This window comes from Trachurus japonicus, chromosome 15 (assembly GCF_045865225.1).
Source record: "Trachurus japonicus isolate A0001 chromosome 15, Traja_1.0".
NCBI lineage: Eukaryota > Metazoa > Chordata > Actinopteri > Carangiformes > Carangidae > Trachurus > Trachurus japonicus.
Genome location: NC_140921.1, coordinates 21,841,226 through 21,982,628, shown reverse-complemented (window position 1 = coordinate 21,982,628; position 141,403 = coordinate 21,841,226). Strand labels below are relative to the sequence as shown.

Genomic DNA, 141,403 nt, shown 5'->3' with positions numbered 1-141,403 from the left:
GTCCAGCACATAGTCTCCACCGCATCTCTCCCTCTTTCACGTTTCTCCTCAATTTCCTTCAGCTCGTCTTAAACTCGGTCTCAAACTGATAGGGGCGCCCATAGAAATGAAACCGGCCGTCGTTGTTCTCAAACTCCATAAACGCAGCCGTGTTGTCCCTTCTCTGCTTGTTACTGCCATGGTTACAGGTAGTCAGCTGGCGTGGAGGCGATTAACGTTACCGAGTGAAGTAGTGAGTCCCGCAGCTCAAGGATGAAAATGTGTGTGTATTAGGCTACTCCATTCGATGCAGCCAAAGTTCCTATCTATCTTGACTATCAGTTTATAAAAGTTATTATCGAGTGGCATTTCTAACTTTAGATATTTGCGGGAGAAAATCACGTAAACAAACGCGAGATTAGACGTGACGTCACACGCGAGATCAGGACGACGTTTGATGCCGGAAGAGACCGCCTGTAACATAAAGCAGACATAACAGAAGGACAGCACGGCTGAGTTTATGCAGTTTGACAACAACAAGGACGACTGGTTTCATTTTAATAGGCATCCCCAGTTTGAGGCCAATTTACTTTAGACGAGCTGAAGGAAATGGAGAAGAAAAGTGAAAGAGGGAGAGCTGCTGGTGGAGTCCGGTGCTGGGGGACATCAAGTGGTCAGGCTGTGGTCACTGCAGTGGCCGCTGAAACTGAATGTTTGTGCTGCCAGTCGGACTCGTACGTGTTTTGTCAGTGTCTGGACGATGCTGGACGCAGAAAGTTGCTGCATAACGTATAACTGGAGTCTGAAGGAGAGTGGGTGAGTTGTTTTCGTCTCTTTTCAATAGAAACCAGGCAAAGTTAACAGATGTTTGATGCCTCGTATTATGGGATGGGACCCTGTTTGTGCTGTTGATGACGTTTGGTGCTGTTTTGAGCATTATTTGTGGCTATGAGTGGCTTTTTGATCGTGGCAATAAGCACATTTTGCAACTCTCGCAAAAAGCTTTAACATCAATACATTGTTACCCTCCAAATAATACAATAAGGATTTCACCTCAGGTGGTCCAGGTTGTGGTTTGATTCCCAGCTCCTCTTGTCCAGTGTCCTTGCTGAACCCCATACATATTGCTTCTGATTTATGACAGAGATAAAAGCAATGTATGCATGGAAGATACGCCGTATATTAATAGGTGAATGCGGCTTGTAGTGTTAAGCACCTTAAATACCCAGTAAGACTATTAAAGTGAAGGCAATTTACCATTCCTTCAAAAAAGAGATGCTGACGCTACTGCCATCTTCAAAATAGGACTGATTTTACATACTATCACAGTCTGTTAACAGGACTTAGGAAGTACTGTGAAGAAAGTCAAATGAAGCATTTTGTGGCTGCAGAGGAAGTTGGGAGAAATATGACAAACTGTACAAACATATCCAAACAACCCTCTTGCCCTCTCGCCTACATGCAGCCTAGAGAAGTTTAACTCTGGCTTGAGTCAGCATCAACTGGTGCTGAAGACTACAAGTTAAAAAACTGAAACATCTGCGACTGCAGCTTTGCAAAGAAGTGAACTTACCAGATCTCGAGCAGGCTGCTAATCTCTGCCTGAAGCTAGAGACTTGAGATAATTCTGCTGGCATATAACACACCTGACGCTCCAACTCCAACAGGGCTGAGATGCAGTAAAAGAGTAAAAAGGTGCCAGAAATATGTAATTAAATGGACAAATACATCAGTTGTTATGTCCACTGAGTCTGTGTCTTGGAGAGCCATGGTAAATAAATTCCTGAGGCGGAACAGAGTTTTGAATTAAACAAAGTACTGTAAAAACAAACAATGTCAAACAAATTCATTGAATGATAACAACGGTGTGCTATTTCTGTTTACAGTAATTACTTTCAGGTAACTCAATTAGATTGACCTGTCTCAATAGTAAATTACTTTGTTGAAAACCATCCATGAGGTTAATTATTTCAGCCAGAAGTAATTAACTGGTTCTGTGTAAAATATTTATTTTCCACCATCTTATATTCTTTTCAGGGTAATTAGCTATTAAAAATTTCCAACATGGTGGGAATGAGTGTGAACCAAAAGAGCCGACATCTGGAGAAAAAACAAACAAAAAACCCAGGGTAAGGATGGACTGTGGGGCGAGCTGTGATTTTAGGGCTATGCCCAGGGCTAGAGTCTAATCTGGTGTGAAGCAGGCACATTTTCTATGTAATGACACTGTGACCTTATCATATCACCAACAAGGCAACCCACGCAACCATATGCCTCTGTCCCCTCGTTCATTATGTAAAATGCTGTGGATCAGAGTCAAAAGTCTCTGGATAGTGATTTGATAAGAGCTAGAACATGAGAAAAACAACAGTGTAATGTGTTGATGTGTCTGAGCATCAAGGGCCGAAGAAAAAAAAGTGCCAAGGCCTGGCTGTGCCTCTTGTTACAGGCAGACATCCAGCCATGTTCAGCTTCCTGATGGTTCAGGAGCTGCCAAGGAAGCAGAGTTACAATTCCAATTCACAGAACCATGTCTCTATTAGGCAAACAAACTACTTTTATTACATGCACCATTATCACTAAAGGAGGCAGGGGAATAACTTGCCATAAGACAGAGGGAGGGAGAGAACCCATCAGTAACCACAAAGTTAAGGAAAATTAGCATATGTGAAAAGCGTGTCAATGCATAAAACAGGAAAACACCATGGCAACCAGAAAGCAGAGACAATACACTCACTACAGCAACATGTTTCCTTCTGAAGTCAAAGTAGATGAAGGTGCTGGTCACTATAAGAATATGAGTTATATTTGAAAACTGTTTTAGATCAACTGTAAACACCTGCTGAGGATGTGATACAATTCGTGACAGATCTTTGTGAAGGTGCAACATCCAATCACAAAAGCTCAACATTCTACCAGCTGATCAATGGTGTAACTCACTCATTCAGTCACAGGCATTCGCTCATGTAATAAGCTTCCCACACACTGGGTTAGCCGTTTTTTCCAGGGTTATTTCTGGTGCATGTTTCGGGTACCTCAGTATCTCAACCAATTTCCTCATAACACCTGCAAATGAAAGGGGAATACTGGCCATTACATATCTGAGGCAAGTACCTTGAGTGTACTTGATTAACTTGATTCAATAGATATGTGCTTTAATTTGAATTCCTAAACAGACTCCGTTGTTGCACAAAGTATACTAGACAGCTTATTAAATAGAGAGCTTATCCTTCCCTGCGGCTTCAACTGAAGCTACAGTTCATCTGCATGATTTCATTGAGCAGTAATTAACACAACAAGAGGACACACTGTTCCCTGATGACATCACTGGGGCACAAAATCAAACTTATTCACTCTCAACAACCCTCCAAGCAAACTGACACTGTGTGTGGGCAATGAATGTGGGGGTGAACTTTGTTTAGCCTCATCATGAAAAGGAAACAATCAAATGTCAATCTGTTGTGACCTCTGGGGTGTGGAAGAGTATCTTAAATGTTTAACAGCTCAGAAGAGATGCCATCCTCAGAGGAAAATTAAAATTGATTTTAAACTTTTGCTTATTAATGCCTCTCTCGTTCCTGGATAATAGATGTTCATTGATGCCTGCGGCTGTCAGGTCGAGCCCTTGTAAATCTGCGTGGGGAAAGCGTTGAGAATGTCTAAAGTGCCTGGGAGTCGGCCATTTTCTATGTGAGCCAGTGTCTGTTGGCACTTGGCAGCAAACAGTTGGCGCCAGGATTTGACCAGTGTCGGCATCAAAGTTGAAGGCAGTTCAGTGGCAACCATTCAGAGTGAAGAAGTGCCCCACTGTGGAGAGCACCAGAAAACACATGATGACAAAAAAGCATCCATGAGTAGGCTATACGGTGACTCCTAGCACCTACATTTCCTGACCTTTTTCCATAGCAAACCCCAACCCCATCTACGTTTGGGATCTTTGGGAAATTAAGTTGAAATCCCCAACAAAGTCAATCAAGTCTGTGAATGTGGTTAGTGTCACTGCACACTGTAAGTCACAGAGCAGCTAAGCAGCTAATGGAAGAGCGCTAATGCTAGGCTAGTCATAATGAACTTAAGAAACAACAAACAGTCCCAAATTGAATCAGATACAACTTGCAGTATTTTCTGCACAGTATGGATTTGCCTCCATTAGAAGCAAAAGCACAATGTATATATATTAACCCTAATTCTGTTAGTCGTTTGTTAACACTTTTTTGTAATTCCTGCTTCAATCTTTTGTGCTTTTCATGCAGAGACCATCCTCACAAGTTTAACTAGAACGTCGATCCAGTAATCCCTCCAGTCACCAGGTTGTTAATGATGTAGCAATTACATAGTAATGAGAAAAACAATGCAATAACTGTCAATTAAAATCAGTATAATGGCTATTTGCAATACAGGAATTACTGCTGGCCCAGCTGCCCTTAATTTATTGAAGCAGTTTCTTTCTAGGCACATGGTCATGCACAGCCTCCCCCTGATGTTATGCCCTCCCCTGTCATAAAGGATACTGATGACTTAATGAGGCTCAGCATTCTATATCAGTTCTTGCCTCTGGCGCTGTCCCTGCATGGTTTAAACATGCCGTTTCTCAAAAATCATAACCTCAATGATAAATGTTTAGTTAAGTATCAACCATTGGCACCCACTGGGAATACCATTCTGTTTTTTATCAGATGCTACTGCTGCGTTCAACACTGTGGATCATTACGTTCTTTTAACTCATCTCAAACTGTGGTGATATGGGTTTAAATCTCAAACAGTCTCCTCATCTGTCTCTTCTTTGCTGATGATTCACAATTGTACCTTAGCCTACACTAAAATCCAAGGATTCAAGTAGACAGCAAATAATTTCCTTCGAGTGACCAGAAAACTTGGTCCACACTGTAAAAGGTCCTGATACATGATTTCAGTCTTTTAACACAGGGACTCACACTCACCTTTTCCATCCAGAGTTTACAGAAGCAGGTCAGGAAGCACAAAGACAGAGCAATAAATTGTTAGTGAGACAAAGGAATAAAATCAAAAGTGATAATAAATGTATTGACAAGTAACACTGTTTGTAGCCAATATTAAAGGCTATTCATGATTAACTGTACTCTGGTAAGAATTGTTACTAAAGTAGATAATCAATGATAACAATAAATGTACTTATGTTGTTTGGTGTGTATAGGCTCACACAACAGTCAGAGGCTTCCCCTCCATGACACTTAATCACATGGAGGTAACCCTCTTGTTACACGGGGAAACCCTCAAACACCGTGTTGGTCGTGAGTATCCCCACAGCACTGCAGGAGGTCAGTCCTCAGAATGACGAATCCATGTAGCTTTTGAGCTTTTTAGCCAAATAATGTGGGCCAACTGGGCCCAATGGATCAAAGTCCAGCCACCATATATGCACCAGCAAGCTCCATTCTCAGGTCAGGATCCTATAGGTTCTTGGTTCCCCTACTCTGGGCACAGTGACCCAGCGCTCACATTGCCCTCTCATTCGAGGTTCATGATTTGCTCTAGGCCTGGCCCCTCCCCTCCCGGACTAGCGTGGCAGAAAGAGGAGCAGCATGGGGGAGTGCATGGGCAGCAGGAAGCAGGGAAGCAGGAGGGAAAAGATGTAGAGCCTAAAAATGAGTAGCAAAGGGAGCAGAGTAGGAAGGAGGGGAAGGAGCAACAGGACAATTGCTCCTCCATCCTAAAAGATGGTAATGGAAACTGCTGGGGTGGAGGAGACAGAGGTCTTTTATTTTCCTCCTGGACATCAGGAGGCCTCTCAGCATCAGCGCGTTCATTGTGAAAGCCACCTGAGAGGAGATTACAAAAGATAACAATAAAAACAGGCTGAAACAGAGGATGTAAATGTTAATGTTTAGTGCAGTGTGTAACTTTATCTACACCAACTGCACCAAACACAGCACAGGCATTGTTGTGTTTAACTAATTTTGAGACTCACCTATTGAAAGCAACTGATCTGATTGCTCAGTTTTTAATGACGACTTGTTTAATTGTTTCGACAACCATCAGCAGAAAAATTAAAACTCCTTTAGATCTGAGTAGTAACAGCAAGTGGACGTCTGTTTTAATACATTTATCACTAAAGTTTGCCTCGTGACTCAATAATTCCATCAGCAGCTCCATTTTTGTTCTCAAATAATTCATTGATATTCATAAGAATTACTCACAGCAAGTTGTCATGGCTGCACATAGCCAAAGACAGACTGACACTGTTTTGACTCCAGGGCACAGTGTGGAGAAAGTAGGAGAAAACATTTTGTCCTTTACTAGTTCAAAGTTTATAATGAGTTCAAGTTATCTGAGACAAACAGCCACTGAGGAAATCTGGCAGTATACAGTATAATTTATTAAAATATAGGCTATAAAATAAGAGCAGGGCCGCATGGGTAAAATAGGAAAAAGGAGTTTCCATCTCTCATACATAAATAAATAATGACACACCCCTCCTATCTTCTACATTAAAGTGAGAACACCAAATCACACTACAACACAGCTGTGGTGAAAATGATTTAAGTGACGTCTCTCATGAATAAGCTCCAAGAGTGATCACTGTGGATTAAGTTCAACTTTTATTCACTTATTACATTTATCGATATCCTGCTGCACTTAGAGGAGTTTGTTAACTAAATATATCTGAAGCTAAATGTGGAGTGTTTGGTGCAGTCAAGCAAAAATAATAGTGTTTTCAAGTCAATACACACTCCACACCTGCCCCAGGAAACTGTTGAATATAAATTTGAAACAGAGAAAAACATTGAGCATCAGTCAAAGTGTGTTTTCCTAACAGGACCACTAACATTATGTCAATGTTTTATCTTCACAATTCAAAGGGTTACTTTCATTTAGTGCTGTATGTGCAACATGTTATTCTACCTATAAGTTTTCCAAGGGTCTGTTCAAGAGCCCACCTTTCCAAAAGACAGGTTTTTCTTCGGGTGAAGTCAAAGAGCAGGTGGACAGGTCTGCAGCTCTGACATCAGCCCCGGCCACCGCTCTGTTGCCATGTCTTTTATGACGCGTGCGTGGGGCAAAAAATAGGTGATACTAGATGATACAGAGAACTATCTTCAACTTCAACTTTATTCATTGTAGTAGACAAGAACATGACACATACCCTGTAACAGAAACATACAATAGCACAAACCGCAGTATCATGAACAGAGGAATGGTGATCTGCCATGCACAACCACAAATCGACAACAACAGAAAGATGAATGACAGTAGGACAGTAAAATCAATATAGTCTGACACCTGTGAAGCTGTGATTAACCTGCAGCAGCTGCATAATAGTAGCTACACACATCTGATCGACCACACTGACACGACTGTGTTGCATTAAGTTTTCTATAAGTGCAATTTTATTTGGGCTATTAGTCAAATACAACGAAAAGAAACAAGTCTTGTCCTCACAGATTATTGATGAAAAAAAAAAAAACCTTTTTTTAAAGTAGCCAAACAAAGTAACAGCTAATTATCTGAATTTAAGTAAAGCAGGTCCAGTATCGGCTGTTGTGTTTCAAGTAAAATGTGCGTAATGGCAAGCTGCAACTGTGGAACTTGCAGATACTTTAGGTTCATTACACTGAAATCACTTGGCTGTGGAGGAAAATGCGTTTACTTTGGACAGTGTTGACATGCTGACCATTAAAATAAAAGACGTGGTATTATTAATCTGAAATACTCTGATGAAAACTGTGCAGGCAGTTCTGAATATTGTCAACACTGTCATATCACATGAATCGGGTTATTACACAGCTCATATATCAGAGTTTGTTTGGTTTAATGTAACATCACATGATTCAGATTTTATTGTTTATACTGTTAGCTTAACATGAATCTTTTTTCTGGGTCCATCACGTTTTTGTGTCCCCAGAAACAAACACTTAATGTCATGTTGTGAGTTTTTGTGGTGCATGTGTTGACATGTTGATGAAGTTGTTTTTCTGGATACCTTGCAGAGCCTGCAGGGCCACTGTAGTTTTCTTTGCCACTTTCCTTCTCCATCATTGACCTGATGGGTTAAAGTCAGCTTCATACACATGGCGTTACACAGATGGTTCAGTATTTATTTGTTTCCAAAGCAGCTGTCTCCAACAGTTTCCTATACAGAGATGTGAGATTGTTCTGTGACAACACATTTAAGTCAAATCAACAGGATTTGACCTCTTGGTATCATGAATGTCTGAACCCAAGTTAATACTACCAACCCACTCCATCGAAGTTGAGATATTTCAGTCTGGACTCAAGTGGAGGACTGACTGAGCAGCAGACTGGAATTACCATCCCCAAAGTAAGGACAAAAGTCCAGACGTCCTAAGTGAATGAGTCCATCAGACAGTTTGATGTTATAAGCAACATACTGTTCACCACTCTCCTCCCACATATCTGCTGCTTATATACAGACATCAATCAAGCCTCCATTTGTTGAAACAGCACTTTAAACTCTTAGCTGCAAGTGAGTGCTGTAAACCACAATGATGTATATCAAGGTAATTATGATTCCCTCAATTAGCTGACTGAGGAACAAAATAATAAAGCTCGATTGTGTTTTGAAAATGGCTATCTGCCCACGTAACAGCTGGCTGATGTGTAGTGATACCTGAAGGGAGGTGTGTGTTCATAGATTTAAAATGTGTTCTGACATCCACCAGAAACCAGTCCAGCTTTACTTCAGCCAAATGTTTGTTTTGTCTCCTATAGATTGAATGTATAAATCAGTGTGTGTTTTTATACTTGAAGAGTTAAAGAAAAGGAAAAATGTAATCGAATAAACATCTATCAGGGTTTATGTTTACAGGGTACAAATATTGAGTATGAACGCTACCTAACTAAACAATCTTTTGAAATGCACTTCAATAGGGAACACAGTGTGTTTATCAGGGGGCCTGCAGTGTGCTACTTCTTTGGCAAATGTCCTCTGTGAGTCTGACTGAACTTTAACAGGACTGGTCGAACCTTAAGATGACAGAACAATGATATATTCTCTTGGATAAAGGAAAATTAGGAACTACAACTCCGCACAGTACAGTAGTACTTGCTCTCAATGCCAGATTACTGAGGAGCCCCTTCAGCTAAAATCAGCCATGCGTCCCCGTTGACCCCTCGTTCCTCCCACTCTCTGTGAATTGTGTATCAAGTACCCATCAAGTAAAAAGCACACAGCAGACTGCAAATGGCAGCATAATTACACAGTGTTTTGCCTAGAGATGCAGATTCCAACTAGCACTCCTGAGGCCTGTGCAGCAAAACAGGATTTGAGGTTATAACTTTGGGTTTAATTCTGGCTTTTCGGTCCTACAGCGGCGGTTCACTTCTAATTGGGTTGACCTGAACTTCTGACCTGGGTTAACCTCAGAGGATAAAGATACTGACCAATCAGATCACTGGGAAAAACTGAGCCTCTTTCCTAGAGGATTCTGACGGGAACAAAAGACTTAATTAAGTGGTGATAATAAAGTGAGTGAGGGATTTTTTTTTTTTTTTTTTTTTCGCGAATTAGTGAAATCATTTCGCTGTTGGAGTCTTTCCATGTGTTATAGCTGCATATAATTGAACATATTCTTTAATGTGACAGGATTCCTGACAGTGATGATGCTTTTACTCTTCACCACTGCAGCTCAGAATAACATGCTCAGTCGCTGGGACCAGAAATGGAAATAAAAATTAAAACCTGTGAAGTCTTTGATTAGAACAATGATCCTCTCACTGTTGAATAATTCCATGATTATAAATGAACATTTCAGTCAGCCTGACTCATCAGACATAATCTACTCCTCTCCAGTCTGCAGCAGAAACAGTCTGACATCAACTTCAACTGTCTAATCTGCATCGCATGCTCATTATGCTTTGTTCATCATTCATTATCAAGGAGTGAAAATACTCAGTAGGGAACTTAAGTGTTTCTTCTTGACACATGCCACAAAGCTACTAGCAGGTGTGTTTCTTGTACTCTAAACTCGAGGCTACACAGTCATCAGATGAGTTTTGGGCTGTAACAAAAAGAGTTTGCAGGTCTCACTCTTTTATCAATCCAGTTCAAGCTGGAGTTCAGCTGCCTGATGAAAAGTGAAAAGCTTGAAGGATCCAAATGCGCCATCAGTGTTGCTAGTGGAGAAACTATGTAGAAAGTGTGTGTATCTATGTGTAGATGTCTATGTGTGTGTGTCTGTGTGTGGTGGAGACAGACCAGGTCATAGATCTGCTGTCAGGCATAATAATCCAGCGAGCGCCTGTTGCCCAGAGACTGTCTTTGTTGGCTGCTGTTCACATTACTGACATGCAGCGAGGCCGTGACCTGCTGGCTGCGGAGGTGTGCAGCTACTCATAACTGAGGACAACATTTATGTGCAAACGGTGATTCCATACTTTAATAATGAACATCTAATAATCATCCCTTGGTATCTATTTTGGACGCCACACACAATGTTTCACCCCAGGGGAACATTCAGGATTAATAATGTCTCCTTTGAGCTGCTACATCTCAGCAACCTGCACTACTCATTTATCACAGTAACCAAATATAAATGTTTTGCCAGTGGTCAGAGGCGCCTATTGTCTCTGGAATATTACTCCTCACAAATGGGTTTTTGTGGCAAATAATAATGAGGCAGCTTGGCCTCGCCTCAGGGTTCAGCGGACTGACCCTCCAGAGAGATTGCTACATTACTTCCTCTGATCGTTAAGAAATTGTTGATTGCTTCAAATGAAAAAAAAAGAACAAGAATGAAAAAAGCGACTTATGTGTAGAAGTTTGCAGATTCCTGGTTTTCAGCTAACTCACCACTAGATGGAGTAGTGGAGCCTGAAATTGCCAGATGGCAACAATCGAAACAGCCCGTCTATGCTGCTCGGTCCCTTATGAATTAGATGACAGCTAACAAATATCACAGCATAAAATATAAGTCCTCGTTGTAAAATTATAGTGATCCATTATGAGCTTAAAATACCATTACCATACAAGGTGACCATAAACACAGTGTTGAATACCTCAGACACACTTTCAACCCCCTGCAGGAATATTAAAATGACTTTTCTTTGTGGATGTTGGGTAAACAAGGTATTTTCATAAGCAGGCGTGGTGTTTGTTGACAGGGAAACCTCAAATGTACACTGTGTTTTTATGGTTGACAATAAACTAAATGAAAAATATGTAAATCATGGATGCAAAAAATAATAATAATGTTTTTACAAAGGGTGTAATCTGGTGCATGAAAGAGCTGTCTTAAGTCACTGGAGCAAAAACAACACCAAATACTATGTGCCTCAGTGCCTATTAATTAGCTGGCGGAAATCTAATGCGCAAATGTATAGGCACCATAAATCTATATGCAGACTGCTGCTACACATGCATGGTTTATATAAATAGTGAAAACGCCCTGGTTAGGTGGCATTTTTCTTGGTAGAGAATTAATGGTAGCGTGTTAGTGATGATGACGGTGATGCTAACTGATAGATGATTTTTACTCAGGCTGTCATTAGCAAATGTAAACAGCCAAGAGCGTGTTGAAAAGGATGTGTTAAAAATAGCCTAATTAGAGTTATTCTGATAGCTGAGTGGTGAATATGCCCGACTCCCACACAATGTTCCTCCGCAAAAGAGGAGCAGGAATGACACTTGTGAGGATCTGATGTTGGCCCCTCTTGAAATCGCTCTCCAGATGGAAAAAAACAAAACAAAAAAAACCACAGAATTTGTTGCATCAATCTCATGAGGTCTCAAGAGAGCTGTGCTGAGTGTAAAAAGTCATTCTAATAAATGATGTTATATAGGTCCAGAGGTCCACATGATTTATTGCATTTGGAGTCCATTAATTATTTGTATTTCCGAAATTCCTCCATATACCAAAATAAAAAAAAACCCTCCATGCTTTGTATCCCAATTACTCCAGGGTTTTTGTTGTTGTTGTTGAAATACTGAACTCAACTGTATTTCTTGCAGGAAACCAGATATTTCTGGAGTGAGGAGTCATTACCATTGGAGCAGCCCTTGTTGCTGAATCCTGTGTTATTACTCAGCTTGTCTGCCATTCTCTAGACTCCTCCACAGCCTCAGAAATTATTTAAATCTCACATCTCGCCCATGGTGCCGGGCTATAGTGCAGCAGCAACTAATTTGCGCAGGCTGCATTCATCTGAAAGAAACTGTTGCTCTGGATTAAGAGGCATTGTTGCTGCAGCTACTGTTGCTGCCGCCGCTGCTGCTGCTGCGGCTGCTGTGGAGGGTCATCACAGCAAAGTCACATGTGGAGTGTTGTGGCTGAAGACAATATGGGCTGATGCTGCTCTGGGCAGGACATTATTTTTGTTAATCAGACAACAGCGCTGAGGGTGACCCAGGATGACACCCTGGGATCAGACAGGCAGGGCCAGGAGGAGATATGGCTGCCAGGCACAGGGAATGGATCATCCAAGAGTGAAGAAAGGACGCTCCAAAGCACAGACAGACAGACAGCATCATTCATCACAAACAGTTAGGGAATCAGCACTTCAAGAAATTACACAGATAAATGGAACAGTGGAGCACAACAGTTATTAATGTTTGCAATTATTCACATTATAAAGGCGTCGATGCACCTGCAGATACATGTGAGGCTACATCTCAAAAGTCACACCCGGTATATTTCTTTGTGCATGATACACAGTTTATGTCATGCGTAGAGCCCCATGTGTGTCTTAATGCAGCCGCCTCTGTCTGTATGTGTTGTAAAGTGATGAAAATGCATGACCGTATTATAGCATAAGGCCCTAAGTCAGAGCTCATGGGTCATATTCATCACACTGTAAAAGCAGTGAATTGATTACTGCCTGATGACCACGCATGCATTAGATTAGAGGGCAAATTGGCTGAAGTGAACTCTGTCTCATGCTGTGTGCGGCACTCTCACCCATTTGGAAAAATCCAAACAGAGTGGAGAGACAAAGCTCCCATGAGCAGCGGGGGTAGCCATGTCCTCAGAGAGTGGCCAAAGGCTTTATTGTAGTGCTGCTTTCCTGCCCTCGGTTGCTGCAGCTCTCCGCTTGTCACACTCAGTTAGCTCAATGAAGTAATGAATATGCCGCTGTACATTTTTCATGAGGGAGGTGGGAGTGAAAAATCTGCTCTTTATAATGCTTTTAATATGGAAGTTTTCACACACACTCTTCCCCCGCAAAGCACCCTCTGGGCTATCATGATGCTGCATGAGCATGATGTTTAATGTTAACATTCCCCAGGGGAGAGTCAGCATAATGCAATGTCACTTTCAGTGATGAATATGTTGACCACAGCAGATACACAAGCAGCTGTAAATCATGTGTAAGTTGGAATAACAGGCGCTGTCCTCTTTTGGGATAGAAAGGCAGTGGGTGCACAGGGAATAACTAGTGGAGGGGAAAACAACTCTCACTGTACTGTGAGTCACCTTTTCAGGTCTCACATCATTACAGTAATTAATTAGTTTACATGGAAGCACACCCAGGAGCTTCCGAAAATGGAAGACCATTAAGTATGAGAGGGAAAAATAATGATCCAAGGATAAATGCAAATAAACACGCTGTTCAGGAATAATCAACAAGCAGGCAATTAGGCAAACGACTGAAATGACAAAGGTTTGCCTTATTTGTCAGAGTTTAAAACCAACATTGTAAACCATTTAACATGCATGGAAACACATTAACCAACATGTAATCATGGAGTCCAGCTGCTGTTGGAGACGCAGGGTGCATACAACAACTGTGCTGTATCTCAGCTAATTAAAAACGATAGAAAGTGTGATTTGAGTATAAATATACATTCATATGCTTCTTCCTGGGGGGAAAAATAAACATCCAATCAGGATTACAAATTGCTGTGTGTTGTCAAAGAGACAGCGTGAAAGCAGGTTAGCAAGAAGAGAATTTAAAACAGGCAGCTACTGTAAAAGTGCAGGATGAACTTTGAAATAATTGGCCCAAAGTCAACAGTTGAAGTAATTACTTACTGGTCAAGACTTTTACAGAACCTTGAGTTTTCCAGTTGTTATTAAAATGTATGTACTGTAGTGTAAAGTCTGGGTGTACTCTGTGATTAAAGCTTAGAGCATATAAAAAAAGGATTCTTTTAGTTGAACTTTAATCTAATTAAAAATGTGTGACTTGGACAACGGCCAAACTCTTTTTGTTCCTGCATGGAGATATTGTGGAGAAAGTTCACTCACAGAGTTCACCGTTGCAGAAGTTTCTGCAAACATGTTGCACTCGGCTGCTTTGCTTTCACCTCCTGTCCAGTTCATCTCACACCAGCTCGTCTGCAGAGTCAGGAGTCCCCGCTGCTCCTCCATCACGCCAAGCCACCGTCTCGCTCTTTTCTGGCAGGTAGCACTGACACAGCCTGGAGGTATGTTTATGGGGTCATCATCTCGCTGCAGGATCAACCTCAGACCAACAAGTCAGACTTTCTCTGCCTGTTGCCTTTGTCTGGCCGCTCTGACAGCACTACTTACTTCCTGCAATGCAGCATTGTCCAGACAATGTCGAAGTGTGTAGGAACACAATCTGTTCCAGCACAGCATGTTGGAGAAAAGTCAAGGCTTCATTATAGCAGAGAATCTTGAAGGTAACTGGTTCATCTCTGAAAAGGTCTTCTTACTGTAAATAATAAAATATTTTTATCCCTTTATCAATGAAATTGACATTATTTTTTCAGCTGTTACTATTCACATTTGTACAAGATAAGGCGACACAATTCATTACAATATATGGATAAATAGTAAAGTGAAACACAGTTGAAAAGGCTGCAATAAATAGATGAATATGTAGCGTAGAGAGTAAAAGTAAGGGATAAACACTTAAACTGCCAAAAGCTAGTGTATGTGTAAATGATTTATGGGTCGAGCTCCTGCCACTCCACGTTGCAGTGAGGAAAGCAAACTTCAGCAAACCAACCTAAAAATAGATACAATTGTAATATTCACTTTTCTGTCGTGTCACTTAACATCCACTTTAAAATCCTGAAGGATGGTGTTGATGAAGGGTTCACCTCACAAGGATCTGGGCACATCGGATAAAAAACAAAAAATGGTCAGACAGAAGCTCGGTTTTAGTTCGTTTCTACTTTTAAAGATATTTCTGGCTCTGTCTGGAGGTGTCTGACAGTGGCCACGGGACACCACTCCACTTCCCAGCTTTAGATCCGATCTGTGTGCAGTAACACACCTCTGATTTTCAATTACGAATAAGACGTTGCATTACGCATAGAAACACTGGGGGTAATGGACTTTCCCTGTTGCTCAGAGAGATGGACTTGTCCCTGAAGACCTCGGTTTCCATTATTAAACCACACACCACAGCGCCCACCTCGGCTGTTTCCATTCCCTTTGACCAAAGTGAAATTACCTGCTTTTGAAACTTAAACATAGTAAAGAAGCCACAGCCTCAACCTCCATTTCCTCTCTGCCAAGTTGGGTGTTTCATGTTCTCTGAGAGGACAAGGAGGAAAAAACAAATTCTGCAGAGTTGTGTGCATTGAGGTCTCCTTTCACTTTTCATACACAAAGATATCCCTGGAGAGAGCTGAGCAGCATGTGAGCCAGACGCTAACACATTGGCTGGACACTCACACAGTGTGTATCAGGACCTGGATGATGAATTACCATGCACGAGCTAGAGGGAAAACAAAAGAGAAATACTGGGGGATGAAAGTTGTATTGCGAAATACAAGAAGCTTAGTATTCTGCAGAGCTGAGACAAAAGCTGCTTCCTTTATGATAACCTAACAATCCACAATACTATCTCCAGTCTGACAGCAACTTATGCAGATGCGCCAGGCTCAGCAGTCCTCCACTGAATTGAACCCCCCCCCCCTTGAAAAGTGTTCAGCAAGCAGGTCACATTGACGTAGACTGCCTGTTGTGGATGAAATGCTGAAACGCTGTCCTCCAAAATGCTCTAAGCCTTATCACTCACCTACCTGGCCCATAACGGCGTGTGATGGATAGGGCCAGATTGAGGCTGAAGTCCTCTATCCACCCTGTGTCATTTAGAGAAAATAAGGGATTTGCTTTCTACCAGGCTGAAAATCGCTTTTTAACACCAAAGCAAAGTTAGTTGTTTGGCTCCGGTATCCTGTCTCCTTAAAACTCAGCTGTAGTTAATCGAACCAGATCTGTCGCCGGGTCAGATGTGTTCCACAGATGTATGAATGGGCAAGACAATTCAAGCCTTTAACAGTGAGTATCACCCTCATCTGGAGGCAAGACAAGGCAGAGGGGTGAAATTGAAAATGTGAATGTCTGGTTAATGGCAGAGGAGGAGTGTTGGAGATATAATACCAAATCTATAAAGGACAATTTCAGGCTCCAGACTCTGGAGACTCAGGCGCTCAATCATGAAGTGATTCACTCAGATTGATCAAGGAGCGTCGTAATCACATGGGAATGTTACATGTGGCTCCAAGGAACACTCGCAGAACTGTCAAGAGATTCAAAGCTGGATTTAATGGATCTGAGGTGATGTGCTTAGAAATCATTTCAGAAGGTGCAAATAGAATCCTCAAAGCATTTTACCAACATTTAGCAGCTGTCCAGTGAAATTAATGTTCTCAACAGAGGAATTCAGACGAATAGTCGCCAGGAGAGAAACAGAGGGCTGGTATTTAAAATCTGTATTCTCACAGCAGAAATTCAAAGGGCCCGGCTCTGTGAAGAGAAGAATTGGAAATCTACTAATGAACTGCGCTTTTGATAACAGTCCCATATTAACCAGGAAGTTTAAATGCGCTAACAGATAACGAGCCGGCTTTTATTTAAAGTAATCCCGGTTAAAAGCTCAGTTCTGCCTCAGAAATTGAAATAAATGCTGCAAATGCAACATCAAATATTCATAACCCTAAGCTGTCATCTAGGTCTTCACGTCTAGAGATAGATGTGCGATAAAGAGCAAAATCCGGCATAATTACTCGCTGCTAATGAATGGGAAGGTAGGTCGTTACAGCGTTATGGATAAGTGAACTCCTAATGTAGTGTTCAGTGTAGATGCAGACACGTAGTCAGCACTTTGAACCGTTCTTTACTTGCCTGTATTGTAGAGCATTTCCATCTCTGTCATATCGTTGTCTCACAAAGCGTTTGATGCATTTCATTAGACTGCAGAGTGATAGTGCCATTAACTTAGGCTTACATTTTCTATGAAAAATCATGAAAGTAAACCTGTGCTTTCAAAACTTTAGATTGAAGTTGACACTGAAGTGTTTTGATCTAAAGCTTCACTCAAATAGCAGCTTTTTACTCTCAACTCTGAAGTGTTCAGTCAGTGCTGCAAAAACATTCATAGTGAATCCTACCACGCTTGTGAAAGTGCTTGTGTTTCTATTTCTTGAAAATTGAAAATGACATAATAATTTAATTAAACAATGAGCGGAGACTTATTAGAATTTCAAAAGATTCAATGAGGCAAATTACAAATTACAAATTTCAGTCAGTATTATTAAAAGACTTTATCAAGTGGCTTTTGAAGAACTTGGGAATTTTCTGCTCAGTATCTCCCTGCAGCATGTGTAGTAAACTAATTGCAACGTTAAATAAATGATTTGCTAAAAAATGTCAAAGTTTCCAAAGAGGGAGGAACGTGTTAGAAATCCATAATTCTACATATCCATAAAAGTGAGACAGCCATGGGGGTAAAGTCAGCTATTTAAAATCCTGTTTTTGAGCACTGTGTCATTTAAATGTAAGACAGATTCGTGGACTGACGTCATCTTGAAAAGTCTCAGAATGTGCTAATTCAAGGTTAACTACATTAAGTGTTTCTATTAGGTTAACCTTTAAATGCACAGGTGTTAAGTAGGAATGGCTGAGGTACAAATTAAAATAAGATAGGCTGACCAGATGTCCCTACTTTTGGTGGGATGTGTTCCAGGGGCAGTCGAGGAAAGGGAAGATAGGAGCAGTAACAGGAAGCTGAGAAGACAAGCAGACGCCTCCCAGCACAGGTTAGATAGAAGCCAAAGCGAGTTTTTTAGACCATCGGGGAAAGTGAGGAATACCTGCATATCTGTGATTGTAGCTCTGTTACTTCCACTCTGGCTGCTCCACTGGCACCGCCGCACCGTACACACACACACACACGCAGGATGGTGTGGGAGTGAGTTACTATTATAGCAACACTTTGTGTCTCTGTTTCTCTGGAACTTTCTTACAACTCAGTAACATGTTTTTAGGTTAGTGTGCCCTTGCAAAATCATGAATGTGTTTGTGCCTCAAGACAGAACAATAGTAAAATATAAGTTCATATTTTTTGGAGAACATAATAAAACAGAGCAGACGCCTAGATAGCTGTTATGAGGCCATTTCATTCGGGTTTGTGCTTTGTTAGTTGTTAGACTTTGAAGATGACCCTGTGAATGTTGAAAATAACAACCCTCAGGTTTAATGTTGCTGAACCACGTTTAATCATCCAAATCATACTGTAATGTGTTGTGAGGTAATTTCACATCAATTATTTGTCTTGTTTGAGCTTGATAGTGGTCCAAATGCCTGCAAACTACTATATTACCATTTTAGAAACATTATATTTGAATCTTTACAAGTCTGAAACAAACATTCTTCTAATTATCACTTCCTGTTCTTGGTGTGTTCTTGGTTTTCACAAAACCTCAGTCTTGAGTTTTACAGAGGGTTGTTACTTAAAGGGATAGTTCAACATTTTGGCAAATTGGCCCATTGCCATAATTGCTATAGTCATAGCAGTAGGTTCGTTACCTTTAATTGTAGGTGTAAGCTATTTTCAGTACGGCGGAGCGCAGCAGCTGGCTGCTCAGAGCTACGCTATGGAGGCTAAGGGAATTTCTTGGTTTCCCTCATTAAACTCATCAAATTCAACATCCCAAAACTCCACAGCGCTTTTGTAGACAAGTTGTGAGCTGCACAACCACCACGCTATGAGATAATGACGGAACGATACGAAACGGAGCCGTTTTCGAGGTAAATACAGGGTAAATACGGAGTCTGCTTGCTGAAAAACTGTCCCTGAACGCAACGCGCATCAGCGGTTTTGTATGAATTTACCTCGAAAACGGCTCCGTTTCGTATCGTTCCGTCATTATCTCATAGCGTGGTGGTTGTGCAGCTCACAACTTGTCTACAAAAGCGCTGTGGAGTTTTGGGATTTTGTATTTGATGAGTTTAATGAGGGAAACCAAGAAATTCCCTTAGCCTCCATAGCGTAGCTCTGAGCAGCCTGCTGCTGCGCTCCGCCGTACTGAAAATAGCTTACACCTACAATTAAAGGTAATGAACCTACTGCTATGACTATAGCGATTATGGCAATGGGCCAATTTGCCAAAATGTTGAACTATCCCTTTAACTGAAGAGGTTTGTGGTGTAAAAGATCAGGAAATTAGTTTTCTGAAGACATCAACCCTGGTAATCTTGCAATCTCGCTCCAAATAATATCTGTGATGATGCAGAACTCTTAAACTTGCATCCAAATTTACTACAGTAACATGCTTAAGTTTAAAGGTGCTATCTGTAAGTTAGCCAATGTTAGCATGAACAGCCACTGTTGAGTTAATAGTGTACAAAAGTTTTATCATGTCATTATCACGTCTTATTGGCATTCTGATTATAATATCACAGCTTTTGTTTCACACTGTCTGTTTTTGCTGTTATTTCTTTTTTGCACTGGTGTAAAACATTTAACTATTAGAACCCAGACATAATAAACCCCTTTGCACTGGTGTTATTCATTCATTTAATCCTCACTGTCATTATTTTAATGTGTATAGTTTATCTTGGACTGGTTGTTCTTTTTGTGTATTTGTGTGAGTTGTAAACTCAGTGTGTCCTTTAAACTGTCTCCTGGCATCAGATAAATGTGGTTGATTAAAACTGAGCAGCACTACTTTTCCAAAGCAAATGCAATTGGATTTTGGAAGAGGACTGACCAACAGACTGGGCCTAGCTGGTTCGCATGCTGACGACAAGATAGATGAAAAATAACAGCAACAGAAGCAAACATGAAGGTTACTTTCTGCTGCTGCAGGCAGCTTTTGGTGTCATGTTTGCTGAACTTCTGAATTTCCCTCCATACTGTTGAGTAAACAGGTTTAAATGCAAATATTAGCTCTGTAGCAATAGAAAAACTAACATAACTCCTTTAAGATTAAATTGGATGGGGAACGTGGATAAGGATAAATGGGACTACATTAATTCATTAATTCATGTATTACAGGCATTAACAAAGGGGGTATAGCTTAGTTTTCATCTGTCATTTCGGGCCGAAAGCTGTGGAGCACTTTGGTTTCGTGTTTGTAACTTAATAGAGGTCCTACTGTGAAACTGCGTGCTGATGGTGCTTTAAAGTTTCCTCTTTTGGCCGGAGGGTTTCTCAAAGCTTATGATGTTTTCATTTCAAATGACAGAGCTGGCCGATTGCTATAAATGAATAATGAATTTCATCACCTATTTTAATATGAACTCATCTCCTCTCAGTGCAGCAGTACACATTGTCCACAACAGGGCAGAAGCTTAATTACATAGTTGCAGGATTGGGGAGCAGTGGAATCTCACATGGGCCTCTCCAACAGATGTGCCCAATTAATGGCCTGTCTTTGAAGGATTTTCGATGTTTACTACTACTGGGAGTTTTATGTCAAACTAAAAGACCCGGCCTCGTTTCTATTGAGTAGACTTTATAGGCAGGCTTAATCACGGCTCTCGTCTGTCCAATCACAGACAGAGGAGATCTTGAATAACTGCTGGAATATGCACTGATCTAAAGCCAATTGTGAGCATTAATGACCTGGACTGAGCAAATGTGGATGACAGATCGTGTCAGATTCCTTACTTAACAGGCAGATCCACAGCAGGTATAGGGCTGCTTGGAAAACCAGCCGTAATGGAGTATTGGCTTGTATAATGAGAGAATATAGCAATGACACAGCAGTAATACTTCTAAACAGAAGAGAACTGAGGGGGTGGGGGAGAAGAAGGAATATGAAAATGAGTTTTTCATATAAAAAATGTGAATTGGTGGACATTCATTTATCACTTGTATGCACAAGCACAGGTCCTTTTTTTTCCTCGAAAAGAATGAGTCTGGTTTGAGAAGACCGACCCTTACAGTCTGACCAGAAACCCTTAATAGATCTGTGCCACCACTCCCCCGCTGCTCTGAGAGAAGCCTGTCACGTAGCATGTACATGCATTTAGGCTTATTTACCTCAATCCCGCCGGCTGGCTGACAGGCACGTTTCACTGCTGGAGATGCAGCATCGTTGTCTGGCATCCCGTTGATCAAAGAGTTTTGCGGCATGGCCAGCACATTGCAAAGGGTGACACAGAGAGCGCCATGCTGGTAATGCAAAAGATAACAGGAACACAACATCTGCATCCAGTTATCACAACCCTGCACTTCAGCGCTCACAACCTGGGCTTCAATTATCAATCATCATTTTTGATCTGCTGGTCAATAGGGCCCACGGCTCTGCAAGAGAAACTCATTCATTAGTCCTTATCCTCAAATTGAAGATGTAAGACAAGGGGAAATATGCCACCAGCCAGATGACCTTTTAGTTTTTAAATTTTGCAAGCAAATTGGGATCAATGACCTCGGAGTGTCCAGTCTTTATTAATGGAGTCAAAAACCCAGAGGCAACTGTGCAGAGTCTGTATTCTCTCTTGTTTATATTGTTATGCATATAGCTACTGGAAATGAAACCGCAGCATTACTAAATAAGTTAATATCCCTCTTGACAACTCATTAAATATTTACCTGTAGCTTTCCCACAAACAGCGCTCATCCTGGTACTTCAAAACAGAAAAATGCTTGCATCTAAAGAGTTGATTTGTTCGACTTTGTCACACTCAAAGGTTACCTGTGATAACGGAAATGTCAAATCATTTATTCCGAGGGAAGGATCTGGGTCGATCTTTCCATCTCGGTGTTATTTGATGATTCAATTGAAATGGTGAACATTTTATGCAATTAGAAGCCAGAAAATGTAAAACGCCAGCCTTTCAGCGAAAGACTAACCACTGAAGATCTTCAGCTGAGAAGGATCACTTAAGCATTTACCGAGCACAGATTGGCATTTATTTGAAACATGAACACACAGTACCAAGAGATATACAAAAAAGCACTTTCAAATCAAAAACACATTTGAACATCCAAAAAAAAGAAAAGAAAAAAAGAAATCAGGAACAGTCAAGTCCTCTTGAATTTCCCTCTGTTTCTCATTTTGTTTTTAACTCTGCACTTTATCGCCCTGCACAGCAAATCTTTACCCATCACTCTGACATTGATCGCACAAAGTCTAGTCTGCACTTTGGTGGTAGAGGGGCAGGTGTCAGGGTTTGTTGGATGACACCACATGTCGAGACATTGAGGTTTTCACCTCCAAAGACAGCTGTGTGTGTTCTATACATTCTGTTGTTTTATTGACCTCTGGTCCAATACATTGCTTATTAAAATACAGAGGCTATAAAAAATATTTTTCACTAGTTCAGCATTAATGACCCCTATATGTATATATTCATAAATAATTTAATACATAGATAAATAGATATTCTGTGTGTGGATTATAAACTTTCATAAAAGCATTTTTTTTTCTGTAATGCAGGAGTGACTAGAGTATAAATGGTGAAATGCTGGAGGGCCGCTGTCCGACCCTGATGTCCAGTAGACTGTGTGAAAGGCCGAGAGTTTACATGTGGGTTGGCACTGGTGTTACATGCCAATGTCCCCCTTCGACGTGCCAGTCTCTAGCTCCGCTGGCACTCATTCTTACTGCAGGTGGCCTGACGCTCAATCTGCCATGTGCCCTCCTCGTATGTGCAGTAGCAGATTGTGCACTCGTCAATCTTCACCTCTCTGCCGGCCGGTATGACTGCTGTGTCCGCGTAGCAATTTGGCCCTGTGGGTGGTACAAGAAAAACTGGTTCAGACTGACTTAATATATTTTTAATACGTCTCCTTTGTGCTGTTGGCATTGTGTCACGTTATTGAGGTCAGCTCTGAGCACTGAAAATGTCTGATTTGTTTTGCTCCTGTGAATTAATTCATTGTTGAAAATCTCAGATACAGCACAGATGGTGCTGGAGTAGTAACAGGAAGCTGAGAAGACAAGAGTAAAGAAATGCCCGCGTTGAGGTTGCACTCCTCTGTGACATTTTGCACTGATAGACCCATGACTGCATACATTTATTGTGCGAGATCCAGCAAGGACACTGTTCAGTGTGTAAAAGTGCAGTTAGAGGTCTGAACACACAATTCAATGTCACATGCCTTTTGTCCTGCCTGAAGGATCCCAATCAGTTTAAAATTCCATGAATTCGCAGACACCCTTGTCAGTCTGGACGCAGGTGATTTATGAACCGCAACAACCGTTGTGCTGATAGGAAGTCATGGTCTTTACTTATAAACCCAGTAAGTGACAATATATTTCTGGATAAGCAGCACTTGAATTACAGCTGAATTACAAGTTTTTCTTGCATATAGTTACATAGTTAGAATTCATAGTGGAGAATTCATGACAATGATGTTATTATGTTAGACAAAAATATTCAAATAAATATGCTATCAAGTCAAGTTCATCATTAATGATTTATTGTGTTTTTCCTTTGTGAGATAAGAGTGAGAGAGCCTGTTACTGTATCTGAACAAAATCACACAACAAGAAACAATCACACTTGATGGATGTGGCGACTGCATTTCCTGATAAACAGAAGATCCATAAGGTTTAACATTTGCCTTCACAATTTTATCATAAAAACATACGATAATATCAGCATTTCATATTTTAAATATGCTAATGCTCAGCATATCAATACATGGTGTGAATCAATGTTTTTGACCCAGATTAATGCAGTATTACTGCAAATATTTAAATAAATGCTGGGGAACACATTTTCCCTTCATGTTCACTTGGTAAACAATACTACAACCTTGATGTTTGTGCATGTTGTCTAGTGCTGTCTGGATGTATAGTGAGAATTTGACTCACAGTATCCAACAACCAAGCAATATATCCCATCACGCATTGTGCTGCAAGACAGAAAAACAGTGCACCAGCACACTCATCAACAACAGTGTGCAATGTTGTTTTTGGACACACTCCTCTAATAGGGAGTTGTAAATAGAGGAGTGATTTATGATACAACCTTGAATATATAAACCTGGATAAGTGCATAAATTACCTCCTCATATGAACAAGTAAATCTCTAATTAGCCCAATTATACACTCTGAGATTTTGCTGCTATGTGTTTGAGCATGGCAAATTAGCTTATAGGAGCTAAACTTAGATATTAAAAAAAATATGTATTTTGAATTGTGCAGCATATGCAGTTAACTTGTTAATTAGCCTTTAGACCCACCAATTAGCTCACAAGCTAGTTAGCTCACTGCATCTGCTGCCACAAATAAGTTTTCCATTTGAGCTTGTTCTCTGAACTTTAAATTTTACCAAGGGTTAGTGCTCAACATTTTATCTTTGTTCCGGTTGTTTCTATTACACTGAGCATTGAACACAAAACTACAGTAACCATTCAGGTTAGATTTGTAGTTTAGGTTGATCCCCCGTGAATTTTTCTGCTTCTTTTGTTGGTGTTTCCACAAAAGAATCTCAAACACGTTGTTCCTGCTCCTCTAAGATAAACTATAGCTACTACTGCCCAACGAAACAACAAAGGTTATCATACACATTTTATAATGTTATGTTGTAATCATCAATAACAAGGCTTCAGTGTTTGTTATTCTCGTCGAGGACCCACACTGCAAGACTTCTATGAAAGTACAGCGTGGAACAAAGGCCAGTGGGACACAAGCTTATTGGAAAGTAGGACAGGACTTAAGTTATTCTTTTATTGCTGCTTTTTAGATGTCATATCTGCTGCAGTGACCAAATCTCCATGTGGAGTTCAGCATGGTTAGTCGTCCTATTTCGTTTCTTTAAGGGTTTCATGACATCTCAGTGAGCTTGAACACAGTCAGTCAGTCCAAAAAAAAAAAAGATAATGAACACAAGAGACTGAATGTGCTGCCCTTCATTTCATTTCTCTCAGTGGAAAATGGGCTCTCACATCTGGGCTTTCATTGATTCCTTCCCAAAATAGGCGTTCTGGTTATGTGAATGTAAGGGGCACAGAAATATAATAGATACACTCGCGTCAGGATTTATGAACCGGTTTCTGCTGCTGGTGTCAGTGTTCAGTTGTGACAGGAATTTATTCAGGATGACACTGATACTCATCACATTTAATGGAGTGAATGAGTTTTCACCGGGGTCCCTTTAAAGGTGCCATGAATTATCAGCCGGCTTTGTATCTGCTTATCAAACCACCGGGCGGCCACTTACAGTTTATGTAGAGCTCCCATCAGGGAAGACATGAATCCTGGGATTACAGTGATTACACTGAATTCTTAGGGTGTGGAGGGACGAGTTTCTATCCTCTACTGTCTCGTTCTGGGATTCAAACCTTCAACCAAAGCATTTTTGTTTTCATTTAGACTCACTTTGAGGTGTGCACATTAGATTGTTCCTTAAGCCACAGAGCAAAGCATACATTTTAGTGGACTTCACTGTGGGAATGCACAGTGGATTTGAGCATAACAACAAAATGAAGCAGCTATGGGACTGTTATTTTTCTCATTACTATAGAGGAAATTGGCTCACTAATGAAAATGTTGATATTAGGTAAAAAAAAAAAATTTAAAAAAGGTAAAACCACAGCTCTGTAAGTAGCCCAGAGAGTTGCAATTAAAAAAAAAGGAGCCACCACTGGAGCCTGGCTTATTTTGTTGCTTCCTTTCATGTGACACTGTGTGCACCAGAAATCCAGTTGCTGGGCCCACAATAGCAAACATAAACGTGCTCCTTGTGTCACCTACAGAAATATGTTCTTTGGTACTAGGTGTGATGGGAAAGCTTTTCTCTTCAACCACTGGCTGGAGAAAAAAAAAAAGTCCTCATAAATCATCCATTATCTCTCAAGCTGCATGGCAAAATATAAACACTGAGGGAATTGTTCCACAACATCAGGTGTAGCATAACAATGGCTATTTCCCTTAGACTAACAAGGTCTTGAGCCACTCTGTTGTATAATTAAGATCCTGATAAATGGTGAGTGTTTCAGCTGCAGCCACTGCATTTCATTGGACGGCAGCACACCAGAAGGAGCGTGCTGGCACATCAATCAATGCGAACAGTTTGCCGAGGCCTGTCAAAATGTCAACCCTAACACATTTATAAGTCCTCAGATGAACACACACACACGCACACACCCTATCTGAATAACAACTCATCCTATGTCCCACGCTGCTGTCGCTACTGATTCATCATCATTAGCAGCATTTAGAACACAGTGTGTCGAATAAAAGACGCATATGTCAAGGATATCCTGGTAGAGAAAAATGTGAAAAATAATCACGCACTTTACAAAATAAATCATAACTACTTCCTCCTGGAGCTGGGATTAAAACCACAGCCTGTCAGCCAGACATTCACGGTTGCATGACACTCGCTTGTGTTAATTTATGCATGGATTCGGCGCCACTGTGCTTACTCATTGCCATGGCCCTATTATTCTGCCATTCATATCACACCCACCTTTTTGTCATTGCTTCATTAATATAATATATCCCCATCTTGTCATCACTCTCTGTCTTTCTCTGCCTCTCGCTCTCGGTGGCAGGAAGAGATTTTTATAGGCACATCAGGCTTCACAAGAGCTTTCCAGCGACACCCGAAGAGGCAGAAACAAATGGACTGTGCATGTGCATGAGCAGTTGGACTCAAACTGTCACTACAGCGTGTTAGAAGTTGGCATGGGCAGTGTGTGAAAAAGATAGCCATTAGCACCTGTGGCTTTGGCTCCGTGGCAGCGCCTAGATAATAGACGGGGAATCGAGGACACATCCCAATCATCACACCCCTTAATTCTGAAATGTTATAAACTTGCAGAGCTCCATTATAAGGTAATGGGAAAAGAGGAATAGCAGAAATCACTCATCTTAATGCATTTTTTGAGTACATTTGCATTATAAATGCAGAATAAAAATGACCTTGCCTTCCGAAGCCAGGAAGCAGGAGAACGTTCTTTTTTTTTTAAGGGGGGGGGGGGACTATGATTTAAGAACAATATGAATAATTTGTTGCAGAGATTTTAAGTGAAGCGGGTTCAGCCTTTCAGATATGACCAGCCCCACATACAGTACAAGCTGCACATGCCAGGTTTTTCTTTTGTTCTTATGAAAGTGCCACCTCATGTGACTGTTTGTTTGCATATGCTGTCTCCAGCTACTGCGCCCACTGATCATCTTTGTGGCTGAACAACCCGGCTGCACACACAAGTAGCACGACTGTCATAACCGATGTCCTTCACAGGAACAAAGCCACAAACCCCCTCGCCAGTCTGCACAGCGGTGTCCAGGTGATGGTTCTTTACTGGAAGACCTTCATTTACTAAAAACTCGTAAACAGCTTTGACGTCACTATAGAGTTCAATTTGATTTGTTTTGTTACTCTATGTATCTGTGTTGTGAAAAATGAATTTGAATGTCTCATTAACAGTGACTTTTATTCAGGGGAAAATTTAGAAAATAACCTCTAACGAGCAGAGCAGAGCCCAAAACCATTCATTGACGCAGCGGTACTCTAATTGTTAAGACATAATGTGACTAACCATTACCTTCATTCTGGAGACCTTTCTCTGTTGTTAACATAACTACATCCACAACACAACGGGCAAATGGCCTTTAGATAATAAACCGTAGCGGTGTGACTCGAAATGGTGAAAGATGGGGAAAAACTCATTTTAACCTTTTGTGAATTTATTAAATGATGCAAAATGTCCTACTTTTGCTTTCCAGCTTAAATGAAATCAGCACACACTTAGGCCTGGTTATTATTATTCGTGATTACATCATGAATTACAGTCAATGTGTAAAATGTAACAACAGACTGAACTCATTGCTGGTTGTCGTTGCTGTACTTGTTGTTCTGAGACAACAGGATAAGAAGACATAATTGTGCTGTTTCGTTTAATTAACCATTCCTAAAACACATACTCCCAAACAGGGATTAGCCAATTGTAATTTAGCAACATAGGCTCTAATAGCAGCAATAGCCTATTACAGTATGTATGTAGTTTAGAGGGTTGTCTGTCCATAACCTAGAACAAAGGTGTAGGAAATACATTTAACAGTATATCTAGTTTTTGCAGGTTCAGGAACATGCAGCTTTAACCTCAGCATTTTTCCTTTGTATTATATAATTTATGTAGCCATATAATAGCAGGCAGTTTCTCAGGCTTTGCTTTAAAACCATGACCGGGAGCAGTCAGAGGGGACGAGGAAACAGCAGCAGATATGTAGCAGGGCCACCAGCTGTCTGTTCAGGTATGTCAATTAGGCTGATGAGCTCACACAGATCGTGAGATTTAACCGCAACAGCACAAATGAGCAAACAGCGCTCACAACATAACATAAGCCATTGTTCAAGGAAGGTTTAAATCTGCAGTGTTATTGCAAATTGTATGACGTTGATTGTCCGTCACATGGTTTCTCTGCGTTTTAAGATTTTAGATTTTTCTGATTTTCTGAGAGAGATCGTTTTTAGGATCTTTCCCATGCAGTTTTTCCACCAAAGTGCAGATGGTTCCATATTACAAAACAACAGACTTTATGAGCATCAGTGGTGTGGCAGAGGGAAGCCAGACGTCCCCTGCTTTTCAGACTGCAGTTGTCATTTTAATAACGAGTCTCAGGCTCAGTAAATATTCTGCTCTGTAGCTGCCGTCCTTCCTCTTCCCAATTCTCATTCTCAGACAAACAGCTGCCTCTCTAAAATCATGTGTGCATATGTCGTGAAACCACAGTGGCCATGAGCTGTAAATGCCTTCTCCAGATAAATGTCATGTCTCAGAGGAGGCCAGGTTGAAGTTGGCAAGCCTTGATGAAAAAAAAGGGAATAATTACCCAATCAGATGAAGCCATCATGATGTCACTGCCAAATTGTTATCCCATGGGAAGCAGTCGCCCTCTGGCCTCACACCGACCAATTTGCTGGTTTATAACGTCATCGACATTGACATTACAGATAACAGCTGACCCGACAACGCTGGTGAGTGCAGGTGTGGAAGGATACAAAGTATTTGCATTTGCCAAGCACATAAACATGTAATGTGTTTGATGATGTAGCTACTGTTGTTTTATGGTGTGAAAATTAAACTTCAAATGTCTCCTGGTTCAGTTTGTGAACGAATGCATCTTTTATTCCTAATGAATCTGTGCTGTGTGTAATCCGTCTGGTTATTCATTCAGGTGGAGGGTTACACCCCCTAAATAATAGACTCTTGACTTCCTCAATAGTTCTCCAAGTCATGTCACTAATGAGAATGTAATATTTTAGGATCTTATTTATGATCTTACCAGGGGCTGTCAGTTTTGTGTAACAAGGGCATCTGGTGCATGTAATGACAGGAAGCCAAAAGCTCCTGTTTCTGGCAGCAGCCACATGTCAAGGGGTTTTGGGAGATAATAGTCTGCAACGTTTTTGGATCGAATTCATATATGAATTAAGTGTTTCCATTCACTTCAGCAGTTTCTTTGTCAAATAGTCGGAAAGAGCATGAAAGATATAGGAGTCGTATAGGAGTTAGATATAGCAAATTTGTAGTTAGCAAATCACGTATTCAGCAGGTTCATGGATAATCTTTTATCAACAGGTGAAATGGGACCGATATCTTAACATTTGTAATGAAGCATAGACTCTCCACCACATTATAACTCAGATGCTCTGGTATTGTATACATAGTGTAACAGTCAATGAGAATTAATTTGGAGCTCTAGTCTTCAACAAGCATCCTGCTACTGATTGAAAGTGGACTAAGACTCAAAGCCATTTCCCTGATGCATTTGTTTTTCCACAACCAGACAAAGGAATAATAAATCTGACAGGAAAATCTGATTACATGGAATATTTGTCCAACTTATACTAAGATGAATGTAAATTTATACTGTAGATGCTACCAACAGAGTTTCATGAGCTGCAGATTTACCTCTTTAGAAACCGTGGTGGGTTTACTATCACAGACTGGAGTAAAATGAAGCCTGCAAGAGCACAAGGCCTCCCCAAGATTAACAAAGACTTTGTCCGTGTTCCTCCATTATGTGCTATTATAGACACCACTGGAAGCTTTTTACTATGTGATAAAAAAAAAAAATCTTTCATCTCTTCTGGCACCTGTGGCAAGAAACGAATATCCTTCACAATACTCCTTTGATGCTGCCAATCGCATTTAGGACCAACCAATACACACACCTTTGTGAAGATGGACACAGATTCGTGTTAAGTCTCTGCTCACTAATGCACCGCTGGAGAGAACAACTGATGTTATCCTTAGGATCTCAACAAGCTTCAAGAAAAATACATTGAAAAATACATTGCAACACATTAAGAATACATGCGCTAAAATAATATCGTCCTGTAACAATAAATGCTACACTCAAACAGGTGTCTGTGGGATTACAGCTTGGGCTGGTTCTAGCATTACGAAATGATGACTGAAATGGAAACAGACTGCAATCATGAAATCTTCAAAAGGAAGGAGTCGGAAATTTCTGTGCTGCTTTGTTGAGGAGACGTTTGTCCCGGTGAAATCCAACCACTACCTCGTCTCTGTCCTTTGATGTAACTCAACTCTTACATGTGTTGAATATTAGTAGATCTGGGTGGGTTTATGTTTTAATTTTTAAAGCAACCCAAGGAAACATTAAAGAGTCAGTTGGCATTCTGAACAAGCTGAAGCCTGTGAGTGACAGATCTAAAACTAAGAACCTACTTTTTTTTTAAAAAATGCCCCATATTTTACACTCTTCAGGTGTTTAAAGTGTCAATCCGTAAGAAGATACTATATTCATGGCTGGGTGTTTTGTGAATGCTCTCAGAAAGATATAGAAGATATAACAGATTACAAGCAAATATAGCATATTTTAGACAACATAAATTTCATCAGGTAGTATGGTGGGTCTAGGTGGGCGGGGCTTATCTGCTTTGTTGTGACATCACAAAGTCACAGAAGTCCTGATGGTTGGTTTTAAGGTTCCTACAGGCTGTGTGTGTATTTCTCTGTAGACTGAGTCTTAGATAATTTCACAATATGAATATAGAACCCAGATCTGTGTTATTATCACACCACACATGGACTTTTCAGGCTGAAACTGAAGATCGACTATTTGAAAGAATAAGTACTGGTAAATGTGCAACATCATTAGTGTAAGCTACATGAAATGTCGCAAAGCTTGACAGGAGTAGCAACAGTAACTAAGGGCTGGGAGGCTTCGCAAAGAGTCTGTCAGAGAATAAAAAACAGGCGCTAATTTTTGTATTCATTGGCAGGGACCGGCTCCTTATCTGTGTTGTCAGGGTGAGATGGAGGCTGCTTCAGATGGACCAATCACACCATTTCACATTCATATAAACAACTTCCTTTTCATTCGTGTGTTTTTTATGATTGTGTTTCTCTTTAGAAAAAACCTGTCACGTCTTAAAAGGCTCTATGAATCATGCTTCTCTTAATTTAAATGAGTCTGCATCCCTCTTGGCAACCAGGCTACTATGTCTCGTGTTGCTCCATTTGAAGTGATTTTGGCCCCAGTTCAGACTGTTTATCACATCCCCCCCAGATTAGTGTTGACCCTAATGTTCAAGTCTTGAAGAGCACCGCTTGTTTCCTCATGCGTTGCCAAGGCGATACCCTGCAAGAGCAAAGGACAAGAGGGAGGGAGCTACGGCCGAGGTGCCAAGGAGAGAGGCTTCTCCTGCATTGATTTTTTTATTTTATTTCCTGAGCATTCTTCAAAAGCAGATGCTGCAAGAGAGAGAAAACTTGGCTTATAATTTAACAAACACTTCCATATCTTTTACACCTATATGTCAAAGAAGGAGAATAAACATTTCAAGGAAAGCAGGATAAAGAAAAACTCAAGTAGAGGACATGTTTTTCTATCTTTCCTCTTTGACTTGTATTGACTAGGTGTTCTTTGGGTGAATCAATATTGTTTAATTAAACTTTACGGTGGCAAGCAAATGATAGTCCCAAACTTCAGGGGGTATGAAACTATTTAATTGCAATGTGTTCCACTGCTTTAAGATAATGAGTAAAAAATGATGAGAACCTGCCTCCATTCACAGCTGTTCTTTGATATTCATGAACAACTGTCTGCGGTGGATGTAAGCGATACCTCTCACTTTCATCTTCCTCCCCTGGCTCTTCCCCAAGTGTCTCCTTGCGTACAAGCTGAATAACACATCTGAGACAGGGTGCTCTGCCATAAGCATTGATTTTGCATGCCTGAAAAGGCCAAGATAATGCCTGTGCATAATTGATGAACTTATCAAACATTGAAATACTTCATTGTGATTTATATCAATAGTGAGAAAAATGGTAAAGAGGACTGTTAGCTGGGAAATGAGGGTAAAAGACAGCAGGGATGACTTGTTGAATGAGAAGCTACAGCTCAGTTTTTCTCTACAGATCTGCTGCTTCAGTCTTTCAGCTCATTTATTCCATTTTCTGTCTTTTTCTCTGCTTTCTTGTTTTTTTTTTCTCCTACTTTTATGTTCACACTCCTAAACTCCATGACACACTATCCTTTGACGGGAGCACGACACATCTGGTTGAGTATTTAATTCGTTTCCATTAATGAGCTGAGCTTTGATGTGGCACTTTGAGTTCCTGGGAGGTCTTAACATCTGTCTTGCACCTCAAACAACATCTGTAGACAAGACAAACAACAGAACAAGAGGAGGAACTCTCCTACGACCTCCAGTAACCTTATTTTACATCATCAGTATTTCATCAGCGAGTCACCACGGCGGCACCGTCTCATATTGAGTGCTGCATGATCAACAGTGGTGAGGTGGGAGTTGACAATCATTGATCCTCATCATTTAAATCACGGCGTCTGTAAAACCCTGGCAAAGACTCATCATGAATAAAAGACAAAGTGAAATTCAATGTATAATCATTTTGATGTTGACACAAGCTGAAGGAAGATCAGTGGTGTGGTTTAGGGTGATGTCTCTTTTACTTATGTTTGTGTCTCCTTCATGTGTCTTCCATTAGGTTAATAGTTTAACAAGGCGTCCCCTGCATACTTCTTTTTTTAATTGGTGAAAAACATGAGTAACAAGTAGTGACATGAAAACTACAGTGACCTGGAAAACATGGTTACATGGTGTGGATTACATTAAGTTAGGTTAAATATGTTGTGGGTATGCATGATTAAGTGATTTCATAAGAGTCTGTGGTATATAATAAAAATATTCATCATCATATTCATAAGGCCCGCTCCCCTACAAGATAATGAAAATTAATGTTGGACCTTTTATTTATGAAATATTATATTATATTTTCTGCATCCTGTCCACTGAGGACAGATACACTGTCTCTTTGCCCCGTCAGGCGGAGGAGGTTCTGCCAGGTCCTGACTGTTTTTTTTATTGTTGTTTACCTTGAGGTGTTTTGCATGAAATGAATGGATAATGAAGTCCTCAGAGTGTCATGTATTTGATGTATTATACCCTGACAGACACCTCCATTTTCTCCAGCAGGTGGAAGGTGACGCTCACAAAGATGTCTGGTGATTGCAGAGCCTGTTTACACCTCGTGTTTGCACATTGACCAGCCTGCCAGCTCTGTTCATCAAATCAGAGCCAGACACACTCCCTGTCCAAGAGCAGATTGTTAAACACATTCTGATACAAAGATGTTCAAATCCAATTAAAAGTTTGAGCTCTGATATTCACAGTAATTCTGGATATGAGAAAAGCCAAGCGGAGGCAGAGAAATGACAAGGATTATTTATTATTGAAGTGAAAATCTCACCTACTGCAGCTTTAAAAACCCAGTGACTGCTGCACAAATCAGGCGTAAATGCTGCTAAAGGCTATTTCTGCTTTTTTCTAAATACCACTGTGCTCCTGTTGATTACTCCAAAAGCGGCTGAGACCGAGTTGACACAGGGTGCATGACGATGTAGCAGCACACTCCTTATTATAGCTAAGTGCCATGCAGGTGTATGTGTGAGAGGAAATAACAGGAGCCAGCTAAAGGGGCAATGGAGAAATCTAGTTTTTAATTTACATAAATGTGAGGAGGCTCATGAGACAGAATTAAAACGATTGTTGGTCAATCTAGTAAAAGACTGCACTCTGCTCTAAAGCCCTCTTCAATATACTGTACAATATACAGCCCTGAAATGTGTGACAAGGCTCCAACAGCTGGATCCTGTAGAATATACATAACCAGTGTTTAGTTCAGGTGAACAGCTAATGGTGCAACTGTTTAAGGGATAGTTCAACATTTTGGCAAATTGCGCATCAGCTGCTTTGCATGAATTTACCTCGAAAACAACTCTGTCTCATAACTTTCCGTTATTATCTCATAGCGTGGTGAATGTGCAGGTTACAACTTGTCCACAAGAGCGTTTTGGAGTTGTTGGATCGTGTATTTGATGAGTTTGATGAGGGAAACCAGGAAATCCCATTAGCCTCCGTAGCGTAGCTCTGAGCAGCTCGCCGCTCTACTCTGCCATTCTAAAAATAGCTTGCACTGACTATTAAAGGTAACGAACCTACTCCTAAAACTATAGGGATTTTTGAATGGGCCAATTTGCCAAAATGTTGCACTATCCCTCTAAAACTGTTTTTGAAAAAAAACTGGATGCAGCCCCTTCACTGGACCACAGCTGGTGATCGTGTGATGCACAACACTAAAAGTGAGAATAAACCAAAGATTGTGGTGCTGAGAAACTTGAAATCCATTTTGGAGTTTAAAGCAGAAGTAAGCGGAATGTTTGTGTTAATATAAGTCTTAAATAGTTATATCTTCCAACAGCAATCACTTACATAGAGCGTTTGGTCCGAAACACGGGTCTGTCAGTCACTCTGCTCTGCTGTAAGCCGAGGAGAAAACGTCTTGTATACTTCCTTGTAACCTACAAGCTTTATCCAATGAGGAGAGAGAACAGCATGAAGGGCTGTGTGTACAGCCAAGGGATGCGCGTGAATGTGGTGACGTAGGGACGAGGACCAATAGATCCATGACGAGGGCGGGGGCTGCTAACTCCATCGGCTGACAAGAAGTTAGCCAAAACGACCGGATCGCTTACTTCTGCTTTAAATTAATTTATTTTTTGATTTTGGCCCCTTTTTTATATAACTTAGGAACCTATGGCAGAGCATTTTGTTCAAACACTCTACAACAAAGTGTTTTTAATTTAAGACCAGTTTGATTTGAGCCTGTTCTTGGCTTCTCCACCACAGCAACAGTTGCCAAGGCTCATGGTTGTTATAGTATTAAGAGCCATCTGCGATGCCACACTGACAGAAAACACACTTAGAAACAATGATAAAATAACTCAAACTAATAGCCATAACACAACCCCCATGGTATTGTTACATTTCCCAGAAGGCTCCACATTTCTTTGGTGAGGTACACAGAGGATATCATTAAAAGAAAAACTTGAAAATAGAGATTTGAAGTGGGAACCGGCAGCTGCTCTCATTTTGCAACTCTTACTAAAGACTGTCTGACTGATAAAAGCAGACAGATTTCAAACTGCAGGCCCTAACTTTATAGCACAGGTTTAGACAGCTCCTCCGCAGCCACACAAGACATCACACAACGGGTTTCACAGGCTGAGTAGTAGCCTCCTGCTCAATGTCAGTAAACTGATCTTAATGCGTAAAGTCAGCGTAATGCCCCTTTAACCACAGAATCCCATGGGAGTAGAATAATTCAAGTATTTCTAGCGCAGACTGTGAGTGTTAGTTGTGGTCAGGTAACTTAGCCTCTTAGACTTAGTGAGCTCTGTTTGCAGAATGGTAATGTGTGGTAATCTTATGGTAATAGGGACTGATGCTGCCCTAAAACTGAAAATCCTCACCGGCTGAATGAGCCCGTGGATTTGGTGGGACTTTTGACTGCAGATGCATGTTCTCCTCAAGTCTGCCACATCCCTGCACGGACTGCACTGTATCTACATCTGTCTCCTTGACTGATGTGACTGCGAATGCAACCCACAGCAAGTCCACTGGGCATTGCACAGGGGGGAAATATGGAGCACTGCCCAAAACTTGGCGCAAAGCAGTCTCAGCATGATCAATATGTGCATATATAAAAAGTGGGTGAACAGCAAAAAGGGAACAAAGGACCAGTGTGTATTCCCCAAGATTACAGCAGGCAAATATTAATAGAGCATGTAACGCTTCATGACTGCCAATGTTTTCAACTCGTTATCTCTGGACAGGGTTTTAATTTGAGTGGGACAACCTTTGATTGATAACCAGTCACAAACGTTCATTACACTTAAATGCTTATGTCTATAATGTTTTATGAGCCTAAAATGATCCATGAATTATCCTAATGTGATATTCTGGGTGTAATTATAATGAACTAAGCAGATGGTGAAGAAAGTGCTGTAGGTGTTGTGTGGACATATTGTTTATTTCATCCAGTCGAATTATCCTCTTGATATTTTTTTTTTCTTTTGTGGAGGAATTTCTATGCAAATGCAGCAGGTTTTGTAATTTCACTTGAACAATCTCTCATTTCTAATTATCTTGTGTTCATCATTTAATGTATAAATGTTCTGTTTGAACAGACAGCATGAAATATCACAGCATCTCTCTTGCAGTTTTACCCCAAAAACGATATTAGCTGCTCCGTCGTCTAATAAGTGGCTCATACAGACGAAGCATTTTAATGTGGAGTGCACTGTCTATCTTGACTCTTGTCACAGTGATGCTTTTCTTTCTCTTCATGCAGATTGCTTGCTCTTGTTTATAGCATACAGCCTGCACCGCTTTAAGATTCCAAGTCAGAGATACATATCGCAAGTCATCATTCTTTTTGCTGAAGGAAGCAATGTTGCTGACATTGCCATGTTGCATTAGAGTCACACCAAGAAAACAAGGGGACATAATCTAGGACATGCTGTCTGGAATCATCCGAAACAACTTCAGATAATCGACTCTGAGCCATTGAATTCCTTCTCAGATGGGCCAGAGCTCTCAAACCAATAGGATCATACGCTCACGGCCCCTCACAGCGAAAAACCCGAGCAGACCTCAAATCTCAAACAGACAGCACTGACGGATTTGGAACATACGCCGCAGCCCTCATCAGATAAACTAAGTAATTATATGACATTAAAACACCAGTAAATGTTTCTTTTTCCACAACTCGTGACTAATTAACCACATTTGTTGGTGTGAGTTGGATCTCATTACTTCTATTGTTACAAATATGCAATCTGATATAGAAGCGGACTGCAAACACTGCAGTGCAGCACGCTGCGTTCTTTGTGTCAGCGAAATGATTTGTGCTACCTTGCCCTCGTATCTCCTGCTGAGGTGCCCTTGAGCAAATCAAATACACTTTACACTGACGCCGCCATGGTGGAGCCGTAGGTACCCAGCAGCCACCACGAGCAGACTGGTTATAGTGGAATCCTCTTGACTTCTACTCACCGCTCTTGCAGATGGGACAGCACTGATCCGGCTCGTACTCTGGGTCCACGCACTCCGTCTGAGGGCAGGCTGCCACCGAACACAGCACCTCCCCGCTTGGCTCGCACCGGCACTTCTCACATGGAGACACCTGGATACCAGAGAAGAAATAAGTAATTAACACCCTTAGAAACAGTTCACACACAGATACACACATGGAGACACTGTGTTGAGAGAAAACAAACTATCCGCTTAATTAATTTCTTGCTATCTTAGTCTCTGGCTCTTTGTGTGTCTCTGTGTCTGCCTCTCTTTTTCCACTGTTCTGTCTCTCCACAGCTCCACTATCCAATCAGCCGATATGGAGAAATCAATAGGAATGGGAAACAAAAGAAAGATGCTTCCAATTTTCTTTCTGCATGAACAGGAAGAGATAGAAATAAGTCGGTTATCCAAGTGTTCCTGCGTGTCTTGAAATAGAACAAATGAGGGACAAGGGCTGGGACTGATTGTATATGTTTGGAATACGCAGTTCCTACATTTCCGATCAAAGGCTTCATTTAGCCGAGGCTTGCATAAATCCGTGCACCTTTAGTCTTAACAAGAGAGCAAAGGTTAATTCTACCCGTGTTGTTGCGGATAGTAGAGGCTCGCGCCTCCGCACAGCACTCCACTTTGAAAAATGGAGCGAGGCAGCACTTAGTACAGTGCTCCAGAACTTAGCAATCAAGCGTAAAACCTGCCTGTTGCTTAGTTTCAAAGCTGCCCCCACCCCCTCCACACCCCCACCTCGCAGTACAAAGGCTGACGTATGCTGCTCGAGAAATATATATTCCTGTAGATTTCCCACAGAAAAGACTTGACACAGAGCCGTCAGTAACACCATGTGTTAGAAGAAGAAAACTCCATATTAGCCCTAACCTCCTGCTGAGACACTCACCACCATACAGAGAGGCTTTAGGCACTGTTAAATGTACCATCTCATAAGACACATAACGCCGCGGTTGTGGTGTAATCCTGGGGTCGAGCTCTTCAGAGAAGTGTCAGAAGATGAAACATTAGAGATCTGGCTGTGTGTGTGTGTGTGTGTGTGTGTGTGTGAGTGTCTTACCAAACACCCACATGTGGCATCATGCTCCGCCGAGTTGTAACATTACTATAACTCTAATTCCACCATGTGTATCAACACGACTGAATATGGAAACACTCTGCTGAAGCTGCACTGCTAAATTCAGCCTCTGGTAATACGCCGGCGTTGTGTGAGAAAAAAAAGACAAGTGCTGACCTTTGCCATTATAAATCTGCCTGCCTGCTCGCTTGCATGCTGCAAGGCAAGGTAACTAGTTTCTGTGTAGCGTCTGTGATAAACTCCATTGAATGGCGAGGAGTGTTCTGTCAGCACTTCTTTCAAGTTTGAGCATGTCAAAAAATGAGTGAATGCAGTTAATGGGCTCACCTTAAACTCTTCAAGCGAGGCGTAGATCTTGCCCCGGAACTCGCAGTAGTTCTTTTTCTCCTTGCACTGCGGGCAGCATTGGCTAGTGTCCACTTTAATACAGCGAGGGTGAACCTTGGGACATTCTGGCTTGCTGCACAGAGGGCCCTCGTCCGTGCAGAGGCAAGGGCACGTCGAGGGGCCCGGGGTGAACTGCTCTCCGATGGCAAACACAAAGCCGCTCTCGTCCATGCAGCCTTTCCCCCTGTAGTCCGGGTAGGCATACTCGTCGATAGCGTCCAGGGAGAGGGTGACGTCGCTGGTGGGACCCTCGTCTATTTGGTTCAGGCTGTCCTGTTCGCTCCATAGATCCTGGGACTTCCCGTCCTTAGATCCCTGCGCCTCGGAGCCGAGGCCCGGCCTGGCCTGCCTCGCAACGGTCCTGTTGGGTCCCAAAGTGTTGATTTCCTCCGGCCGCTGCTGAGCGCCGTACCCCAGCAGCTCCTCGGGGGCCTGCTTGTCCTGATGTTTGTCCTCCCTGGCTTGGGTCAACACCCTTTCCAGACGTTCTCGGCTCACTGGTAAGGTCGCTATGGGATTGCACTGAGCGCCGCTCATCAGGAACCCAAGAACAAAGAGAACTTCCGCTGTCATGGCAACGAAGTGCAGCATCTCTCCCCACCACCAGCGAGGTGGGAAAACACCTTGGCTCACATAACACACTTCACATCTCAGGTGTGAGCCAGTCCATCTGGAAAGAGAAAATTAAACTGGGGTTATGTGCTCAGTATTTTGTCACTTCCCATCCCGGGTGTGGCGTTTGTCTCATTTAGTAGAACGGTGAGAGAAATTCAGGCCACTTCAGAGCACTGTTCAATCATGTCAAGCAAACATCCCACTGAGTGTGACGCAGGGCTGTAGGAGCAGTGAATTGGATCCTCAGGACAGGGACTATTCATAGGGCTGTGTTAGGAAATCAATACTGCTTCATACTGTAATACTTCCCCGCATCAATTGGTCACAGCAGTGACAGAGTAAGAGGAAAATCACCAAAGAGGGACCTGAATCTAACACTCTTAAACTCCTGCTCCTTCTACGGAACAAAGCACCGGGATCAATGTCTGCTTTATTTAAATGAATCACAGACAACTGTACGAAACCAGAAATTGATCTGAAAATAGAACATAATTCTAGTCTGGGAAGATGAATTTACTAAAGCTGACAGAAGTGGCCGTATCAATTTCAAGATGTGGTCAGATCTGCCGAAGCCCCTGCCATGAGCCGAATATGCATCAAAACCTCCTGTAAAGGAGGCCCAATAAATTTCTCATTGTTTTCCATTAATCAAAATAAAAGCACATCACTTTCTTTACACTTCTGAGGAGTCAATATACAGCAGCTCAAGCGAGTGAAATCCCAGCCTCAACAGCAGACGTTGCAGAGGCTGCACATTTTTTGAAAAAGCCCTAGTCAATGTTTTTGTTTTATTCTCTTGCTTAACTTGATTTACTGCGGCGTCTTGAAATTCAAATGCCTTTCTATGATGCTTTGCTGCGTGTGGTGGCCTACTTCCATTCATTTCCCTCACTCCAAATGTTTGGTGTCGCCGCCGAGCTTCAGTTGTGTTGACATTTATAGCTTCTTTTGAAAGGGAGGTGAGATTACGTCGTATTGACTGACACTTCAATTAACTGTAAAGTCCTGTCTGGGCTTGGTTAAGAGTAGCTCACCATATTGATTAATTTGTCAACTTCAATGAACACGGCTAATTTCAAACAGAGCAATTAGAGGCACTAAACAGGAGGTGATAAGCAACCGAGCACTAAGTAAACAGGAAGCAAACATGATTAGGCGTGTGGTGATACAGAGCCAGAGCAGACGTCATGTTGGGACACTAATTCTATAAAATCAGTCTTTAAAATCAACTGCGGAGCCAAAGTCCCTCTCTATGTTTTGATTTATACATTCTGATATTTCTGAATTCTGATCCACTCTGAGGGAGAAAAGATTGAAATTGACTTCTGGCACACCACTGGTATTTGAGCGGTGTTTTAGCCGAATTGCTATGTTTGAGGCAGAATCCTCGGAGCTGCTGTGGAACTGAGAGGAAGCAGAACGAGGTGCATACCGATAATGTTGCTGCAGCTGAGAGAGAGGGAGAGAAGGAGAGAGGGAGAGAGATGAGACCAAGCCTCATTAGTAAAAGGACCTCATTTGGCTTTTCTCAGCTTCACCTCTCCACCTTAACAGCTGTTACGAGCTGTCACACAGATACCGCCGCCGTGCTCTCCGTCAGACTGCAGCTCTGGGTGGCTTTCAGGTGGGTTGTCAAGTGGGCACAAACTAGCCGCGGCACCGCAGCATATTACAAGATAAAGTCTGCCAATAGATATGTATTTTTATCACTGTCAACAGATTCAATAAGAAAATCACAACCAGGCAGCAACACCATGATCTTAGTACAGTAACAGGTGCTTTTTGGATCAGGGCCTGATACATCTTACTCCTGTGCCATGAAGCTCTATTATTGTTCAAAAACACATCAGTAAGACACCGGTGTACTTGCAACACCTTCCCTCATTACAGTGAACACACACACTGTAGGTTATGGTGAGTCACTTCCAAATGTAACAGGGTTGTTAGTTACAGTGCAGTGTGTAGCTGTAGCCTACTGAGAGGTGAACGCTGTCTCCTAGAATCTTCTATACAACTTGATGCAACAGCAAACACAATTTGAGCGAAACTTAACTGGACATTTTCTGAACATAATGAGGACATGTTAATTTATCCTAAACATCCTTAACATATTGGTTAAATGTTGACAGATTTTTTTTTTTTTTTTCAGCCAGAATATCCAGTCTTGCAGTGAAGTATTTGCACAGTTGAGAGACACAGGAAATGGGGAGGCAGATAGAGGGGGAATGAAATGCAGTAAAGGGCCACCCGATGCGGGATTCAATCCAGGGCCGACTGCAGTGAGGACTATAGCCTGCTCAACTCACTGCGGCCCACAGCACCCCACATTATTTTTGATGCGTTTGCAACATAGGGTTAATTTGTGTCCTGGTGTTAAACAGAGTTAAGTTCGACGTCAGTGTTTTATTCCCCTAAACTTAACGGTGCTTTTAACCACCACCATGGCTTTGAATGTAGAGCAGGTGGTGGTCATGGTTGGCTGACAAGAGTTTCAGCCATGATCGTGTTCACAGTGGTGGTTATAAAATACATCCTCCCAGCGGTGCTGTTTCTTCAGGGAATGCCAGTGGCTACAGATCAGAACGTGACAATAAAGGCACCAGCAATACTTCCACTTCTGAGGACGTTTGAGGATGAACATTTTATTCTTCTCCAAACATTGTTCAATGCTAACGCTAAAAGTCACATTCAAATTTACAAATAGGCTACCACTTACAGTAGAAAGATTTTTCTAGCATTTTTTTTAATCTAAATGTATCTACAGACTTGACTCTGGATGCCAACACGCTTCTGCTGCTGTAAATAAATGTAACGTTTTATTCTTTAAACAAATTGACATATAACAAAGTAGGGGTAATGCAAATTGAAATAGGCTAGCACAATAAGCTATCTATTATCTAGCTCATATATCTTGTTGATGTTTAAGCTACTGTTCATTTTTTGCCTGTGCTGAACAGCACCAAAAAACAATAAGTCAACTTAATGCTAAACAAATAACTTACAATGGTGTTGGATAGATTTTGGTGTTTAATATTCACTACACCAGATGAATGAATCCATGACTGAAAGTAGTCCACTCAAAAATGCACTAGTTACTCATGTTTGGCTAAATAATCATTAGAAACTGCAGTATCCAGCTGTTTCTTTGAAATAAAAAGCCCTCTTGAAAACTAAAATATGTGACCTGTTTTACAAGAATTATGTCTTCAGTAAGAGTAAACTTGAAAAGTACAGAGAGACCGACTTGTTGGTTTGAAAAAGTGTTGGTTATAGTAGTCCTTTCATGGCTTTTAACAATAAGAAAAATACACAATAACACCAGCTGTGCATTTTATTCTTTAGAACCTCGTGTTTATTCTCTGGATGTGCAAATTAAATCATTTGCTACATTCATTGCATCTTAATGCCATCTTTAATACAGATCACATTGTTTCTAAATGTCTGTCTAATTAATTCTCAGCCACACAGCATAATGTGTGTCAAATGTCATGGGATTTTAAAGGCTAGACAGGAACACAAATAAGTCCTTTTTGGTATAATGGGCCCATCCCACTGAACACTTTCAAGATGCCAATGTGGATACTTCTTCTTACCACTCAAGTTCAAAGGATAGCAACTTTTTCACATTGATGGTGTTGCATAAGCCATTTGGTGAAAGGTCATGGATTTATCTTTGGCCCACAGCAGAGGATTCTGTGTTTTGTTGTTGTTGTTGTTGTTGTTGTTTCTTTTGTTTCACTGCTATACATTCTGGCAGAAAAACAAAACAACAACACCAAAAGAACCCACAACTATACTCACATATACCATGTCTTACTATAATTTATATATCTGAAGCATTAGGTAAAATCTTGTGTTATGGACTGTTAACCAGACAAATTGTATTAATTGGAGCGTAATGAGCATATAGTATGTGATAAACTACAACCATGGTTCTGTAAAATCTCTTTAAGGACCTAGACTTCACATAGAAACTGTGTTTTTAGCAGCACTGCTCAAATAAGACACACTCACACTCATAAACTCTACACAGGTGTAATCTGAAACAGCCCAGAAGCCTCACACTAACTACTAGTTGCAGCCATCAATCAACGGCATACTAGCTGTTATATAAGCCAGAATCACTGAGTTCATTCACACTTCTGACACATCTGAACACCCACTTCAGAGCAAACAAAATTAGCTATGTAAGTGGAAAAACTCTCAATTAAAACTTGTCAGCTCCAGATAATTATCTCTGGAAAACAAACACTAATTAATGCTGGGGAAAATGGCTGTATATATATTTTTGTCTTGAAGAACAGTCAACCTTTTCCACTGTGCACAGTTAAGTGGTCTTGTGGTTTCCTTGTTATTTGACTAGTGACAGATCTCGGCATGGCTCCAAAAATACTGAAATGGTGAGAACAATTATCAAGGCCCATAAAGTGCTAAAATGGCATGTAAGTCCTCCTCCAATTATAGAAGAAATAGAATGGAAAAACTTTTACAAATTTTAAAACGCAACACTTTCCAATTTGTATTACATCATAATTGGTGACCATTGACCAAGAAAGTTTTATCAACAGGACAGAAACCTGTAAACAGCCATCAAAATAACTCCTCTGAAACCGAGCCTTCCATGTAGCTATAATGTATTGCAAAATGTGTTTTAAATTGATTTTTAATGAATAAATAATGATGCAAACATAAGCCGGTGATTTATTATGACTACACACACACACACACACACACACACACACACACACACACAAATACACACTCTTGAATATATTACTACAAAAAATAAAAAATAAAATAAAACGCGGCTCATTTATTCAAAGTTGATATCAAGTGAGTTTCCTTCTCCAACTCCACCACCACTGAGCTGACCTGCTGTGTGGTCAGTTAGCGCCCAGACCAGGAATGTGAAAGTTGTCAGTTCAGACCTCTGGTCTAACAGGTCAACTAGCAGGGAGACTCAATAGCTGTGGAGGCTAATTTCCATGAAATACAATATTAAAAAACATCTTCATAGACCAGGATCCGCCCTTGTGATACCAATAAATAGTATAACACATACTAAAACAAACAGTAACAAAAATATTTTAATATGCTCTGTAGCTGTGGTTAAAACCCTTATTGGAGTTATAAAAGTATAACTGAGCTTAAATAATAATAATGTCTTTATACATATATATATCAGATATACTGGACTTTTTTTGGCAAAAAGAGGAAGTAAATTAATGTATATTTTTCCATGCACAGCCCATACGACTCCTTAGAAAAGCCACAGACACTCTTCTCTTGATGAGGTTTAAAAAAAGGTCAGAAGAAATATTTAAAGAGAACAAGGCAATTATTAAAGTCTTGACCTCTGTGTCGATGGTTCTCCAATTGAAATGGGCAATTAAAGTTTACACTTATTTTTACCACTGTGTATTTTTCCTCATGCTTTCAAACACAGAACTCAGTGTGGATTTATATTTCTGCGTAAGAACTATAAATAATAATTGGTATATTTAAGTATGAATGAAGTGGGTTTTACTGATATTTGATTCTGGCACAAAATCCACTTCCAGTGTGACAGTTTATGTCACAAAGCAGCTGTCCTCAGTGGGCAGACTGTGATATAAACTGGACCATACATTAGAAGTCTCCTCCCCTCCTCCTTAAATGTGACCTGTTCCTGCTTCAGGAAGCTCTACAGCTTGATTTTCTGCACACAGAAAATCGTTTCCACTTTCCACTGACATTTAAATGTTGCTGTTGCTTCGTGTGCTGGGGAGAATGGAGTCAACATTAGCCTCAGTGTTTGGCAGCAGGAGCGGGTTCAGTCATTATCATCACCGTAGATATGAATCCGTCTGTCAAAGGCCAAAGTTCTGTTTACATCTCAGGCCATCGAACACAGCCGACTTGACCACTGAGGTGCAGCAACAATGATTAATCAAGCAAATACTCGACCTGGCTGTTACTTCACGGTTCAATGATGCTCACCATCGCATTGATTTATGACTCATAAATTATTGTCATTTTCATTATCAAGCAGAGAGAAAAGAGCCCATAAGTCATGACACAACAACCTGAGCTTCGAGTCAGATTTTAGCTCCACCTTGACTAATAAGATACTATTATTCACACAGATTGAATTGGCATGGCTTCAAAAATAAACAGTGAGGCGCTTCAGATGTGTTTAGGTTGTCCTGCCTCTTGCTGTCTTGTCTGATGTCACTCAGACAGGTTTCTTTCAGGGAGGTTAATAGCTGTTTCACTCACAATAACGCTATAAATAGGGCCAAATGTACTGTGGCAGTGCTCTCATCTCCAGGAATTTTCCACACTCATGCTGGGATGGTTTTTTCTTTTTGTCTATTTGTTTATTTCTAATTATCATTTGCTCTTCATGTAAAGGAGTTGCATTTAAAAGAATAAATAGGCAAATTTGTCAATTTGATCCAAATAAAAAAACTGATGTAGCAGCAGCGAGGCTCACAGCACCCTTCGTGTTTTGATTTCTGTTTAAGGCCGTGCACGATGTACAGGGTTCGACAATGAACCTCCAAAAACAAGCACACATCACATCCACATTGTCTTGGAGAGAAGAAAACAACTCCTGCGTTGTCCCTCTGTAAAAATCAAACTGGATGTCACTGAGAGGAAAACCATCTCCTCAGGACTGGAATTAACTCAGACTGACAATATGCCCTCACCGCTGTTTGCCCTGCATTTATTGCACATTATATTCTCCTACTTACACCGTTCCAGCATCCCAACATGCCATCGACAACACATGGGGGAGTGCAACAATTTACTTTGAGGTCTACTTCAATTTATGACAAAGCAGATCACGGAGGACGAGATGTGAAATGTTTAGACAGTGGAGGCTAGTGGGCTTGGATCTGACAGGGCAAAGAAAGTATTGAAATAATGATGCCACGTTTAAAAACTCATATTTATACACATAAACAGCTTGAAATGATGAAATCCAGTTACAGCAATAAGGGACACTCAGGCAGGATCCAGAAGTATTAAGCCATCTGCCAGTGAGTAAAGATTGCTGCAGGGCTGTCTAATTGAATTTTATCCTCCGACTGTAAATCCTACGAGTGACCCAAATCAAAAGAAAGTTGGCCTAAACATGAAATGCAAAACCAAGGGCCCTTGCAAAACTGTCATAAAATCTTAACATTATGTGCAAGGTGAGAATTCGCTCCTACACAAAGGCTGCCAGGAGAAGTCTGAGGCAGAAACCACATTACAGCGAGGAGAGAAGATGAAAAGACGATGGTGATGGTGGTGATGATGATGATGATATAGCCTCTTTGACTCTTGTGTGTCTCACACCCAGATATGTATTGACATTTAAAGAAAAGCGTGGATAAATATCACCAGTCTCTCTATGACTGATAAAACAACACACACACACACACACCCCCCCCCCAAAAAAAAAGCAGCGAAGAGAAAACCATTTTCTTTCAACACCCTGTCACCATGCAAGCTCCTACTTTGCAGGAAAACTGAAATAATTGAATGATGCATGCATTGTATACTGTGTTAGGCAGCCTGGTCCACTGTTTGAGGCTGTGTTTACTGGTTGTTGCATCCTCAAGTGTGTGTAAGCAGACTGAGTCTTTGTGCAGCCTCTGAAATCCCCTCTGATGCTTCTTAGACCGTCCTCGCTCCTCTTATAGCATCCAGACACCAATACAGTTCACTTAACACTGGTTCACGTGCAGCTTCCACAGGTGCAACAGCCTTTTTCTGCATTAGTTTCCCCACATCAAGCTCACATAGGCACAAGGTGATGGATGCTGTTTAATTCCCAGCCAGACACAGTGGCTTTACTGTAACCTTGAGTGAGTGAAATCTCACACGAAGAGCAGCTCATTCCCAAAGTTGATGAGAAACCTGAGCATGCAAGCAATCTAGTGCAACAACGCACGAATAAAAAACACTGCAGACTCCCACACACACACACACACTCACATGCACGCACGCACGCACGCACGCAGCAACACTGATATAATTCACCTGTGATCCTCGGGAGTCTGTCCGTATCCGTCAGTGCGCCGGCTTCACTCAGCCTTCGGACTGTTGGACAGCGGAGCTAGTAAGACAGCAACAAATGATCTGTGGTGAGGAGATGGAAACTGACGCTCGTTAAGCCGCTCAAATGCACAGTTTCCTCGGAGGATGCTCGCAGGTCATCAGCTCAACTTTAATCGCCACACAGAGTGAGAGCGCTCCGGCTCTGTTCGCAACTGCCGCGCTGCTGCCGCTGCTGCTGCTGCTGCTGCTGATGTTGCTGCTGCTGCTGCTCTGTACTGGCACTTTATTTCTCACGGTGACCAGAAATAAATAATTTAATAAACGGGAGGAGGAGGGGGAGGAGGAGGAGGAGGAAGAGGGAGGAGAGGGAGGGGGGGTAGCAGTGCCCCGACGCCACGTTGAGCCGAGAGGCCACTAGATGGAGCAAAGCACGGGAACAACAGGCAGTCAATTAGCCCAATGGATGATTCGCAGGTCGGTTCACGAGGTTCGCGCACCGCTGTGATTAACGACTTTACTTCATTATCTCGAATTAGGAAGTCGTCTCGGTGACACGGCGCGCTCCCCGGATAATTTGTTGCCGAATGAGAAAAGAGCGAAGCGAATTATACAAGCAGGGGAATTAAAAATGCAGCCAGAAAAGTGTCAGTGTGAACGGGCCACCTGAGTTACGTCCAACAAGGCTGTGCAGGGCCAGAGCCAGGATTTTAGGAACACCGAGTCCCACGGTAGCCCCCCCCACCACCACCACCACCACCCCACACACACACACACACACACACACACACACACACACACACACACACACACACACAGACACTTGTTTCATCCGTCATCACCCTGACCCTGAATCAAACCATAACCTTGTGACACCCAGACTCGATGTGCAATACTAGATGGGAAATGGACAGCAATTATATTGCACTCTTCTGGTCTCATCGACCTCTCAAAGCGCTGCACAATGCATGAAACATCCAAACACACACTCATCAAGGGCGATCTGGGCATCTTAACATGCAGACTGGGCGAGCCAGTGGTCAAACTGGACAACCTGCTCCAGCTCCTGAGCAGCCCAGAGTATTCAGGTAACAGAGAAGGACATTAAAACATGCACACACACACACACACACTCATTGTGCGCACTGTCACACACACTGTCAGCATCCATCATCCGCCCACCATTTTGACCATAAGTGAATAAAAGGTCTCATTTGTTTTAATTATGAAATGTTCATAGTTTATTCCAATATTTACTGTTCAATTACACTCTGTGTCTCACTCAGTGAAATGAAGGTTGACATCTCTTCACTCCCAGGAAGAGAAATGCTTTCATGTACGATTTTTTTTATTATTATTGAACTAGTAAACTAAACATAATAAATCACCAACTTTTATTTTTTTACATAAACTATTCAAAAAATGTGCACGTCATAAAAAACAGTGATGAAAAATAGCCACAGGCATTGATGATGTACTCTACTTTACCTCAGCCATAAAGCATATTTGGACAAATTTCTACCAGATTATGGTGCTGTAAAAAAGAAAAAAAAATCAGGGGATCTTTAATGTCATTACTATTCGTTATATTTAGACCATAATAATCTTTTCAAAATGTCACAGTAATTCATCCTGTATAGTTGTTGAGATATCTGAGTCTGGAGCAGTGTGCAGAACTCAGCAACCACTGAATAGTAAGGAACTTAATAATGAGAAAATAAAATATGATGCATACTCACGCAATAAATTAAACCACCCGATAATATATGAAATAAATTAGAATGAGCTCCACCTTTCCCAGCTCCATTATATATTAATGCATCAGTAATTGTAATTCAGTTATAATATAGATTATAACTCTGACAGAGACCACTTTGCCTGCACTTTCTCTGCCTTCGCACTTCAGGTGCATTTTACTTTTACTTTCCTGGTTAATTTTGAATGTATGACTTTTGTTTGCAATGGTCAAGGCTATATTTAATAAAGTGGTGTTGCTGCTCTTACCTCTTGCACCACAGTTAGAATGTAAACTCCCCTCAGGGAGCTAAAACCCCAAATGAACAGGAACAGAAAGCAATATTGAGTGCATCAGTGTCTCCAGGCCTGCATTCACACAAGCAGCCAGACCACGGCTGATTAAGGACTTCACTGCTATTAAAGAAGCATAAGTATATACTTTGATACAAAAAGAAAAATCAGTGGGTATAGCCAAAGCCTGTTCCCTACAGAGTTAGGCTTTACATTGGATAGTAGAAATCCTGTGGAAAACGTAAAAGATAAAACAGTCACCAAAGACATGCAAGGGTGTCCCTAGAGGAATATTTATGGAGTATTGCAGTGATTTTTCATCAGGGATTGAGAGACAGCCCTGCCTCGCAATTTGCCACAATCTTTCAAGTAGTTATGCACCCCCCCTACAAAAATTGTGTATTTATTTACTTATTTACCTCCAAATTGCTTTTCAAAACTGCAGGATGGCAGCACGCTCCCAAAATGGCACCCTGACTCCTGCCTGTGTCAGGTTGAAAAAGGAAATCATTAATATAGCATTAGAGGTTGGCTGTGAACTCATGACTGCCCTGGGCACACACATAAGCATACATGTAGCACTGTTCTCTGCTGCTACACTTTCCCCGAGGTTGAAATGTCATTCTTCACTGTCATTGCATTTCTGCCCCCATTAACTATTGATTATCTCCACTTCAGCATTTCCAGACCTGCTGTGGAAATGGCCCACGTGGCTGGCTACCCCATACTCCACTGATCAGGCAGAACAGAAGTGCCCACCTCCTGGTTTTTACAGTGAGAGGGGAGGGGGTGGGGGGTGAAGTCAGCTTCACAGAGGGGGCAGGGGTAAAGCGGGACAGGGGAGTACAAGCAGTGACTGGACTGTACCCTACCTGCCCATTAGCTGTATGCTTGAGTGGACGTCTGGAGTTTAGTCGTTCTTTTTCTGGACCTGTGAGAATTTTTGCCACAGCCTGTGTTGAATATTTACTGTGAGGTTAGGCCAAGTTTGCTTCTGTTTTTCAGGAGAGTACAGAAGGGAAAAGTTTGTTTGGGCAGGAGCTTTGTGCCCTCTGTCATCAACAAACTACATCCACAACACCACCAACCTGTCTGCACAGGACCTTCTTTGTACACCTGCCAAAATCACTATACATCTGTGTGCTGCAAACTTTCAACTCAGTTGTTGTCTGTATTTCAGCTTCACTGCTGTTAAACGTTTTTACATGCACAGGCTGTTAAGACCACATTTTTCTCAATGGAGAAATACAACCAGAATATTGAGGGAAAAATCAGTTTGCTTTGCTTTGAGTCTCACACTATGCTGTGTCTAGTCTTTGGGTTTCTACAGGCCAGGCAACTTGGAGAAATGTTCCACAGTTTGTTATGAATTCAGTTATATATCATGGATTTTCTGTTTGTCCCATAAAGTGATGTTTCCATGTTTCATTTCTATATTAATGTGACAGTATCTTAGTGGCCATGCTTACTCCATGGAGAAATGCACAGCCTGTGTTCATGAAACAAGCTATTCTGTAACTTTGTGATGTCACAACAAAGCAATCATCACCTATCAGGTCAATCAATTGGCTCTGATTTGCTGACAACGACCTGTTGTTACTAGAAGTCCAGAGAGAAGCCTCAAAGAGGAGATATAAATCACAAATTTATCTTCTTATGGATCGACACGTCCCATAAAACACAGGAGAAGAGTAAAATATGGGACGTTTAACCATTTTGCCAATGTTTTTGGGACTATGGAGATTTTTCTCTGTGAAATTGCTGATGTGAAAAAGCCAGCAATTGTATAAACAATGCATTAATCCTCAGAGCTGATGTTTGTATATGAGAATTAAGCAAAAAATGCAAGAAATTTCCTTCATCGACAAAATTAGAACAAAACAACAAATCTTCATTCATAAAAAGTCCCATTTATTTCAAAGTCATTTCATCAGCAAATATAACAAATCTGCGTTGTTTGGGGGGAGTAGATCCACACCAGAAACACATGAATAAATCATTCAGTACAGTAATTGCTCAGCGTCCATTTCAGATGCTGAAAGTTGAAGCGCTCCACTCATTTAGGTTGGAGAATAAACAAGAAACACGTCGGTGTACAGGAACAATAAATGAGTTAGTTAGGCCGGTCCCGCTCTACAGGATTAATGTGTAGAGTGAAATCCACTAGAATCCAATGTGGCTTTAGGATAATCCCATCAGAACTGCAACAGTGCAGCGCTACTACAGGACACCCAAGCCTGTTAGCACTGATGAGAGCCTATAGTGAAGGAGAAGGGGGAAAATATGACAGAAGAGTGGAGCAAAAATACTTAACATACTGACTTCTATTGTAAAAGACAAACAATTTACCAGCCTGCTGCCAACAAAGCACCACGTTTTAAAATTCTATTTGCATTCTCTAACAAAAACTGATTGTAAACTAGTTACACAGATAGAAAACTAAGTCATTATTTGCATCATGGAAAACACATCTCGTGGTGTAAGTCTTCATATAAAGCTCTGTGACATGAATCCATTTGAAAAAATATGTTTTTCTAAGATACTAATACAAGCCTGAGTTACCCACATTAATTGTTATGCATGTCCGTGAGATAATGCGCTGAGTTAATATTCACCTCTGCTGCCTGTTTAATTAATGAGGACATGTTTGCTTTGATACGCCCATCCTTTCAGCACGTTTTTAATATCCTCCTGATTTATGGAAAACAAGTGCTACACTGGCAAAACTTCCACACACTGGTGTAAGGTGTAGCCTTCATGTTAAATTGACATTTTAATAGTATCTTACCAGTCAGCTACACTGACTAGACTTTAAAAAAAAAGCAGACATCAATACGGAGCAAACTTCTGCCGCTCTGATTTTTTGACGCCGGAGGTTGACATTTTTGCGGCGTAAGGGGATAAACCCTGTGCTAGGCTGGAAGCGGCTGCTGGGTGGACAGCCAGGACAGGGAGAGTTTTCATGCCAAGAAGACTGGAAACGGGGACGGCGTAGTGTGGGTTTTGGATGGTTGGTAAGGTGGAAGGAGAGTGGACGTTAATGGTGGTTGGGTTTGGGTTGGTGGCCGCCAGGACGGCCATAGAGGTAGCAGCAGTGGAGGCAGTGGGAGACTGAGAGAAGCTGATGTTGAGGTCAACTGGGGTCGCTGAGGAAACGGCCTGCATGGTGTATTTAGCCATCTCTAAGCTGCAGGTCGTGATGTTCGGAGGAAGGGAAGGGAAGGGGGGGGGGTTGAGACAGTGAGGGGTTAAAGAGAGGAGAGTGAAAAATGAAACAGGGAAGAATGGGCCAGACAAAGGAGAAGGGAGGTGAAAAAGAGGAGAAAACATAAGAATCAAAGAAGGAATGTGTTAAAAAGCAGAGACAATAAGGATTTTAATGCAGTCAAGAGAACGGAGCAGTGAGATGGAACAAATCCAGCCTCACCCTGAGCACAATAACTCTGCCCTCATACAATAGCTTTGTGTTTGGTTTTCTTATCATCAGGCTGTGATGTGAAGACCTGCTGGACGTGGCTGCCCTGCGTAATGTCTTACCTGGCGTTGATGAGGTACTGGGCCACGCTGATGCTGGCTGGTGAGCCCGTGATCGTGACTTGGCGCATGGGTGAGCCATCAATGGCGCTCGCAATTTTGATGTGAGCTCCAGAGACTTGACGAATCTCATTGATCTTGCTGCCTTGTCTTCCAATTATGCAGCCAATAAACTAGAAGTGGAGAAACATGAATAACAAGACAAGTTCATGTTTCCATGTTTTTTCAGGAATTAGATTTCAAAGCAGCATCTGGTAGGAACTGCCATATTTCTATTGCATTGCAATAAAGCCATGTTACTGAAACAATCCTGTAATAATGAAATCAAATTGAGTGTAATCTGAAGATAGTGTATGCTGCTAGCTTCCTGTTATTGTAAAACTGTTGGGTTTTTTTTTTGTTTTTTTGCTTAAAGTTAAATGAGAAGATTAATGCCACTCTCATGGCTAAAGACTAAATATGAAGTTGCCACCAGCAGGCACTTATCTTATATTAGCACAAAGACTGGAAATAAGGGGAAATACTGTAGGTAGCTTTGTATAAAAGTTAACACATCATCTCTCCCTCCTTTAATAGCTTTTACACTTCAGTCTTAGTGCGGATTCAAAAACCGCGTTGCGTTGCATTACGTTACGTTATGCTGAAAACTGCTGGCTCCACCATGATATTTACCATGCAGACATACAGTAGGCTAATAGTGATATCACTTTATGACAGAGGTTACATGGAAGAATGTGTAATTCTAAATAAATGTAAAACATGCTAATGTGAGTCATATTTATTAAACAAATCTTACGTAAAGTACATTTTTACCTTAGGCTCAAATAGAATAGCTATGTTGATTTCCATAAAGCCTTGGAAACACTTACATGTAGCCTACATATAATTTTTTTGTATCTTTCAAGCTACAACAAGCTAGTTCCGCCATTGCTAGCACTATGATACTAACATCAAAATAATTTGAGTTAGAGAAACGGTATAAATCTGTCTTTGCAGCTTAGAAAGGGAGACACTGATGTCCATAAATTCCATATTACAGCTGTCCTCCTAGAACGTGTTAATGAAGTCAGTGGCATGAGGATTATCAGTGTGAGTTTTAGTGCTGGAGGAACACAAACAATGTGGCACTTACATCATTAGGTATTGCCAGCTCTTGTGAACTTGTGGGGGCAGATGCATCCAATCCTGCAAAGTAGGACAAGGAACGCTAACAACAGTATGGTGCTAATGGCTTCCACTTTCACGGCATGACAAGCTGCCCTACTTTGTCTAGTTTACAACAGATACACTGCTAAATTAGGGACATGAAAATGACATATGGCTGAGAAATCTTCCTACGCTGGATTTGCATATCCTACACACATTCTATACACATTACTATCATAATATGAGCTAGGTTTCCCATTAAAAATTAGCATGTTTCATGAGTTTTATCACACCAGTCCAGCCAATGTAATCATAATGCTGTAATGTTTTGTTCTTAGTTAGTTGTGGTATATGAGTAGATGGGGTGGTTGAGGACAGGGATGGTCTGGCCAAGACAATGTTAGATTTGGAGGAGAAATGCTGCAGAGGTGAAGGATGGGGGTCAAGAGATTAGGATCTGTTTTATTTTGGAAGAGGGAACTGGGGCAAATGGAGCTGAAATTTTGGGAGGATGTGAGAAATTGTGAAAAATGATCAAATATTTACTAAAATGTAAATATTTTCTGTCATTTTTCACATTTCCCTCTCAGACAAGACTCTTGCTTTTCCTTTTGTATTCCCTATCTTGAATCGTATAGTCTGCTTCAATCTGTCACCTACTCTTTTGGATAATGAATATTTCAGTCTCTAACTTCCAAGATTGTTGATAATAAGCTCGTTTGTAGGCTTAACCCTTACAACAACACTATCTTTTCATTACTCTTTTCTCTTTTATTTTATTTCAAACATCAATGTAAAAGACAGCATGTCCTTTATGATGTGTGTAAATCTATTTAGAGCCATCTTCTACAAATACCTGTGAGCAAGTCTGAAACAATGGAGACATCCTTGATTCTTTTTGAAGTGACAGGGATGTTTTTATGGTGTGATTCAAAGAGGAGTGAAGACAGAGGGATAGATGGACTTCCCTGGGGAGCCGTGGGTACGTACCAGGGAAGGTAGGGTTGCTCTGCCCAAGGGAAGGGAGGGGGATATGCTGCATAGCCAACTGGTGAAGCTTGGTCAACTGCAGGGTAGGAAGGAAGTTAGAGCTAACCAATCAAACTGGATTATTTCAGAGGAGCTGACAGCTACAATACAGAGCCAACGTGAAGTTCACAAACATCACAGATGGTGTCAGTGTGAAGAGATTCATTTCCTTCAGAAAAACGCATGCCGGCTTCTCGAGCTAGTCATCTGAAAATACAGTCACATCTCTCAGGCTACAGAGCTACAACTGATCATGAACTCTTTTAAGATCTCAGGTTTCATTTCAATCAATGCATGCTGCTACCGTTTGTTAGAGTTAGTAATGTCAACAGATTACTGAAGTTTCATTTTTGCAGAGTAGGGTACACAGAGGGAGTAGTGGTGGCTCGGAGGGAGTGGGCAGGAGTAGGTCAATAGGGCTCACGTCAGTCACTCAAATAAACATACTTACATCTTGATGCGCAAAAGCATACTGCCCTGGAATCGCAAAGGCCTGGACAGAGTGAGAGAAGAGACGTGGTGATGTGACTGAGCGATGCAGACATGCTGAAACATGTCACTTCAAATGTGAGTTCATCACAGAGCGTGAAGAGGAACCTCAGTGCAGTGACTGCATTTCTGAAAACCTAAAATCGCTCTCTTTTCCATAGCTCTGATGTGTATGGATTTGATGGAATTTTTATCTAAATGTCATCTGCTGTTTTTTCCCCCTCTTTGACCATGGCCAGAAATCCAATAACATAAACAGATGTCTGATAGGTCAGAACAGACTGTGCCAAATTCAGGACAGCGGTTAGCCAGCTCATGGAAAACATGAGCTTTAGTCACGACATCTTTCAGATTTCACACTACAGGGGGATTATTAATGTAAATGGCTGTTATTCATATCACTGGCACATTACGGCTTGGCTTGATACTTTTTAATAACATCATTACCTCATCTTTCTGCTCACAACATTACACAGATGTGTCCCTCTAGTGGTGTGACTCTGAGATCCCACACAATAAGGAGCCTATTCAATTGTTATGCCTCTTACAAAAAGGCTAAAATGACATCTTAATAGCCCCTGTGTGTCTACTTACTTGTGCAGAGTGCTGTGGTGCTAATACTGCATGGGCTCCTGCAGGTATGGCCTTGGGACGGTAGGGAATAGTGGCCCCTTTAGGTGGAGACTACAGACACACAGCAAAAAGGAAGAAATATTTTATACACTGCAACAGCTGGGACTCTGGCACTGAGGCATTTTATATGCTTTTTTATGTCATTTGTACAATCTTTTTATATCCCATTCACTGTCAGTGAAACCTTGGACCAAGGAGCCTATTTGCTACAACTGTCAATACACATGTACATAGGAAATTGTAGAATTAGCATAATTTCTAAAATGTATATTGGACAAAGGATGCAGATATAAAGGAACTTTAGGAATTTCTAGGAATTTTAGTTGTATTTAATTAAAATAAATAAATAAAAATTATATATACATATACTTCTGTGATTCTCTTTTAAGGGTCTTTGTGCTCAAACATTAGTGTTAATGTAATATCAACATGTACTGACAGGGTTCAGGAAGGGTATTCATGTAACATAGCCTACATTACATACAAGATATGTACATACATTTGCTGAAAAGTAACTATGAACTTCAGATTCAAATCTCAAAATCAAAGTAATGAAAAAACTGTTCAAATAGTTAGCTCCGAGAGATGACAGCTGACAGAGTTAAAGGTCTAAGTGATGGATACCAGCTGGCTGGCTAAATCATTATTCTGCTCAGGTTGAATATCCTAAATGTGCAACTGAATACCTTTAACATTACCCTAAATAAACAAGGCACACATGACACTGAAGTAGAGCTGCTAAATGTGAAGATCGTCTGCTGTCTGACAGTGCTTACCTCCAGCATGACAGAACAGATGTGTCGTACACACTGAGTGATGGCCTGTGGAGTGCCGGAGATTGTGACAGCTCTCTCCGTAGAGTCCGGCAGCATGTCTCCTGCCACCTGAACCTGAGCGCCTGTGGTCTTAACATCGCCAGACAACAGAAGAAACAAAGGCTATTTATTGTCGAAAAGAGCGCACCCTCACCCAAATTGAAATGCTGTTTCAAGCACCCACAAATTACCCCAAACACATTTTGACATGCAGGGAGCAGCTGCAAGCCAAATAGCAATGTGTGCTCCAATATTTGAAGAGGTGCACACAAATATTGTCCATTCAGTACGAGTATTCAGCCCCCTCTGATCTTTACAGGCATAATCAGTGGGATTTTCATGAGCGGCGACCAAAAAAACACACGCATTTCAACGCAGAGGTGAATACAAAAAGTTTCACCGGAGCGTTTGAAAGTTGAGGTGTCAGCATCCTGCGGAGGACGTTTTCTGTCCTTGCTTGGGTGCAACAAAACAACTTCCTGATAGAAAATTTTAAAGAAATAAAAAGGAAAAGGACACTTACTTCTCTGATCTCTTTGATCTTTGAGCCTCCTTTGCCAATCAGTGAACCACACTGGCTCCCTGGGAAGACCAGACGAAGTGTCACAGGTGGTTTGCTTGTCACATTGCTGTTTGTCATTGCTGCAGTAATGTCCTAAGGGGAGATTCAAAAATATTGTGTTTGTTGAAAGCACAGTCTATAAGAACATCAGCTTTATTTGACAAGTCTTTTTTTTCTGCAAGACTGGTAAAATGTGCATTCACTGCCCCTCAGACTTCAGACAAGAACTTCAAAAAATTCTTGTGAAAAACAAGTTTTAATAGTGATTTAAAAGTTCATTATTAGATTTCCATGTCTCTTTTGTTTGTAGATCAGGCTTAGGTTCAATATTAATACTGTAAAAGTATCAAAGCCTCAGTCTACATAGAAATTTATACAGCCTGTAATCACAGCTTTAAAAAAAAAAAAAAAGTAGTCCCCAATCTCAGCCTTGCTCCAGCGCACTTGGACTTTGCACAATTTGGTTTCTGAGCGTTTAAAAACCCCAAATAATTCCTCTTATGAATATCAAAACTTAAAATACAACATCTGAAAATGGTAAAATATGGGACCTTTAACATTGAAGTAGAGTTATTTGTGAATGTGTTTTGCTGTACCTCCTCAAACTTCTGAGCGATCATGGAGAAAGCTCTGAAGATGCCCTCTGTGGGTCCTGTGATCGTGACTATTCTCTCAGGAGACGATCCCTCTGATATGTTGATGCGAGCGCCACTCTGGAAAACACACACCCACAATATTTCCAGCTTTGATTGGTTGTAATTGATCTGCCAGAGCACATTAAATTCTATATGATTCCATATTACGGACGCCAAAGTGAATTCTCACCTCCTCTCTCATCTTCTTTACTGTTTCTCCTTTCTGGAACCATGTAAGAAATGATAAAACAAGGGGCTTGATTAGGTTTATGAGGAGAGGAAAAGTAGACAACCAGAAGAAAAGCAGACGTGAATAAATAAATTCAGATGGATCGTAAAATTAATCTACCTTCCCAATTATGCTGCCGACTTCCTGTGAATGAAAAGATAACAACGCATGAACACACAAGTGGCAACACACAAGATTTTCGGTTAGCAGCTCTTCACATTTAGAACAGGATGTAATCCTTTTAACAGCAACGGCATGCTATTACCAGATGATTAGGCTATTACTACAAATACCACATCTGTCAATTACCTTTCCATGCATTAGCAGCCTCAGCGTCAGTGTAACGTTGAGACTCGTATCTGTAGCCATTTCCTCCTTGTCAGACATCCTCACTGTTCTTCGAGCTTTAAAGTAAACACTCTGCAAAGAGAAAGAAATCGTTTAAGACAGGTCCCGTGCATTATAAGTGGTTTCCCTGTAGTTCAGGTGGTTATGGATATTATCTGTAAAGCTGAAGAGGTGTTCTCCACAAGATCTAAGAGTGTTTTAATGAATTTTATGGTGAAGCCAAGCCTTACGTGTGGAAAGCATTTCATTCAAAAGTTTAAATAAACTTGCAGCCTTATCGTTGACATGCTAAGTGCTCTTCTTCTGTATTTTACAGTTATACCACGGTGAATGTTAAATGTATCATTTCCCATGCTCAATGTGACTTCCCTGGGAAACAGCTACCAGACACTGCAAGTGTAAAAGCTTTCATGTGAGCAGGCATCATCATTGTTAAATCAGTCTGCTGCAGCAGCGGCAGCGATAAAAGAGATCTCTATTTGAAAATGTTATGGATCATTACTTTAAGTATGGAAAATGTAAAGTGGAAAATACTGCAAAGTTGGAACAGTGGCTTTTATGCTGCTAAAAGGAGCCTATTTGTCTTTTTTCAAAATGTTATTAAAGAATTTATCAGGGGGCTGATGCTGTCTGAAGAGTTGTAGACCATTGTTGTTTGTCTTCTGATCGTGTGCTTGTGAGCGGGGGAAGATAAGCCTATCAGTAGGTGCTATCTTCACATGGGACGGTGTCTTTAGTTCCGGCTAAATACAAGTTGTGTGACTCCCTCGGATTAGATAAGATACTAAGGAAGCCACTGGTGCCGTGGAGGCCTGAAGATCAAGTGATGTGTGTGTGACTGTCTCTTAATATCTCAGCACACCACACAATGTCGGCTCTGTTGTGGCCGCGTATCCAATTGGTCGTATTTGCAGAACATAAAAAGTCTATGCAGCTGCACCATAATAGACAGCGGGGCCTATGGAGTTTAAATATAAAGGACCAAGGTTACCTTGTTTTTATTCAATCATCATGATTCTGATTATGCTTTTACCATTTATTACATAGCCTACAGTGCAGTTTATCAAAGGGCTGTTTGGATTTTGGACCAACTGAGCAGCTGACCATGTTGGCTCCATGCAAATGGTAAATTTACTTTCTGAAACCTTGGCCAACCTATGTCAAAGGGAGGAGGGACCATGGTGGCGGATCACCATTGGTGAGTGTGTGTGACGTATTTCCAGTTAATCCAGAGTTTAATTCAATCCAACTCCAGGGTTTTAATGCTATGACATATTTTATTATCAGCATTGTGGGAAATACACTCATCCCCTCCGTGGTGGGGAGTTAGACAGAAAGATACCAATCTCATAAAGAATGGAGCTAAAAGCAGCCAGTTAGCTTAGCTTAGCATAAAGGCTAGCGACAGAGGGAAAGATGTAAAAACACTCGTCATCTCATCTGTCATATAGCCTATTTCACAAAATGTCGAACTAATGCATGACCTTTGACCCTCCCACATACCCCAGCTTCCATACTCACACAAATCAATAAATACAAAACTCTCTGCCGCCATTCCACACCTAAAAACGTAAAAGACCAAAAATGAATGAGTTTGCCTCCAGAATGCTAACTCTGATAATAGCACAATTGTCAGTAGCTATCGCATGACATGTGGCAGCATCTCATGGGTAAATAAAACATGGCTTTCCATCAAGTGAGTTTACAATAAGAGATTGTTCTAGCACATTCCAGTGTTGATAATACCAGACTGAGCTGAAGGACTTAATCCAGACAATATTGTGAATAAGTGGAGAGTGTCTCTCCGCTAACAAGACCCACAGCTATTCTTTTCTCCGTGTATCATTATAAAGTTACAGTGAGTACATCAAATAAACAGAAACATCTCTGTCTAATCCTATAGGCCAGGATTTGTTTAGTTAATGCTAAGACCCTTTTGACCTATTTCTGTCACCTCTAGCATGTCAGCGCCCACTCAAGACTTCCGAACAAAACACTGGTGCACAACAGCACCCACAGAATGCACATGATAAAACAGATAATCTACAGGAACCCAGCTCCCACAGCACTGACAGGCAGCAATGTGTTTCAGACAATAAAAAAACAGGGCATTAATCCTTGAGGGAACTGGGGAACAATGTCTAAGTGGATTACTTGAGGAGTTTCATTTGAAAATATATTCAAATTTGAGGCACAAAGAATTTCTAACCTACTGAGGATTATTGTATTTTACATTATTACATACAATAGTGCTTAAAGAGCAATGAATTTCAATAGACATTCATTTAAGAAAATCTATATATATATTGCCAAATATTTTATATTTGACATAAAGAAAAAAATGTAATTGCCTCTCAAATCTAAACTAATGTTCTATCCATATGTATTTATTTATTTAATTCTATTTATAGCTATTTGTAAGCCTAAGCAGCACATATTAGACTATAAGCATGGGGCCTTGCAGCATGGCATTCCTCCCTCAACACAAGGGTTACAGTATTGGAGATTCATCACATGTCTGGTTTAATGCAATATTAATTCTAGCCCAACCGATCTCTGAATTTACGAGCGCAACAAAATGCATTTACTACACTGCTGAAAAACAACCAGATCAAATGAACTCAACCTAATGGGAGTCAGGAGTGGTTTATTAAAACAGAGCCTCACCTAGTTCAGCTCCCTTTAAGCGTAGAGAAGCAAACAAGAAAGTTGTATTAAAAGTTACACTTGAACTTCCCAACTGGCTAAACCCCAACATTTCTGCAGTCCTGTATAGCAACAGAGTGGACAGAAGCTGACCAGTCTGACCCATCTCTTTCTTAGCGAAAGGCCCGTAATGCATGATTAATATGAAGTACTGACCTTATATGCAGAAGACTTGCTCCTCTTCTTTATTTCTGATATATCCAAAATGAACAGCCTTTTACTTTGTGGTCCGTCTTCAATGTTTGCCCCCTTTGTTAGTGATCCACGGAGTGGACAGATGGCTCCCTGTGCCCTCAGACTGGCTGGAGCGGAGGCTGGCTTTGCTATTAGTCCCTCAGCTTAGCCCAAGATAAGCCCCTACGCAGGGCAAGTGAACCCGCATCTCTTGCCTAATTCTCCCTGTCACAGCCACCAAAGAGGTGTTCCTCCGCACGGAGATCCACGAGCTGGAGAGGCCTGAGGGCAGGGCAGAGAGGCACTTTGCCTGGACACTGTCCAGCACAGATAGAGCAAGCTACAGTTACAGCCACCAACACAACAGAAAAAACCGGGAAGGTCTAGCCTTTTGCAGTCATCAGAAACACACACGGAGACACTGAAGGGGAGCTTTGTTAACCAATGTTGCTCTGTGACTAACAACTCTGCATGACTGCTGTGTTCTTCATTAGATTTTCAGAGAGCTTCCTGCCTGCACAGGGCCGGATTTTCTCTAAAAATAAATCTCCCTGTATGAAATCGGTGCTTTGTACAAGGAACCCGACTAATTGAGGGCTGGGAAGGACAATGTGGCGTTTGAGTTATTTAGTGATGTTAAACACAATGTCTTCGTGGGGTGCTTCTCCCCCCCCTCCCCTCACAGCCTCAGCCCTCCCCCACACCAAGCCCTTCTGCCCTCGTAATGAGGCCATACTGGATACAATACAGCCCTTCTGCACTGAAAAATGTATTCAGCTGAGCTTCGAAATTGTGAAGGAAATGAATCAGTGAAGCATAAGTGGCATATTTAATTACTATTCAGTGCGTTGCACGGAGACAATGATGGCTGCTGTGAGCCTCATGGCTGTCTATCAGACATCTAAGCAGCAGGCCACATTACATTCACATCTCAACAACAATTTCAATACAACTCCCAAGTTTTATTTATGTGACTTAGATGGCTGGATGTCTTCATGAAAACAGACAGATGAGGGTAATCCCTTTAAGTGTGGGTATTCTTCATCTTTAAAGAGATTTTTCAGGGTTAAGACTGGGTCGCGTTAGGATTTGAGGTGATGGAATAAAGGTCAATAAAAGTTCATAAAAGTATAATGAAACTTCTACAACAGTGTGTCTTTCTGTGTCCTACATGCAAACAGAGTCAGAAGAAGCATGACAAAGCCGTTGGGGACATGGTATCTGACCAGTGTGTGACTGTTGTTGTGTCTCTGCTTTCAGAGCTGATGAGATGATCATGCGTTTCATGCCGATCACTTGTGACTAATTTTCCCTCCTTCACATAGTCTGTATGTCGATGAGATTAAAGCGTCAAGGATGATATGTAATGGGATTACTGAGACTGGTTGGTGTAATCAGCTACTGTTACTGTTCATAGGGTAGATTTCAAATTAGCCACATCCTAAATGAGTTATAATTATTTACCCAATTTTAAAGAGTGGTAAATGTAAAATTCAAGTGTATACTCGTGCTTTTTTCATCATTATCTGATTATGTCTTAAATAACACAGCAGGCCTAGCAGCTTGACATTAAGTAACCATTATACTGGAATAATGTGAACTAATCAATATTTTTAATAAGATGTTGAACAATACCCATACTAATTTAGACTTCTCCTCGGTGTACCTTGTGTATCAATGAGGATAAATGTGGATTATAAGTAGAGGGAGTTGCTGTGTGATGTGATCACTGAGGCTTGATGATGTAGTTACAGCAGGTTCGGAAACACAACCTAGATGAAAGGTTATATTTGCAAACGCTTTATTGTTATAATAATAATTTGTTTCTTTAATCCCCAGCTGCTGTTAGCTTTAATGTCTCTCAGACTTCTGTAGACACCACCCCCTCCCTTTTTTTTCTAACTTCACAGGGTTTCAGTATGATTTCAATGGTAACTTAAAGCATTGAATGTGAATGAATGAATGAATGAATTAATTAATTAATTAATTAATGAAGCTAATGATGAAGTACATTCTTTAGCCTACTTACTTTGGGACCAGGAGCAGTGGTTTTAAAATGAGGACCACTGAAACGTTCATGTTGGTATAATTACTTGGAATGTTGAATTTTGAGTTCAACTAGCCTACACATAGATTACATTTACACACACAGTGAATGTGTAAGTCTATCAATAATATTTAGTATAGATTATATTAATAGTAGCCTATATGGGTCACATTTTCACTAATCAATTTTACAACTTTGCAAACTCTGTATGAGTTTTCATCTGGAGTGGTCATATGTTTATTGCTAAAGATTACAACTAGACTGAATACATAGGTGCAGCACAGTAGGCTATCAGGAATAAATAAATAATATTACCAATATTTGCATTTTTATCAACATGTCCATAGCCTCAGGAAGAGTGAAATAATTCTTCATAGTGTGGTGGCCCGAGGGCTCAAGTATGCAATTTGACAACACATGCACCTGAAAAAAAGTGTTTTCAGGGACACAAAATTGACGGAGCCAACTGGGGCTGTTCGTGGTGTTTTAAAATAAGTTCAGTTTGTTTGGTTTATCATAACGTCGACATTAGCTACATAATGTACGGTTAGCTTAGCATTAGTTTTTAGCATGGTCCGTAACGTTAGCTGTTTTTTATGTTGCTGTGTTGAGCTGTCAAATTGATGACTTTCCTGACTTTATAGCACCTTTCTGTCTGTCTTTTTACTGTAAAAGGTTATATTGCGTTGAATTGAACCCTCTGGGCCACCGTAGATTACTAATATTTAAAATAATTTTAGCCAGCTAGCTTTACTATATTTAAAATAATTTTAGCCAGCTAGCTTTACTAATATTTAAAATAACTTTAGCCAGCTAGCTTGACAGCAGGGGGAGACAAGATAACACTGGCACTAACTTGTCACATGACTGTAACGCTTTAACTTTAGCAGCAGAGTTTGAACTATTGAGCAACAGACTGTGGTTTCCTCCCAGCTGAGAGTCACTCACCGACAGAGACTTTAGTTACAACCTCTCCTGTCAACACGGCTGTGTGACCGCCCCCACCTCCAGACTGTCCGACCTCAGACGGACCGGGAGTAGTAGACTCAAACTCGGACCCAGCAACATGTCAATGAAGACTTCACGGTGCTGTGTGTGTGTGTCTGTGTGTCTATACGTGTGTGTCTCTGTGCTGAAATGTCTGTAGGAGCAGCAGTCCCGCGGTGTGCGCTGTGATCGATGGATTTCCAAACACTGTGCACTTTTGAAAGTTTCCAGCAGGTCTGGAGTCAGTACGGCTACGAGGCGGACCTGGAGGAAGTGATCCGGCAAGAGTTCACACGGATTAAAGGTAACGATTGTGAACATCCCAGAGCACACAGTGACAGGACAGGACCGCTGACCGCTGCTGTAATGGCTGCTCTCTCTCTCTCATCTATTTTTATTTATACTGTAAACAGGAATAACATATCTGGATCATGCGGGAACTACTCTGTTCCCAGAGTGTCTGGTCAGGGACTACAGCTTGGACATCTCAAGGAACGTTTATGGTGAGAGAGGAGTCATATTAAGTGTTATTTTATGTGCCCTCTTATTTTTCATTTAGCCATTAAATTGAGAGCATTTTAATAAGTCTTGTTATTGCCCCCTGTAGGAAACCCTCACAGCCATAACCCCAGCAGTCGACTGACACATGACACCATAGAGAGGGTCAGATACAGGTAAAGTCCATTCATGGCTTCGTGATGGGCCCTGTGAGTACTTTGAATGGTACTTTGATGGTTTGAATGTGTAAAAAAACGGAACATTTTCTTACAGGGTATTGCAGCATTTTAACGCCCCCCCTGAGGAGTACTCTGTTATTTTCACTTCTGGATGTACAGCCGCTCTCAAATTAGTGGCCGAGAGCTTTCCCTGGAGGCGGCGGACTGAAGGCGAGGAGGGGAGCCACTTCTGTTATCTCACTGACTGCCATACCTCTGTAGTCGGCATAAGAGGGCTGACTTCTAGCCGAGGAGTGGTCGCGCTGCCTGTCTCCCCGCAGGAGGTGGAAAGCAGGGCAAAGGATGTGGCTCGGGGTGGAGATGTTATTTGCCATACACCGCATCTCTTCTGCTACCCGGCGCAGAGCAACTTCTCTGGGAGGAAGTATCCCCTTAGCCATGTGAGAGGCATCCAGGCGAGACGCCTTTACCCAGCATGTGACCGCCGAGGCCGCTGGCTCGTGCTGCTGGATGCTGCCTCTCATGTCAGCTGCTCCCCTTTAAACCTACAGGACTGCCCCGCTGATTTCATTCCCATCTCCTTCTACAAGATGTTTGGCTTCCCTACAGGGCTGGGGGCCCTTCTTGTCCGGAACGCCGCAGCAGGCATACTAAAAAAGACTTATTTTGGAGGAGGCACAGCAGCAGCTTACCTTTCTGGGGAAGATTATTATGTGCATTCAGCAAACATTTCTGACAGGTGAAGTACTGTACAAGCCTGCCAAATCCTAGATATTCTCTGAGCTCACAGATGCTTTATAGCTCCTGCAACCTTATACTAAAAATGCAGTGTTTCCTCTCTCCCTGATACAGATTTGAAGATGGGACTGTCTCTTTCTTGGACATTATTGCTCTAAATCACAGTTTTGATGCTCTTCATAAGATCACAGGTATTTTTAACAGCATGCCAATTCATAGAAAAACTTTCAGAACCTCTTTTAGAGCCATAATGCACATGTTGTTTGTTTGTAGTGATACACTGCTTCAGGTGAACATCAACAGCATCCTCATCTTTATCCCTTTCTGCCTTCAGGGGGCATGCACAACATCCAACAGCACACGTTCGGCTTGGCACGCTACACTTACATGCTGCTGTCAAGTCTTTGCCATGGCAACAGGCGACCAGTGGCTCAAATCTACACTGAAGGCCAGTTTGAGAGTCCAGGCACACAGGGGCCAATCCTAAACTTCAATCTCATGGATTCTCATGGACACATAATTGGGTATTCTCAGGTACATTCAAGGACTTATTTCTATTTCACAAGAGTTTCATCACTGCATGTTTATGCATAGGCAGCGCTTTTGAATATTCTGGCAATTACCGTGTTTTCCTCAGGTGGACAGAATGGCCTGTCTCTACAATATTCACGTGCGCACCGGCTGCTTTTGCAACACCGGGGCCTGTCAGTCCTTTCTCGGGCTCACCAATCAGCAGATGAAGAGAAACCTGCAGGTATGAGATCAAGGGATAGGAAAAATGTCAGAGTCTGTTAAGGGCATGGATAGGTAAAATACAAAAATTGTCTCCTCCTCTTCAAGGCCGGCCACGTCTGTGGAGACAGCATCGACCTGGTGGACGGCCAGCCGACCGGATCTGTTCGTGTGTCCTTTGGCTACATGTCGACATTTGAAGACTGTCAAAAGTTCCTGAACTTTGTTGCCGAGTGCTTTGTAGAGAAACCCCTCACAGTGGACCAAGAGAGGCTACAGATGCTTAAAACAACAATTACGGCACCGCAGGGCTCAAATGAGGATCCTCCTATCAAAAAGACTAATGGAGAAATATGTAAAGTAGATGAGAGGAAACCCACAGCAGCATCACTGAACGGATTTGGGCAGCAAAACCCAAACAGCCACGGGGAGGCTTATACTCTCACCAATATCTACATATATCCCATCAAATCATGTGCAGCATATGAGGTTTGAGCACAACACAACACTATCTCTCCATCTCGGTTCTGTGTCTCTGCCTCTTCTGTTTTGTTCCCTCTCTCTGTTTTGATTTCGACTCTGTGCTGCTCTTCATGCAGGTCCACGACTGGCCAGTGGGACCGCTGGGTTTACTATATGACAGAGGCTGGATGGTGGTGAATGGAAACGGCGTGTGCCTGAGTCAGAAGAGAGAGACACGTTTATGTCTCATTCGCCCACAAGTCCACCTGCCCTCAAACAAATTGCTCCTGCAGGCATCAGGTCAGGCAGTCTGACAGTGGCACACTGAAAATAAAAACACCACTTAACCAAACAAAATTCCAGTCACTCATTTTTTTTTTCCTGCTCTGAATTCTCTTTGTGAAATGATTTTATTTCTGTGGCCCTGCAGGGATGGATACCATTTCTGTTCCCTTGGAAAACAACACTCAAAAGCATCCAAGCTACCGGGTGTGTCAGAGTAAAGTTTGTGGTGACAGGTGAGCCGGCAATGTTAAAACATCTAAAAGTAGCAGCTGCAGGAAATACTGTCACACATATCATTTGTTCCATATTTTTCACACATATCAATGCCTTCTCTCACTCTATTGTTGTTGACACTATATATTTCTACAGTGGATGACTTTATGTAGCCTCGCTCTCTCAATTTCATAGGAATCCTGTTTTTTCTTCTTTTTTTTTTACCATTTTTAAATGAAAAAGCAAACAAACAATGACCAAGAAATGACATTAATGTTCTCTGACGGATACCCACATGACGAGTCACAGGAGAAAAAAAAAAAACTGTTCATCCAGTGATTCTTGGATTAGATGTCGCACCAAATAGTAAGCAACATCAAACTCAGTAGATTTCCCCCAGGGCCTCCTGAATATAATCCTCCTCCTCCCCACAGGGTGGAAACTGTCGACTGTGGGGATGAGGCTGCATCATGGCTCTCAGACTTCCTTGGACAGCCATGCCGCCTGATAAGACAAAGTCCTTATTTCACCCGAGACAAGAAGAGGCCTAGTGAAGGTATTGTACCTGTTTTGTGGGCTCTTCTTCCTTTTTCCCTGGAGTTCACTGTTTTAGCAATGCAAGGTCAGACTGACACCTTCTATGGAGGTGAGGTGACCTTGCCTTCCCTTTCATTGGCAACTTGGAATTTAGAAATCATCTTTTTCTGCCTTTGCAAGTTACTATTTTGAGAGCCTTGCTTTGTTATGGAGAAGAAAAGGAAAAATTCAGGGTAGAAACTATATCAGGTAGTGTGATATAATATATGACTTACAGCAGCAGTTCCCATCCACTGGAGCCTTTGTGACTAGAAACTTTAATAATTTAAAAATGCCTACAGCTAATGGCTGAATGGTTACTATAGTAAAACAATGGCTAAAGCATTGCTGAAAGTAATGCTTTGTGGTTACAATAGCGAAAATCAATGAATAAATTGTTGAATTGTGAATTACACTATCTGCCTCGACAGATGGAGTTTGCCAACCATCACTCACCTGTAATTCATGTATGTTAGATTGTGGAACGTTTTGATCAACAATGATAAAATCTACTGAAGTTTTTCTCCATCTGTATTACAGTAGAAACTCAATTTGTAGACTCTTTGGGGAGACACATTGTTCGAATGGGAGATCAGAATGTTTTGCTGAAAACAAATAAATCACTGGAGTAATATAAAGTCTTTCCCTTCTAGCTGCCACCTCCACATCCCTCTCCCTGGTGAATGAGGCTCAGTATCTCATGATCAGCCGTGCCAGCGTGGAGCTCATTCAGAAAGAAATGAGCAGCAGGTTCGAACACATAATGAGTTATTCAAAATCAGCAATGCTCCGGAGAAAAACACCAGGATGTGTTGACGCCTGGTCATTTACATTACAGGAAATAATTTACGCAGGGTGGCAAACTAACATGCAATTTCCACATTCCCTTTTCTCAGGCAAGACTATTCTGAGGGCGATCAGCTCCTTGACACACAGAATGTCATTAGCCGCTTCCGAGCCAATTTAGTCATCACTGGAGTAGAACCATTTGAGGAAGATAATTGGTCACACTTGATTATTGGCAACACTCAATTCGTGGTGAGCTGACACTTTGAGATAAATGATGAAATCTTCAGATGCATTAAAAGCGGATTTCTGAAAAATGAATGTGCTCCCTGTGTGATTAACGGAAAGGTGGCAGGTCAGTGTAGAAGGTGCCAGATGGTTGGAGTAGACCAGGAAACTGGGATCAAAACAAAAGAGCCACTGATGTCCCTGTCTGCATACCGCAGTGGGAAGGTCAGTGAAAAACATTTGTGTGTGTGTGTGTGTGTTTGTTTGGTGGTCGAGGTTTGTGATTTGGATGTGGATGAAAAGAACAACCTCTTCTCCTGTTATTCTGTGGATTTTTAGGTGACGTTTGGTGTGTACCTGACCCATCAGCTGCCAGCGGGTTCCCCTACAGCCAGTGTCCTCTCTGTCGGCTCCCTCTTAACGCCAGGCCCAGAGGGTTCTTGAAGTGGTCAGCTGCACCACCATCCATCATTTCATTTATTTTGTCGACATATTTGATGTCGCAATCATTTCTGCATTTTCGTGTCCTAAAGATCATCTGTCCCTGTGGCAGTGTTTCTACCCTGCGCAGTGTTTTGTATGGATGAAGTTTGGCGGCCGGCCCTGGTGTCTTTTGTCCTCTCAAGTATCCTTTTTATTCAGATTTTATTCAATCAGAGCCTCTTTTGATGAAAAAATAATTAGATATCTGGATTTCTCTCCCATGGTGATTTTTTTTTTTTTTTATCTGTGCAGCAAAGTAGAAGTGAAGTATTAATTGCATAACAAAATTATAAAATGAGCATGCTGCTGTTGTTTGAGCCAAAACATGTCAGGCTTGATGCTTTAATCACTGCTCATGTTAACCTCCCAGACAGTTCTCTCACTGTTTCTCCCCATGGAGGTTTATATTGCGATTTATTTCCGACACCTTACTGTTCCCAGAAATCTGAAACATATTGCTCCCTGTAATAAAAAAAAAAAAGAGCTACCAGATGCTCAGTGGATGCTCCCAAAGTGACGCATCCTTATAGACATAACGGTTTGCCACTAAACGTAATAATTTGATGTAGGAGACAGATGATGTGTAATTCATCAGAAATAGTGATGTTCGGCATCTTGGTCACCTGAAATTATTATTGTCTGAGTGACGTTGTTGCACATAAAGTATGTGTCTGCTCAAATGATCTGTCAACGTCTGGCAGTAAAATTGGTCATGTATTGCTCACCTATGGTGCATTTATTGAAGGAGTGGAATGGGGTGGCTGCTGTGTACCCCAGTGTGTTGTTGCTGCTAAATAGCATGTTGGTCAGTATGTGTGTGTGTGTGACTGTAGTGGAAGTGTGTGTGTCTAAGTCTCCCAGACAAAATCTGAACAAAATACATGGATGGATGACAAATTAAGCGAAGTAAATGCCAATGTTAAGTGGTTTTATGTGGTATTTTGATGATGGTGCTAGACAGCGCTGTCGAACACGTCACTCGAAAATCCCAATTTGGTTGAGATCTGGTGACTTCATAGGCCATCGGATATGATTCATATAATTTTCCTACTCATCAACCTTTTCGGTGACTCATTTGCTCTGGTTGCTCCTTTAATATGCCACAGCTCTACCTCTTATAAATGCTCAGGCTCTTTTTACAGTCTATGGCTCTGACACTGGTACAGCAGTCCTCTCACTCTGGCAGTGATTGTTGCTGAGAAGTTTCTAAATGTTTTTTAATCTATTATGTACTATGTGTCTTATTTGTTGATTTTTTTTTCTAAATATATATATATGATGTTTGAAAAGAAATGTATACATTTTCATGAAATACTTGATTTTAAATAAATACAACTTAATTATAATCACAGCAGAAGGTATTGCACTGTATATTTGTATGATTAAATCATTGCACTGTCAGTGTACGATGTTTAAGGTGGCGTCATATGCACCGTCTATTGTGCTTTACGTGAGTTTAGCGGCGCCACCTTAAAAACTCCAGGTACCGCCCCCTCCTGACTTAACTGGACTTTGGTCAAACTTTAGCCGTTAACCAAGTATCATCAGGGAGCCTGCTCATCTATCAGTTATCACGTTTTTACTTGTGAACTACAATAACCTGCACGATGAAGAGAAGGGCCGTCGGGCAGACTGATCCATCCCCCGGGCCCAGTGAAGTTCAGAGGGCCGGGGCTGAGGACTCAGCCCAGGGGCAGCCAGAGACTGAGTAAGTTAGCTAGCTTAACGTTAACGTTAACGTTACCTGACCGACCAACTGTCAAACCATCGGCTGTAACGGTCAAAATAAACACAGCTGGGAAGTCGTGTGTTTCAATTATCATTTTGTTGTAACGTTATTATGGGTCTGAATTTAGTGTCCGTTTTACCACTAACTTCCTTATTAAGTTACACCTCTTGAAATTATATTAGTTATCTTAGCATTTTGTTTAATCGTTATAATGTTATTAGTAACGTTAATAGTGACGTTACCTGGGTGACACTTTGCTGTGACGTAGTCAAGACCAAGACCAAACCGATGCGAGACTAAAGACCATTAACGTTACTCTCTTCAGTACTGATAATAAAATTGTGACTTGATACTATTCCACAGCAAAAAAGAAATTATGATTTTATATAAAATCTATGCCATATTTAATTGAAACAAAGTTTGGATTAAACTGACTTAAACAGCACAGAACCAACCAAGTTTTTCAGATGGTACACAAGCATACTCTTTGGTAGAACAATTTAATTACTGTATCTTAGAGTTATTGAATGAACCAAAGTGAGCAAGTGACAGACACATTTGTGGTTTAAAACAAAAGTCACTGCAGCTGTTGTCTTGCTTGGTCGTGAGAAAAAGTCCCAAGTCCAGCTAGACCGAGACAAGACCAGGACCTTGAAAATGTGGTTAGACCGGTCTCGAGTACTACAAGTTAACACTACTGTGATGTGTAACTGAGTGTTTGTTAATGGGGCAAAGTGTGAAGTTGTAGTGTAACTTGGAGCAGACACCTGTTTGGTTCTGCAGTGAACCTGAGGCTGTTCAGTAAACCACTGGTTGCATTACATCACACTGCAGCGGTGCATTCATCACATGATGTCTCATATAAGATGTTTCTCACTCTCTTGTAGAATAGATTTGGGAGTGAACATTAAAGTCTAAGTATTAACTCTTGAGGGATGAGGCGACAGTCTGATGGCTGCTGGAATAAACGACCTCCTTTATGGTTCCCCTCCAGCAGCGTGGAGAAATCAGTCTTTGACTAAAAGGGCTCTTCTGGCTGATTAGAGTGTTAATGGAGGGGGTGGGATGTATTGTCCATTAATTAGCAATAGTCTGAATAGCATCCTCTATTCTGCTGTTGCCTTCAGGGAGCCAAGATTGACTCCAAGGACAGCCTGCTATTCTTATTAGGTTATTAAAATCTACTCTCCCACATTAATGTTTCCATCTTAATGCTGCAAACACGCACTGGTCCAACCTGTGGCGAGCTGCTCTGTTCATGCCGACACAGGGGAGAGTGTGCATTCACATACAGATCGGCTGCACCCCCTGGTCCCAGGGGTCTTGTTTTTCTGAAGTTTTACCTGCACGCAGCTACAGGTACAGGTGGTTCAACAAAGTCACTCAACAATCCATCACCCTCCTCTCCCGTCCTGACACTGACCTGAGCTGCTGATTCATCGTCTGCAGCTGAAATAAAACAGAGGTGGAGTTGAGGTCAGATGTAAAAGGAGAGAAAAGAAAAGTCAACAGTGAAACTTTTCCTGTTTCTGATGTTGATTAGGTATGATGACTTTTGTTTATATTGGACAGGAGTTAAAGGGATAGTTCAACATTTTGGCAAATTGGCCCATTGCCATAATCCCTATAGTCATAGCAGTAGGTTCGTTACCTTTATTTGTCGGTGCAAGATATTTTTAGAATGGCGGAGCAGAGCTGTGAGCTGCTTGGAGCTACGTTATGGAGGCTAATGGGATTTCTTGGTTTCCCTCATCAAACTCATCAAATACATAACTCCATCTTGTAACACTGAGTTATCTCATAGCGTGGTGAATGTGCAGGTCACAACTTTGCGTTGGAGTGAAGCGTTTTGGAGTTGATGGATTGGAGGGAAACCAAGAAATCCCATGAGCCTCCATAGTGTAGCTCTGGGCAGCTCGCGGCTCTGCTCCGCCATTCTAAAAATAGCTTGCACCGACAATTAAAGGTAACGAACCTACTGCTATGACTATATGGATTATGGCAATGGGCCAATTTGCTATTTTAATGTCAGCATTTAAACTGAGCATTTAAGTATTGTAGGTAAATAATTCAGTCTTTACTCTGTCAATCATTTCACTGTAGTTGCTTCTTATTTGGCTTAATTGTTAAATTTAGAACAAACATTTGAGATACTCTTTGGGACCTTATGAAGATTGTCGTTGTTCAAGCTCCCCTAGAGGGCTCTCAGCCTCGACTGACAAGATCTGATTATGATGATCAGATAGTCAGTAGTCTCATTGTTTTATTTCTGTCTCTGCCTGCTTTCAGGTCCCGATGGTGGTTGAAGAGAGGCTTACTGGCAGCCTCTGTTATTTTCATTTTGGTGCCTATCTCGCTGAGAATACTCCCAGAATTAATCCAGCACCTTGTTTACACTCACAGAAGTAAGTGAATATCCTGTCTGTCTCCTGGAAGTACTGTAAATCCTCGGGTTGCGCATAAAAAAAAGGAAAGCAGCCCACCTCTTCTCTTTTCTTGTTTGTAGTCAGGTTGCCGTTTTTTGCTGACCTCAGCCGACCTGCTGATCTCTCCCTTAATCACACCATCAACATGTACTTAACATCAGAGGAAGGAATCTCCCTTGGTGTATGGTGGGTATTAGGCAACTTTTTTCTCCTTTTTCAAGCTTAGGTTATAAGGCTATAAGAGAAGGACAATACCTGTTTTTTAATGATCTAATTATCAGTTGTGTCTCTGAGGTGGTTTGTTGTTTTGAACTGTTCAAGGCACACTGTCCCAGAAAGTCAGTGGAAAGAAGCACAAGGGAAAGACCTGGCATGGTACCAGAACACTTTAAGCGACGGAAGTCCAGTTTTCATATATCTTCATGGGAACACAGGCACCAGGTATGATAAATAATGCATCGGTATTATGTTTGGCTGCTGGAGAAGCAAAGAGTAGAAATTCCACACCACTACACATATTTGTTCTTTTATTGTTTTGGAGAAACGCTAATTTATTGGCACTTGTGTTGTTTATGAATCGTTCCAACAGGGCAGCCCCTCACCGGGTTGGAGTGGCAAAAGTGAGTGATCACCAACACAAACATATTAATCTTATGGCGGTGTAATAAAGATATGAAAGTCTCAGCAGCCATTCTGATGACAAATAAGCATTATGTGTCAACAGGTATTGAGTGCACTTGGTTACCACGTGCTGGTGCCTGACTACAGAGGTTGGTGCAAATGAAGATTTATGACTTTTCCTTTGAACATGTTTTCCACATCTCCGCTTCTTCTCCTCTTATTGATTGTAATAAACAACCTTCTCGCATTGATTTAATATCATTTGCAGGCAAATGATCGCTGTAGAGTTGGGAGGTAGTGCTTGATAAGTTGTTTTTTGTACAGCAGTTAAAAGACAGCAGTTCAGCTTTAGGTCAGAATCTAGAGCAGGTTTTCCTCTGAGTGACTGCCACCTTGTGGCAGAGTGAAGCAGCCCAGTGATCTGACAATGAGCTGTAGCTGATAAGAGAAACTTTGGCAGGTTTTGGAGATTCCACCGGGGAGCCGACAGAGGCCGGTCTGACCACTGATGTACTCCACTTGTACAACTGGGTCAAAGCACGCAGTGGAAACAGTCTGGTCGTTATCTGGGGACACTCTCTTGGCACTGGGTGAGCATGAAACAACTTCCTATCTGTGACATTTTACTGAAGTAGACACACTCCTACACAAGTAAAATGACTCAGGTCCATCAAAAGCTGAGGTCTCATTGAAATTATTATATTAACTCGGAAAATATTCTTTATTGTAAACAGGAAAAAGCCATTTTTGATATGGCTTCATGAGACCTAACCATGGTTTAACTGTGTTATATCTCTGTGCAAACTCTGAAACTGTTTTCATTGTTTTTTGAAATGGTGAACTTTAATGTCACTTTTTCTAGTCTGGTCTACAGACTTGTTTTACATATTATCAATGGCATGGCTAACAATGGGAGCATGCAAATACACGGATGTACATGGTAAAACAAAATCACAGTGTGTTAGAACCAGATTCTGACACAAACTGCAAACTGATCTCACCATAGTCAATAATACAGTCTGTAGAATAAGTACTGTAAATGAAAAATCACTTACAGGTACTACTTTTTTTATTCATGTTCGCATAATAAATTATGTAATTTTCAGCTATATTATACAACTGACAACAGTGAGTACATACTGACATTTTATGACAGGAAATGTTGAAATTAGCCTTCAGCTACATTAAATCCTCTAGAGAGAACATAATACAATTATTGTTAATAACTGTTTTTGTACACACAATGGAGGAAGTGAAGATGTGTCTGTTGTTACCTCTGTGCAGGGTGGCCACGAACACTGCAGTGAAACTGATTGAACATGGTAGGTTTTTACACTGGTGAAATTGGCCAAATAGAAATAAGAGGAAATAATTCCAAGATCTGAAAATAACAACTATTTCCTCTTACCTCCAGGTGTGGCTTTTGATGGTGTGATCCTGGAGGGTGCATTCAATAGTGCTCGACAACGCATTCCAGTTCATCCTTTTACTTGGGTAGACTCATCTAACTTAACCATTTGTGATATTGGATTTGTTTATTTCATGTGGCTGAGGCTACACTGCAAACAATGTCTTGTGTCTTTCTGTTTGAAGTATTACTGGACATTTCCTGGCAGTGGGTACTTTTTCCCAGAGCCATGGGCAGAAAACAAGGTTGTCTTTCCTACTGAAGAAAAGTAGGTTTTAATAAAAATTGATTACTACTGACCAGTAATAAATGCTGTTACTAGCAGTACAATACAGTGATGTCATTTGTCTTTTTGTGTTTCTGCAGTCTGAAGAAAATGAGAAGCTCAATACTTTTTCTTCATTCAGAGGACGATCACTTGGTTCCCATTCAGGTTGCTCAGCAGGTAACAGAGGTGCACCTAATCCAGTGTAAACTGAGGCAGCATTTTCTTTACAGCTCTACCTGATTAGATGTCCTCTGGAGGATAACTTTTTGTTTAAGCAGGCCTGAAATTTCTTTGCCTTTCTCTCCCAGATGTATGAGGTAGCAGTGCGCGCCCAGAATGCAGAGCGAGTCAAGCTGGTGTCTTTTGACGGTTCTCTGGGGTACCTGCACAACGGTTTATACAGAGACCCCCATCTGCCTGACATCATAAAGTAAGAAAACATTTCAAACATAATACTTATGATTATGTAACTCAGTCTGTCAAATATCCTGCTTTGTTACCTAAACATATACATTTAAACTTGTCATTTTTTCCTCTGCAGGAAGTTTGTGATGTCTTTGTAATGTGAGAGAGATGACTGAAGCTGGAAAGCGTGCCACACCTCACAGGCTGATTTTAATGATTTTAATTTCAATGCTTTACTTTGTCTTAACTGCTGCAAATGTGTTTTGTGTATATGAGGTGCATAAGGTTTGTATTGAACATCTTTTATTATAAGAACAAATGCTAAAGCCGTGCAGGCTAAAAGATGGCAAACTTTGTTTTTAAATCCGTTAAGATGAATTTATTGTTACCTGCTGGGTTTTAGATCTGTAAATTGTAAATGGTAATTTATTCCGAACAGAACCAGATAACTTTTTATAATTTAAAAAACTGATTGAATTTCTTTTTAAAAGATGAGAGACATTGCTACAGTAGGTGCCCTCTGCTGGGAGTTGTTGGCTGGGGGCAATGCTCATTTACATTACATGATGAGTTGGTTAATCCATGGTTTCACATGTCTGGGTGTCATAAACATTTCAGAGTATTACAAGGAGAACATCCTGAAAGCATCTGTCCTCTGACCTTGTTAGTGTGTTTTTTCTCTAGCTCATCTATAGAATATACTGTAATTCATTCAGACAAGTTTACAGAATCTCAGTTCATATGTTATTGCAGTTTATAAACATTTCATGTCAGTCTTGCATTTTGTGCTACATGAAAACGCACATCACATTAATAGATTGACTATAAAATAGCTAAGATTAATTAATGCACTTTTAACGTTGCCTTAAAGATTTTGTGTTCTTCCATGAACACACATTGTATGTATACAACACATTTTGATGGAGTCACTTGTTGACAAGCCTGTTTTCTTCTGTATAAGGAAATCTTTGGCTGATTTTTTCATTTTTTGTCTTAATAAACATCTTCTACCTTTAAATGGTAATTAAAGCATAGTCTATTATTTGTTCTTTCCAGAACAACGGATGATATAACCTTCAATGATGCCTTCTGATTTCATTTTTGCACTGATACACCTGTACATTTATTTACTGGATACTGACACCAACTTGATTTTTGTAGAATGATATATCCAAAGAGTCAGAAAACTGAAGTATTGCATTGTCTTTAAAAGACTACGTGCCATTTTATTCTACAGTCGACTTTGTTAATGAATTACAAAGTGAAACCTCCAGCGGTTTCATAAGTATGCTTTCTAAATAGCCATCTGTGAGACTTTCATGTGAAGTCTTAACCTGAGGTTGAAGTATGATAGGCTACTCAGGGGGTCATGAAACTGAGATCCTTTCAGAAAATGGAAGACTGGCTTGGTTGTCAGTGCACAGAACTACACATGTCAGTGCATGAGAAGTGAGATATTGTGGAGATAACTTTGTGGCCATTCGGAGACTCATCAGACAGTGAATAGGGCCGTTTGTGTTGCGCGGGGATCGTGTTTCATGCAGCAGCTCTGTCAGAGCTGAGCCGAAGCTCCGGTCTTGGCAGTCGGATGACGTGGCTGAAGGTTGCGGACGATGCGCTGACAGAGTTTCTTTATTCACCGTTTCATTCACCGCTTTCCGCACCGACTGGACTCTTCGGGCCACGTGACCCGATCCGACCAATCCCGTGTGCGAGCGGTGAGCGGTCATGAAAGCGCTTACGCCATATGCGTACGAGAGAGCATCCCTAAAAATTGCCTCTGTCATACAACCAGGAAGAAGGTGGGATAGCCCTGCAAAGCTAACATCCCAAATCTTTCTGCTTACTTTGTCCAGAAATAATGGGATCTTCCCGGTGGAAGGTGGCAGCGGCGGTATATCTCGCTATATTGGGCTCGTTATTACCTGTCGACGCAGACGAACATGAACACACGGTAAGACAGCCTTTGAGAGGCCGATTGAGAAGGGGGAGCCTTGGAAATAATGGACGTTTGTGCTCTGTGTAACCTGCTAACTGTAGCTGCGGCGGCTAGCAGCACACGGGAAAACACAGTTAGAGACATGACACGGCGCCAGGTCGGGCCTGTGGGGTCTTTTATTGACACTCGGTGAGCTTCCAAACACACGGGTATTCAATTAGCTGGCTAACTTGTCACCACTTATCGGCCTATGTGCTTACGGCTAACGTTTGCCTGCTAGCTAGCCAGCCAGCTAGCACATCTTCCACACTGCTCTTCACCGGCGGAAACTGCACTGAAGTTAGGCTCTCGCTTTAGTTAGTTTAACGAATATAAAACCACCAGCGTAAATAACATGTACACATTGTAGCCTGGAAGAAATCCTTTAAAAACGATTTAGACCCGAAGTCACGAATGCGATAGCTGATTTATCAGCCGACGATGCATTAATGTCGAAACACCGGTTAAACGCCAGGGCCTGTCGGTGTTTCCTCTGTCTTTCTGTCTTTGGTGAGAGCCAGACGTCCCGGTTATATTTGGTTAACCACCTAATGAGCCGGGTGACATTGTGTTGTTCACATACACCAGCTATCTCATGCGTAATAGCTGTTTAAACTGGCTGCAACGGATAACATTACAGCATTGAAGTGAACTTCTTTGGCTGCAACCAAACATACTGCAGCGCAGCTAACCATCACACTTTCTGAGGTGTTACATTGATGCAGTGATGATAAAGACTGTTGCATTTCAATCTCTTTGAATGAATTTGAATACTCATTTACCAGCAGTATGAATGTGATAACAATGTTTGTTTCAAAGTCATAATTGTCTAAATGCAAAATGTTGCTGTTGCTGTGTTTTTACTAATGTGGGTGTGAATACCGTAGGTAGCAACGTTATTTTCAAGTTGAAGGCTATTTCCATATACCACAATATGAAACCAGTAAGACCAGCAGAACTGGTGTTGCATTCCTGGACTTTCACTTAGGAGCCCCTGATTTTCCTTTTGCAGTACACAGAGAAGGAGGAGGTAGTTTTATGGATGAACACAGTTGGGCCTTACCACAACCGACAGGAGACATACAAGTACTTCTCTTTGCCCTTCTGCGCGGGCTCGAAGAAGACCATCAGTCATTACCATGAAACACTTGGTGAAGCTCTGCAGGGAGTGGAGCTGGAGTTCAGTGGCCTGGACATAAAGTTCAAAGGTATTCTACTCTGACTTTCACCTGTTGAGCACACATGAATGTCTGAATGTCTCCTCCTCTGCACGCCATGTTGTCATAATCTAACGGAGACAATGTTGTGTTCTCAATCCACGCAGAGGAAGCCATGCAGACAACTTACTGTGAAATTGACCTGGACAAGGCCAAGCGGGACGCCTTCGTCTATGCCATAAAGAATCACTACTGGTACCAAATGTACATAGACGACCTGCCCATCTGGGGTAAGAGATGCTTAATTTACTTTTAAAGAAAAACAAATACAGTATCTGCATCTTCCCATCTCTTTATTATATATTTAGATAGCTAATCTCCGAGTTACAAATGTTTGCGGTGACAGTGGTGTCTTGCGTATCAAAGTTGTCTATCTGTTTATTTAATATTGGACACGTTTAACTAGTTCTTATCTGTGGGTGGGTGTGTCCATTCATCCTTGGCCAACCTACTAGGGCTGAGAGTAGACAATACACTATATCATGTGTCAGACGGCTTACTGAAAGGCCTTCAGTCACTATGAATCCAGCATATTCAGCATATTTTTTGCTCAGAGTCCTTTAAAAACCGAAGTACTCTGTGGTTATCTTCAGATTCATCCTCAATTGAGTCACCTCATCTGGTTGTTGTTATACTGCTGAGAAACCACTATAAATAGATAGTTAGAATAAATTGTATATTTCTGATGGACTTTCTTCGCTATTAAAAAAGTATTGATACATTATGACATCATCTTGACATGGCTGTGACCAATCACACCTCTACAACTTGTAGAGCTGGTACAGTCACATGTGTGAAGGAGCTCTGATGCCAATCTTGGCAGTGAGTGCTCCTCTGTTGTTCCAGATTAAGCAGGTTATTAATGAGTCACTGCCATTAGACCCTTCTTGAGACTATCACTATAAGAAGCTGTGAGTATGATCTCTCACAGACTTGGTAGCAGTTTTCTCCTGCAGTGCCGCTCCTACATTTGCTCAAACGTAACTCTGTAAACTTCTGTTGTAGGCGGTAGGTGGGGCACGCACATTTACACAGACAGCTCCCCTTGTTATGTTACCTGCTTATACCTTAATGATCATAGATAAATATAGACTTTAACCTCATGTCCGGGTTGTCAGCGTCATCACTGAACCAATGAGCTTCAGGTATGAGGCAGTGACATGCTTAACTGGGCCTATCATAGAAAACCTGGAGCTCAGTAGCAGCAGATCTCTTGTTCATTGCCTTCTGACCACATCACACTTTGTAGCACTCTCTACTACATTGTTTTAAATTAGGCTCAGCCTACCTTCCTGTGGTTGGTAAACTACAGAGACTAATGTATTTGTAGTTCTGATCAATGATATTGAATTTCAAAGAGAGGTTTATCTGTTATTAGCCCACCCTCACTGATGTAAATGTAGTGGGCGAAACAATAGAAACGCCTTATAAGCACAATATGCGCTATGGGTAAACAACACCATAAGCTGTAGCCCCCAAAATAACCATACAATTGAGTTAACATCTGTAAAACTAAAAATTACTGTGTAACCTTCATGAAATGAGGGTTTATTGCCGCCCTTTTCTATTAGGACTCAATCAATCTCAGCAAGGTGTTCCTAATGTATGCCACCAGAAACGCATTTTACTCCACTCGTCACCAATGCTATAACAGACACAGAGTGATATTCAGTAGCAGAGGCAGGACTAGATTTCGGGCTTTGTGGAAAACCCTCTCTTTAGCTGCTTGTTTTTGTTTTTTTTAAGTGGCGGCTTCTTTTACGGTACATGCTGCCACAAGAGAACAACACTAAATCTCTGTATTGACAGTCATTTTTTCAAGTAACCATGTAGTGAAGAAGGAGAGGTATAAATGTGCAGGTTTTTGTGCGAACTAGAATAATGGGCAGCCAGTTGGGAGTTGATTCAGAGTGATTGCTTTGCAAAGTGATTTGCTTTAGAGTAAGAGATTGCTTACCGTGGCCCACCGGGACAAACTTTGACAAGGGTTGAAGCCTTAAAGCTGTGTATAACAGATGAATATAAATGATGCTGTTAGAAAATTAATGAGCAGTGTAGTAAGTGACCTTTTATTTGGCATTTACACATCCTGATTATTTGTTTTGATTATAAATTTCATGAAACCAAAGACTCTGTGTTTGTACCTGCCTACATGACCATTCCTGTAAGGACCTGCTCTCTAACTTGCTTTTTTCTTTTTTTTTTTAAAGGTATTGTTGGCGAGGCAGATGAAAATGGAGAAGATCATTACCTGTGGACGTACAAGAAACTGGAGATTGGCTTCAACGGCAACAGAATCGTTGATGTAAATCTGACCAGCGAGGGGAAAGTCAGGCTCGTGCCCAACACAAGAATTGCGATGTCTTACTCTGTGAGTACTGAATGGTCCCTTTGTTTCAGGTCATAGCTCATCTTATGTCTTTGATATGAACCTGAATCAATTTTTCTGTCACAGGTGAAGTGGAAGAAGTCAGATGTGAAGTTTGAGGACAGATTCGACAAGTACCTCGACCCATCCTTCTTCCAGCACAGGGTGAGCTGAATGTTAAACAACTGGCTTCTAGATATTTGTGTTATATCGTGTCAGCCAGGAAGAAACCACTGGCATGTGGAAACAGCACACCTGTGTGTGATGTTTCAGAGGTTTCAGGTCGAGCCTTGTTGCATTACAGGTACAATGTTACTGACCTGGTAACTCACAGTTAATTGGGTAGCTGTTGCTGTCTTTGTGCCAGAGGGAGCTACAGCCTGTGGATGGAAAAGCTTGTTTCCTGACCCTGTGTTGAACCGATTATTGATTTTTTTTAATAGTAACAGTTTGTTTTGTTTTTCTTCTAGATTCACTGGTTCTCCATCTTCAACTCCTTCATGATGGTCATTTTCTTGGTGGGTCTGGTATCCATGATTCTGATGAGGACACTACGAAAGGATTACGCCAGATACAGCAAAGAGGAGGAAATGGATGACATGGTAAGTTTTTGTTTTCTCACGAAGACACTGTCATTTTGTTGAGTGCAGAAGAGTAAAGAAGATTCAGCTTCTAAATTTAGTCATCAGCGTTTTTTCTCTCAATATAAGATCAATATAGATCTTTTCCCTCATATATTCTGATACCACTGCACCAACAGGACAGAGACCTGGGAGATGAGTACGGGTGGAAACAGGTACATGGTGATGTGTTCCGGCCGTCAAGCCACCCGCTGATCTTCTCTTCCCTCATCGGCTCTGGCTGCCAGATCTTCTCCGTCTCCCTCATCGTCATCCTCGTCGCTATGGTTGAGGATCTGTACACAGAGTGAGTAACTGGCAGCAAACTTAAAATTATAATTGTTGGGTGGGGTTGGATATTTTGTCTTCTCTGAATTATCTTTATCTACCATCTCAGTGCTCAATTTGATTCCCCACATATGGGTGTGTTAAGTGAAACTGTTGAAAGTAAAGCTCAATAATCAGATTTAGGAGGATTGTGGTAAATGTCCGGATAAAATATGAAGAAGTCGCACACATCAATGTTTAGTGTTTTAACCACAGATTGGTTTGGTCCCTAGAAGACACCAGGAGGGACAGAAAGTGTGTGTTGATGTGTACTTGTGCTTCTATCTTTGTGAGGACCAGTTCGAGTTATTCGCCCTGTTGTGACGTGGTATTAATGTTTATTAAAGTGATCACTTGTGTTCAGTGTTAAGTTCAGGTGTGAACACACCCAAGACGCATTTAAGGACACATTTGAGATCCAGTCACTCCGACCACATGCGAAGCTCGTGCAATTCCTAATGAGTAAAACCTTATTTTATTGTAGAGCTGTGAGCACTGAGCAGTGCATATATTTCCTCTGCTTGTCCTTGCCTCGCTTTCCCCTTTCTCTCTCTCTCCCTCTTTCAAAAAACATTGTACATCTGTCATAGTCACTCTGACTGGAAACAACACATAGCCTACATGCTTATTTGCATATAAAGAGGCAAGTGAGATCCAATCGCAAGTGTTTCCTACGAGACGCACGTGGAGATGCATTTCTAATGTCAGGCGTGAAATGACGTCCTCGTAGCTGTTGTGACTGGATCACCTGAGATGCGTGTTACTGCCAGGACTGAGCAGGACTGTTGTCCTTTCAGAGCAGAGAGATTATTGCTGGTCCTTGTGACTTCAGCTGGCTGTGGTGACCCTGAGAGCTCAGCACGCTCTCACTTGCAATGGATGTTGTCTTGTACTTATCTACATCTATGAATGCTTGGTGTTCACTGATTTTTAATTTCAAAAGTCACAAACAAGTGTGTCCCATCCGTTCAGTCTCCTCACAAAGACAGAAGTCTGTGTCTGTAAAAATGAAAAGTTGAGGTTGAAATGTTTGTTTAAAAACATAAAATGATGTTCAAATCAGAGAAAACACTGGAAATATGAACAGTCTGCTAAGGTCCAGACTCTGAGGGAGAAGGGACCTCACTTCCATTATTTTTCTCTGCAGGAGAGGATCCATGCTGAGCACAGCCATTTTTGTGTACGCTGCAACCTCCCCTGTCAATGGCTACTTTGGGGGAAGTTTGTATGCAAAACAAGGAGGTAATAAAAAAATAGAAACTTTGTGTATCTATCGTTCTCTTTGTCTGCTTTCCTTGATACGTAACGCTGTGTGGTTTGTTTCACTTACAACAGGCAGAAGATGGATTAAACAAATGTTCATCGGGGCCTTCTTGATCCCAGCCATGGTGTGCGGGACCGCCTTCTTCATTAACTTCATCGCTATCTACTACCACGCCTCCAGAGCCATCCCGTTCGGTACCATGGTGAGTCTGACACAACAGCATCCCCCTAAAAACAACAGTTCTGAACGTCCTGAGTCAACTGCTGCCAGTTTTCGCCTGGGACTGTTTTAATTTGTTCTGGCCAAACCTGAAGGTCGCCTGATAACAATCACCAGCCTGTCTGTATTTGTTTTCCCTCTAATTTGGCGTGCATTGTTTTTGGTGTGTGTACCTACCTCTGGATCAAGAGCATCACAACAATAATCTGGCTCCCAGGAGATCCAGCACCTCCCGACAGTTTCCACAGTTTATTAAAAGACACTGAGCTGATGATAAAACATCCCTGTGACACAACAGAGGGACAGCTGAGATAAATGACGGGGGCGGTGGTGGGGGGGGGGGCACTCTGGATGTTGGCTGTAAACACAGACCTCCCAGCTGAATATCAATCATCTCTGCTTGTCTGTCCCGTAGGTCGCCGTTTGCTGTATTTGCTTCTTTGTCATTCTGCCGCTAAACCTCGTGGGAACAATTTTGGGGAGGAATTTGTCGGGGCAGCCAAACTTCCCCTGCCGAGTGAACGCCGTGCCGCGACCCATCCCAGAGAAGAAATGGTAGGTGTGGTCCACAGGCGGCTCAGTTTGGAGTCAGTCAAGTCACGTCATTATTCAGTCTTGGAACACATATTTGTGTATTTCTGGTGTTTGCTTCAAAATTTTGTCCAATGGGGGTCTGTGGTCTAATTTGTTTCAATTTAGGGGTCCTTGATGTAAAAAAAAAAAAAAAGTTTGAGAACCACTGTCATAGACAAGACAGATTCTACAAATTCTACAGTTTACAATAATGTGAGGTGTAAAAAAAATAAATGACACAAATTAATGTCAATATGCTCAAAGCATGTTGATTAAGTAATAGTTTCCATTCGAGCATCTTGGCGTACAGTGTATTTACTGCTGCAAAAGGGAAGCGTAATGGCCGGGCAGTGGCAGCGAGGGAGCAAAATGAATCCAATGTGTTTGTAGGGACCGTGTTCAAGTGTTGCATGTCAGGTCTGAAGCACAAGAGGTTTCTTGCTGTCTGCACAAACTCTTTGAGTAATGACAAATAGCGAAGCAATAAGCTGCGAGTGTATTAACATTTACAACCTTCTGCCAAACACTGTGGCCGGCTGCCAGCAGGAAATGGTAGATGTGACTTAAGGCCACTGTCAGACTTTGCTTGAATTTACACTCTGTGTGTGTCTGCCTTTTCTTTTTCCACTAGCATAACACAACGAGTCATGTATCCACGCCCCCGGAGGAGGGAGTCTGATGTAAACACTTTGAATGTATAAAATCATACTGACATGTTGAATCTTGTGATCGCTCAGGTTCATGGAGCCCGCCGTCATCGTCTGCCTCGGAGGAATCCTTCCGTTCGGCTCCATCTTCATTGAAATGTAAGTGCTCGCAGTGACACTGGTGGATTTGCACGCTGTAAGCTGATCTCTGCAACATGAGGCCTGTACTACGAAGGAGGCTCAACATAGCCAGGCTTTGTGTTCATGTTCCAGCTCAACAAAACCTCAAGCCCCGGTCAGAGTTAACACAGTACTACGACGATGGTTATCAACTTGGTTTGTTAAGTCCGGTTCTCAGCTTTATGCTCTGTGCATGTTCACATCAAAGGAGGCATTTGGCTTCATATGATTCTACTTTCAAAAAATGGAGTGACAACAGCCTCAGCCAAGAGGAGCAGATTGTTTTAATCGAGAGAGTATGAGCGATTCAAAAAAGCCTGATCACAGCCAAAAGCAACAGTGTCGCTGCAAATATGAAGAGAGGAGGCTGCTTTTAATTTCTGACAGCTGAACATTGCGCTACTTTTAAATATGAAGCGTTTTCCAACAACAACTGTCATTTTTAAATAGTGTTTTATGTTGTTTTCATATAGTCTATTTTAACTTTTGGTTATAGAATGCATGTGTTTTATTGAAAGCAAGGTTGGGTGTGCGTATCAAAATAGGTTACAGTGGGTTTTTTAGGTGCTCTACAAGCAAATCTCATGTTGTCTCTATACAGTGAATAGCGTAGACACACCACACACACCACACCACAGAGTGAAATCATTATTTTTTATTTTTTTAAAGTATATTTTTGGGGCTTTTTATTGCCTTTAACTGATAGCGCAGTCGAGAGAGAGACAGGAAATGGGGAGGTAGAGAGGGGGAATGACATGCAGGAAAGGGCTGCCCGATGCGGGATTCGAACCTGCATTGAGGACTGTCGCCTCAACATGGAGCACCAGCTCTACCAAGTGAGCTAAACGCCGCCCCATCAAAGTAAAATTATTAACTTTACCGATTATCCATCTGATTATCTGTCCTGCTGCGAGCGCACAACTTTTTTCAGTGGTCTCCATAGACTGTATATAAAAGTTACATACTATATATAGCCTAATATAATGACCTAATGATTCTCAGCTCAACAAGTCAGTAGCTGAACAGTGCGATCTCTCCCTCTGTGCAAATGCTGGATTCTGATCCAGCTCCACTGGACTTTCAAAGTAAAGGTGACGCCAGCTCTAAATGAGTTAAATTGTGAAACAGCGGCGCTTTTATAGCTGAAGATGAAGATGAAACTCTGAAAGCATGTTGGTCTAGCCAGGTTAAAAGAGAGCCACCTATGTAGTACAGGGAAGCCTGGCTTTAGACTCAACATAGCTCGCTAACCCACTAAACTGGCTTCGTAGCTGACAAGTTCACTGTCCTCCCTCTTCAGGTACTTCATCTTCACATCTTTCTGGGCCTACAAAATCTACTACGTGTACGGCTTCATGATGCTGGTCCTGGTCATCCTGTGCATCGTGACTGTGTGCGTCACCATCGTGTGTACATACTTCCTGCTCAACGCTGAGGATTACAGATGGTGAGTTCGTCGCCCGGTACAATGACAACTTGTTTCGTACAGATCGCGCAAATGACAGTCATGAAGTTCATACACTTCTCTGTGTGTCCCTCTTTTGCAGGCAATGGACAAGCTTCCTCTCTGCTGCATCCACTGCTGTTTATGTTTACATGTACTCCTTTTACTACTATTTCTTCAAAACTAAGTGAGTCTCCTTCCTCCATTACTACACACACACACATACAGTAGAATCATGTTACTGGCAAAAACATTTTAATATTTATATATGTCAGAAGAGTGGGATCCATTTCTGACATGTGGTTTCATGCTGATGTGTCTCAGGATGTACGGGCTGTTCCAGACGTCCTTCTACTTTGGTTACATGGCCGTGTTCAGCACTGCCCTGGGAATCATGTGCGGTGAGTCTATTTACACACTGTAGCTCTGACACTGAAGAAACTCTCTGAGAAGTCATTATTTGTTTTGCCACAAATCCATCTGTTGGTTTGATTGTTCACCGACAAAATAAGACACTTTAACATCTGTCAGTGTGATCGGTTATTGAACAGGAAACTAAGAGATTACAGAGACTGAACCTGATGCAAAGACATGAGAACATTCATACCAGTGTGCAATTATAATACTTTATTACACGGCTCTATTGAATGCTGCTCTCTGATTGGTCCAGCGCTGCGTTCTGCGGTCTGTTATTTCTGTATAACGGACCGTCGTCAAGTATAACAGACCGTTGCTAGGGACAGCGCTCTGATCAGCGCAGTACAGAAAAGAGAAACTGCAGGATATTTACCTTGTGTTTCATTTTTACCGTCATTAAACAGCGTCGGACTAATAGTGATGTTAGAGATAAATGATTTGTAACTCGTTACAAGGAGAGTGGAGGCTCCTTCCACATCGCTGCTGGAAACCAAACCTGCTGATCAGAGCCTCTGACCCGGTGTCACAGCTCTCCTCTCGTCTCGGTGCAGCTGGCACCGCGGCTCCGCGACACAAACGCACCCCGTAAACAGTAAAGTTAATCTCTTGTTTATGACAGATACGACTACACACAATACACACATCGTAACACGTGTATGGTAATCTATCGATCCACTGATTGATTATCAAAGGCTTCAAATGCACGAACGGGAGGAGGCTCGGCAAAACAGCGGAAGTGACCGGTCTTGCAGATTCGCTAAATGCAATTCTAAATCGATGAAAGTCGTATTTTGATCAGAATTATGTTTCAAATTAATTATTTCACTCGTAAACCGTGTAATAAGCGGGATAATGTATAGTTGGTCGGTTGTTATGGAGAAATAAACCCCTTCATGTTGAATGAAACCCCTCCGCTTCGCGTCGGGGTTCCATACAACCTGTCGGGGTTTATTTCTCCATAACAACCTCCGAACTATACATTATCCCTTACATAATATATACTATAATAATTAAAATTATAATAATCTCTACCAGTCTATCAAGTTACAGTTTACATCATATCTGTCTGGACTTGTAATATATAAACCATATGTAGAAAAACATCAAAGGAATCTAATAATAAAAGGTACTAAGACTTAATACACCAAATCTGACAAGATATACTTGAGTTATGGCCAGATGTGTGTTTTGGTCAGACACAGTGGCCTTGACCTTTGACCTTAAACCAACAAATTGTAATTGGTCCATCCAGGATGAATCCAGGTCACTGACCAGCAACAACAGTTTTAGCCACACGTCAAGAATTTATGAAAAAACCTCACGCAGACGTCTCGGATTAAAAAAAAAAAATTTAAATCCAAAAGGCCAGAGGTCAAATATTGAAACATGTTGTCGCAGCGACAATACAGTTTTCTGTAAATCAAATTCCTACAAACTTAAATGTGTAAACTTCAACTTGACTGTTTGGAGACGGTGGTACTGTAAGGCGTTAGGCATCACATTATTTCAGACAGGTATAGATAAGTTCATATCAGTATAATATTATTATCCAAAGCAGTCTATAGTTTACTCATTGACCAGTTCACAGCAGTGAGCCAGGGTTCAGTGGGCAACGAGCTCTGCATCCTAACTCACAGTCCACATGTGTCCACAGATCTGTCCATTAGTCCTGCAGGAGGAGTGGGTGTAAATTCTAGCTGCAAAAAAATAAAGATTGATGTGGCAATGCAGACGTACATGTCTCAGAAGAGTGAATATGTTCGTACAAGTGGCTCTTCAGCCTCCTCGTCAGCTCTTTAGCTTTAACCGCACTCGTATAGACTTTTCCTCAGTAGCTGCGAGCCCGACTCATCCTTCATGCTGAAGAATAATGAGCCAAGGCTGTCAGCCATGTACCTTAAAGCTCCTTCTGTGGAGTCTCTCTCTAATCTGCAGTAGCTGCCCTCTGGGTTGGTTGAGTGTCTGACTTCTCATTCTGAAGATGTAGGATGTGCTGTGCTCTGCTCGCCCTCACTGAGGCTTCCTCTAGCAATCATCTCACCCTGTGATGGATTTACCTGCAGAGTGAGAGCGCTGTGAGAGTTGCCGGTCCAACCAATGGGGAAACTCACGCAACACATTTGTCTTGCAGGTGCCGTCGGATACATGGGAACAAGTGCCTTCGTGAGGAAGATCTACACAAATGTGAAAATTGACTGACTAATGGGCGAATCAGAAACACAGGGAATTAACGGATTTGCCTACGACGGCGGGCACAAGTCATCCTTTATTACTTTTCTTTCTTGCAAAGAGATTGTGAGAATCTCACATGTAGTTTTTTCCATTTTTCTGAATGAATTCAAACACAGCGACTCAAAGTGAACAAGAGCGAATCAGGCGAGAGATATCAAAACACAAGGTTCTGTTTTTATCAGTTGCTTTCAAACCAACGTTGGGGCAAATGTTTATGGCTGACATGGCTTCTCTTTTCCAACCCAGTCCCACCTGAGACCAGAGAACATAAATGTTTATTGATGGTATAGTGTAGCTCTCTTCAGTGAAGAGGCCTAAGTGTATTGAAAGCCTTTGTTCTATTGTGTCAGAATATTGGAGAGTTGGGTTTGTGCCCGTGTTCTGACTTGATTTCTATTTTGTATTCTTGAAGTCACTCGAATTATTATCGTTACTACACAGTAGTTTGTTCAGATCTACTTCCACTGCAAAATGATATGGAAAGCTGTTGTCACTCGAGAATCATTCCCCCCCATTTCAACGATTCTTAATTCCCTGTTACAGTAGCAATCCATCCAGTTGATGATTTTAGTCCTGCTGTAGTTTACTGTGCAGATGAGAACAGAGGGACTGATCAATGGTTGAGGTGCAGTAAGACCCGATTTTTAAATGGATGTTTGATGTGATCCCATTTCCCGGTTAGTCTTATGTTTTCTTAATGTTTGGGTTTGAATGAAGTCTACTTGTAAAGATAATATATGGATGGGGGGCAGTGTATATAACCTTAATAATGTACCTTTAGATGTAGATCCCAAATGTATTTTCGTTGTACAGATTTACTACAGGGTGTTTTTTTTTAAATGAATCATTCAGTTCAAAACAACAAAAAAAGGTTTGTTTTTTTTCTTTGTTTGGTGCTTGGGGTGGGGCTGGTGGCGCTGTTACATCTTGCCTGAAATTGCATGAAGTTTTCACCAAACCATCTGATCATCAAGTTCTCACTTAAGTCAGCGTTGTCATCTTCTTTTTTTTTTTCTTTGGCTCTGATTGTGAGCATCTTCTCAGTCTCGAAATGTAGAGGTACATTTTTGATGATCGGTAGATCTGCTTATGGACACTCTTCTTATTTTGATTTCATATATTATTTAAAGCTTTAAAAGGCTCTACATCTCCTGGTAAGCCATTTCCCTTCATGTTCTTTCTGTTGCCTAACCTGAAACATCATTTGTGAATGTCAGAAGGAATGAGGCAATTGCTTTGTTTCTGCAAACACTGTACAAAGTGAAGTTTATGTACACTTAAAAACTAGATGTTTTCATAACCACAGTGCTGCGGAGTGTTTCAAATGCTTTTTTCCATTTTGTGTAAATACAGTACGTACCCTACTTGTATGAGAAGTGGCAATGCCTTTTTTTTCTAACTTCCAGTTCTCCCCCACTGAAGTTGATTTTGGCACCTCATGTTGTGTACCAATGTCTGATCAGACATTTTGAACCTGCATATTAACTTGCTGTAAAAAGAGAAAATAAACATGTTTATGTACAGGGGTTGTTAAGTGTGGTTTGGACTTTGAGGGTAAATATTTGAAGCTGATTTAATAAGACAGTGTATCTGTACAGTTTACAGTCTGTAGTAGATATTATGGATCTGATCTACATTGCTCAGCCAAGTGATGAAGTCTCCCCCTGTTGGCTCCTGCTCAGGTTTATTGGTGGATGATATTTGGGCACAGTGATTAAAAGGAATGTTTCTTGTTAAGTACAACTCTATCCCCATCCTTCATACCAAAGAGCCATCAAACATGACCTCACTCCTCTTCAGAGAGTCGAGGAAGCCGAGGTGATTCACTGAATCACTTGGAGCCGTGAATGAGTGTCAGGTCAAGTAGCTTGAACCTCTGCTTACAATATGAACACCACACAGTCCTGCTCATAAAAAAGCAATTTATGAAGAATAGCTTTATTGATGTATTAAGCAGTGCTTGAGTAAATACAACTTTGGTGTACTAAGAGTGTTTCATTTATTTTTAGGTTTGTGCTGTTGTAGCTGGGAGCGATGTGAACTGTCAGTTGACTTTTTCAAAGTACTCCTTGGATCCTTCTGGGGTCGGTTTGATCTGAAAAACAAAACAGTTACATGATGAGGTCTGCTCTACCTCAGATGACTGATGTAGCTGGAGCACAGCAGTTTCTACACACTCCACTGAATGATTTCTGTGAAGTACATTGAGGCAGGTGTGATCATGAAGATGTGTAGGGATTGAAAAGTGTCCAGTGAACTCACCGTCGGGGACTCGGGGGTCCAGCTGGCCGGACACACCTCACCGTGGGTCTCCACAAACTGGAACGCCTTCACCAGGCGAAGGGTTTCTTCTACGCAGCGGCCCACTGGGAGGTCGTTCACACTCATGTGCTTCACCACACCGGTTGGATCGATGATGAACAAACCCCTGAAGGACGGGCGTAACAAAAACATTATAACACACATCTTTATCAATTACCTTTAAAAGAAAGAAAAAATCAAAGACTGACACACTGACATTGTAAAAAAAAATGTTAAAAATTTCCCCTCAAATGTATAAAATTATTGACAGGCTAATTAATATGCACAGGAACAGATCAAATAACAGAGAGCAAACAACCAAGGCTTCAGTCTGTGGCTCCATCATTGTACAGTGTACAGGGTCAACCTGGGAATCAAACCCACGGCCTGATGTGGTGGTGTCAGCTGACAGTGAGTGGCTGTCTGTCACCAGGCATGTTTTAACCCATAAGAACCCAGACCTATTTATCCTTGAAGGAAAATTAAGTGGGGTGAAACACAGACCAAGTGGAATGCATGGAACACATTTTTGAATTTTTTTTTTAAATAGCGCCACCTATTGTCAGAGATCTGGAATGTTGCATATATGTCACATCGGGCGTTTTTGGTATCTTAAATTTTCACTTGAAAATAAATGGGCTTAACATTTTCTTTTGCTCTGTAACACAAATTTGACCTTTTATTTGCATTTCCATAACATATATCAAAATTACAAATTTGCTGGTTACTATTAACACCTTTTTAAGACAAGTTTCACAACAAAAAAGGGCAAACACTATAGAAATGCGAATATTGCCTCATATTGAAGGCTTTAACCAGTTACTGAAGCCTTAAAAGCTGTGCAACCACAATTTTCTTTCCAACTACAAATACCTTGGCATCTGGATGGACAGTTGTCTTAATTTTAAGCACCATATCACCACCCTCATTGCTAAACTAAGAACAATACTTGGCTTTCTATACAGAAATAAGCACCGTTTCCCTACTCACCACAGGAAAAAAATTGGAGACACTATTTTTTCTCTGTTTTAGAGTATGGAGATGCCATCTATGGAAGAGCTGCAAGTTCCACTTTGATTCCACTGGATGCTGTTTACCACTCAGCCTTACATTTCATTTCCAATGATTCATATAATACTCATCACGGCACTCTTTATCAAAATGTCGGCTGGTCATTTCTGACAGTACGGGGAAAACAGCATTGGTTTTTATCCATTTTTAAAGCCCTGTCACAGTTATTGTCTCCTTATTTATCATCTCTGTTAACTATGGAATCACAAAACATTGGTACCCACTCACAGAACTGATAGTTGGGTCATATTCCATTCGTCAGAACTGAGCTGGGTAAAACATCCTTCTCTCACAATGCACCACATGGACCCCTCTCTCCCATCAGTACAGCAGTCCAGAACCCTTGTCTCAAACCTGGTTCATGACTGTTTGACTGTGTTAACTTTTCTTATTTGTTTCCTAATATTTAGTGTGACTGCTGAAGCAGTCACACTATTGTTCTTCTGTTTGGCCATTTTCTTCCGCCTTTTTACGGTCTTCTTCTAGTCCTTCATACTTTGTGCTATTTCAACAATTCATATATCAAAACGTGCAGCTTTTTTTGAACTTTATCGGCATTACTTTTCTCTTTTTAACTATTTATACTTTTTCAAATATTTAACTTTTTCACAAAAAATCTCACATTCATCAAAGTCTCAACCTCTCCTCTACACAACTCCACTGTAGTGTAGGGGTTAGGGTAACTGCCTGCCAACCCTAAGGTCACTGGTTCGAATCCAAGGGAAGAACTCTTGTTATGTTATGTTGAATTCTGCTCTCCTCCCCCGCCTTCAATTGGTTACAGGTGTTTGTTATCTCCTTGATTACTCATACCAGTTTGCAGCACATCATCACATTACAATGAATGACAACAGTTTTGAAAGCAGTGTGCTCTCTGTAGCTGAGTGGCAGAGTAAAGGTTTAGTGATCATATGGTCATGGGTTCGTTTCCTGCCTCAGTCTTTTCACTTCATTGCTTGACTTTTGATTCCAATTATTCAGCTGTCATTGGACAGTCTTTGATTCCTCATAGTATAAAGCTCATTGTAACTCAGGTTATCTGTGGCCATATGGTTAGTGTGTTAGGTGTTGTGCTATTTCAACAATTCATATATCAAAACGTGCAGCTTTTTTTGAACTTTATCGGCATTACTTTTCTCTTTTTAACTATTTATACTTTTTCAAATATTTAACTTTTTCTGCAAATTAAACTCTAGACAAATTATTTTCTCCAGTTTTGTAGCCACACTTGTCTTCTGGCTAAAATTCTGGTCAAAAATGCAAAGAGACTTAGATAATAATTTTAAATATTTTTTAAATGCAGCCAGGGAGCTCTCTGCTCTCATTCAGCCCAATGCTGAGAATTCTCCACAACTCTGTCTGAAACATGCTTATGTCTGTGCTCTCTGTGGCGAAGTGGCAGAGTAAAGGTTTATTGATCATGAGGTCATGGGTTCGATTCCTTACTTTTTTTTTTAAGCAGAAGCCAGTGATCCTCTTATCAAAGGTTTTCTTTACCCCTCACATACTGTCTCTGTCTGTAGCCTAGTGGTTAGCTTGCTGGTCTGGAGACCTGAAGGTTGCTGGTTCAAATCTTGCCTCAACAACAATTATAGTGAATTATTTTCCCAGTTGTCCTCTGTTGACTTCTGATAACTTGCTTCATGTTGAAACTGCTGCTCTCAGCCTGAAATTCACAGAAATTTTCATTCTAAGTCATTCAAGCTTGACTCTCAAGCTTTCTTGATGTCAGAGTGAGACAGTGTGCAGATCATTAACAGACAACAGTCTCTGCAACTGTGTGTGCACTGTGGCCTAGAGGCAGAGTGGAAGTCTAATGACCATGAGGTTGTGGGTTCGATTCCGACCTTGGTCACACATTTGTATGGTGATCACTGCTTGCACTATTTGCTAATTCTGCAACAGCGTTCAGCTGCTTTCAGCAGTCACACGCATTTCCATCAGGAAATGATACTTTATCTAGTTTCTTATGTAAACTCTCATTCTTCTTTGCTGTATTTGTTGTTCTGTATACAACATCTATTGCACGTCTGATGGTCGTCAGTACATCCTGAACACTGTATCCTATTTTGTTACAGAAAATACAGCAAAAAAACATAATTACATTAATATGGGACCAGCATGGGATACTAAAATCTTGTTAATTTACTGAGAAGAGTGTCTCTGCTAAATCTGTGGTTCAATTTCCGGACTGATATATCATTTTATTAAATATTGATTGAATTTGACATTATTTTTATGTTAACATTTTAAAATTATGTTTTAAATTGAACAACATAGAGTATATTAATTCAAAATACCTGAATCACCTAATTTAATTGAGCAGTTCTTTCCCATTTTCCTCATTGTGACATAGGCGTCACATGGTATTTTTCCTGACTTTTTTAAGGCTAAGGCCCGATGTGGCGTATATGTCACAGCAATATTTTCTTAAGTTGTTTTATATGAGTTTCTTCAAAAAATGAGGTCAGAACAGGTTAAATACAACAAGGGACATGTTATAAAAGGATTTGCATTGTGAAATGGGTGGTGGCTTATTTTATTGACAGAAAGCAAGCTTTTTAAAAGTAGCTGCCTCTGTGAAATGTGCCAACTCTGCTGGCCACCATCTTGGAAATGTTGTCATGGATAGAGAGATTCACAGAGAGTCATGTGACTGCACCAGGATGTTGAGTAGATGTCACTTAGGGACTTTATGAGTTAAAAGTTCAACATAAATATGTGTAAGGGGCTTTCCAGGACACTTGAAGGCAGTGTGACACCCGTGTCACCGTGGGTCCTTATGGGTTAAACTTTTTACAACAAAAACTGAAATCTTGCCAAACTGCCAACATTTAGCTAACGGCTGACGTTTCGCTCCCTAACCTTATTTCTGTCTGTCTGAAACACCTGTGTGTCGTCAGCCTGCCCTCAGAGGTTGCCATGGTGATTGCACTTGTAGAACTAGCTCTTAGCTGTGGCCTGAAGCTCAGAGGTTGCCAAGGCAATATGAGGGGGTTACCACGGCGATAGACAGACCCCAGGTAGAGGCAGGGATTTTCTACCTCTGTGATGGTCTCACATTTGGGTTTATTGTGACACAACAGTAGATCTTAACAGAAAAAGAAGCTGGCTGAGTGGACAGAGGCCTTCCTGAACATGGACATGTTTTTGGTGTTTCTAGAGTAGGCTGAATATTTTGGAAACGAGTTAATTGGCAGGGTGAGACTGGCTCATAATTCAAATTCTGTAAATCGATCTGGTTTTTCAAGCCCATTGTGAGAAAGATAATAGGTTTGTGTACAACTGTGGAAATATAGAGTGTAATTTGTGGCTGGGAGCAGCGTAAAGAGAAAAACAACTTCTCCCATTCTAGCCTGAACCCATTATAATCTCAACATTTCTTTAAAAATGATCATAATCAGTGATTGATCAAAAACTACACAACCTACAACCAACAGGGAATACTACATCAATAGATGAGACTTGTGTCTACATTTTAAGGTTTAAATGGCGTCTCTAGGTGAAAGTACTGTATGCTGAAGCAGTAGACGTTTGAAAAAGTCCAACAATTTTTTCGCCTACTCCTACTCATTCTCTATTTTCACTGACTTGCTTCACAAAAATATTCTTACTGTACCAAGAAATGTAATTACATATACATTATCTCAATGAAGCCCATGCCTGGATCCTCTCAAAACTGTAGCTACCTGATTGTGCACTGTGCTCATATCAGAAAAAGTGGTTTTAACAAAATCCTTCAAAATACAGTCCTGCTGCTGAAGCTGTGACTGTACGATTATTACACAGCCACCATGGAAGTCCAGAAAAAGCTCTTGTGGCAACATCTGGACTGGACAGAGACTTGGTTGGCAAATACAATTCAACAACAAGCAGAATATTGGCTTTTGACAAAACTCAAACAGTCCTGTAGAAGCATGAGAAAAAGAACATCAACTGTCTATTTGTCTCAGATGGTGAACAGAGACAGCAGCAGTCGTGGAGGTAGTAGTAAAGTGGCAAGTACTTTATGGTTTGTTTGTCTGGTCCAACAAAAACATTATATTAGATTAAACTCTGACATGTGTTGAATTCCCATGGCAGTTTCCTGATGGAGCACATCAGGGGCCTACCTCAGTGCGATGCCCGGACCCTCCAGCAGCACCCCATAGTCTCTGGAGATCTGCTTGGTGAGGTCTGCCAGCAGGGGGATGTGGATGTGGCCCAAACCTCCAGTCTGACAAATGAACATTTAGCATTTATTTCAGCATTAGGAAGCAGTGAGGAGACATCAGAGGAGCATGCTGCTGGCAGGATCTCTATTTTAATAAAGTTTAATTTATAGCTCACTTCAAAGACTGAACCTTGCACTGTGTGTGTGTTCCTGGGTAATGATTGAATGAGGATGTGTACCTTGCGTGGGGTGTTGATCCACGCCAAGTGGGTGAAGTGGGAGTCCACAGACACACCCACCACCTCACAGTTGACGTCGTGGAACTCGCTGGCCTTGTCGCTGAATGAGATGATCTCTGTCGGGCAGACGAAGGTGCTGCAGACACACATTAACACACATCACATTGATGTATATTCAATCTAAAGCTTAGGAAAGTCAACATATTATTCACTTGATTGTCACGACAGAATCCCGACTCACAAATCCAGAGGGTAGAAGAACAGGACCAGGTATTTGCCCTTGAAATCAGCAAGGCTCATCTCCTTAAACTCCCCGTTGTGGACAGCTGTGGCCTTAAAGGCAGGAGCAGGCTGAGTGACGGCAGGGGTCCATCTGCAAGAGCCTGATAGAAAAGTCAGGCACTGTTTATTCATATGTTTTCTTCACGTTTGAGCCAGTTTGTGTAACTGTAAATTCTCAGTTTTAATTGAAAACCATATTCAGCATATCAGTCAAATTCCAACAGCCAGCTACTGACACTGAGGAGACATGTAGTCACTAACACAGTGATGTGTGGTGTGATCTGCAGACAGATTTCTGTGCTCTGAATTATTCTGAAATATGAACAAAAAATGTTGAACATGATTTTTTTTCTCACCGATCATCAATTTAAATATTTCATGTAACATTACACACATACAGATCAGGTTGAACATTGAAACAGGTGGGTGGTTTACATGTTGTGGCTGATCTGTGTGTTCTGTTGGAGTTGAACCATGAGGCCGTGGAAAATGACTGAAACTACAAATTAAGTTTCAAATCAGAGGACTAATGATTTAGAGTGACATTCAAAACAGACACTCACCAGGTGACTGTGTGTTTTCACCTTATTGTGACATGTATTATTCATGCTGTGATATTTATTTCACTGGTAGCCTACTCACTGGTGGAGAGGCTGGCTCTCTGTAGTGCAGCAGCGCCGGCAGCTCTCACCGCTCCATGCTGACAGGCTGCTGTGACTCTGAGCCCAGCAGCTGCAACTCCGGCCTGAAGGAGCAGCAATTCACATGGTTGGTTAATTTAATCACACTTATTTTCAAAGGGGAAACTACCTGTGTCTTCGAGACTGGAGACTGAAACGGTTTAAAATCTGCTGCAGTTTAAAAGCTGAGATATGAATTCAAGGATATTTACTCCCCCGTGTTTGAAGGATTCAAATTCATCCTCCATGAAAAGAAAAATGTCCTTTATTATTTTAAATGGTTTACTTTGACTGCTGCCACTTCAGAGTCTAGTGAGCAAAGGTCACGAGGTGCAAGATGTTCAAGGCTGAGCTGGTTAGAGGATCTTTACAAATGTGCGGCTGTGCTTTGAGCTGCAGACGAGACAGTAAACATCTGTCAACAGGCTGAACCAGGCTGGGTCACAAATTAATGACATGCTTTCAATAAGTGGGATTCTTTGTCTAATCATGATGGTGACACTGAAAACAAACTGAATATCACTGAAGAAATGCAATTTAATAATAATTTTTAAAAAAACTTTGTGTATGCAAAAGCATAATTCATGTCAGTTTTGCTGATCCTCTGTTCCACCTGCATCTGTCACAACAGTTCAGTAAGTCTGGAATTGTTCTGAGACCTTGTGCACGTATTAAAATTTTAGTCTCTTAAGTACTTTCACTTTATCATCAAAGACACCCTTGTTTAGTTTTTGATGTTTTTCACTGTGTTATGTTTTTGTTTTGTTTTCCTTTCTTCTCACTTTTTAATTTATAAAAATTGGAAAATGTATTGGTAATTATTATGATTAATTGGATCGTGATTTATTATTTCTGACTCTCTGGTTGCCAATAAAAAAAATTAAAAGAAAAAAAAAAAAGACACCAGCTCCCTGATTATATACATGTTCTGCATTGATTTTTTTTTTTAAAAATAGTGCAATCAAAAAGGTTTCTAAATATTTGAACCCTCCACCTCATCAACACTGATCATCAACAGAATGACGACAGGCTCTGAGGTGGTTTGACCTCTGCAGTCCCGTCATGTCCACAGTCTCCACATGACAAGTCACACCTTTCCATTTTACACATGTGAGAAGTGAAGCTCCAATATAAGTGATACTGCACTGCTCTCTAGGGTTCAAAAGTCAGTCACAGCACAAACACACTGTAACAATACGCTCTGTCTGAGCCTGTATATGCACGGGCTGTTTTCTGATGTGGGTTTCAAAGATAAAAAAAAAGGACAAAAATACAAAAGATCTGTGTCACAACTGTGTGACTGAACAAGCTGCAGCACGTTGACACTTAACAGAAGAAAAGACAGATGTTACTGATAACACAACGGCTCTGTCCCTCTGAGTCATCACATCACAGCACCGTGACCCTGACACTCAAACAGCTACATCCACACATCACTGACTGGATTTCTTACACCTGAGCTTTTCCTCCTGGAACATGTCGAATACAACCAATCCATCTACCAATCTTTAACCCATCTCCTCCAGAGCAGACCTGTCTGCGGCACGTTTGTCTTCATTTATTTCACAGACCACAGCCCCACTCTAAGGCTGAGTTCAAATTCAAAGTTATTATTTTGGTCATTCCATGAAATCGGTAACTTTTCAACTTTGAAAAGTTAAAATTTAAACTATATTTAATTGCTGTTTTTTAAGTAGCCAGGAATCAAAGAAAGTTTAAAATGACAAGAAATTATGTTGTGCCATCAGGCTGTGGAATTTAATATTTTATTACAGTTTTAATGTTTTCCTAATCTTGTCAACCCTGTTACCGACATAAACTTTACAATATACAGTATTTCTAATTAGAGATTATTGAGAATATTTTCTATATATAGTCTATATAGTTTTAATTATAATGGTAACAGTTGAAATTCAATTTTTTAAAACATTTTTATCAAATTAATGACAACAGGGTTGAAGTTATGGTAACAGGGTTGACAAGAGTAATAGATGACAGGACACACATTCTATTGTCTACACTGCAAAGGTAACAGGGTTGACAGTAACAGGGTTGACTATTTCAAGCTAATTTGCCCATTGCTAGCTGAAATAAATGCTAGCTAAAGGGCAAACTGTGTACTTTGAAAGGTAATTACCTGTAGATATTGATTATATTATGAGAAATAGAAAATTGTTTAGATTTATATATGTTATATGTTATGTTATATGTTAAAAAGTGGTAACAGGGTTGACGTTGTATGCTTGTCCCCCCTGGTCCAACCTTGAAAAAACATCAAAAATAGCACATCAGAGATGAGAGAAAGTTACTTGTTACTGAGCTGTTAGCATCCTGGGTAAGAGATGATGCAACCTCCTGTCAATCATGTCAAATCTGGGATGTAACTTTGTTTTTCTAGGGTTTTTTGGTTAGGGTAAAATCAGGGGACACCGATAAATTGGTAGATATTTATAATAATTCATATATATTATTACCAAAAACACTGTTTTGCAGTAAGATCATACTTGAAACAATATGTAAATATGAACATTTTAACATTTTGCCAATATTTTACATATTAAAAGTCCTGTTGACGTACAACAACAGTGAGGGACAGGCCAAAAACCTCACCCTCATCAGCATAAAAGTCATTTTAATTATTTAAAATTATATTTAATTGACTTAAATTTGATGTTATATAGTAAGGAGAGAAGACATGGTAATGTTATATTTTTAAATTACATATCAATTTGTTGTTATCATAATTTTATGACTGATTCCTTCTTGGGGACGCAAAAGTTACCGATTTCATGGAATGACGCATTTGATATTTTTTTGAAATGTGCAAATTAACTTAAGTAATTTTAGTATTAAAAGACATTTCACACAAAACTCACACATCAAGACATAAATATAAAACATAAATATAAAACACCGAGTTTCGTAATGGTGACTTGAAGTCGTGACTTACAAAAGCCTGCCTGGAACGCACCATAAGTTTCCTGACTGAGGCCTACTGTGTGGAGTTTCCCGTTCAATTAGTGATTTAATTGAAATCACCTGTGCTTTTCCTGCTGTGTCCCCTGCCACCGTATTACAACGTGAATGGTGCATTGTGTCTCTGCTAGACACAAATTTAAATAAACAACCCGTTTTTTCTTTTTCACAGCAGCTCAGTGTGAACACAGAAGCAGAGTTGGGGGTTTTTTCCCATTAAAAGTTACATAATAACATGAAACTACATTTAAATTTAAAAAATAAAAACTTAAAACACATCTGTATCTTATAACGAAGCTCGTCTCAGTGTGACAGTGTTTCCAGTGACCCACAGTGACCACAGGTCGGTGTCGCAGCTTCAGTTCAGTTCAATTCAATGTGCGACACTGACGACACGACAGCGCCTCGGTGCGCGAGCCAATCATTCATCAATACAAGCTATCGGGACCGGTCAATCCCTGTTTATTAAACAACAATACATACTCTACACTGCATCGGAGAAAGTGTTGTATGAAGTTGTACTTACAGAGGTCCTAAGTAGTCTTCCAATGGTGGCTGCCATCTTGGATTATGTCAGAGGAGGGCTGTTGGATTATTGCGTCATTTACGCACGTGTTCCACGCAAATCTCTTTAAAATATATCAATACAAAATATTAACTCGTATGTTCAACTGTCAGCTTGACTTTATGCATGTGAACACTGGTAGAGATCTGTTACTGTGTAAAGTTTAATCCAAAAACAAAACAAGCTGTGACGAGCTGTCGTGCTGCCTTCAGGTGCTCACGAGCTGCACGGGAAATTTTTGTCAGGTTAAAAAAAAAAAAAAACACAGAATAACAAAATGTCCAATTACTAAAAGGTTATTGGAGCACCGCATATATACGTCAGTTTTTGTTGTTTTTACTTTATTTATTTTTGGTCAAAAAATGACAAACCATTCATTGCAGCATAAAAAAAATCCGATGTACATGAATGTAGCACAAACCCGCCTACAACTGAACACGTGGTTAAACACGGAAGTAGTTTCTAAATAGAACTTGACCTCAAAAGCATGAGATCCATGTGAAGTGTAGTGGTGAGATTGTGACATATTTAATCTATATATTTATAATCTAATCTTGGTGAATGTGTCGGTTGTTGTGATGGATCCTAATCTGCTGTACTGGAAAAGCCAGGGACAGGTGAGTGAGCTGCACAGCATCCTGATGAGTGAAGAAAGAGGACTTAATCTATCACATCTAATAACTTCAAATGAATCTGAGCTGTAAATGAATGAATGTTTATAACTCAGATCTTCCTCTGTGGTTGTTGACCTGCGCCTTGTCTCTCAGTCTTTTCTCAGCCGAGTTCAGATCTGGTTCAATCTGCTTGAGCCGTCTGTGCTGCTCTCCTCTGATGTAAGTAGCAGACACTGCAGTGTTGTGACACTGGGTCACCAGAGGAACATGTCTGATGCTTGACCAATGCTGCTGCTGCTTTTCCTCAGGCTGAAATACAGACGTCCCACTCTCTTCTTGGAGCTGGGGAGAAAAGTGAAAAGGTCAGATGATGTTTTTACTTGTCATCTAATTTAGAAGCTTCTCTCCAGATTGAATTTAGACCTGTTTATTCCTCCCTGTCTAGGATGGCCCTCCTCCGACTCTCGCTCTTGTAAGTGCTCAATCAAACATTGAAAATATAAAAACAACAACAAAATCTTTTGCAATCACGATGTCCTGAACTTCCCCTGCAAATGTCACTGTATCTTTTTATCCAACGACTGCTGCCTTTGATTCAGTGAAACAACAGTTGTGTTTGGATGAGCTTCTGATTGTCTCTGTGTGTTCAGGCGTCCGTCCACGCTGATTCTGGAGCTGTTCTTCCACTAGCTTTCCGCCCCCCAGGTACGGAGAGAGGTTAACTTTCACTAAGCCTTCTTTAAGCAGTATAAAATATCAATACCATGTAATTTAAATGAGTACATAATTGTGATCTAAGAGAAACTTTAGTGGCAGTGAGTGAACTAATAGTATTAACAATATTTAAAAATCAAAGTCAAACTATAATTCATTCAATTAGTTATGATAAGAAATCTGCTGCTGCGGCTGCTTTGTGGGTTTAGTTGCAACTCTAGAAGCACTGAAATAAATCTTTAAACATCCCAAATTAGATTTTTATAACTTGTGTGTATGTGAGTGAAACAACCTGAAAAATACATCCTGACACCCCTGCTTTTTTTCTTTTTCATTATAGCTTTATTGCCAGTATCAGCACCATTGGTATGTGACTCAATGTGAATCAATATCCAATAAATATTTATAATAATACAGTATGATAACATTCAATGACACTTTATTATTGATATTATTTATACTATTGTTGTTAAAATCTTCATCCTTTCAGGTGGTTGCCAGCCTTGTACCTCACAGCACAGTCAAACCAGCTCTGTTCTGGCAGGTGAGACCTGTTATTGATCATATTGATAAAAACATACCACATGTCAATAACACTATGAACTATTATATTAATGATACCAAAATCATCCTTTCAGTTTTTGCTGCAGAGCTACTACGCTGGCTTCAACCACACAAACAGAAACTCCTCATCGGAGCAGGTAACGACAAAGTGACACGACAGAGATACTAAGTGATAAGATCCTAATGTCTCCTCTGGACAGGACCCATGTCCTTGTGTCCTCCATTGATCTTGCGCCTGTGGTGTGACGTCCTCCCTCTCTGTCTGTCTTTATCTCTGACCACCAGGGGAAGAGGACGTCTATGAAGCAGCTGCTGCTGATCGTTGGAACAGTGTCCTACTCCACATGTGCAGGGGTGTGTGTGTGTGTGTGTGTGAACTGATGCTGCCAACTCATGTTTCAGCTGCACTCTTCCTAACACGTCCTCTGTTTCAGGCCCTGCCTCAGATTTTCATTAACCGACTTGGTGTCAGGAGTCCACCAGTCCAGACCTTCTTCAGGTCCATATTACCAATCCCACTCTCAGGTTGGGTCATTATTCTGGATTTAAAATGCTTAACTTTCCCTATGATTGAACAACAAGTCATCAAGGAGGACACAGAAGTGATAAATGTGACTTTTTACAGCAACATGTTGTGTTCTTGTCTTCAGCTGCTCTGGCCTTCTTCAACGTGTCCACTGTGAGAAGTGAAGAGTCAGAGACTGGGATCCAAGTGTTTGATTCCAATGGAAATCCTGTCGGCATGTCTAAAGCTGCAGGAGAGAAGGTGAACAAAATAAACGAAAAAATTAATCTTCTGATTGAAAACTGGGAGTGTTTCATTGTTTTTCTTTTTCCCTCAGGCTGTGTGGGAAACTGGGTTGTCCAGAGCGGCGCTGTTTGGAACGACCGCCGCTGTTCCTAATCTGCTGGTTTTGCTTTTAAAGAGGTAAGTTAGTTTAAGATTTAGTTCTGTTCAACTGAACAAAATCAAACCTGGATTTTTCTCCACAGAATAAAACTTTTCCAGAGGAACTCTCTGCTGGTCGCTCCCCTCCGTCACATGAGCGTAGCATTTGTTCTGGGCCTGATGATCCCCGTGTCGTTCAGCCTCTTTCCACAACTCGGGACGGTAAGGTCCAGGATCCTCCGCTCTGCTGTGATGTTTGTTTCCATAGCAATGAACTCAACTGACACGGACCTTGTTTTACAGATAAAGAGGGAAGAGTTGGAGGAGGAGCTACAGGCTGCGGCCGTGGACGGACAGTTATTCTATCACAGAGGACTCTGAGGAGCCGTCACACATAGATAACAAATTAACACCGGGCATGAAAATACACAATCCAAAAATGAAATGCAGCGTTTTCTCAGAGTTTCACGTGGAATATTTGGTTTAAAAAAACATTCCCAGGAACCTGAAGATAGTTTGTGATAAATTTATTTAATTGGAATATTAGATATTTTTGTAGATAGGAAACATTATGTCAATTCATGAAAATACATTTAGTTTTAAATCTTACAAGAGCATTTCTATGTATTGCACTGTCAGAGACAACCTTTTGGTAACGTGGTGGAAAATGCATTGGACAGTGAAACAACATTACTTATTAAAAAAAACAAAAAAACCTGAATGGACAGAGCTGCATAATGCAAAATAAATCACTATGGAACAGAGGCATCAGGCATTATTTGATCAGCTGCAGGTTGATGAGTAACTTTTTTGTTTTTTGCTTGTTCGATTGATTTATATATAAAACACTGTTTTAAAAAACAAACCCTGATAACACAATTAGTTTATATTTCAGACGTGTGACACTGAAGTCATTAGTAAAATACAAACAGTTTAAAAAGACCCACATGTTGTGCGGTTAAGATCTCATCACCACGTACAACGCAGTTTCTATCATCTAACTCAATTACAAGTTTCTATCACATCTGAGTCGTTTCCAGCTGCTGTTACCACACAAACATCTGGGTCTGACTCTTAACAGTGAGTCAATTCAGACCCAGAACAAAGTTAGTGCAGCTGTGCACTGAGGAGTGGAGGCTAACATGTGGACGTACCAGCTTGAGAAAGCACCGGCTTATTTGTTATCAATTTTACAACGTGTGAGACAAATACGGCAGCTGCTTCTTGTCCACAAGCTCTAATGTTAAAGGATAAGGCTATCATTGTCATGTATTTATCTTTTTGTCAATAAAAACCATGAAAAGACCAAAATCAATGCTGTGACGTGGTTCTTCAACCCAAACTCACCGATTCACTGGAAATCAAGTCACATATAAAGTTGAATTTATTATAAATCATGTTTTTTCTAACACTACTCAGGCAGTAGTAAACAGCAGATTTGTTGGAGACTATCTGCAGTGAGTATTAACAGCAGCAGGACTGTGTTTTAGGCGACTCACTCAAAACATTTCAGCCGGAGCTCTGTGTTGAGCAGGAAGAAACTCTACTTAGGCTCTGACTCCACAGACAACACTTGTTTGTTTCAGTCTTTCCATGGGATTTACCGGTAAAAAGAAAAATATCAAATATCGTCACACGCCCTCGTATTGGTACAAGATGAGTAGCGTCTCATTAGCACAACAGAGTAAGCTGAAATTGGATGCTAGTGACGCTTTCCTGGGTCACGAGAGAGCGTCTTGTGCACAAGCCTTTCAGAGAACGGTGATTATTCCAACGTGAAGGGAACGGCCCGGTCGGCGCCCACAGCTGCTGACGGCACAGAGTCTGAAAACCAGTTCATATCCTCAGCAGTTGCTCGGCAGCTGCCAAATGAAAGAGGAAGTTCTCGGTGGCTGGAGGGAAGTGACGCTGCTGTAAACCCTCCAGCGTGATCTTAGAGCCTTCGCACTCGTCGGCCAGGGCGACCAGGTTGGCGAGGATCTCCTTGGTCTTCACCGAGATGTCCTGCGGAGCAAAGTGTGGACGTCACGTTAGAGTCCAGACAACGAGGCCCTGTCCTGTTATGTGCACTTTCACGCTTGGGCACTTGGTGTGTACATTCATGTGCTTAGTCTACAGTAAGTGTGCAATTGTGTCCCATTTCTCCAAGTGCAGTGCTGTTGATTTGCACTTTACCTAGAATTACATTAAGACCATATTTGAGCATAAAGTATAAATCCCACAATGCACCAGCTGGTGGAGTCTGCCATCACAAGGAGGCACAAGCCATGTTTGGGAAATGCCACCGAATAAATTCTACTTTCTATCTCAAATTATCAAACTATAGCTTTTTAATCTCATATGATATATTCTTTTATCTCATATTTTTAAATTTCAAGTTTTTTGTCTTTACTTATAAGTTTACTTTCACATCTCATAATTTTGACCTTTTATAATATAATTATGGCCTTTTCTTTATTGATTATGACTTCTTATGTTTTTTCATCATGCTGTTTAATCCTATGTTTGTTTGTTTTTTACTTACGGAGTTTGGTTTCCACATTTATGATTTGAATCTTGCGCATAGCGACACTTTTTGAGTAGATGAGACTGTGATACAGCAGCACTGTTTATTAAAACTGTTGCTGCACTGTTTCTTCTGTCATGATGGAGTTCCTTACGAGAACAGATGAAAATATGTAAGCAGAGACTCCTGATGGAGTCTGCTCAAAGCATGGTCACGTTCTGAATTACAAATCTGGCTGGTTTAGGTTCGTGCCAGCTCCCAGTGTACCCAGTTGCGCATGCAGAGCGGTTCCACTTTGTTGACAAGAAGATGCCGACCTTCAAATGCCTCATATAATTTAACAAACTCTCACTCTAAGACTCTAACATTCAATAGAGTTGCGCTCTACTGTGCGCAGTGGCACTCAGATGAAAGGCCGCACTTGTCAAGTATGTCCCGACTGCTTTTAAATATCCCAGCAAACTTGGTTACTTAAAGGGATACTTCACCCAAAATCAGACAATTCACCAATTTTCTACTCACGGTCATATCAACGAAGGGTTTGGAGAATCTTTGGAGTTATTAAAACAACTTTTTCATGTGGCGGCTTCAGGACACTTGGGTCAGTACGGACGAGCAATATGGAGGTATTTGGATGTTTCATAGTGTGTATTTTGGATGATTCAAAAGTGAGCTCTATCCGCCGCCATTATATGAAAATCCATTGCCAGCCAGTCAGACCCCCCCTGGAACTCCAAAAGCATTTTGATAACTCTGAAAGGTCTCCAAACCCTTCATTGGCATGACGATGAGTAGAAAATTGGTGAATTATTGATTTTGTGTGAAGTATCCCTTTAAAACGTGCTTTCACACTATAAGCAAATGTACATCCCACATAGCAAAACGCCACCAAAGTGCGTGTGTAACCAAGTGCACGTCCAAGTGTGGAGAAATGGGACAGGACCAGACAGTGCTGGCGTTGGGGGCGTGTCCTCACCTTGATCACCTGACCGTCCGACCTCTCGACGTCCTCCGCAGACTGGACGATGAGGAGGCCGATGTCCTTGTGTAACTTCCCCATGGCCATGGCCTCTGTGGAGGGAAGCAGAGGAGTGAGTCTGAGAGAAACCCGGCCCCGCCCTGTCGCTCTTAGAAGTGTATGGCTGTCTCTTTCAACACGCTGTACCTTTGGCGCTCTGGGATATTGTGATGACACTGTCAGGGAGGTTCACGTACACATCAAACAAGTCTGATCTGTTGCTCACTTCTGGATCTACAAATCCTGCTACATACCCTGTGGAGACAACAAACATAACAGAGCATGAATAATTCATTTCCCCACAGTGAGATCACAGTGCAGATGGCGGCGCGAGGAGAAGGCTCTCCGCTGCGATTCTTCTGTTGAACGGGGTAAATAAAGCAGGAGGCGGCCTCACCGGGGCATTTCTTCAAGTCCTCCAGCTCAGTGTCTGTCAGGTGAACGTACGGGTGCAGGATGGACCAGTCTTTCCTGTGCCACGTCAGAGCCGGCAGCACTCTGGAGGGAGACGGGTGAAGAGCTGTGATATTAATCTCTACCAACAAATTATAATAAAGATCTGAACCCTAATATTTTTAAATCAAGTCTCAGTTTTTACCGTGTGAACTCCAACAGCGCTTCAATACGAGGGTGATGGACGACGATCCTCCTCTTCAGCATGAGAGCAGTGTAGAGGATGATGGTCTCCATACCGAACTGAGACACCACATCTGAGACAGAGCGGAGACATGAAAGTCAACCAGACGACCCACTTTCATCTCTCAAGGAATCTGGGTTGTGTTCTGAGTTTTAAAATTTTATGAAGCACTTTCAGTCGTTTTTCTCTCAGCGTCAGATGGTAAAACCATCGACACCACAGGCAAAGAGGAGAGAAAACTCCTTGGCTGCATTTTCTAATTTATATATTACAAAATAAAAACAACCGGTTGCTCACTAATTCCATGTTAAAATGGATATTTAGCAAATGTAAATCCGATGGTTGATGGTTTGACACATTTAAACAATTCAGTTGTTTGACTGGCAGGAAATGAATCACAGCTGTTTGGATAGAAACTAATCCTGGACTCATTTGAAGCTAAAATGACAATGCGTTGATTTTTTGATTGCAATTATTTAAGACAGTGAGACATTTTAGAAATAATCTGTGACTGAAGTGATAGTAAAACTAACTGTTAGTTGACATTCACAAGCCTCAGCTATGGGAATATAATATCAGGCTTTTTACTGTCAATTCATCTGCTGATTAGTTCTTTGATTAATAAATAATTGTGAAGTATTTGAAATGTGAAACTCTGATTCAGGATTCAAGTGAAATCAGACAGTGTCCAAACTACAAGACACTGTTCCTCCGTACAGCTGAGGCGTCTACCTTTGACTGAACCGGCCAGGTACGCCTTCCGAACGTCGTAGTCTTTGATGAGGAACGAGCCGTTTTCATCACTCTGACAAATTCCTTTGGTGAGAACGGTGATGTAAGCCTCCATCATCTTCACCGGGCTGCCGTGTTTGATGTACATCCTGAATAACAGATGGAAACCACAGCGCATGACTAAAAAGGCACTGCCCCCCGTACAGTGTTCATGTGTCAGTCATAAACGACTCCGTTACCTGCAGAGGATTCTGCTCAGGGCAGCGTACTTCTCAGGGTTGAAGTCTTTAGCTGTGACGACTATTGAAAAATGAGTGACCTTAAAGAGAGACAACCCTCCATTAGTCCACTGACAGAAAATAAATTCATACTTTTGTTAATTTAGTAGCTATTAAAGTAATTTATCAAAGAATGACACCAAAGAATTGCTTGTCCCAACACATCAAATGAAGGATTTGCTGCTTTATGTTGTTGTGAAGTGAGTACACCGTATTTGCTTATCACTATAGATAGATAGATAGATAGATAGATAGATAGATAGATAGATAGATAGATAGATAGATAGATAGATAGATAGATAGGGGAAACAAATGATACATTAAGGATGCTGTACCTTGTTTAGAGCTGTAGGCTCCTGAACCTCCACTGTGGTGATGTAGTACCAGGTCCGACAGAACTGGCCAAACACAAAGGTGTGGAAGTCCCGGCCATCCTGGGTCAGGCAGCACTTGCTGAGCAGGACTTGTCTCAGGTCCGAGCCCACAGAGGGATAACACCACACCCACAGCGTGTCTCCATTCACATCTTTCTCTGCAAGGACAAGATAACACCGACATCAGCTATCTGCTCCCAGTATGAGGGACCAAATCCCCATCACATGGGGTCTGTGTGATGCTTTTTAAGCAGCTCCTTCATCCACACAGAGGCCAAACATGCAGGAGCAATAAACCAATGATGGGTCACACTGTCATCATGTGACTCTCCTGCAGGAAGTCTCGGGCGGCAGATTTGTTTCCAAACCCGCCGAGAGCCCAGAAAAACACACGAGAGCCGAAAACTTACCGATCAATCCGACGCTTAACATCAGCTGCGTCTCAGTTGCAGCCATATCCCATACCTGGAGGAGTTCACAAACACAAGTTAACTGGACAGTCAGAAGCCACCGACCACCTTCCTCCCTGCACTCTGCCGGGGCCGTGAAGTACCTCGACGGCTCCTGCAGCGTCCAGAAGTCAAACCCGATCCCGGACAGTCTGAGGGAGGCAGAGGATGAGTTGACACCGGTCAGTGGCCTGGGTGTGTGTGGGTCCTGCTGTCAACACACTCTCCCTGCTCGGCGAAACCTCTTCCTTCTTCCGGGACTGGAGGTTTGTGCGGGAGGAGACAGCGCTGCTCACAGCCAATCACAGCTGGCGATACTCCAGGGCTGGTGCTGCGTTCAATGGCACCGATATGGAGATTTATACAAGAAAACACCCTCTTCAACAAAGCGTAAATTGTGTTACGTGATTCACATCTCTCCATCTCCCTTGTAACTGACCGTCAAAATACCACAGAAAGACTCTTTTAATGAGTAGTTTGTATGTGGTTAAAGAATGTGTTTCCATTTAATGTCATGGCCATTTACAACTAAGGAAACTTCCCAAAAGCACAATTCAAGTCTGCTGAATTAAGGTTTGTTTTGACCGTGTAGTTATGCATCAAACCTGCACCTTACGTTCGTACTTAAACGCACCATCCCTAGGGCGCATACGGGAACTTTATCCACCCAGAGTTGCCAGGTTTGTTAAAAAGCCCCATTTTGAGAGGTATATGTTTTGGGGTTTCGTTCTGTAATGCTATATTTATTCCCAATTATCTCATAAGATAAGGATATTCAGAGTAGTTCTATGATATCATATAAACATAATAACTTATATTCCATAGACTGTATATTTATTAATAATAATAATAATAATAATAATAATGGATAGTTGCCCCAGCAAAAAGTAGGTCAGATACTTCAAGCACATAAACTCATACAGATGTTACACAACAGTCCGCAGTTGTTCTTCTCAGGTGTAAACGTGGCGTGATAATGATGATGATGATGTTGTGTACTGTTGTAGCCACAGACAGCCCTACGTATCCTTGCGCTCAACTTTTTGGATAGAGGGATGGCGCGAGACGCAACTGGCAACCCTAGCTAGGCCGCTCACGAGGTTCTTCCTTTCTCAGCCAGCACCGTTGCCGTGGGTGAGTGCGTGGCTTGGATGGACTGGTGAAATTTGTCAAAATCACCCTAGTCAGCCCAGTTGGAGTTTCCCTAGCACGCTACCAACATGCCGGCCTACTTCCAGCGGCCGGAGAACGCTCTGAAGCGAGCCAACGGTGAGTAACGGTACCGGGCCGGCGGCGCCGTTCACGGACGGCTCACGCCGATGCTAACGGTTAGCTGCACCGTTAGCCGCCGACTGGCTCGTCGCCTGGCGGGGCAGCTAACCCGGCTAGCTGCTAACACTGGCTTCAATGGCGGGGCAGCCGTGTCGCTTTCTACCAGCTAGCTGTAGTACTAGCTAGCCGGGTAGGCCATTTTCGTGGCACCGACACACGAACACGATTAGATACATTTCAGAGACGCAGCCGTCTACTAGCTGAGCTCTAGTTTGATTGTATTGTAGCGATATTTACATTGTCTGTTCGCATCTGTCAAATGAACAGCTGTGTCAATGTAACGATCATCAAACACCATCCCGGGCCTAACTGTGTCAAGTGAATTAGCTAACAACGATCTGTGACGGTGCGAGCTGCTAACGGCTCTGCAATACGTGTGTGTGTGTGTGTGTGTAATCTCTGACTTGTGTCTTATTAATGTGTTCATACAGAGTTTTTGGAGGTTGGCAAGAAGCAGCCTGCTTTGGACGTTTTGTACGATGTCATCAAGAGCAAAAAACATCGAACATGGCAGAAGATCCACGAGCCCATCATGCTCAAGTACCTGGAGCTCTGCGTGGATCTACGCAAGAGTCACCTGGCCAAGGAGGGTCTCTACCAGTACAAGAACATCTGTCAACAGGTGTGTGAGGAGAAATCTGGGATGTTTGTATAAATCAGATGGTTGTTTGGGAGTTCAAGTGTAACCAGCTGCTTCTGCTCTCAGGTGAACATCAAGTCTCTGGAGGATGTGGTGAGGGCTTACCTGAAGCTGGCAGAGGAGAAGACTGAAACTGCCAAGGGGGAGTCCCAGCAGATGGTCCTGGACATCGAGGATCTGGACAACATCCAGACCCCCGAGAGGTGAGGACCACAAAGTCATTCAGAAATTCGGCTGCTGCTGGTGGACGGTCTTTAATCTGTTTTACAAGTCAAACTCATTGTTGAATTGAATATGACAAATACAGGTGCATCTCAATAAATTAGACTATCATGAAAAAGTCAATTTGCAGTAGTTCAAGTCAAACAGCCCCAACCAAGTATTGAGTGCATTGAGTGAAGGCCAACATTTCCATATTAAAAATGCTTTTTTAATTTGTTTTTTTGTAGTATAATTTGTTTTTTTTGAGATTCTAAAATTTCGTCTTCATTAAATGTAAGCCATAATCATTACAATTAAAATAAATTAAATAAAGACGTGAAATGTTTTCTTTCTGTATGTAATGGATCTATATAATGTATTAGTTTAACTTTTTGAATTGAATTATTGACATAAATAAACCTTTCCATGATATTCAAATTTATTGTGATGCACCTTTAGTATTGTGGTAAAGTGTTAATGTGTGTGCTGTTACCTTAGCGTGCTGCTGAGCGCTGTAAGTGGGGAGGACACTCAGGATCGTACCGATCGCCTGCTGCTCACTCCATGGGTGAAGTTTCTGTGGGAGTCCTACCGCCAGTGCCTGGACCTGCTCCGAAACAACTCCAAGGTGGAGCGTCTGTACCATGACATCGCCCAGCAAGGTAGTTACTCACGCTCAGTGTATTAAGTGAAGTTTTCCTTTGTTTTTTCTCATCGTCTGATTTCATATTTATGCACGAGTTGCTTTCACAAATATTATCATGCAGGAAAATGTTATTAGATTATGTAAAATGTGACACGGGGCTGAAAAAGTGGCACCTTAATCAAAAAAAGGGATTATTACACATGCATCTTTAACTAATGTAATATCTACCTCATTCTGGGAAAATTATACAATAGCATGATTAAACAAGAAATGTATTTACTTTGAATTATAAGTTGATTACAGCACACTAAATTATGTTAATTATGTCTGTTAATCTTTTCTGCAGCATTCAAGTTCTGCCTCCAGTACACCCGCAAGGCTGAGTTCCGCAAGCTGTGTGACAACCTGCGTATGCATCTGGGGCAGATCCAGCGCCACCACAACCAGAGCACCGCCATCAACCTGAACAACCCCGAGAGCCAGTCTATGCACCTGGAGACACGTCTGGTGCAGTTGGACAGCGCCATAAGCATGGAGCTCTGGCAGGTCTGTCCAGCCAACGCTTAAAACCTTTAAAAGATGGTTGTGTTTGAATGTTTTAGTCTCTCTAATTTAGTCCTAGACTTGTAGAATAGTTGAACACATTTATGATACTCTTACGATCAGCTGATTCATGGCTGGTACAGATCAGTCTTGGTATGCATTCAGATGGCATACAATCAGTCTCACACTCTTTGTAAATGTGCTACACAGCCAACATGGTTTATTTATAAAGACTTGAACATGGTGGGAGTCGGAACTACACTACACAGCACACAGCGCTTCTCTCACCCACAGACTCGACACTATTAATCACAAGCGATCAGAAGCTTTAATTCTTATCTACTGATCACATGTTATTAATGAAAATCAACAGAATATTTAGCTCCAGGTCAGGGTCCCTACTTTTCTGTTCTTTTTGCTTATTTAAATTGGTGATGCATGGTGGCACTGACGTGAGTCTTTTTTATAATTTCCAGGAAGCCTTCAAGGCGGTTGAGGACATCCATGGCCTGTTTGCTCTTTCCAAGAAGCCTCCTAAGCCCCAGCTGATGGCCAACTACTACAACAAGGTGTCCACTGTGTTCTGGAAATCTGGGAATGCTCTTTTCCACTCCTGCACCCTCCACCGGCTCTACCACCTGTCCAGGGAGATGCGCAAGAATCTGACCCAAGATGAGATGCAGAGGTATCTTAATTATTACCTGTAGAGACGTGTACATTTGCTAACTCTGGTTGGGATGAAATGACCAATAATGTTTTCCATCTTCAGGATGTCCACCAGAGTCCTCCTGGCCACACTGTCCATCCCCATCACCCCTGAGCGTACTGACATTGCTCGGCTGCTGGACATGGATGGCATCATTGTGGAGAAACACCGCAGGCTGGCAACGCTCCTGGGCCTCCAGTCTCCACCAACTCGCCAGAGCCTCATCAATGACATGGTACATAATGAGCACGATAAAGGAGCTTTTGAATGTTGTTTCAAGACTGCCTTGAACATTGTTTTTGAATAAATACGTACCAAAAACAAATTAAATGTTTGATGTTACTAGACCATGTGAAACTACTGATAAGAATATTTGATGATTGACAAATGTATGTTTTCATGTCTTCATTCTAGGTGAGATTTAACTTGCTGCAGTACGTCGTACCTGAAGTGAAAGAACTGTACAACTGGCTGGAGGTGGACTTTCATCCTCTGAAGCTGAGCGGAAGAGTGACCAAGGTAAAAGACTTGAGCATCCTCTGTCAGACACACTTGATAATTAAGATGTACATAGTGTTTAGTTTGTAACATCCATTGAATTACATTTAAAGAAGCTACCCATGTCGGTTGTACATTAACACATACTCTCCCACCAGGTGTTGAACTGGGTGAGAGACCAGGCTGAGAAGGAGTCTGATCTCCAGCAGTATGTTCCTCACCTGCAGAGCAACACCATCCTGAGGCTTCTGCAACAGGTTTGTATTTTTACTTTTCAGTTTTCCTGGGCTGCTCTACAAAATCCCATCTACTCTGTAACAGCACTAAATCATTGTCCAAATTGTCCTATATCTGTTAATTTAGGTGGCACAGATCTATCAAAGCATCGAGTTCAGCCGTCTGGCCTCCCTGGTTCCTTTTGTGGATGCCTTCCAGCTGGAGCGCTCCATTGTGGATGCTGCCCGTCACTGTGATCTACAGGTAAAGTCAACACGAGGTGTTGCTATGATTAAAAACCATTGATTGTCCAACAATAATGTTGTTAAAGTAATAAAGATGGAGTAAAAAGTGTCTAATGTTTCTTTTTTATCTTCTAGGTGCGAATTGACCACAGCTCTCGGACTCTGAGCTTCGGCTCGGACCTGAACTACTCGACCAAAGAGGACGCTCCAGTTGGTCCTTTCCTGCAGAACATGCCCTCAGCGCAGATAAGGAACCAGCTGACTGCCATGTCTGCTTCTTTGGCCAAGGCCATCCATGTCATCAGGCCTGCCTCCATCCTGGTGAGTCAGCTGCTAACTGTGTGTAGACACACAGAGACCAGAACCACCTGGTCAAGTTATTACGTTATTAACTAGCACATGTATGTATAGCTGTGCTTATTAAAATCCTGGAAAGCATTCTGAATTATTCTTGTACTCTTAACTTCATTTTTATGTTTTTTTTTCTCCTCCTTCATCAGCAAGAGCGTGACGAGCAGAGCCAACTGGCCATTGCTGCCTATCAGAAAAATTCCCGCAAGGATCACCAGCGTATCCTGGCTCGTAGACAGACCATTGAAGAGCGTAAGGAGCGCCTGGAGAGCCTGAACATTCAGCGTGAAAAGGAAGAGCTGGAGCAGCGGGAAGCGGAGATGCAGAAGGTCCGCAAGGCTGAGGAGGAGCGTCTGCGCCAAGAGGCCAAAGAGAGGGAGAAGGAGCGCATCATGCAGGAGCATGAACAAATCAAGAAGAAGACGGTCCGTGAACGACTGGAGCAGATCAAGAAGACCGAACTCGGAGCCAAGGCCTTCAAGGATATTGATATCGAGGTAGGAATGCAGCCAAAATAAACTTCGGTTGAACACCCTGTTGCAGAAATAGGCCGTAGTGATGAGACTAACAAGTGTGTTTTGTTCAGGACCTGGAGGAGCTGGATCCTGACTTCATCATGGCCAAGCAGGTGGAGCAGCTGGAGAAGGAGAAGAAGGAACTTCAGGAGCGTTTGAAGAACCAGGAGAAGAAGGTAACTGAGTGAGATGACATTGTTGAACATCTCTTACCAAGATGGGAATTTGAATATGACACCGACTTTCATCACTCTCCAGATTGACTACTTTGAGAGAGCCAAACGACTCGAGGAGATTCCGCTCATCAAACAGGCGTATGAGGAGCAGCGTGTCAAGGACATGGAACTGTGGGAGCTCCAGGAGGAGGAGAGGGTATGTAAACACACAAATCAAGGGAATTCAAGCCTTTTAAATGTAGTATGCAGTGAAAGAATTTACTTTCAATTTATTTATAATTTATTTTCCCCTTTTGTTGTAGATCAGTAACATGAAAGTTGAACGTGAAAAGGCTCTGGAGCACAAGAAGCGCATGTCCAGGATGATGGAGGACAAAGAAAACTTTTTGTCTAAAATCACGGCTGCTCGTAGCTTCATTTACGAGGTAGGACCTCTCAGCCCCTCCATCAACTAAAGCTGAGTGTTTACTGCTGGAGCAGTGGTTTCATGTTGCCTGTTCTGTCCCCCAAGGAAAAACTGAAAGCCTTCCAGGAGCGTCTGGTGGAGGAGAGGAAGAAGCGTCTGGAAGAAAGGAAGAGACAGCGCAAAGAGGACAGGCGCAACACCTTCTACCGCAACAAAGAGGAGGAGGCTCAGCGTATCCACGAGGAGCAGCTGAAGAAAGGTAATAAATTTCAGTTTGCACATGTGCACTGGGACACAGGAGCTGTCACGATGAAAGAGGAGCAGCATCGCAGGTGCCACAGAAAACAGACATTTACAACCAACAAGGAAATGAAGGAAACTGTGGTGGGAATGTTGGCGGTGGTTTGAATAGTTGTTGTCAGGGACTTTAGCACTACAGAGGGAAGTGGAGTTTGCTGCCCAGCAATAAATTTTCATTTGGTTAAAGGGCTTTCACATGGTACATGAAGTGAATAAAGAGAAGATGGTGTTACATGTAGGAGAGGGTTTTTGTTATTTTCTGATTGTGGCAGCTACTCCAGGTGAGCTGCACCCTGCTTTTTTTTTTTTTTTAATCGGAGCAGAAACATTGCAGCTCTCACTCTGACAGAGACACCATGGTTTCGAACATGGCTCATTATTTTCTTCCTTTCGTTACAGAGCGTGAGGAGCGTGAACGCGTGGAACAAGAGCAGAGGGAGGAGGAGGAGAGGGAGTACCAAGAGCGTCTGCGCAAGCTGGAGGAGCAGGAACGCAAGCAGCGAGCTCGTCAGCAGGAGATCGAGGAGCGAGAGCGCCGCCGTGAGGAGGAGAGGAAGGGCCCACCAGAGGAGAGGTCGTCCTCCAAGGGAGAAGTGAGTCTGCTTTTAATTAAAGGGTCACAGTCAATTGATATATGGTTTTCAAGGGGAAATGAAATGAGAGTGAACCTCCAGACTGGAAGAATTTAAATGTTTAGTTTATAAATGTTGTGCAACAATGGAGCCTGTCTATCAGACACAAAGTTATTGTGTCATTAAAGGGATAATTTTGGCAAATTCGTCCATTGCCATAATCCTGATAGTCATAGGCATAGGTTCATTACCTTTAACTATAGGTGCATGTTTTGAGATCTGCGGGGCAGAGACGCAAGCTGCTCAGTGAACACAATGGAGGTGAATGGTACAGGTCCCCTGTCCCTCATCAAATACACAATCCAACAACTCGCTAAACGCTCTCGTGGGCAAGTTGTGACCTGCACATTCACCACAATATGATTGTGTATTTGATGAGTTTGATGAGGGACAGGGGACCTGTACCGTTCACCTCCATTGTGTTCACTGAGCAGCTCGCATCTCTGCCCCGCAGATCTCAAAACAACATACACTGACAATAAAGGTAATGTACCTACCCCCCATTGACTGTAGGGATTATGGCAATTGGGAAATTTGCTAAAATGTTTAACTATCCCTTTAAATACTGTACATTTGATTTTAGTGCAGAGAAACGGACTTGAAGTTAAAACATTTGACATTAGTGGTAAGAACGGATAACGTCGTCCACCCATCTCAAAATGATCCTGATGTAATGATGTGTTGCCTCCTCAGGACTGGCCTGAGAAGGAGGAGGGGGGAGGAGGATGGAGGAAGCGCACCGAGGGAGGCGACTCAGAATGGCGTCGTCCCGTACCTGACAGGTGTGTGTTGGCAACTCGGCCTCATGCTGTATTTTATTATCGACTCCATTAAAACGGTCACTGTAACGATATCTGTCACTCTCTCCCTCCAGGGACTGGAGACAGGAGGGCACCGAGGACGGAGAGGAGAAGGAGCCGGCCTTCAGGCGAGGAGAAGCCCCCCGCAGGGGCGCAGATGACAGAGGCCCACGCCGCGGCGCTGATGATGACCGTCCTCCGCGCAGAGGGATGGATGATGACCGTGGTCCACGTAGAGGCTTTGATGATGACCGTCCAATGAGGAGGGGTGGAGATGACGACCGCGGTCCCAGGCGTGGCTTTGACGACGACCGCGGTCCCAGGCGTGGCTTTGACGACGACCGCGGCTCAAGGCGTGGCTTTGACGACGACCGCGGTCCTCGCCGTGGCTTCGACGACGACCGCGGTCCTCGCCGTGGCTTCGATGATGGTCCTCGCAGAGGCATGGAGGACAGGGTTCCCAGACGCGGGGCCGATGACGACTGGGGCCCCAGGAGAGGAGGAGATGACGACAGAGGTGGAAGGAGAGGTATGGATGATGGGCCACGCCGTGGTGGTGATGATGCGAAACCATGGAAACCCCTGGGCAGACCCGGTAAGCCTGTAGCCATTCATCGGCTGGTGAAGCGATGGAGCTCGATGTCGGACAGGATGATGAGCGAATGTGTCTGTTGCAGGTGGCTGGCGTGAACGCGAGAAGGCCCGAGAGGACAGCTGGGGACCTCCCCGCGGCGGCCGCGAGGATGACGACGATGATGGTGAAGGAGAGGAAAGACAGAGAGACCGTCGTCCACCCAGGTGCGCCGGAGAGAAGACCTATGTACGGAGAGTCTCCTGTCCTTGTCAGGAGACGGTGGTTAACGTGTGTCTGTGTCTTTCACAGAGAGGAGGGAAACAACTGGAGGAGAGCGGGTGCAGAGGAAGGAGGAAGCGGCTGGAGAGACTCTCGCAAAGAGGACGACCGCGAAGATCGCCGCGATCGTGAGGAACGCCGCGGTGACCGCCGCGAAAGAGATACCCCAAGAGAGGACCGTGAAAACAGACCCCCACCCAGAGAGCCTGAAGAAGGTGAGCAGAGCAGGGTCTAGAAACAACACAACGCAGAATAGAAACTTGATTAAAAGCTGATGAAGACTTCAGTGACATGCAGCTGAATGACTGAACAAAAACTTCAGTAATAAGACTGAGGCCGGCACTCAGGGTAGCGAGAGTCGGATCCAAACATGGCAGCAGGTATCGGTCTTCCTGTCTGTCATTTCCCCCCCGGCCAGCAGAGGTCAGCGTTCACCAGCTCACTCACTGCTGCAGCAGGTGCCAGGAAAAACCAGCAAACTGAAGTCGTGCTTGTAAAGTCAACGTGTTTCTAACGAGCTTCTTTGTTTCCTCAGGAGGCTCTTGGCGTCGAGGAGGCGAAGAAAAGCGGGAGGTGCGGGAACAGCCCAGAGAGCGGGAGAAGGAGCGCGAGGGCGAAGGGGAGAAGGGTGGTTGGCGTACTGAGATGCCTCGCCGCCCCAAGAAGGAGGAGACAGATGACGACGGCTGGACCACCGTCCGCCGCTGAGCAACAGCCTCCACATCTTAATTGGCTCAGATGTTGACAAATTGGTTTTGGGATAAAAAAAAATGAATTAATAAAGTATCATTCAGCCACAGTGATAAAATATTGGCTCCAAGCTCATGATACTCATCTGCGTTGTTCTTTTGAATGAAATCTTTGTAGACGGTAGCTTTCCTGGGATTTGTTTTATCTTTACTTTGAGCAGTTCTGAACCGGAGGCTCCACCTCCTCAAACACCATGAACTTGTGTGCACTTAGTCCTAATGCAGATCATTCATGGAAACATGACTGCCCCCAGTGGTTAGGAGTGTTTCAGGTTTAAACGATGAAGCGAAACCGATTTCAACCGATAACCAATGAACCTGCTCCAACATTCAATGCAAACTCAGTGTATCACCAACTGCCTCTTTTCAATAATTAACCTTTGCATAGATATTATATTAAGACGCAGATCTCCATCTCTTGTAACGGCATTTGTCATGTGCTACACTGATCTCTGCTCTTCATCTAATGTTTCAGATGCTGCTTGTTATGGCCATAGTGGACATTTCCATTTTGATGTGTATTAGAGTATTCAATTGATCCCACTCAGTATCCAGTGTGCTTCTATCTTGCAGCAATCAGCGTTCTCTAAGCAGATTGCATGTGTACAGGTAAAGCCTTTATTAATAAAGATGTTTGCTCACCACCTCTGACTCAACTCGTCCGTACCACCACATCATCACCATTTAACATTGTTTTAAGACAGTGGCTCCCTGGTTGGGAGGGGCCCTTAGGGGACCCAGGACGGTGTGCATGCCAGAGACACTTTCTGTGGATGTGTAATTGTGTCATTAACTTTGAGGTGTAAGGGTGGGGTACTCGACCAACATGCTGCATCCAGATAAGTCTGAGTGAACTCTGGATAACTCTGACTGTGTGGTGTGAGTTGCTTGTATCGGCCCCAGTGAAACTAAATCAGTGCTTTCTTTCCCTCATTTTTCATCAGGGGCCTTTAAACTGACCCGATCTAGACCTCGGGGGCCATCTCTAAAGATTCCTCATGATCCAAACAGTCACGACCTTCTGTCATTGTTTTGTGGATGAAATAGCGAGAATTAATTATCCCCCTTCATGCTGGAGCCCTCTCAAAGACCCCACCCACATTGAGAAGCTCTGAACTAAATAGTTCCACATTTTGTTTGTTGAGGACGTGCTGGGTCTCCCCCCCTGAAGCGGCTCTGACCCCCAGCCCCTGGGACAGTGCGGCACGGTGCCGTGGTGCCGCCGCTAGAGGTCGATGAAGCACCGTGTAGAGGAGCAGAGCACCGGAGAGAGCAGCCAGAGCCTGTTGGTCCGTGTCCATGATGAGCAGTTATTTAACTCGGTGTAAAACTCAAGGGCTCAAATATTAACATGGACACAGTGGTCAGTGTTGTCAATTAGCAAACCAGCATCACTCTGCTGCAGGGACTCAAAATAATAACACTGATGATGATGATGACAAAACAAATCCTCATCCAATCAGAAATAATTTCCTAGAAAATATGTTTTTCTCACTACAGATATCTGTAACATAACTGCGATTTACAACAAAAATAAATAGAATAAGAATGATGATAATGATTATGATAATATTTATTATAGGACAAGACACTAACTGACGTTCATTATTTGGCATTACAAAATAAAAGACTATTTCCACTGAACTAAACAAGTTCAAATAAAACTCGTAATGATTACTCGCAGCGATAATAATATTATTCATAATAAAAAAGAATAAAACTCAAAGCCTATAGACTGCATTCAGACATGTTTTAAACGTCAGAAAGCGCTGCGTATTGTTGTACAGCTGTTGGTGACACACTGACGAGCTCCTGTTATTATTTCGCTTGTATTTTATTCCATAGCCTTAATCTACCCGCCACAATAAAAGCTGACGTGGTCCATAAGAGAACACAGACATGTTTTATCCTATAGCTGCCTACCAGCCAGCGACGACAATAACATTCACAATTATAACATTATTATTAGCCTATTATTACTTAACATGATTGAATATAATAATAACAATGATAAGCATAATAATAATAATAATAACATTAATAATAAATAATAATAACGCCATTATGAATCATTCAATAATAATAATAATAATAATACATTTTGAATGCGTTTTGAGAGTATTCACATTGTAAAATTCAATAATATCCTGCATCTACAGTTCAAATCGCCTCATGTGAACTTTCCCTCAAAACAAAACAAAAAACAAAAATAAAGTGAGACATCAGTGATGAAGCAGTGGAACTTGTAGAGCAGCAGCTGATGGTCTGTGAGCCGCCTCGGCGTCAGGTCGCAGTGAGTGGATGGTGGACCTCTGGCTCCTGTAGCAGGCAGCAGGCCCCACGGTGAGCGGCCACGGCTGCAGCTGCTCCCACTCACCGATCCACACACACAGAGCGGGGGGCTGACAGGCGGCTCCGGCGGCACACCTGAGCGTTTAGCCGCGGACAGGTGTGACACACAGCGGCCGGAGGTGTCAGGGAGTTCTGGAGACTCTGTCAGTCCTCACGCTGCGTCAAAGCTCTAAATCTTTTTCTTTCTTTTTGTTGTTGCTCAAGCTTGTTTGTGTCTCTGGTGTCTCCCAGACATCTCATCCATCACTGTTTAACTTGAACCACTCGATAGAAGCTGCAGACGAATGAAGCCGAGCACAAAACGAAACAAGGAGCTTTTTTTTTCCTCCCACAGAAATCCAGAGAGAGAAGCAGCCGGAGCAGAACCGAACCAGGCCCGAGAGAGCTGCACACACACTTTAATGGAGCTGAGCTGGTGTTTGCGCAACATTGTTGTGCATCATTAAAAATAATCACTTGCTGGTACCAACACACACACACACACACACACACTATATATAGCCTATATAAATGTAAATATCTAAATATAAGTATGTGTATATATGTGTGTATAAATCAGTTTGAACCTGTCATAGGCCTTAAATACAAATAAGCAGCTACCTTGAGCTTTTCTAGCCTATACTGCTTCAGTCTGTTAAATGTCCTGGAGATATGTGCGCGTGAGTGTGTGTGTGTGTGTGTGTGTACACGTGTGTGTATGTGTGTAGCCTATCTGTGTGTGTACGTGTGTACGCGCGCGCGCGGGGGGCTCCTCTCTGGACGAATCCGTTCCGTGTTGCGCGTTCGAGTCCGCCTCTCCGCGCCCCTGCTTCCCATTGACGCACTTTTTAAGCGTCTTCCCCTTCTCCACCTTAAGGCGAGCAGCAGCGGCAGCGACCAATCACCATGCCATTACAGCTTTCAGAGGAAGCTGTTTATGGGACTGCAGCGCTAATTAGGCTCATGAACTAACAAATCTGCCTGCACGAACCTGGCGAGGAAAACGATCACATCCATGGATTAGTCTGGGAGTAGCCGACCACTTTTTATTTGGCCTTTCTCGGCGCTGCCGCCTTTTTTCCCAACTTATTTACTGCGTACAAACTTTCGCTCTTTCTTGGGTGTGGAGTATTTTTTGAGCGAGAGCGCCCACGACGACTTTAACTTAAACTGGGGAATCTGGACTATCAGACCATGTTTCAACCTACACCCAAGAGGTGTTTTACTATAGAGTCTTTAGTGGCGAAGGATAATCCTATACCGGCGTCCCGCTCCGAGGAGCCCATCCGGCCAGCGGCTCTCAGCTATGCAAACTCCGGCCAGATGAACCCCTTCCTCAACGGCTTTCACTCCGGCGGCAGGGGCGTCTACTCTAACCCGGACTTGGTGTTCGCCGAGGCGGTCTCTCATCAGCAGAACTCCGCCGTCCCGGTGCATTCGGTGGCCCCGCCGCACGCGCTGGCCGCTCACCCGCTTTCCTCCTCACACAGTCCGCACCCTCTTTTCGCCAGCCAGCAAAGGGACCCCTCCACTTTCTACCCCTGGTTATTACACAGATATAGGTACTTGGGACACAGATTTCAAGGTAAGCGATCGGAGTGCTTGGTTCACTTTTACGCACGGAGCGGCAGCAGAGTGGAGGCAGACTGTGTCTGTGTCCATCAGCTCAGAGCTGCTGCAATTAAAACTGTGTGAAGCAGCAGCAGCAGCAGCAGCAGCAGCGACTCAGGCCGAAACACACTGATTTCAGGGATTATTTCACTCAGACAGGAGAACTGCTTTAACTCTGACATTTATAAAACAGTAGAATAATACAGAGGAAAGACAGGGCTGTTCTCTGAGAGTCTGTTGTGTCTGAGCTAAAAAAAAAAAAAAAATTAAAAAAATAGACCAGTGACAATCAGACATGTTTATGCATAAAAATGAAAATAATGTATTTTTGCTGCTCATCAGTTTAATTTGTTGACTGTACAGACACATTTTTATTTTAAAGAGAGAATGAAGTGAGGTGGACGGTTCTATTGTTAATTCACATCTGGGCTCATTTTAATTGTATTAATTGAACGGACTCGTCATTCGAGCTGTTTGGACCCTTAGAAAATTACTAGATTATTTTATGCCTTATTTGCTCATTTTGTTGTATTTCTTAATTATTATTTGTTTGTTTTTTTCTGATAAATTGAAGTTTATTCATGACATTTTACAGGAGTGTGTTGTAAATTAATTTTTCTTTTAGTATCCAGCTGTTGTTTATTGAAGCTCCTGATGCTGTCTGGATTTTACCTGTCATTTTGTTTACAAAGCCTGTTGTTTGGAGCTAATTGAATTAGGCCCAGGATTAAACCTCTGCTTTGTTTTCTCTCCTTAACGCGCTGCCTGCACTGCACTAATGTTAGAAGCAGAAATCTACCATAATCAATAAGTGAAATATAGACAGATGACCCCCCCCACCCCTCACCCCCCCTCCCTTTATTTACAGTCTGGTCCTCAGACAGTCCCAGGGTGTGATGGCAGTGCGCAGGCCTGCTGTTTGCTGTTTGTTGTGGAAATGTTGATTTATATAAAAGAATGAAGAGAGAGACAGGAGATCCTGACAGACCCTCGTTTTGTGCTCGTCTCCAGGAAATGAAACGAGTCCAGAGAGTTTCCTTTTGCACAACGCGCTGGCCAGAAAGCCCAAAAGAATCCGGACAGCATTTTCACCTTCGCAACTCCTGCGGCTTGAACACGCGTTTGAGAAAAACCATTACGTGGTGGGAGCAGAGAGAAAACAGCTCGCCCACAGCCTTAGCCTCACAGAAACTCAGGTAAGAAACGCTGCTTCTCCTTATTTCCCCTGAACGCAGCAGCAGCAGCAGCAGCAGCAGCTCTGCTCACATTTTCATTATTTGATTGTTATGTTTTTTTAATTCCACTGCTGCTTCTCAGGCTGTTGTGTGATGTTCAGGCCAACTTGGACTTTTCAGTGTTATTTTTTATTGCCATCATAAAAATGTATTTCTCACATCATGGCTGGTGCAGTGGATTGCAGACATAAACACACACACACACTCTCTCTCACACACACACAGGCCTATATGTGTATATACATGCGGTGTAGTAGTTTTCTCCCTGGACGTGGCACCGTGCGTCAGGAGCCGTTTAACCCGCGGCCGCTCGGATAGTGACGCAGGAAAACAAAGAGGAGCTGCGTCGTGTGAAAAACCATCATTTAAAAAATAATCACACACGCGCACGCACACACTAGTTAGTCCACAGCAGCTCTGTGGATGCGTGTTGTCAGACGAGGACGGAGGCTTTGTGCTGGAGCCGCTCCACCGGCATTGTGCAGGCCTAACCTCATTTCAGGAGGGGTTGAATTACTTTGTTTTGGGGGGAGAATGTTGCCTTTCAAAATGGAGGGCAAATTAACCAGTTAACCATTTTATGGGAGAGACGATACAAAAGAGCGAGGCGGGTTCAGTGGATCCTCCTGCCATATTTAAGATGCTGCCGCAGCCCGTCAGCCCGTCAGCCCCCGCTGCCTTTTGTCCGCCGCGGCTGCTTCAGGTCGCCGGGGCCTTTTGGAGGAGCTGAAGGGAGAAATGAAGCGTCACCTCCTTCAATTAACCCGCTTGTGGCTGATTAAACGCACCTCGGCCTCCCAGTTCACGGTTAAAGAGGCTGAAGGGCGACAAAAGCACCAGCAAGACAATTTATCGATTTAAGATGTTGTTAACTCCCCACGGAGCCGGAGTCCATTCAGGAGACAGCGCGTGAAAATAGATGTTCAATATGTCACATGGATTACATCCATTTATTCCATTTAAACACGTGCACGCGGGCACAAATAGCTGCTGCTATTGTGATTTTTTATAAATAATAATATTTAAAAAAATAAAAAAATAAAAATCCTCTGACCTACTTTATGTGAGGCGACAAAAGTTCCTCCACGATCACGTGTTTGTGGGAGTGTAAATAAAACGTGTTTTAGTTAATTCTGGCTCTTTGCCTTCAGTTTGTTTCGTTTTTTAAATTTTTTAAAAAGCATATTATGGGATGCCATGGGTTACCACTGCACCGTTTTATTTTTAAACAACCAAACTGACCTCGTGAGCTGAGTTCACCGTTTCTGCCATAAGTTAATATTATACAGGCTATTGGAGTAACAGTCATAATTGCATTAATTAAATATGTGTATTTATGTTTTTCTTCCCGAGAATGCTATTGATTATAGTTTGATTGATATTTGTTTGCTCTGTGATGATCAACTGCAGGTCACACTGTCTCTTTTTATTTCCTCTGCACCGCTGCAGCCTGTGTTCAGCCCTGCTCTCCAAACAATGTGCGCCTTTTACGCACTGGCCAATCCCGTTTTATCTGGTGACACTGATCCAGTTTCTTTTTTTCTTTTCTTTTCTTTTCTTTTCTTTTCTTCCTTTCCCCCCCTCCTGCAGGTAAAAGTGTGGTTTCAGAACCGGAGGACGAAGTTCAAGCGGCAGAAGTTGGAGGAGGAGGGCTCGGAGTCTCAGCAGAAGAAGAAAGGATCGCATCACATAAACCGGTGGAGACTGGCGACTAAACAGTCGAGTCCGGAGGAAATCGATGTCACCTCGGACGATTAAAAACAACAGCAACAACAACAGAGACTATATGAGCGTCTGTGTGAAGGAGGACATGGATAAAGGAGCCGTGTAGAGACAATGAGAGGGTAAAAAGCCAATGTCACATTTCAGATCTCCGGAGATCGGCAGCTGAGGGTGAGAGAAACCCGCCCGGTGGCCCTGCTGTCACCAGCGGGTCTGTCAATCCAAACGACCCGGGGAAATGTGACTGACAGTGTCTCAGTCCATCTACCTGCACCAACCGACCACCACTACAACCCCCCCACCACCAACCTATTCTTTTTCTCTCCAATCCATATTGGACGTTTGCACAGAAGTTTTTTTTTTCTTTTAAATGAAAAAAAAAAAAAACATTTCCACAACAGATACCAAAACACCAAACAGCTTTTTTGTAAAACTTGAATTGCATGGTATAGTTTTTTCCTGGTAGTTGTTTTAATTTGACAAGTTTTTTTTTTTTTTTCCTCAAACCAAGAAAAAAAAATTCAATTTTGTTTTTAACTCTATTTTCAAAACTGAGAGATGTCGTGCTTCTTCCTTTTTACAAAGTGTGCAGTCTTTAATTAATGATTCTCGTGTAAAAGTGATTGTGAAAACATATGAAGTAGCGGTGCTGCGTTCTAGTGTTTTTTAAAGAAAAGAGAAACAAAAAGTGAATTTCGATTGAAGAAAAAAAAAATTTCCTCTTTCTAAAAAAAAGTGAAATCAGACCACAGACAGGTACAGGAGTTAAAGCGAAGGCATCAGGACATTCCTCTAACCTAAAGCTTTACAATGTGTCGCTGTGGCCCCACGCAGCCTCTGTCAGGACCTGACCCTCCACTCAAAGTTGCCACGAAGGACTAAAAATCAAGAATTGATAAAAAATAAAAACCAACAAAAAGAAAAAAAAAAAAAACTTCAAGCACTGAGCGTATTCCATGTACAGAAATGCTAAAAGTTAATGTTTCTGTTAAAAAACCCTCTTTTACAGAATGTAAATAATTTTTGTGTTTGTGTTAAGTTTGCTACAATTTTAACACAAAGTATACTTCCAAGAAGTATGTAATTGTCAATATTTTGTCAATAAAGTTTTATCAATATGTTGCGCGCAGTAAAAGTATAGACTTGTGATTACACAGGGAGGGATGAGGCCTCCACTAATGTCTCAGACACTGGACACAGGCAGCGCTGTCCTGTCTGTCCTGTCCTCCGTGTCCCAGTGGAGTGGAGTGGACGGCGGCTGCAGCCTCTGCTCCGCTCCGGCTACAAAGACTCTCTGCGAGCTTTTGTGAAGGTGCAAATCAGTTTGGGCAATTATCATGCGAGTAATATGGGGTGGGGTGGGATGGGGTGTGTGAGAGGAGGAGGAGGAGGAGGGGGGGTGTGCATTGCCCAGTGGTCCACTTTAATCTCTTAATCCACGGATCCGGAGGGGAGGGGGGGGCTTGGTTGGACATAATTTAGTACAATCTGACTACCCCTCACGACGCGATAAGGGAAGGTTGCAGTGCGCCGCAAAATGGGATCTTTGTTTAAAATCTTGTCTTGTAGGCTCCATCACTGCTGCTGCTGCTGCTGCTGCTGCAGGGCTGAGGCAGAGGAGCTGTAGGAGCTGTAGGAGCTGTAGGAGCTCCACGCTGCACTAACATGCTCTGTGCAGCAGGAAGTGCTTCTCTATTTACGCACAAACAAACAAACCAACAGCAAAAAAAACAATGCAGCTCAGTTTTAAATCAGACAAATTTAAACTGGATTATGATTTTTGTCTTTTTCCCTTTTTTTTCCTGCTGCACGCCACGACAAACACAACTTGAGTGTTTTCTGGTGCAAGGTGCACGTGTTTGTTTAATTGTTTCATAAAGTAAAAAAAAAAAAGAGAGAGAGAGAGCTGTTTTTGTGCTTTAGGTTTAGGGAGGGGGCATATAGGGAATTCTTAATCGGCCCATAGATTATAACAGCAATAAAAATCTTTAGAGAATACCATTAGCTTTGAAAAAAAAAAAAAAAAAACCTAAAAGCTTTATTACAAACCCAGCTTTGAAATAGGGGGGATTAGAGGACTGAAAGGGTCCCACAATAGTTAGAAGAAAAGGTTTCATGCTAATGAGGTTAATGCCCTTTGTATCTCCGGACTCCACAACTTCATTACTCCTATCTCGGGCAACACCGAGCGGCTCAGAGCTTCACAATCCACTCGAGCTTTTCCCTTCCCTGCCTATAAAGAAGGATTTGATAGCAGTCCTGTTCAAACTAGATAATTATATCTTTTCAAGTTGGAATTAAGATAAAGAAAGTGCAGTGGAGGCGGTGAGCCTTGATCCGCCGCAAACAAATTTGGCGCATTCTCCCCCCCTCTGTGCGCCTGTATGGACACACAGGAGACAGGACGGGCTTCTCATTAGAGCCTGCACAGTCTGATGCATTCACACGCGTTTGATTTCAACCTGGACAGACTCCTCTTTAAAACCATGGACGGTCACTGCTTATTGGAAGAAATTATATGAAATATTGTTTTTGCGCACAGATTAAGATACAAAAGAAAAAAGAAAAAAATCTAATATAGAAATGTAAAAGACCGGTGTCATAAAGACTGGATATTAAAGTACTGAATATTAAACTACTGCAAACAATTTCAAATGGAAGCACACTGATGTCGCTATATTTTAAATAATGATTATTATAATGCTAATAAGAATTGCAGATAGGTGTAATTTATTTGATTTAGAACTTATCAAAATTAGGACGGTTCTAAATAATCGAAATAATAATAAATAAATAATAATAGTAGGCTAATAATGAAATAAATGACACTGCGCGTGCCTGCTGTGATATTTACATTAATTCTTTGCGTCTTAAAAATCCCGCGCGCTCGTCTCTTCACATCCTATTAAAGGACGATCAGGCGCAATTTGAGACTAAGGTCACATGAATATAATTGGTTTGGACAGAATTCAAACAGCGTGTGTGTGTGTGTGTATGTGTGTGTTATGATGTGAAGTGGGCCCTCATATATCAGATCCTTCCTCCAGTCGCTCCTGTGGTGCGTTCAGGGCCAGCTGTGGAGGACCTTTGCTGACCCTCTTATCTAAACTTCAGCTCTCTCCGTCCAAACTCTGCATGATGCATCACGACAGTTCTTTTTTTTTGATTAATAAACACGATTATTTTTCCCTTCAATTTTCACGACCGAGCCGGTTTTTAACATTTTTTTTTTCTTTTTTGGACGGAAGCCGCGCTGCATTAAACATTTAGCCTGCAACTGAAATGATTATCCGTCATTGAAAAGAGTAGTCGGTCCTATCAAGTGACCCCACTGACCCAAAACCTCTAATCTGCAATTAGTAGGTATAATTAGGTCCGCTGACACCACTAATGTGAGCAGGCTGAGGGAGGGAGCAGGCGGAAGACAGGCTCCGCATTAGCCCTCAAAGTCAATAATTGATCGGGAGAAGTGGCTCCTGAAAAGGGGGCTTAGGCTGGTTTGTCCGAGGCCTCATCTCTCTCTACCTGTCTGTCTGTGGGCGGCCACCTGTGGGCCGGACCCCCCGACACACACCTGATCTGTCCTGCTCCACAAGCCCGCCCCCCTGAAACCGATCCCTGAAACGGGAGACCGGAGCCTACACAGCTCCCTTGGCCTTGACATAAGGTGCAGCGATAAATATACAAGACTAATGAGCAATTACCATACAATCAGCCTTCAAATAGCTTACATAATAATAAATTAAACATCCGAGCCTCGGATTCAGTTTCTCTCTTTATTATTGATAACGAGGGAGGAGGCGTGTGCTGCAGCGATGCGCGCTCATGATTATGTTATGGTTTTTTTTTTCTCCAAATGCAGCGATTTTTATATTTACCATCGGGTCCAGTCAGCACTAACTGACTTCCTCCACTGCGCACGCGCCAGGACACTTATTATAATGGCTCGTTCGTTTTGTTGTTTGCGGATAAGAATCAATTTCTGATTCAGATGGTTTTAAAGAGCATGGTGCGTTTAAGTGTAGGATTACGCACACAGACAATCGTCTCCTCGTCGGGCCTGCTGCGTTCAATGACTCCAATCGTCTGCGTTTAACTCGTAACTGAATTGGACCGGGCAATAGATTATAGGCAATATATTAACTAGAATGATGAGTTTAATGACAAATCGCTGCAGTAAAATGTGAAGTTACATTTATGTGTAATACTTTATTTTGCCATTGCAACTGTCCTTTTTTAAAATTCCCCATCACTATTAATGAATTTAGAGCAGAGTAACACACAAACACACACACATACAAACACATACAAACACACACACACACACACACACACACACATACAAACAAGCCTGGCACCAAAATGTGATTGTTAATAGATGAGCGAAGCCAAGAGCCACATTACAAGCTGCTCTCTGACAGACCCATGCAGCTCCACTCAGTAGGCTCTGGGTGCTTCATTAGCTGTTGATCGCCGAGGTCACCGAGGTCACCACACACACACACACACACACACACACACACACAGATGTCACAGGCCGACAAAATGACAAATGGCCGTCTCACGCTGGAATATTCATAGTGAGGCGGGCGACTCAGAAAACAGTGAAACCCCAACTTCTTTCCACCTGCACAGACGCCTCTTTCTCCCTCTGTCAGGCTTCTCCTCTGGCCTCCATCCCACAATGCCGTGCACACACACACACACACACACAGTCCGCAGACACCTCCAGCATCTGCCTGAACCCAGCCCCCCCCGCCCCGCCGCCCCGGCCCGCTGCGAGGCCGTGACCGCTCCTGCACAGGCACGGCTCAGTTCAGGAGGAAAAGTTTGCAGCCCTTTATTATTAGCTGTTTTCCCACTTATCATTTCCATTGGCTTTTAGCAGTAAACATCTATTTTCAACGCGCCGATGTTCCTGCACGCGCTCTCTCGCCCAGATGCCGTGGATTCCTACGGTTTATTTTCTTTACTGATAGAGGGGGAATTTGGGCTGTAATGTGATGCAGTTTCATTTGCATATAAGTGTTTCCCACATATCCACCAAGCTCTGAAAAGAGCAACTGTCGACCCCCCTGTCCTCTGCTGCTCTGAAGGTCCAAAACTGCAAACTTTTTTTTTTTATAGGTTGTATCTGCAACCAGCATTCCCCTCAGTGCACTAATGTGTAACATATGGTGGACTGTACACCTGATAAAATACCTCAGGGGCCCCGCAGTTTGGAAAATCCTCAATTCGCTCCCTAAATAAAACAAACAATGGCCTCACTAAATATATCACATGTGCCTGCTGAACTATTTTGTGTCTCTTGACCTGCGAGTCCCCTCCCACATCATCAGCACTGATATGGTCTATCTGGACGTGGTACTGGTTCACAATAACAGCAGATCTTAAACAACCTGCTGCTCGTCGGTGAAGCTGCTCTGCTCTTGTGTCGAACTAATTCTCCTGTTCATGTTTAGTGTCCAATGAACTGAACTCCCCCCGTCTACAGATCGGGCCTCGCTCCACTTTTTTCCCCTTCTGCCGTTCCTGCTGCAAATGTGTCGGCGATTACGCAGCTCCACTGGAATACCATACCATGGCCGCTGCTGTTTGGGTTATTGAGCAGACAGGTGAAACTGTGGGCACCTGTTCTTCTTGTCCCTGCTCTGCACCCGTACTGAACTTTTCACTATGTCTCCCCCTCTTGGTCGCTGGGAGGGAGAAAAAAGAGAAAAAAAAAATCTGCCCCCCAAAAAACATCAACTATCAGGTTTCTGTTGGCTGAGCCTGACAGCAGTGGAGTGCTTAGAGTCTGGAAAAGAAAAGAGAGGCGGCATAAAATAGTGGCGGTGGACGTGTTGGACAGCAGCCTGTGTGCGCTGGGATAATGGATGGTGCATCACTTTTCCTTATTCTGTTTCAACATGTGAGTCGACTCTGCTTGTGACACACATTTCAAATGCAATTTTACATCTTTGGATTTTTCATTAAGAGCTTTAAAATAGATTGGTGATGAAAAATTGAAGCATTAAAGTAAAACAAACCCCACATGAGTGAATAATACGTATTTATAGCCTCATGTACGGCGATCAGCCACCACATTAAAACGGCTTTTATTGTTCCATTGTTGCGGCCGACTGGTGTACGTCCATGGCCTGTTGTTCATTCTGAATCATTAGGCATTTAATTTGAAACTTAATTTGTATTTTCAATTATTTTCCACAGCTTCAGTCAAAAAAGAAAAACACACAGATCAGTCACAACATGAAAACCAATCACCTGTTTCATGTCATGGCTGATCAGTGTGTGTATCCTCATTATTTTGTTCTTGGAATGGGTTTTTTCCCACTAAACGTATTATTAGAACGACATGTTGCTTGCATTAGTTTAAATGATGTGACCCAAACATTCAATTAGTTCTTGTTTTAAAACTATTCGGAACATGAATGTTTGTGTGTAATTAACTACAAGTTACTGACAGGTGACATCAACCTGCAGTCTTTGCCCCAATAAAAACAGTGAACATATGTAAAGCAGCAGTGGACTGTCTGCACATGTTCATCTGAATGTTTAGTTTAATAGGGACGTCCTGTATGGACCGATGACAAACAGTATGATAACAGAAACAAAGTATTAGCCTAAGGTACCAGATGGGCCTTCAAAATAAAACAAAACTCAACAAGAGAGCTAATAAAAAGCAGTGCAACACCTGTATAATAATAATAACATACACAGTTGCCTATAAAGTTGGAATGATTCTGTTTAAGCCTGAATACACAAGGTAATAGTGGTTTTATGTTCACAGTGACATGTTTGGAAGAGACTTATCAATAAAGTTTTGAGAAGATAATAACTTTATCTATCAAGAATATCACAATTTCATGAGAAGAGGTTTAAAAATATTTCATTCTAACTTTATGGGCAACACTGTATGTATATATGTATATGTATATATCAATAAGTTGTGCTACTCTGCTGTTTTCATCCCCCTTAAATCATACATTTCATTAGATTGTGAAATAATAATAATAATAATCAACATAGGATGAATAACTCTGGGGATAATGTGAATATGTGTTGACAGGACATATTTTAAAAAGCATGATAAAAAAGGAGAAGTAGCCTGTGAGCCGAATGGAACTATTTAAAAATAATAACAGATACACACGTATTTATAAGTGACCAGCGGTTTAAATCATTTCTATTTTGTACAAACATGAGATTGACAATTAAGTTGTACATTTACAAGAGACAACGTCCATTACACACCAGCAGGGATTTCTTGACACTCTGAGTTCCTGCTCAGCCTCGTGCAGCGTCCTCATGAACGCTGACCAAACTCTCACGCCAGCTCTCATTAGCTTTTCATACAACACTCAAGTTATTTGTGGCATCGATGCCGAGCTGAGCCAATTCTCTGGTCAGTGCTGTCATAATACCCCGCCGCCAGCCGCCTAACAGACGCTTGAAGTTGGTTTTAACATGACTAATATTCACAAACAATATTTTCTGTGGGGGGATGTGTGTGTGAGTGTGTGTGTCTCCAGTTATGTGTGCATACGCATTTTGGGGGGAAGCTGGTGGGTGTCTCTGCTCTTCCTGCTGGAAAAAAAAAAAGCTGCTGCGATGTCCCGGGTTGTGGCTAAGAACATTTTGACTGGATGCTCAGCATAAATACTAAAAGAAAAGTGGTTTTGGTCTCATCAGCCCGAGGACTGAAAGCTCCAACTCCAGCTGCGACAAAAAAGCACAAGCTGGATGCAAAACGTGGAAGTAATACGCAGAATGTGAGGGTTGAAAAAAAAAGAAAAAGGAAGAGGAGGTCCAACGTTTGTCACTGGTTTCTATTGACGGTGCAAGTTTGTATAAAAGAAAATGCAGCCATGTGTTCAAAATGTGTTACAGTGGGGGGAGAGAGAGGAAAAAAACACAGCGCTGATGTGTATGACATCTAAACACTGACATGTTTAAGCATTTAGAAGCAGAGGAGACGACATTTAGCTGTTTGCTCTGAGCAGAAACGTGGGCTGTCTGTGTATGTGTGTGTGTGTGTGTGTGTGTGTGTGTGAGAGAGAGAGAGAGACTTGGAGCACTGCTTGACAGACGGTGTAAATGATTGGTAGCAGTAATTCAGGTTGTGACATGTATTATGGGACAATGAACACCTTAGCACCTTCAGCAGAGAAACAAACCCAAATTATACTTGCTAATCATTCACTCTCATTCACTCATAATGTTCTTGCTGCACATTGCAGAGCTTAGCCATTGGAGGAGAGGGATGCTAACATTGTCTAACCATTTCAAGTGGAGTTTCCAAGAGCCTCTAATTAATAACAAGCATAACTTCTTGGGTTTATGTAAGCTTAAGGTGAAATGATTACTTCTCCAGCCGCAGCGCCGTCTACCATATAATTGCTTAAGGTGGGCGTCGTGGCTCAGGAGGCAGGAGCGGCCCGTCCGGTAATCGTTCTGGTTCCCGGTTTGATCCCCTGCTCCCGCTGAAGTGTCCTTGAGCAAGACGCCGAACCCCCGCCTCGGATGCCGTTGGTGTTTTTTGAACGCTGGCGAATGAGACGGACGTGGCGAAGCAGCTCTGAGTGGATGCTGGACTACAAAGGCGCTATATAAGTGCAGTCCATTTTACCATATAATTACATGTGGTGTGAATACATGAACTTTAAACGCAAAGTAGCACATGTGACGCGACTGTGAAGCCATGTGATGCGCGGTGATCTTCACAACGCTCTCGTCAGATAAATGGAGCAGCGGTGAGAAGAATCAGGTGCAACACTGCTTATGAAATATATATATATATATAAACGAGGTAATTGCAATATGTCTTTTCAAGTCCAATTGCCGTTGCACATGGTCTTGTCGCAGCCTTTGTCCTCCCCTCCCCCCACCGCCTGTCCTATGTGTTTATAAGTGAGGTATAATGGCAGCAGGGTGTGTAAGTGCTGCAGGTTATTTTGTATTTGGAGGTGAGGACATGGCAAGTCAGACCACTTCACACATGAAAGGCAGTAGTAGGTCCATTTAATTCTCTGTGCCTCTCTTAGCCTGGATCTCACTGTCCTTTTAGAGGGACTCCAGAGGCTAGTTAAAAGGTGTCTGATTCTCACTGTGAATCTAATTAGATCTCTGACTGAGGTCTTAACATCTCCTTTGAAAAAAACCAGAGAGAAAAAAGAAATGCATGGAGGAATAAGGTGCTAAAGCACCTACCCCTCGCCTCCTCTGCACCTTGGCCCGAGCTGTCCCCTGCTCCCTCCTTTTCTGGAGAAAAACAAAGTCCTGCAGGCTAATGAAGTTTGTAATTAAGGAGATTCTGTCAAGCTGAATGAGTAATTAGGACATGGTTCCTCAGGGGTGTTAATGGTGGTCAGGCTCAGCGGAGCACAGGCTGCATGTATGGCCAAAGAGAGCACCCTTTCATACCTCACCAGCAAAGTGGAAGGAGGGAGGAGCGCTCGTTTTTCACTCCATTAAGATCCTGTTTGCTGCATTAGTTGTATTAGAATAATTCATGGTTAGGGTTTTGGAGTCGTTCAATAAACACATACGAGCTGAGAGACAATTGCAGCAGATGTATTTCTTTCCTATTGCTTCCAGATTATCGTGTTTACTCATGTCTATGGGAAACATTACTGCGTTCGTTAGCCCACTAATTTGATATAGATTTCTGATGTGTTGTGAAATCAGATATAATTTGAGGGAAATGGCTGCGGGACAGGACCGCGCTCTGTTCTCGGTGAAGACATCTCCGTTCTAATTATCACATTTACTTCAGATTGGTTGACTGCGCTGCTGATAAAGAAAGTTCACCTGGCCTCAATTAACTATATTTATCTCAGATTATCCCTCCATGAGATTTCTGCTCTGGCAGAAAGATTAGCGTTATTAAGAGACGCATATGCAGGATGAATACATTTCCAGACAAAGTGACATCTCTTAAGGATGAGAAATTAAATCAATGAAATGGGAATCAAAAGGAAGTAGCTGGGGTTCTCCGGCAGCGTGCTTTTTTTTTTTTTTTTTTTGTTCTCTTCCGCTGTAATATCACAGTTTACATCCACCGACGTGCTCATCTCATTTGGACAACAAATTGAAAATTGAATGATAACTGTTTAACTTTAAATTAAACTTATCTTGAATTGAATTTGCTCACCAGAACAGTAGTGTGATTTACTTCAATTTACAATAATCTGCCGTATTCAGAGGCTAATATCGAGCACAGTAAAAACAAAAGAGCAGAGCCAGCAGACAGGACACAGATTAGTGTGTTGACAAACCGATGTCTTTGACAGATACAGTAGAAGGAGCCTCTTCAGAGGTGGATCTCTTTGATCTCGGGTTAACCTCTACATTCTCTAAAATCATTTACACTGTTTAGACTGGGAAGTGTCCTGCTGCAAGGCACAACACCTGGGCTTTGAACCCATGACCTCACATCTGAGTGCTCGCACTCAAGCCCCTGCTGCCTCCCGGTTAGCTGGAGGATCAGCGTGGACAGACAGGCCCAAAACTCTTCATTTCCTGTTTCGCCTGCAACCAACTCTTCCCAAACTCTATAAAAAAAAATAAAAAAAAATGCTACCTGTCTCTCAGGTAATATAATCAACATAACCAAGGTATGACCTTTATGAGGACAAGTCATGTTTTCACTGTAAAGTCACAAGCCAGTTTTGCGAGTTAAAGGCCAGAGGGGGGAAACAGCAAACGAGTAATGTTCAATTTATAGCTTTTGATGTGGTCATTCCAGATCTTTTTTTCTTTTTTAATATGGTCAAACATAATGGAAGAGATTTTGAGGCAATATCGTTCCAGATTTTTTCCCCTTTATTGCCATTTTCTTTTTGTTTTCTCAGCGTGGCTCTCACAGACACAGAGCGGACAAGACGGATGTGTGTTGTGGACTCATTACAGGTTAAGTAGAACAGGTGTTTGTCAGCTCCAGGCAGACCTACGTGGACGAGGCCTTTTAATGTAGGCTGCTTCCTCACACATTAGTCTTCGGCCAAATTTCTCCGAGTGGAGGCTTTTTTTTTTTTTTCGCTCCGCCCATCCCTCACCGTCCATCATGACCTCTCTCCCCTCCACGCTGCAGGCAGGGCTGGAGATAAAAAAGATGAAAAACGGCTCTAGGAATCCAAAATATTAGTGGTTGTAAATCAGCCCCCAGTGGCCTATGAATAGCAATTATCTTTTTCGCACTAATAAATCCCCCCAGTCACAGATAAGATGGTTTCCCTTCCTAACCTGCAGTAAAAAACAGCTAAGTACTGAGCAAGCAGAAATGGGAGGGGTGCTGCAAATAAATGAGGGCTCTTTAGCTGTGGATTTACACTTAGTCATAAGAGAAAATATGTAGTCTTATTTTCTTTTTTTTCACCAGGGCTGCGCAGTATATCATCCACTGAGAGGGAAATGGCACATGATCACAGGACTTTGGGAATTCAGATGATATCGAGAGGAAAGCTAGAGCTCTTATCAGCCTTATCAATACCTGCTAAACATGATTCACTCGGGTGCACAGCGACTTTCGGCTGGTAGAAGTGCTGAGATTTCTTGAAAATGTCAGAGGAGGGAAAAGAGGAGGGTGGGGTGGGGGTTATATTGATCTGATAGGAACATTCTTTGATTTTTATCTACAGCAGGTCAGCGCGAGCTGCTATTCTCTACTGATTAAACCGACCGTCCCTCCACCACAACCACAAACTAACTTCTAAGTGTCTCCTTCGCTTTGTGTGACCACTGGGAATAAGTTCACTTTACCTCTGCACTCCAGAGGGACTCACCACACTTTATGTCCATGGGAGGAGGAGGAAAAAAACACCATAATCAGCAGCAGAAGAGCTTTTATTTTTTCTTCTATAAGGTGACTGAACCTTTATTCCATGTAAAGACTTAAGTTAACCTCATTAAGCTCGCTCACACACTAGATACATAATTATCCCTGAGAGGATAGCCAGTGCTAATACAAATTAGAAAGATAATTAAGCTACTGAGACTGGCCATTGCATCTCCCAGAGCACTGGACCCACAGAACCATTATGGTGAATTAGAGCCTTTGTTTACAGTCACAACAAGAGCCTTTTACCAGTGGCCATGTTTGTCTGAAGCCCCAGGTAACCTGCGTGCTGCGTTCACGTTAGCTGCCGCGCTAAATGTGCTGTTTTTCTTGGAGGGGAACATACCTGGCACAGGTGTTTAAGTTGTAACTGCAGAAGAAACACAACATAAAGTGAATTCCTCCTCAGACACCATGACTTCGCGACGCCCCGCCTCGCTGAGAGCAAAAAGAACCTCGCGTCCGTTTGAGAGGAGCGCCTTCGGGCCGCTCATAAAAATGCAATCTCAATGACAATTCACCTCTGTGGTGTGCAATGCATCTGGTCTTCTCTGTAACAAGGCAGTTTAGTGCCCTGCCCTGCTTACAGCTACTTCAAAGATGCTTTAAATGCCTCCTCAAGCTGGAGGAAACATTTCTCTCCTTCCCCTTCGCAAACGCTCAGTCAAAGAGGAACAATAAATCTGGCTGATTTCTACATTCCTCTTTAGATCATATGATACCTGAAGAGAGCAGGAGTAAAAAAAAAAAAAAAAAAGTCAAACTGCTCCAGCTTGCGCACAACAAACATATACATGTGAGCTGTGAGTCCGCTCTCTCTCTCTCTCTGCAGCATCATGATTAGATCAGGGCTGGACGTTTTGGTGAAAATATGTCAAGAGAAAAAGGATAAGTACACACAGCTGGATGCGTTTTACAGAGCAATTCTCCTTTGTCATAGGAAGAGCACACGCTGTGTAAGGCCTACATGTAAAGGCTGCTGCATTTTAGTGCACCACAGCGGTCGTAGGGAAATTGTTGCACAGACTTCAGCTGTGCTGTAAAAAAAAAAGCAATACAGCCTGTGATGTTGAAAAAGTTTTTGGCCGTGGACAGAGGAGAGTTTTCTTTTTTCTTTGCCTTCATGGTGAGGGGAGTACGAAGGAGAGGAGCACGCTGCTGGTTGTGTGCCAGCTCTGCCTCCTGTGGTTTCACGCATAACAACCTTGCATGTGCACAGCTCTAAGTAAAGCATTGATTTAAGAGGGTACTTCTTCTTTCCACAGCTTTAGCAAAACAAGCCCCTATGTTTGGATAGACCCGGTAAGCAGCTCACTGAC

The 141,403-nt window shown here is 42.0% G+C and overlaps 10 protein-coding genes across 16 annotated transcripts; 6 read left to right on the top strand and 4 right to left on the bottom strand.

Annotated features, from left to right (window-relative positions):
- Positions 1-22,012: 22,012 nt before the first annotated feature.
- Positions 22,013-47,864, bottom strand: vwc2 (von Willebrand factor C domain containing 2). 2 transcript variants are annotated; one of them, XM_085800519.1, is made up of 4 exons: positions 47,599-47,864; positions 38,911-39,640; positions 37,476-37,605; positions 22,013-22,855 (listed from the first exon to the last, which is right to left on the bottom strand). In XM_085800519.1, the coding sequence occupies exons 2-4, from the start codon at positions 39,559-39,561 to the stop codon at positions 22,704-22,706; spliced, it is 933 nt and encodes a 310-aa protein (XP_085656645.1). In that variant the 5' UTR covers positions 39,562-39,640; positions 47,599-47,864; the 3' UTR covers positions 22,013-22,703. The 2 variants fall into 2 exon arrangements, with proteins under 2 accessions (XP_085656645.1, XP_085656644.1); XM_085800518.1 differs by lacking the exon at positions 47,599-47,864 and having other exon boundaries at positions 38,911-40,112.
- A 3,667-nt stretch (positions 47,865-51,531) lies between these two features.
- Positions 51,532-62,189, bottom strand: LOC146973695 (poly(rC)-binding protein 3). 3 transcript variants are annotated; one of them, XM_085800493.1, is made up of 14 exons: positions 61,924-62,160; positions 60,583-60,623; positions 59,023-59,133; positions 58,834-58,857; positions 58,675-58,707; positions 58,446-58,562; positions 57,811-57,942; positions 57,249-57,377; positions 56,434-56,523; positions 55,802-55,843; positions 55,312-55,387; positions 54,308-54,360; positions 53,179-53,348; positions 51,532-52,828 (listed from the first exon to the last, which is right to left on the bottom strand). In XM_085800493.1, exons 3-14 carry the CDS (start codon positions 59,098-59,100, stop codon positions 52,471-52,473), a joined length of 1,302 nt encoding a protein of 433 aa, XP_085656619.1. In that variant the 5' UTR covers positions 59,101-59,133; positions 60,583-60,623; positions 61,924-62,160; the 3' UTR covers positions 51,532-52,470. The 3 variants fall into 3 exon arrangements, with proteins under 3 accessions (XP_085656619.1, XP_085656618.1, XP_085656620.1); XM_085800492.1 differs by lacking the exon at positions 60,583-60,623 and having other exon boundaries at positions 61,924-62,189; XM_085800494.1 differs by lacking the exon at positions 60,583-60,623 and having other exon boundaries at positions 51,532-51,898; positions 61,924-62,189.
- Positions 62,190-64,908: 2,719 nt separating this feature from the next.
- Positions 64,909-71,531, top strand: mocos (molybdenum cofactor sulfurase). Its single transcript, XM_085800491.1, has 15 exons — positions 64,909-65,279; positions 65,389-65,478; positions 65,583-65,649; positions 65,747-66,391; positions 66,505-66,581; positions 66,725-66,924; positions 67,028-67,144; positions 67,231-67,611; positions 67,722-67,884; positions 68,015-68,102; positions 68,517-68,638; positions 69,312-69,408; positions 69,555-69,696; positions 69,793-69,897; positions 70,012-71,531. The coding sequence occupies exons 1-15, from the start codon at positions 65,168-65,170 to the stop codon at positions 70,114-70,116; spliced, it is 2,511 nt and encodes an 836-aa protein (XP_085656617.1). The 5' UTR covers positions 64,909-65,167; the 3' UTR covers positions 70,117-71,531.
- Positions 71,532-71,692: 161 nt separating this feature from the next.
- On the top strand, positions 71,693-77,484 carry LOC146973693 (lysophosphatidylserine lipase ABHD12). Its single transcript, XM_085800517.1, has 13 exons — positions 71,693-71,863; positions 74,174-74,289; positions 74,391-74,496; positions 74,632-74,751; positions 74,900-74,930; positions 75,035-75,080; positions 75,392-75,521; positions 76,216-76,253; positions 76,346-76,425; positions 76,525-76,607; positions 76,706-76,784; positions 76,916-77,037; positions 77,149-77,484. Exons 1-13 carry the CDS (start codon positions 71,763-71,765, stop codon positions 77,168-77,170), a joined length of 1,074 nt encoding a protein of 357 aa, XP_085656643.1. The 5' UTR covers positions 71,693-71,762; the 3' UTR covers positions 77,171-77,484.
- A 1,304-nt stretch (positions 77,485-78,788) lies between these two features.
- On the top strand, positions 78,789-92,024 carry tm9sf3 (transmembrane 9 superfamily member 3). Its single transcript, XM_085800511.1, has 15 exons — positions 78,789-78,966; positions 80,003-80,198; positions 80,315-80,437; positions 82,418-82,578; positions 82,663-82,740; positions 83,046-83,177; positions 83,336-83,502; positions 84,670-84,764; positions 84,858-84,988; positions 85,421-85,560; positions 86,316-86,384; positions 87,706-87,852; positions 87,953-88,036; positions 88,174-88,250; positions 90,398-92,024. Exons 1-15 carry the CDS (start codon positions 78,874-78,876, stop codon positions 90,463-90,465), a joined length of 1,761 nt encoding a protein of 586 aa, XP_085656637.1. The 5' UTR covers positions 78,789-78,873; the 3' UTR covers positions 90,466-92,024.
- Positions 92,025-92,416: 392 nt separating this feature from the next.
- Positions 92,417-102,921, bottom strand: prdx3 (peroxiredoxin 3). 2 transcript variants are annotated; one of them, XM_085800513.1, is made up of 7 exons: positions 102,727-102,921; positions 99,187-99,289; positions 98,504-98,645; positions 98,263-98,398; positions 97,983-98,086; positions 92,761-92,926; positions 92,417-92,593 (listed from the first exon to the last, which is right to left on the bottom strand). In XM_085800513.1, exons 1-7 carry the CDS (start codon positions 102,760-102,762, stop codon positions 92,543-92,545), a joined length of 738 nt encoding a protein of 245 aa, XP_085656639.1. In that variant the 5' UTR covers positions 102,763-102,921; the 3' UTR covers positions 92,417-92,542. The 2 variants fall into 2 exon arrangements, with proteins under 2 accessions (XP_085656639.1, XP_085656640.1); XM_085800514.1 differs by having other exon boundaries at positions 99,187-99,282; positions 102,723-102,803.
- A 294-nt stretch (positions 102,922-103,215) lies between these two features.
- On the top strand, positions 103,216-105,992 carry sfxn4 (sideroflexin 4). Its single transcript, XM_085800510.1, has 14 exons — positions 103,216-103,382; positions 103,533-103,598; positions 103,688-103,741; positions 103,825-103,851; positions 104,030-104,084; positions 104,434-104,459; positions 104,584-104,637; positions 104,732-104,794; positions 104,943-105,011; positions 105,092-105,182; positions 105,308-105,423; positions 105,500-105,585; positions 105,651-105,768; positions 105,850-105,992. Exons 1-14 carry the CDS (start codon positions 103,344-103,346, stop codon positions 105,925-105,927), a joined length of 942 nt encoding a protein of 313 aa, XP_085656636.1. The 5' UTR covers positions 103,216-103,343; the 3' UTR covers positions 105,928-105,992.
- A 65-nt stretch (positions 105,993-106,057) lies between these two features.
- dennd10 (DENN domain containing 10) lies at positions 106,058-111,777 on the bottom strand. 2 transcript variants are annotated; one of them, XM_085800508.1, is made up of 10 exons: positions 111,645-111,777; positions 111,502-111,556; positions 111,053-111,249; positions 110,679-110,758; positions 110,440-110,588; positions 109,669-109,780; positions 109,468-109,568; positions 109,218-109,325; positions 109,029-109,123; positions 106,058-107,550 (listed from the first exon to the last, which is right to left on the bottom strand). In XM_085800508.1, the coding sequence occupies exons 2-10, from the start codon at positions 111,545-111,547 to the stop codon at positions 107,383-107,385; spliced, it is 1,056 nt and encodes a 351-aa protein (XP_085656634.1). In that variant the 5' UTR covers positions 111,548-111,556; positions 111,645-111,777; the 3' UTR covers positions 106,058-107,382. The 2 variants fall into 2 exon arrangements, with proteins under 2 accessions (XP_085656634.1, XP_085656635.1); XM_085800509.1 differs by having other exon boundaries at positions 106,060-107,550; positions 111,502-111,777.
- Positions 111,778-112,633: 856 nt separating this feature from the next.
- Positions 112,634-121,993, top strand: eif3a (eukaryotic translation initiation factor 3 subunit A). Of its 2 annotated transcripts, none has more exons than XM_085800490.1 (22): positions 112,634-112,809; positions 113,304-113,494; positions 113,579-113,715; positions 114,212-114,375; positions 114,706-114,905; positions 115,379-115,587; positions 115,672-115,843; positions 116,023-116,127; positions 116,265-116,363; positions 116,470-116,586; positions 116,703-116,888; positions 117,068-117,415; positions 117,505-117,609; positions 117,692-117,805; positions 117,912-118,034; positions 118,121-118,274; positions 118,715-118,908; positions 119,653-119,729; positions 119,822-120,342; positions 120,425-120,545; positions 120,631-120,815; positions 121,136-121,993. In XM_085800490.1, exons 1-22 carry the CDS (start codon positions 112,761-112,763, stop codon positions 121,306-121,308), a joined length of 3,744 nt encoding a protein of 1,247 aa, XP_085656616.1. In that variant the 5' UTR covers positions 112,634-112,760; the 3' UTR covers positions 121,309-121,993. The 2 variants fall into 2 exon arrangements, with proteins under 2 accessions (XP_085656616.1, XP_085656615.1); XM_085800489.1 differs by having other exon boundaries at positions 119,641-119,729.
- Positions 121,994-124,554: 2,561 nt separating this feature from the next.
- emx2 (empty spiracles homeobox 2) lies at positions 124,555-129,369 on the top strand. Its single transcript, XM_085800488.1, has 3 exons — positions 124,555-125,265; positions 126,303-126,487; positions 128,117-129,369. Exons 1-3 carry the CDS (start codon positions 124,875-124,877, stop codon positions 128,282-128,284), a joined length of 744 nt encoding a protein of 247 aa, XP_085656614.1. The 5' UTR covers positions 124,555-124,874; the 3' UTR covers positions 128,285-129,369.
- Positions 129,370-141,403: the final 12,034 nt, after the last annotated feature.

Coding starts and splice junctions, on each gene's coding strand:
- vwc2 (XM_085800519.1), bottom strand. CDS start 39,561: ATGCTGCACTTCGTTGCCATGACAGCGGAAGTTCTCTTTGTTCTTGGG. Junction 37,606..38,910: donor CCTCGCTTGAAGAGTTTAAG/GTGAGCCCATTA, acceptor TCTGGTATCCAG/GTGTCTCCATGTGAGAAGTG. Junction 22,856..37,475: donor CTGTCCCATCTGCAAGAGCG/GTGAGTAGAAGT, acceptor TACCACCCACAG/GGCCAAATTGCTACGCGGAC.
- LOC146973695 (XM_085800492.1), bottom strand. CDS start 59,100: ATGTCTGACAAGGAGGAAATGGCTACAGATACGAGTCTCAACGTTACA. Junction 58,858..59,022: donor GGCTGCTAATGCATGGAAAG/GTAATTGACAGA, acceptor TTTCATTCACAG/GAAGTCGGCAGCATAATTGG. Junction 58,708..58,833: donor TCGGCAGCATAATTGGGAAG/GTAGATTAATTT, acceptor ACATGGTTCCAG/AAAGGAGAAACAGTAAAGAA.
- mocos (XM_085800491.1), top strand. CDS start 65,168: ATGGATTTCCAAACACTGTGCACTTTTGAAAGTTTCCAGCAGGTCTGG. Junction 65,280..65,388: donor AGAGTTCACACGGATTAAAG/GTAACGATTGTG, acceptor TACTGTAAACAG/GAATAACATATCTGGATCAT. Junction 66,925..67,027: donor ACATAATTGGGTATTCTCAG/GTACATTCAAGG, acceptor TGTTTTCCTCAG/GTGGACAGAATGGCCTGTCT.
- LOC146973693 (XM_085800517.1), top strand. CDS start 71,763: ATGAAGAGAAGGGCCGTCGGGCAGACTGATCCATCCCCCGGGCCCAGT. Junction 76,426..76,524: donor CAGTTCATCCTTTTACTTGG/GTAGACTCATCT, acceptor TTCTGTTTGAAG/TATTACTGGACATTTCCTGG. Junction 77,038..77,148: donor CATCTGCCTGACATCATAAA/GTAAGAAAACAT, acceptor TTTCCTCTGCAG/GAAGTTTGTGATGTCTTTGT.
- tm9sf3 (XM_085800511.1), top strand. CDS start 78,874: ATGGGATCTTCCCGGTGGAAGGTGGCAGCGGCGGTATATCTCGCTATA. Junction 82,741..83,045: donor CATCCTTCTTCCAGCACAGG/GTGAGCTGAATG, acceptor TTTTTCTTCTAG/ATTCACTGGTTCTCCATCTT. Junction 85,561..86,315: donor CCCATCCCAGAGAAGAAATG/GTAGGTGTGGTC, acceptor GTGATCGCTCAG/GTTCATGGAGCCCGCCGTCA.
- prdx3 (XM_085800513.1), bottom strand. CDS start 102,762: ATGGCAGCCACCATTGGAAGACTACTTAGGACCTCT. Junction 98,646..99,186: donor GAGAGCCAGCCTCTCCACCA/GTGAGTAGGCTA, acceptor CTTTTCTATCAG/GCTCTTGCAGATGGACCCCT. Junction 92,927..97,982: donor GGTCCGGGCATCGCACTGAG/GTAGGCCCCTGA, acceptor CCCGTCCTTCAG/GGGTTTGTTCATCATCGATC.
- sfxn4 (XM_085800510.1), top strand. CDS start 103,344: ATGGATCCTAATCTGCTGTACTGGAAAAGCCAGGGACAG. Junction 105,586..105,650: donor CTGGTTTTGCTTTTAAAGAG/GTAAGTTAGTTT, acceptor TTTTCTCCACAG/AATAAAACTTTTCCAGAGGA. Junction 105,769..105,849: donor TCTTTCCACAACTCGGGACG/GTAAGGTCCAGG, acceptor CTTGTTTTACAG/ATAAAGAGGGAAGAGTTGGA.
- dennd10 (XM_085800508.1), bottom strand. CDS start 111,547: ATGGCTGCAACTGAGACGCAGCTGATGTTAAGCGTCGGATTGATCG. Junction 111,250..111,501: donor GTTAAGCGTCGGATTGATCG/GTAAGTTTTCGG, acceptor TTGTCCTTGCAG/AGAAAGATGTGAATGGAGAC. Junction 109,569..109,668: donor GCGCTGTTGGAGTTCACACG/GTAAAAACTGAG, acceptor GTCTCCCTCCAG/AGTGCTGCCGGCTCTGACGT.
- eif3a (XM_085800489.1), top strand. CDS start 112,761: ATGCCGGCCTACTTCCAGCGGCCGGAGAACGCTCTGAAGCGAGCCAAC. Junction 113,495..113,578: donor ACAAGAACATCTGTCAACAG/GTGTGTGAGGAG, acceptor TTCTGCTCTCAG/GTGAACATCAAGTCTCTGGA. Junction 116,128..116,264: donor TGAGCGGAAGAGTGACCAAG/GTAAAAGACTTG, acceptor CTCTCCCACCAG/GTGTTGAACTGGGTGAGAGA.
- emx2 (XM_085800488.1), top strand. CDS start 124,875: ATGTTTCAACCTACACCCAAGAGGTGTTTTACTATAGAGTCTTTAGTG. Junction 125,266..126,302: donor CTTGGGACACAGATTTCAAG/GTAAGCGATCGG, acceptor GCTCGTCTCCAG/GAAATGAAACGAGTCCAGAG. Junction 126,488..128,116: donor TTAGCCTCACAGAAACTCAG/GTAAGAAACGCT, acceptor CCCCTCCTGCAG/GTAAAAGTGTGGTTTCAGAA.